The sequence below is a fragment of the Polyodon spathula genome, chromosome 19, assembly GCF_017654505.1.
Source record: "Polyodon spathula isolate WHYD16114869_AA chromosome 19, ASM1765450v1, whole genome shotgun sequence".
NCBI lineage: Eukaryota > Metazoa > Chordata > Actinopteri > Acipenseriformes > Polyodontidae > Polyodon > Polyodon spathula.
The window spans coordinates 5,961,273-6,105,451 of record NC_054552.1 but is presented as its reverse complement, the minus strand read 5'-3'; the positions used below and the strand labels follow the sequence as shown (position 1 = coordinate 6,105,451).

Genomic DNA, 144,179 nt, shown 5'->3' with positions numbered 1-144,179 from the left:
AGTAAAGGAGCTTTACTTTTGCGATAGAATAGAAAGCCCTATGGATAATAATTGCATGTTCCTTCAGCCTCTGGTATGTAAGCTTGCATCTTTCATGTGCTGTAGAACAGGACTAATAAAGCACTGAGCCCTAAAAGCTAAGTGATGATAATTAGCAACATTGTTCTTGGTCCAGCTCCTAGAGGCAAATAATTAGCCACAGAGACATACCCTGTTCAAACAAGTACCTTACTGCTCATCTTACTCTAAATGTGTTCCTTTTAGGGCAATTCTAGCTAACAAATGAATTCTATAAATCTTGCCTGCTTTGCACATCCATCCGCTACAAAAGGTATCAAATGTGCAGTTTTGAAAGAAACACATACTACAGAAAACATGTAAATTCATTTTAAAACAGGACAGCTGGTGCCATGCCTTACTCTCAGGAAATCTGATACAATTGCATGTACTTCATAGGATGCATTATCTTTCTATTGAAAATAACCCTCTCTGTTGAGATTAAACAGCATCCAATAATTCTCATCAGGCTCAAGTTCTCCAGTAATAATAACAAGGCATCTGGGTTATCAATCTTACATTTATGATTATGCCGCTTGTGATTTATAGACATTGGTGATATGATTAATGGCTAGTCAAATGCAGATAGTGATTTGAGAAATGATCCGATTCCTTTTAGACGCATGCACACACCCACACTGTCCAGACAGTATGCTGCTGCTGCTGCTGAAAGGTTATCACTCTTATTGTGGTGCCATTTAAATATGCTTCTCTAATTTTGCTGCTTTTCTTTACCATGGTTCCCATTTTATGTATTGACTATACAGTGGTTTATCCTGGGTTGTCATGTTTTTTTAATATGCTTTACCATACCTCTGGGCTTTACAATGCTTACCAATGTTTTACCAGGCTTTCGCTGTGCTTTTTTTACACTTTACTATGCTTTTACAATGGGAAACTATTGCGTTGATAATTTGATACAATAAAAAAAGGTTTTCTTGGTCTGTGAAAATCCTAATGCCAATCACTTTAATGGCTTGCTGATGTAATTAATTATGGTGTCTATACTTTCCCACTGCTTTCTTAAAAGAATAAGAGCATAATATAAACGATTCCTGAACTGTATGCAAATGCAGGTAATTTATTACTGGCAGTGCATTAGTGAGGAATGCTTTCAGTGATACAGGTAATAGACATTTGTCAAAAAGGTTTTAATGGGAATGGATATATTCTTGTCTTCATTATAAACTCCATAATGAGATGTCTATAAATGATTAATAATTAATTGGACTTTAGCTTATCCTCAATAAAGAAAAAATCATACTAATGCATTTCTATTGCCCATATTGTATTAACCACTGATATATCATGTCCCTAATGTAGCACATCAGCACCCTTTATATCAACAGCAGCCACAAGAGCTAGAAAAAGAAAAAAAAATCTAGATTTACAGCTGAATTCTAAGTACATAGACTGTTAAACGTCTTGCTGATCCCACCTTATAGGGATAGACTAGTGATAATACCAGTGGTGGTAAAGACGTATTTGATTCTTTTAGTGAGGAGCTGGCTGCAATAAACCAAACATATCTGATTTTGATTCTTATCTCTCAGAATGATATACTCCACCTGCAGCAGCTCAATCACTCACTCTTTATTAATTGAAGTTATTAACGCACACAGCCAAACTCATTTCAAGAGTCACTCAGAGGAAATATAATGCAGAAATAAGGAGAGGATCGAAGCCAGGGAAGGCCTTATAGAGCATATTTGTTATGCAAGTGACACCAGTGACACATTTCTTTACAACCAGCAGGTGGGGCTACAGTCATTGTTTCAAATGTAGAGCCTTACATGGCGCAGAAACTCGGAAGACTGTCACACATTTATCAGGTATCAGAACTACATGTGTCACTTGGTAGAAATGTGTGTAAACAATTAAACAATAACACCAAAAGGTTTGGCAGTAATGAGTCTGAGTCTAGTCTAGTTTATAATAGACCCCACTATGTATTTATAAATATAACGTAGATAGTCAATAAGCAGACATAGAAAAGTCAAGGGCCTATAAGATGTTTTTTTTTTGCCTCCTTTCACCTTTAATGGAACAAACGTAGATTATTTTCTGAACTTATGGTCACTTTCGTACTTTTTCATGTGCATTGAATCTTATTGGTCCACCTATGCAATTTTGCTAATGTGAGCTGTATCTGAACTCTTCAGTCTTCAGTATGTTCAGTATGTAATTTCATAAATATTGAAAATGGATATTGTTTCATGCTCATATTAAAAATGTATGTGGCAACAGAGCAGTTCATTTTCTGCAAAGCCTAATGGGAGTTCCATTGAAGGTAATATTTCATTTCTGGTTATCAGCTGTAGGCAAAATCCCCATCTTATAGACAGACCCTTTTAGACCCTACAAGTCCTGTTAAATCCCCTCCAACAACAATGCAAGCTAGTGCTGCAAAAATCGAAACCACAGCACTCCCTCTGTGTGCTCTACAAAATGCAGGTTTAACGCAGCAGGCTGTGCATTTTTTTTTAAACTGAGACACCTAGATATTAATATTGTTGTTTATGCTCTGTATAAAAGTTGCTTTGGGATATTTTGTTGCACGTGTATCTGGTTTATTAGTTCTTTAATATAACTATTTTGTTGTGCTTCCTATTTAATCATGTTTTAAAATAAAAATATATAAATGAATAAATAGATAAACAGTAATAATATGTAAGGAGGATGGTTCCGATATAAGGTACATTCTCTCACACACACACACTCTTATGTTGCCTGAGGATGATAACTCTTTGTGAACAGGAATATTCTACTGCAAATAAACGGTGAATTTAAGCCTTTGGGTAATGCTATGAAATATACGCCATCTGTTCTGTGAAATGTATCAGAAAAGAGTGTTGAAATCTATGGAGGGCTAACGAAAGTTCACGAAAGTGACTAATAGGAAACAAGGCAAAAAACTGGCATTCTGTCAATGACCAACCAAAGAGTCCCGTTTACGTTAAAGATTTGTGAGTCCTCTGGTTTCCCATCATTTAAAAATAGTTTTGGAGGGCTGTATGAAAATTATAAGTATATGTTTTTACTGTTGCACATGTGTTTGCTGACAGGAGTAAGAGCATCCAAGGACCATCCAGTGGCTCTGAATAAATTGATCTGGTGACACTTCTCAAAATCTTTCATATCAAATGATCTGGAAATATAATGAATGGCTTGTAGCTTGTGTTTCCCCACAGTTTAGAAAATGGAATGTTAAAGTAGATCAGGATAACACAATTATTCCCATCATGGTGTATTGAATATTTTAATGGTATTTTTTTAAATAGCAATTACTGAAAATGTTTAAGTACTGCACTTCACATGAAGCACCATGGTTGATATATAAAGTCATAGGGAAAGCAACAATTGGTTCCTGGCTGAGCATGGAGTAGTCATTTCTGGAAGTCTGATACCCTATGAAGCGATGCCAGTAGTAGGTCTATGTGATAAGAACGTAAAAACATTTACGAGTTAGAGGAGGCTGTTCCGCCCGTCATGGCTCCTATGGTTCCTAGTATCTGGTGGGTCTCAAAAGGTTGTCAGGTATTTTACAGCTGTGTTGGTTTATTTTTCTATGTGAAAATAGATAAGAACTGGTGCTACATCATAAAATGACAACTGTGGCGTGTAGCGTTAAAAACAATATCAAAATAAAGGAAACCCCGCAACTCACACACACACGCACACACTTTATTGTTCCAAAAAATAATTAAAAGAATATGCATTTCGGCTTAGCACTGCCTTCATCAGGGTACAAAGCTGAGAAAGGATTGGTGCACTTGTATCTATTTACATAACAAGCAAATTAGCATACAAATAGTTAAAAAAATGATGCAATTGTATTAGAAAGAGTTACATGATTAAGGATTATAACTCACACAGGAAAAAAAGCCCAGTGTCTAGACATTTCTTTGAGCAAGGACATCACATCTGCACTTTTAGATATGTGGGGATTGAAAAAAATGAAACTAGGACCTAGAGGGGGGAGGTGGGTTTATAAATTGGATTAGGAAACGTTGCAAAACTTTTTGGGATTCTCAACTGCCAAAGTTTAAAATTAAGATTTGAGTCTGAAAGATTTTTTAAAATTTTTTTAATTTAATTTTTTAAATTTTTTTTAGAAGCAGCAAATCATTTATTAATATGCTAATGGATCTAGGGTTAGGAATGGTGGTATGAATGGGATTATTAAAAAAAAAACTTCGCTGTCACCCACTGTCATTTCAAAGGAGCCCCTCTTTGAGTCCTGTCACCTAAAACTCAGATTATCTGAATATCATTTTTAATTTTTTTTTTTTTTTTAATTGAGATTCACATTGTGAAGCGTTAATACAGCTGGAAGTGGGAAGGAAAAGGTTTGACTTACTGTTAAGTCAGCTTAAGGTTTAACATTTCAAAAACAAACCACAAGGGATTCTGAAGCAGATGTGAGGCACATCTAATACTTGTCAGGAATCATAAGCAAGATTCTTTTTTTAGCCTTTTCCTCACACACGGTGAAACAGACCCCGATGACAAGTTAAAAATGCAGCAGAACGAATCCTCATGAAATGTTTGTGCTGACTGCTGGAATAGGTAAACCTGTAGCATTTTCTATAGTACAGCATATGTGCAAAGGTATGGAATACAGCAGAATAAATTGATACCACTCTGCTCTGTGGAATTACAAATCCGCAACTGAAGGCTAAGTTGGGGATAATATCATGTAAAAATTAAGACTTCAGTATAGCGCTTTCATTTGTATGATACTGTAGGTTTTGATTGTAAATAGACCCCGGATGTGTATTGCCAGGATTAAAATATACGTAATGCTTTTAATGCCTAGTCAATACTTACATAGCAGAACAAAACTCCCTTTACTCTGAGGTGCCTTCAAATCTGATTCATTTTTAGTCATTCAAAAAAGATCTAGATTTATGGCAAAGTTCCATAGCCACTTATTGGAATGAGTGTAAAAGCAATAAATCAGTCACACACAAAACAAACAACATTTGAGTGCTGTCTGTAATAACTAATGCTTTTCATTGCCACAGGGGAAGAGCTATCAAACATTTGTGTAGCATACACAACATAGACTAAACCCATTAGTAACTAATACATTTTTCTTTTAAAAAATAAGGACACAAGCTGCATTTCTGTAATTTGATATATCAATTCTTTTTTTTAATCCTTTATTTTTAAAGCTACAATCTGCTGCGTCCTATTTTGAGGACAGTCATTAATATTAGACAGGCTTGCAATCAGACCAGTGTAATTTCACATTGGCTGTGAACACCTAGAAAATGGAGCTTTACCATCACTGTGGGTAGGAGAACAACAAGAAATGTAAAATTTTTAGGTTTCAGGTTCTTATTTTATATTGGAGCATCATAAGAGCATCTGAAGGGCTATATTTGCAGAATTAACACTTACATTTAGACGTAACTTTTGCTGTCAGCAAAATTTGAGTAAGTTATCATAACAATATAGTTAAAGAAAAAAAAAAAAATAATAGGTCACAAATGTTACAAAGTAATGTTAAAGAATATGAAATGCCTGCTATTATTAGGTGATTATAAGGACCTTCTGTATATGTGTGCACTGGTTATGTATTTAATGCTGTAGCATGCTTTACCATGTTATCACTATGCTTTATTACTTGTTGTTATACTTTTGCCATGGTTAACTTTTATAACCAATTTCTATCTGCTCTCCCATCACTATGGCTGCCAGGACTATTCTGGGTTTGTATTTAATGTATTTATTTCTATCTGAGATAACACTCCACTGAAGTTGCAAACCAATTTCTTTGAAGAGTCTGGGGAGACACCAGCCCAAACACCATCCAGAGAATTTCACATAAATATCTTACAATAAAGATCGAAAACACACTGAACCAAGCCCAGCAGTCTCTCTAATCTGAGCCCCTGGTAATCCAAATTAACCTATAATCTGAACCATGATATTATAATGAAATGTATGCGGATCACTACTGTAGAAACCAAAATTCAATTTTAGCATTGTGCAAATACATTTTTAGCTGTCGCTATGTTTTTATTTTTTAAAATTTTATTGAAATGGCTATTGTTTTTGATGAAAACTATCCCACACTCAGTAGTTGTTTATAAATCAAAATGGAAAACTTTTCTTTTTTTTTATCTTGGGTTTTTCTTGATTTTATGCTCCATTGAATAGCTTTGGCTGTGAAGCCCAGTTTACACACACAAAAAAAAAAAAAAAAAAACTTGTGTCTTGGAACATTTTCAAGCAATGTTTTTTTAAGTAACACTCACTGTCAAAGGCAGATGCTTCTGGAAAAATGTTTTTCAGTGTAGAATCCATGTCTACTCTGGGAAACATCCACTTTACTCAAAGCACATTTCCTTATGTATGCTGGGCTTATCATACATTATATAAATCAAGAGTGTTTGTTGTTTTAAAAGAAGCAGGGCATGAGAGGCTTTCGCCGTTATGCTAGTTAACATTTCCATTCTTATCCTGGAATGTGTATTTGATTATAGTGGTAAAAAAAGAAGTAATCAAAAGAAGATAAAGCCATATGACCCCTTGATTGCAACCACGGTATTTAGATGTTCTGACGCTTGGCAGATCTCAAAGCACAAAATCTCTGGTAATTAAGAAATATATCAATAATTACTGCCCATTACTGTGTGAATCTTTTTTCTTTAATTGTTTCTGTTTCAGAGATTTTTATACATGACATGCACGCTGAGCATCTCTCCTAGCAGGGAAGACTGAATATGGTGTATAATTGAGAGTTAAATTAAGTATACCCACATTTTTATTCAAATAATCACACCCACACACAGTATGTAGTGTACCATACTGATATTCCATTTCCTGAAAGCACAATAGTTCTGTTAAAAAGGCAAATTAAACAGACATAGATTCAGGCTGGATAAAGAAAGGCTGATTTAATTTCATTCTAAGGCCACATCAACATTTATTATCACTGCTCTTGCCCTTTTAAAGGTCCCCCTGTCTTTCCGGAACTTTCACAACAAGCACTTATTTCTCTTTAAAAGATAACTATCGTCTTGTGTTGATTGCATCTGGCGCTATTTTATTTAAAAAAAAAAAAAACATTTACATACAATTTCTATAAAAGCAGAGCTGGGCAGATTTCTCATGAAGTCTTATTATTTGTACTTCTCCAATCTGTGACTTCCGTTTAGTCACTACATGACCCAGTCAGCTACTTAACATTTAATAATATATCAGTCCACACTTCACTGTATATGTCATTCTTTTTAAACAACGTATGTACAATTTCATACTTGAAAGGTAAGCTTTAAATCAGACCAATCAAGGATTAAGATCCAATACTATATAAGCCATCCAAATGGAACCAACCCTTAATATTAAAGTATGGGACACATGTTAAATAGTCAAAATAAATCAATATGTATTTTGTCATTAAATAGGTATTAAAGAAAATGAAACTTATCCATTGTTTTCAATGGTAAGTAACAGTCAAGGCCAAATCACACTCAATGTTAGATTTCACTTGGCCATCCATCCCCATGCAGCAAAAAACACAAAACAACCCAGCTGGGAGCAGGTACCTTTTAAAATGAAATATCTTTATGCATCAGGTATTAAAATGCATATTTATACACAGTACATATCACAAACATTTTTTACATCAATCAGTAAATATATGCTTTTTGTATAAACATTTTGTACACCTTGATTTACCCATGTATCCCTAGGTGTTCAATTTGAGTTGAAATTTTTGATCAGACTGATTTCCATGAGCAAACAGCATTCTTGAGAAGCTACAAAAGCTCACATCTTCCAAGTTTAGCACTAGGCTAAACTTTACTATGAGATATCTATGGGAGATCTGCTGAACCTAGTAGCTGTAATAACACTGATAGGATTTTCAGAACATCTGCCACACTGGCTTATTTGGTATCACAAAGTACCTGCTGAAGCTCACTGCTGTAATGTTGTAGCTGAATTGATATAAAACTATGATGTTGAATATTGTGTGTGTGTGTGTGTGTGTGTCCTGCTGTATCTTGCATATGCATACCTGCCTAATATTGCCTTAGTTTTTGGAAACTTATGGTTTTGTAGAGGCTGCACAGTTTTACATAAATTCAAGATGGTAAAAATAAGACAATATTTCTATAAATCCTATCTATCACGCACTTCCGTTCACTGCGTCGGTCTTTTGTGCAGTTTTGAAAGAAACACCTGTTTCAGATACCATACCTGGAAAACTTGGTTGTATTTCTGGAAGGAAAATCCGCCCACTAATAAACACATCATATCCAAGCGTTTTAAAAACTCTGTGTGGCTTTCATTCGTGTCGCTTCTTTTTTGTTTGGCCTCTCAGTCACGCTCGGCGAGGGTGTGTGGCAGGCAGGAGAGGCCTGGTTCTCCCTCAGTGTATTTCACGCTCGGAGGGCGGGCCTGTGTTTCAGCTGCTTACTTTTCATTCATCCTTGTCCTGTTTTTGGGGGTAGGTGCCATTGTTCCACTGCAGTTGTTGCATTCCATTCATCATTTTCATTTTTCCAGTCATGGTTCGGCGGCTTTGTCTTTTCGGGGGAGGGGGCCCTGTGAGCCTCTTCCTATCCCTGGCACTAGACTACATGATGTCATCGTGAATTCGCTAGTCGGCCAACATTGCAGATAGCTATCCTCTACCATGGACAAGGCCTCTGGCCAAATTCACTATCATCATTAATTTGTCTGTTCAATTGCAATTTAAATCATCCACATTGCGAATTCTCCGTACAGAAAGGGTAAAGAAAACGTTCAGGTAGTCTGCTACGCTTGCACTTTAAGGGTCATTTCACCTACAGGGTAACAACAAGCAGCAACAAGCAATTTGCAACACCTACAGGTGTCTACAGGGCAAAAGCTTTGCACTGAGTGACTGCATAACATATCAGTTATTAGGTGAAGCAACTGGTAGGTTAATGACAAGAAGGACAGCATTGAGAGGCTGGAGGAAAATGCAGTGTCCTCCAGACAGACTGAAAACTTGAAATTCAGCACTGCTGACTCGGTGGCTTGTCATTGTGAGGCGGATAGAGCTGATACAGATTGGCATGCTATTCTGTTTCTGCCATTACACCAGTAAGATTCATCCACAATAGTCAAAGGAGTGCAGGTTTCAGTGCATAAACTCAGATGCAGATAAATGAACCACCTTTGTCTGTCTGATTCTGTCCTGGTTTGTCAATAGAGCTGCGATCGATATTTTCTGCTGAATGCATTCTTTAAATGCCCCTTCAACCTGTTTATTGATTGGGACTGAACAGCCATGGAATGCATAATTCAGTCAATCTATTGGTTGCTGTTTTTTCAGTTTAAGGTGACTCTATCACAGTGGCATGTAGAGATGAGGGTAGAAATTAAGTTTGTGATGGAAAGTCCATAGACCAACAACAACAATGCAGTTAAGAATTTGCTAATTATTGTTTTATGAATATAGCCACACATGTCCAGCAGATACTGTTGTTGTCTGTATATACTTTAGAATGTATTGGTTATATAAATGAAAATTTGCAACGCATGCAATCAGGGTGTGTTGAGGGTACTGGCTGTGACAAGCAGTCTAGCTGCTTTATCACGTTACCCAAATACTCAATTTGAAGTTTAGGAAGACCTCTGAGCAGTGCTGCCCGATTAATTTTTCACCGACTTGAGGATGCATTTCATCCCTAAAATCTGAAGACAGCACTGTCTTCTTGTTCCTCTTAACATATAGTGCAGCTGGCCAGTTCCACATTATGTGCTTTCCAGTTCGGCGCATGCCCCCACAAGGAGTGATTTTCAATCCTTAATGTCACTGTAAGCCATGTAACGTTGAGTTTCCTCGCTGGAGTTTTGTGGTACAGACACAGATTCAAAGGTTGTTGGTTGGTGACTGCAAAAAACTCATGACTAAAGCTGAACATTTATTAGACAACACTGCATTGTTTCAGTCAGGATTGGTAGTTTGGCATTCAACCCCAGATTTTGTAAGGTAAACGGCAGCAGTACCTTTATCAATAGATAAAGACATCAAGTCTGCCCTTGGAATATATATTATGAATAATGAAAACACTATTTTCCCTCACCAGAATACAAACTAAAGCTGTCATCTATTTCACTGGTGAATAAAATCTATACAAACCATGACATTTAACACACCCTTGAGCACTTTATTCCAGGGGCCTTATGAAACCAAATAACACTCAGTCATGTGCCTACTGTAAGAACATGAAGTGCACATTTAATATCGATTTTTCTGACAGGTTAAAACTATTTAATTGCATAAAGAAATTGGGTCCGGGTTTTCACGTTAGAAGTTGAAAAATCATTGTACTCATGATAATTGCTTCATCTGCACCAAATGGAGTAACATGGATCCCATGCTATTGGAATAAGTGATTCTTATAGTAATTTGTCAAGTGTGACTGAATAGATGTACAGTACTTGCTGTCTAATAAAATTGTGATTGTTCTGAAAAAAAAAAATCTATATATGTATATATATATCTATCTATATCTATATCTATATTTATATATATATATATATATATATATATATATATATATATATATATATATATATATATATATATATATATATAATATTGCAAGTCAATAAAGGGCCCTTTCAGAATTTCAGTTTCTTACCTATTCTGTATTTTGATTCATGAACACCCCTTTAAAGGTTTTGTTTTTTGGTTTTTTTGGACTGTGTGCAATCCAAATGACTTCATCATTGAAGGTTTTCAAGACTCTTTAAATAAGTATCTTTTTGGCAACAAGCAATAGGATAATACACTGCATTAGCCATTCCATCACCATCTCTGTAAATTGTTTATTATGCAAATAAAGGCAATTCTTGTCTGCCACTGTAAATGCCATCATCATTCAATTTGTAGCAATGTGGTTTTAATGTAGTCTTTATATCCCTGTTGACAAATTCAAAGAATTTGGTTTTGTCGTAGAATGGCTTCTGCATCATTTGCTGATGTGGACTCCAATCAATAAGTGGGGCTGAATTCAACCTGTTGTCTTACTAAATCAAGACTTTTATTGCCACTTACAAAGGATTTCAAAATCAGATCGATTTCAGATATGAGCTGTTTGCTCTAAGCAGAGACATTTGCAAGCTGTAACAGAAAACAAGTCTTTTGATGGTTCTAGAAAATTTATTTTGTCACTAGAGTTTAAAATTATTCTATGAAAAAAGGGCTAAATTTATTAGCATTTTAAATGGATTTCTGAAGGATTTCACAAAGAGGTTTCTTGTTTGGGGTCTTGGGATGGCTAGTGTTTCAGGATAGTTTGATTCAGCTTGTATTGTAAACAGGATAGAATTGTTTTTGTGGTTCCTTTTATTTTGGCTAGTCCAATCTTTGTTGGTTATTTACTCTGCACAAAGAGCTTGCTGCAATCATTTGGGTCAGCTTAATTACAATGTGAAAACTTTACACTTTGGGACCATTTTACTAATGGCTCATGTCCATTTCCCTTGTGGTGCTATCATCATGGTTGCTAAATTACAATAAATGTAGAGAATAGGTCAGTGGTGAACTTCAGAGATGTAAAGATACTAAATTGACTTGTGTCATTAATTGCATTATAGTCCTGTAATTTCTTCATGTTTTAGATATTCACCCTAAGGATTATATGGAAGTGAAAGTTTAAATTGTTCATGATCCCGATGTTAGACTATTTCCATATAATCCAAGGCATGCAGAACGAACAAACAAATCTAATTTGAATTATCGTGGAAAGTGCAGCTGCACTGTTTTGTTGAATCAGTCAATTATTTCTTTTCTGTTGCCATTCAGTTCAGCATGACCCCAATACGCCTTCATAAAGATTAGCTTTAATTCCAGCACAAACTGTTGTACTTATTTAATGAACTCAGTATACCTTAATAATAGTAACAGAGGAAGATAAATGCAGCATTCCAATGACAATCCAAAGAAATTATCCTTATATTATATATATATCTATATATTATATATAGTATATATATATATAGAATATATATATATATATTATATAATTCATTGTAATTAGGCAGACCAACAGGTTTTTGGATTGAAAATACTGATCTGCATATTATTATCATTTGTTTGTTTGCTTGTTTCATATGGACTGCTGAGGGACTGTGACTATATGCACGTTGGAAACAGAGAAATTGCTTGTTGTTACAAAAATGGATTCAGACAATGTTCTTTGTTAGATGTTTAACCTTGAACATGTTGCCGTATTTCTAACTAGAATGCATTCTCCAATACTGAATAGGAGTCACATCACTTAAATTATAAATCTTTCTGTGCGTATAACAAGTTTTAGCAAGAAACATTTCTCCACAAACCTTATTTATTTCTTAACTTTCAGATAAACATTATTATTTTCTTCTTCCTACGCAAGTAATAATCGAAACATTTTGTTGTAGTATCCAGCAGTAATTACCAACCTAAATCCAACTTAGACAAGTAACACAGCATTTATCAATGGTCTTCTTAAAGCAGCCCTGCAGTTGTCTGTAGCTAAGTTATAGACATGCTCTTATGTTGAGTTTGCAGTTGCCAGAGAAGTTGCCACTTTACAGCTTACAAATCTGAAATCTCACAGAGTATTTAGAGGCAATATTAAATAACTTTTATATCCGAAAAATGTGAAAACTGTCATAGGCATTTAAGTGTTTCCAGAGTCCCTCCAATCATTTTGTTCAATATGTGTCGCTGCACAATTTTTCAACAAGGGCTACTGTTTAGAATTAGTAGCACTGTAGTTTTTAGTAGGTTTTAGTAATACTGTGGTTTGCCAATATAAACTTAACATATATTTCAGATAAAGTACAACTGTTATTGGTTGTTTACAGACAAAGCACTAAATCAACCAAATACATCAAACTCAGTCGTACTTTAGAGGTTTAAGAGAACATTTAAAAAACTACTTTCCCAACTACAATATATTCCCAGATGCATTGTGTTTATTTGGATCAGCAAGTCTAGCTTTATTCATACATTATAACACTTTGGTAACATAAAACAACTTTTAACTTAAAACAACAAACAACATGCAAAGTCATCTGCATATCTTTTATTGTGCAAATGGAATACAGGAGCTTTGTAGTTTTCTCTGACATGCTTTCATGTTCATTTGTTTGTAATGTTGCCTCTGGTTTGCCAATTATTTGACTAATTATATATCTAAAACCATTATGATACATACTGTATAATAAATGGTAGGGCTTTTATTTGAAGAGATCAGCATAAGAGGAAAGAAAAACAGATCAAATCAAACTACAATTTCAAAGTTGTGTCTCAGGAGCAGTATATCATATATCATATATTTGCATTTGGGATTGGTGTAACAAGCAGTGATGCATTGCTGTAAAGGATTCTGACCCCTGACGTTGAGATAAAGTTAAGACAGGTCATCGCCAGCATTGCCCTGTTACATTGGTGCAGTGATTAGCTGCAGCCATTTGCCAAGGCTAAAGGGAAAAGAGTATAACGGGCAGTTTGTGTGGTGCACTGCCCTTACAGATTCTGACCCCTGTCCGTGGGATGAGGTCAAAAGCTCATAAGGTACAAGGGGCATGTCTACCACAAAGGCTTGCTTGCAGTGCTTTATGCTGAAATACATGATTATTTATGAGGGAATGCTTGAACTTGGATTTTAATTTTAAACAGCACCACCTAGTGCCTTCCATGCTCCATTGCTCTCTCCTGTTGGCTCTTGCGTAAATGATTGTAAGCTGGTGCGTGATTACATTTTTTAGTACTAAGCACTTAAGCTGTTCTTTGGAGGCTTTTTAATAAGTGATTCCATTTTAGTTTTAAGCTAGCTCAGTTTTGTTGTGCACTCTCAAGGACAAAGAAATCATTACAAACCACAAGCTGTGATCAGCAGTTTGAATCCACGTTTCAGGTATTGAGGGGAAACGAGTGTAGTGCAGGAAAGAAATAACTTGCGGTACATTGTCTAACAAGTTCTATATAAAGCAAAAGAAAACTAGCCAAAGAAGGCAGGGTAGAACTCAAGTAATGGCAATTATTGATACACAAGAGTTAAAAAAAATTCACAAATGACTATAAAGTACGAGTTTCATGAAGTTTGGCTTTTTCACAGCCAAGAATTTGAGAAAAGAAGCCATGTAAAAAGGGTGTTTTGAGCCCTAAGAAAAAAAAAAATACACCCAAACATGTAGATGGGTTAGTCAGACTCAGAAAGAAATGTATATTTTCCTGGCTAAACTTAAAGCCTGATATTTCAAGTGCTACTGGTGCCAGAGCCTATAAGGCATCCATCCATTGTACCAGTGCCAGCCCGTTCAAACAGTTAGCCTCCTGCTGAGAACACTAACTATCGCTGAATCATTATGATTCCTACAGTAAAAGACAGAAAGTGTAATTTACTTAATTTATCTTCATGTCTATTAAAGCAAACTTGCTGGAAAACCTCCTTCAAAGGGAGCAGAGTTAAGGAAATGCAAAAGTTGAGAAATGCCAACAAAGAAGACATGATTGTTCTTACTTTAAGTATGAACAAAATGTAAATATCTGTCTTGGTTAATGGTATAGTAGCTGGAAATTGGAAATCCAGTTTTCCGCTGTCAAACAGCTGTTAAACATGATAACATTCTCCTTATGTAAAAAACGTGTCTTGCTGTAGGGAAAAGTAACAGTCAGAGATTTGTCCATTTGATGACATAGCCAAGAGAAAGCACAATGAAAGCATAAGATTAAAGCAATGCAGATTTCTAACCACTTATGGCTGTGTTTCAATCAGTTCTGTGCTTGGAGGCATTGTGGACACTGCAAGATAATTCAAATTTCCAATACTAAAGAATGACTGATCCTTGCACTGTGTACCTCTGTGTGCCTAAATAAAAAAAAAAAGCAAGCAAACAAACCTTCATTTTATCAGAAATGCCTCTGTGCTTGACATATGCAGGTATGTAATGTTAACAAGACATTAAGACTGTATGGCTCTGTGACAGAAATATAATGAGCTCTGGTTTGAAATCTCCCTCCCGACCTGTGAGGGCGCTAAGCAGCGAAAGGGAAAGTCTTTGGAAGGGCTGGGCTGAGAGTTTTCAGGAAGTCGGTCAGCCTGGAAGAAGGCGAGACTCCGTTGCAGGAACATATTGACCTGGAAGGTAAACGAGGTAGCAGCTGCAGGCAATAGAGGCAGCTACAATCGCTTACCAAGGAGTCATGCATCATAGCATAAAGGGGGCGGAGAATCGTTACTCTTTTCCTTCGCTTGGGTTTGTGTATTGACCTGGAAGGACTGTGAGAGCCGCAGTAGTTGCTGTGTGAGAAATAAAGAGTTCGCTGAAAAGAATATTCATGAGTGTTGTGTTTGTTTTGTCTGTTAGTAACTGTCTGTGTTTGTTAAACCACCAGATGGCTAACACGACCCCGGAGCTGTTGCCTTGGGCCACAAGCCGGATCAGCACTGCACCAATAGTCACAAAAATAACCCTGTTTATCACCCACCACAAGCACGACTGCACGCACCCAGGACTGGTGACCGTGTCCAGTGTTATTGTGGGGCAGATAATTCGTGTTTATTGTTTGGACTGTAACCCTGTTTGTCACCTCCATGCATTACACATCATTGTGTATTGCCGGGTTTATTTTTTTGGTCGCCAGACCTGGATTATAAACAAAACACTTTCTGTACCAGATTACAAATCGTCTGTGATTATTCCTGCACCGCATCACCGCTACACCTGTTCACAATCAGCAGCCACTTTGCCACTGGCTCATTAAGGATTCTATATAGAATCAGGATTCTTCACATGTCAGCAGTGGTGGCTCAAGTGGCACTGGAAAACCATTTGCTATGTTAGCTGAAGATGTTTGCACTGTAGGGGTTTTATCACCCCAGAAGAGAGGAGGAACGACTATTTAATACTGCACACAATTTTCTTGGTGTACAAATAGTGAGTCACATAACTGTGCTCCTCCTACTACATGCGTAAGCAGGAAGTTATAAACGACGTGTCTCTTTGGTTTTAGAGGAAGACGCCAATGATGTTCCTCAAGAAAGCACCTATAACCCTTTGTTACACTGTCTACATTAAAATTGAAAGCTTTTAAAAAGACATCCAACAGAAGAAAGAGGTAACAAATGGATTTTAAACCATGGTTACATGGTTTAAAATCCATTTGTTACCTCTTTCTTCTGTTGGATGTCTTTTGGTTCATTACTTGTATTTTATCCCTTCATTTGGTATTAAAAACAATGCTATATAAGTAAAAGTTGCTTCTGCTTTTTGGTACAGTGTGACTTCATGTGCTGTTGCTCAGTTTCAGTCTAGTGGTCTAGCTACTATTTGGCAATGGGTCCTACAGCACAAGAAGAGATTAGGGTAACACTTTGCTTTAAGTGTCTCTAATTACTGCATATTGACATAGTAGATACTTAGTAAATACATGTGTACTTATACATACTGTAAAAACCTTTGTATAAGTCTATTTTCTAGGTATTTTTAGGGGGTCCTAAAAAGGGGGGAATGACTTATACACCGGTGCGATTTATACATAGTTTTTTACGGTTATGACAATGCTATTATGCATAGTTACAATGTGCTTAATGTGTATATCTTTTTGTACGATAGAACCCTAACATTATAACTCTAACCCAAACCCTTTTCTGATAGGATTGTGTGCAAAAATACACAGTAATTAGAGATAGGTAATGTAACGTTCTACTGAGATTAGATACTAGGAAGGAACAGTTTGACTCTCTTCAATCTACTGAGAAATAATTTAAAAAAAAGCTAAGAAAAGGGAGACCAGTGCTAATGCTTTTAATTCTAATCCGAGGTAAGAACATGAATTTAAAAACCTTTCTTAGCACTCCTTTAAAAGGAACAACTTTCTTAACTGTATGTGCAAAAGTTATTTTTGAATTGGTCTTGGTGTGTGAGCTAGGGCAAGTCACTTGACATTCTTATGTGTTTCAGTCTCTCCATGCTGTAAAACACGGCAGGGGCAGGACCCACTTGAAGGGAAACTATACATCTCAGTTGTGGTGTTCTAAATGAATAATTAATAAGGACTAATGGAAAAAGTAAAGCCACTGTAGATGGCTATCAAAGACTGAGCAAGCATCAGTGAGCATGCCTACACCCCTAAATTACCTGTCTCTGGGAAGAGCTTCATATTAAATTCAGAGCTTTTCTACGTCAGTAGCAGAGCAACATTAGCCAGACAGTTAAACAGGAATCTTAAAGTTGCAGTAAGTTCTGAAACAGTGCCAGATACATGGAGATTAGAAACCCAATTGAATTTGCCTCATAACTCTGCTTTCTTTTGCCAAACAAGTCAATCAGAAATGAAAAGAATGAGATTATCTGGAAGAAAGCTTCAATATTTGGTTCCGAAATACTGCATGGAGTTTAAATAATATTAAGAAGCTGTTAAAATGGAAAAGCAAGAAGCTGATTTATTTAAACAAGTTGTGGTGTAGATAGAGTGGGTGATAGAAACTTTTTCTTAAGAAATAAAATAAAATAAAGCCGTTTTACCATCTTTACCAAAGTAGAGAAGAAAATCAACAGAGGTATATTTTATTTTTCTCTCATTAAATGATTGTTACTCTCAGCTTTTTGAAGCCTCTTGCAGTGATATCTGCCTTAGCATTTCCATTCAACTGAACTGTCACTAGCTGCTATTAATGCTATTCCCATCATGTAAAAAAACAACCTCCAAGGGCAAAGCTTTACATGTAAAAATACTTGGACAATCATGTTCACTGCATTTGGAGTAACGAGCGTTCCTCCCACCTCTTTTGGCCTGCTCTACAATAATCCCCCTGTGTTTTTATTAGAAAAGATAAAAAGGAAGATTAGCATTTCTGCAAGTCCAATCGCTTTTTACAGTTTTTGTTCAGCTCCATTGGGACTGCTTGGGACAATTTCCAGCTGTGCCTTGGACCACATGCAGTATCTCATAACGAACAGGAAGGCTGAACGTGTGCTGCTAATCTATTATTAAAAAGCATAATACACTCAAACTGCCTCGTTCGTCTGAGGACGTTTGTGAGCAGAAAGGTTATATTTGTGTGATTATTTTTGTATTGTAACAATTCCATCAGTTATCTGTATATCAGTAAGTGAATTCCGAAATCAAAACCTTATACTATTCCATTATGTATTCAAAGAAAAAAGAAAGATACTAATCAATCACTGGTATTAAGTTATAAATTGGTTACAGTGAAGCTGTATCTGAACATATCTTTGCGTATGTGTCATTTTTACATTCCTATTTTGAGCTGGGAAAGAATGGCCAGTTATAATGAATCATAACACAACAGAGATCCAGTTGTTAACGAGTCTAATACTGCTGCATGCCCTGGCAGCGCTGTACAAAACCAGTGCTTTCGACAAAATAGCTGTACCTTGACACCAACCTGGGGAGGATGAGATGGTAGCACACGTGTTCTTCATGCTCCTTCAATTCCAACAGTTCTATAGTTTTGATGTCTACAGGTTTATTATTACTTAACTACAGCAAAGAATATGTGGCCTAAAGTACCAGTCACAGTATTGTTTATTCTTAATGCATTACAGATTCCCTTTTAGAAGATTAAAACTTGCAAAACCATCTAATTCAGCTCAATAATCTACCAGGCAAATGAAATATCTTTCTTGCTGCTGTCACAGCGTACAAGCCTGACTTAATGTGTCTTCTGCCTTCTCCATATTAATGCCTCTGCTTTCTGGGACCTGTCTCAGTGGTAAAACACAATTGCTGTTAAAACTCCACAGTATGTAATCTTGGCTCATCAGTTGAATGTCGACAGGTTTCAGGAAAACGGTTATAACTGGTGTGACTTGAAGAAAGGGAAGCGATGGGATGACTGGATCATTTCTTTTGGGAAGGTTGAATGTAACTGAATTAAAGCATTTGTGAAACGACAAAACTTATTTGTTTAGACTAATATTTAATTTATTGTTTTTAAGATAAGTCTTGGAAGTCTGTTGAATTGATCTAACAGGATTTACAATAAATTTCACCAATGAAGACCACACACTCTTAGAGATGTTGGCTTATGCAAAAATCACATTTTTTTTTTGCTATTTAAACAACAGCGGCATTTAGATCCGCCACTGTTTTAGATGCAATTTTGATATATGTGACACCTTTTAATAAACCTCATATTATATAATTTTAATTGAAACGATGCATATTGATATGTATGTTAGTGACTTGTCAAATCTCCCTGCCCGTGGCATGCAGATAATGTAGGGGAGCCTGCCAGTGGTACAGCAGATTAGTAGCACAGAGACATTGCATTGAGGCATTATGACATGCAGTATGAATGCTAATTATAATCTTTCATTATAATTCTCTTCAGGCAAGCAACCTGTTACTTGGCAGTGTAACCCATTGCAACGTGATATCATACCCCTGTCTGAAGTTTAACTGTTTGGCTACATCGTCTTCCGAGAATATATGGAATGCCGCTAACATTTTCTTATTAGCAATGCAGTGCTGCCAGTACACTGACAAATTCAATGTCTAATGGTACCTCTAAATTTATTATAGCACTAAGGCAGAGAAAGGCTGCCAAAGCAACTTCCAATAATTGTTTTTTTATGCTGCGTTAGCAATAAGAAGCATAATGACAATTGAAAAATCTACATTTTATGAGCTCACATTTTTAACATACAGTACAGTTGGATTAGGATACATGGTGTGCTATAAAGGTGATGTTTGAAAGGATAGTATAGGACAGTATTGCAGATTGTAGAAAACCTGGAAACCCAAACATGCTACCACTATCCAGGGGTCCCCAATTCTTTACTGTTAGCCTAATTCTCCAGAACTGCAATTGATGCAAAAACCTAAAAACCAAACCATACTGCTGCAGCATGCTGAGGAGTAGTCCCACAGTGGCAAAACACATATAACTCTCAGTCATATCAATTGTATCCTGTATAACCAAAGTGCATTATTATTATTAGACATATTTCATCCAATATTTCAAGATGTTGCCTTTAGATTTATTGTAATGTACACCAAGGGCTTAGACTAAATAAATGGCTGCTTATTGAATAATTTAGAAACTTTTGTCAAATTGCAAGGATGTTGTATTTTGAAAAAACTGTTACTATTTTAACTCAGTTGTATGTATATATATATATATATATATATATATATATATATATATATATATATATATATATATTGTAAACGATCCTCGCACTCACGGAGTTCGTTACCCCTTTAAAATAGACCCAGTACACAAAAAATTGATTTTTTACGGCGCTGACGCGCACTTTTTAATAAACACAGAAATGAAAACAAAACAAACACCTAGCTCCCTCTTGGAGCTCTGACTAAACATAGACTGGTTCCTCACTAAACCACAGGACGGCTAAGCCGTTTACCTGACAAACACCAAAACGGGCTTCTCTCAGCACTCTCTTCAATACGACTGGACACACACGCAGTCGGGCTCTTCACTCAGCAGCCCCGATCAGTCTGGCTGCCTCTCCAATACCCTCCACCTGTCTCTAATTTATAATTACGACCAGGTGCCGAGGATTAACTAAATCATTAAAACAATTACACAATTAAACCCCATAACACCCAAATGTGCATTCTCACAAGGTTTTTAGCAGGGAAGGATTTTAACCCCCTCCCTGGTACCTTACAATATATATATATATATATATATATATATATATATATATATATATATATATATATATATATATATATATATATATATATATATATAATCCAGCTGCTATATAATTTTTTTTAACATAATCTGTGTCTGGTATTTTATTGAAATAAAGATGAAAAATAAAAATAAACCATCCACTGCTGTATATAAGCAGGGCTCTCATTATATTCTGATGTCCAGAAATTAATACATCCCTATTGAATAGTGATAGCTATTAGTTATGGAGGTGCAAGTGTAGAAATGGAACTGAAACTGCAAATCTAACTGCCATTTTGAAGCTGTCTGCTTTTAGCAGATCTTAAAGGAATTATTTCAAAGTTACAGATGTTCAGATGTCTGATGAGAATACAACATTGATTATTAAGTCATGTTCTCCTCAATTATGAACTTCTGAGACCTTTGTTAGATGTCTTGACCTTAATAACCCTGTACAATTTCATCCAGTGGCAAAAATAAAATAACTGAAAAGCAAATTGTTTAGAATATGAATGAAATCCAGTTTATGTGAATGTTTACTCAACCACGCTGTCAGCCTCTGTGTCTCAAACTATGATTTATTTAGGAAAACACAACAACAATGTTGTTATATTCTCTCAGTCAGATGATGTTTTAGTATAACCACTGTCAATGTCTTATCAAGGGTACTCCAGTGGGATGTTTGAGCAAAGCTAAGGGTTGATGATACAGCCTGTTATCAAAATCAGTAGCTTAGGACACATCATTAGAAGATTAAACTGGCACAGTGCATTATGGCTGTAGTTTGATGATATCAGTGCTGTCATGGCAACAAAAATCTGACATGAACACACTGGCTAATGCTTGGCAATAGCGAGAGTGGCACCTTCCACTACACTCAAATGTAGTGGAAAAAAAAAGTGTCATTTTTATTTTATGTATTTATTATCTTGTCTTCTAAACTTGTTTGTATTTTGATATAGTTTTGGCTGTTTCTGTGTTGTAATGAAATTTAAGGCTTTTACGTGTTTGAAAATGGCAACTGTAATGAATCTGTTCATCAAATATTGGGGCAACAGAATTCGTTAACACTCGGAATGATTCCAAACCTCATATAAATAAAAAAAAAAAACATTTTGTACAGACGCTCTTGTACTTACCCTTTAAGTTGTGAAGCTTTGGAAAAAACACATTCCTGGTACCTGCTTTTGTTACTATTACATTTTCAAAGAAGGCCAAAGAATACCAGATGGAACTGAGCACAGGGACTCAATAATAAGATGTATTATTGTACATACTGTACACTCCTCAGAATTTCTTATGGCAATAATTGGCAAAGTAACAATTCTGCTATCTACAGGAACTTGACACGGAGAGGGTCTGATACACAAAAGGAATCATCGAGGAACACATTATAGAACAAAGGTTAAGGCATTACTAATGGTTTCAATCTGAAGGCATTATTATACATTTGTTTGGGGGAATGAGCCTATTATTGTAAACAAAAGATTATTTCCAACTGGAAGGATTAAATACGGGCGACGGAATCTGTGATCAAGCTTGGGATTTTCATTTAATACCGTGGGAGAAGCTGGATGTGTCATTGCAGCTTCATCAATGTGACATGAAAATACTTTAGGCTTACCAGCTACAGTGCAGGTAGATTTCACTTTTCAATTCAATGTGAGATGGGTATGTAGGTCATCTCCTTGAGAAAGCTCGGAGGGGAATTGGACACTAGGAATTTATAAGAGAAGCCCAGTATGCAATGTATGACACTGAATTCTGCTCTGCTACTTTCTTTAGACTGGTGATCAATTTGTTGGAACACATGTTTATCGAAAGGGCATGTAAACAACTACACACATAAGGCACAAGAAGTGTAGAAGTATAGCTCAGAATTTTTTTTATTTTAACCTTTTGCCTCCCACTGCATAGGAAGCTTGCTCTCCTGCTCTATTGAATATTTACAGCCAAATTGCACAGCTTCACTGTGGCTCCGCAGTGCTAAAAATGACAGATTGACAGGAACATGTTTCGGAGGACGTGTGTTTCAGCCTCAGTTTCCTGAGTCGCCGGGGGGGTTGCATCGGTGAACCAGGATAAAAATAATAATTGGGCATTCCAAATTGGGTAGAACCAGCATAAAAACCATAGGCAACGGCTATATTTATTTAAAAAATAAAAATAAAAAATCTTAAAAAATTGTGAAATATTGAAAACAGTAGGTGAAGGGCCATGTAAGGTTTGTGCTATGTGGCCTCTGTGGAGGCTGCAAAAAACCTTTTATTGCAGTCTTTTTTAATAGGTTATTTATAATGTTTTGGACTAGCGGATGAAAGTTGTACAGCTATGCCAAAATATTTTGCATCACCCTATAGAATTAACTCATTTTACTTCATAAAGTCAAATGGAACTTGCTGAATAATGTTACATACCGCTTTGTAGTTTTCCATGTACTTAACAAAAAACTGACACAAATAGAAAAATGTGACATCTCAAAATCTAAGTATGAGGTTTTTTTTTTTTTTATATTATTTTGTAGTTTCTTTGATAAGATGATGTTAAGTAAAATATCAAAATTATGTTCATGTAGTTTAAAAAAAATAGTGAGTCCTAAAATTCTAGGTGATGCTTATCTTTTGACCAAAGCTGTAGGTCATGCACTTTCAAATTCATAGTTCTCATATTGCACATGTCTCAGTAAATGAATGCATGTTGCCCACAGTGGAAAGCACATAATGTTGTTTTAACAGTGACAGTATTACTACTACTAAATAATAATAATAATAATAATAATAATAATAATAATAATAATAATAATAATATATATACAGAGGGGTTTGAACATTGGAACAGACTTTGTAATTGAATTCAGATTATTTTAGTAATTCTAATGAGGAGAAACATAATCTTTACAGAACTGAAGATACAATTAGAATGCTAAACTGGGGGCTGTTGCTTAAATTGTAACACCCCATCAGTACAGAATGAACTGTTCAGAAACACAGGAAGACATTCTATATTGCAGGTGTAGTTTTCTTTCATGAGAAATGACGACAATTAAAAACTGGTTGCCTGGAACGAGACGATATCTAGAAATAGATTCAGATGAAAGGGGAACATTTTGCCTTTGTGAAATAGCACAAGGACAGATATAAGGGCAGGTATTCTTCTGGCAAATAAAATCAAGACTCTTTACATTTATAGTATTGTTTCAAGACTCTTTACATGGTAGTATTGTTTCAGACGGTATCAACAAAAGTGAAGCTCAAATTTTTTTTTATATATATATATATATATATATATATATATAAAAGCAAAGAAAGATACAGCTGAGACTGAAATTGAAAGTGGATGAGTGAACGTAGACATATGAAACCAATCCAAAAACACAACAGGGTGTCAAATGAGTACCTGAATCCATAGACGTCTTCAGCATAATTGAGTTTTTCTATCCATACCACAGAAACCAGCCTCATTCCTCTCAAGTGACTGCACCTCAGTAAATGAAAAGTCAGGGAGCTTTATGTTTCCATGTGATTAGAGAGCATGTAGCTATTAAACTGAAACACTGTTAAGGTTGATAGAGGTAAATGCAAATAACATCTCCCGAGTTTCTTCCTGATACAGGCGCCAGAGGTCGGACACAGGTAGATGAAATGCTCCTAGATTTCATAAGGAATGTAAGAACTCTATGTACAGCATTCAGCCATTGTGAGATTTCACAAGGATTAAGAGAATGAATCATCTTGTGCATCATCTGTTAAATGTGTGATGACTAACATGTCGGTAGGAACAAGATTTGGATACACGGAAACGCGTGTTTTTGTTTTTCAGACAGGAGTTCATCGTAATGCTGCAGTTAAAAATAAAGTAAGTTAGGTGCCTGGGCTCCTGCCAGAGACAGGGCTTAAAGGGGAAGTGAATTTCTCTCTGGGGGGGATCTCTTAGGCTTGTTTGGATCAAGTAGAGCTTGCTGGTGCATTGTCGACCCAGAGATTTAAAGGTTTTTGCCATTCAATTTTAATTGGTTGAACAGGGGAATGTTCAGAGCGATAAGACTGCCTGTGTGTGTGTCCCACTCTTGGGCAGAGGTGCCTCTTAAGCTTGTGACCGCATTGCTGAGGTTAAATTTAGTAGGCCCCTAGAAATATACCAAACAACTTGCTCTCTGTTTTGTGGCATACCATGCCTTTTACTGTGTTACCTTCTACAGTTCATATCTGTTTTTGTTTAAATGTGCTGTAAGGAATTTAACTACATTTGCATAAGAAAGGCAGGGGCCTGAGCAAATACCAAAGGCTTACCTAGAGCCAGCTTGACCAATCAGTGAGGGGAGGAACCTTAGCAGACAACATAGATCTGTACCAAAACAAGCCCCTACACATTGCTTTAGCCATGAATGGACCTGTTTTGCATCATGAAGCCAATTGGTGCTAGGGGTTTAGATAGAAGATAATATGTATACTTTGAAGCAAAATAAAAAGGCACACAATTGCTACGTATTGCCTCATATTCACAGTTTCCATGCTGATGGTGTGGAATCTGAACAAGGCCAGGACAATTCTATGTAAAACTAAAGATGAGTTTGGAGAGAGTTTCTGTACCCTTTGTATTTCAGAGACATGTTTGATCACAGTCCTCAAAGCAACAACTAACCTTATTATAGACAAAATGTGTTTTAACGAAATTTCTTCATTGCATTGGATTATTATCAGTTTTTATAGCAAAACATAGCAAGGCTGCCTCAGAACTAGATTATCTACACTGGCTGCTGTGGTTTCCCTTAATTTAATGCACTTCTTTTTTTTCATTCGCAACTTTGCTAAAAGTACCGTATTACATGTCTGTGAGCTGTGCATGTCGGGCACTGATTTTCCTTTTGTGATTTAAACTGTAACAGGCATTATGATTAGACTTTAATACAATTCACAACAGGAAGAGGAAAAAGAACCTCCAAACTCTCAGTATAATTCATTTAGTTTATGTTTTTGCCAATTCCCCATAGATTCCCCATGTAATTAAATGCATAGAAATAGAAACAATGCTGAATTGCTTCAAACGTCTCAACTCTGCAAACTTCCTGACATTATTATATTGCAACAATATGGAATCTGGGTATTTAAATTGCAAATCAATAGCTCTTTTTATTTGTTGGATGTTGTCATAATGGTAAAAAGCAACTTCGTTCACTTTTGTGTGTGTGGGCTGGGCTGGGCTGGGCTGGGCTGGGCTGGGCTGAGCTGGGCTGCTGGGCTGGGCTGGGCTGGGCTGGGCTGGGCTGGGCTGGGCTGTGTTTGGCTGAAACAGGTTCTACAATATTAATTTGACAAACAGTAGCTGCTAATTAAACTATAATCTAGTTTTATTCTTCATAACTTTAGAAATGCCATGAGGGAAATTAAATCCTATTGTCATTGCTAATCAATCCTACCTTAAAATATAATACACATTTGGGTTATTTTAATTATTTCACCTAATCAAAGTGTAAAACCTAATTTGGGGACATATAGTAACCGTGTAAATCAGTTTACTCCCCAAATTGAGCTAATCTAGCCTTGAAATGTTAGAATTTGTTTATTGAAAGGAGTTTTCTTTCTGTTTTATGGTGCACAGCTCACATTAAACTCTACAGTATATAAGACAACTGAAATATTTATTCCTGCATATTTCATTTGTTACTAATCAGGAAAATGTGAACCAACAATTGAATATAAAATCAAAAGACGGAAACTTACCAGATATGCAAATAACCTTTTTAAATCCCTTTTCCCCTGTATCCAGACAGACTATGTTGGAGTGATTGAAGACAGCAAGCGTAGAAAGATTTTTAATTCCAAATGAAATAGTTAATCAGATGTGACCCACGGCATATGTTCTGCTTTTGCATGCTGTGTGATTAAACATCACCACCATCTGTGGTTAATTTAATTTACTCTTGCAGTAATTGTAAAGGCCATCCTTGACTTTGCATGCATCACGGCTAACAGAAGTGCCTTAACCCCTTTCACACTGGCAGCTCATCCTGGATCGGAACCTACAGGGCTCAGGACCCGGTGTCATGTGTGTCCGCTATGTGATTTCACACTACTTTTGATAAAGCAGGGTTGACCTGGGTGACAGACTCAAGTACACAATGTGTGTATCAATACCCTGAAAGCAGCTTGTTACTGACGCTCCTCTGGATCACCAAGCTTCTCTGGATTGAACCATCAGTCCAAATGTTGATTAGAGGAAATGTTTCTTCATCCCTGCTGCAATCTGACTCATGCTGTGTCTCAATCAACAAAAATATGGCTAAACAGAGACACTTCTTGTGGAAGTGAAACCTTCTCGTAGGCGTGGCTGTTTGTTATTGTGTTTGCTCAGGAACGGCGTCATGCATTTTGTCAGCTCCACTCTTACAACAGGGTTTCTTCTTTGGAACACTCTCCCAGCTTTGGTGTTTGATGCTCCCACCGTCGCTGGCTTTAAATCAGCTCTCAAGACCCACATGTTCTCTTTTATTTTCCATGCTCTTTAAGCCTGATATCTGCTATTAGCTGCTGCTATCATTTCACATATTATGTTACTATCATGTATTATGCACTTTCCACTGTATTTAATGTACTATTTCATGTATTATGCTACTATCGTGTATTATGTACTTTCCACTGTATTTAATGTATTATGCAGTTTGTTTGTTTTTTACAGTATATCAGGAATTATGCAATTTTCTGCATTTGAAGTATTATGGATTTTCTTGTTTTTACTGCATCTTGTAATGCGCTTTGTGATGGTGGTCCACTATGAAAGGCGCTATATAAAATAAAGATTGATTGATTTTAAAAGTCAATGCTTGGCTTTAGTAAAAGTGTATTTGTGTGTACCGGTAACTATTCTTTATTTGTATGGATTTTTTTCATATCAAATCTAATCTATTTATTTAACCAGGATATAACCCTTGAGATATACATCTAATTTTCCAAGAGGGTCCTGGCAACAAGAAATAACATTATAAAATCAATGGCAAAAAGTAGACAGATCATTCAAACAGGGTAAAAAACATTTTAAACAATTATATAAAGAGATATACATAATAAAAACATGACAAATAGAACAATTCCAATGTACATGGTCCTGGTCACAGTCAGCATATGCAGGATTTGCAACCCTGATTAGATTGAAAATAAATATATTTTTGACAAATAAATCCAATCAATACTAATGCATTGGAGGAGATAAGGAGCAACAGAAACTTAAATCTCCTTGCACTGTACCAGTGCGTGACTCCAGTGTGCTAAAATCTGACAGGCATCAATGTGGTGATTGCAAGGAGACAGGTATGAATGGAATAAGACAAGAAGAACATAACCTGTAGACTGTGTGTGTGTTGTATCTCTTTAATGATACAGTTAACTGAATGCTTCAGTTCAATAACAGAACAAAAAAAAAAAAAAAAAAAGTAACAGGAGGCTATTCTAACAAGCACAAAGCCTATATATTCTAACAAGCACAAAGAGATATATACAGTCTGAAGGGGCGTCGAGGAGTCTCTCGAGATTATCTGTTGCCGAGAGATACACGAGTCACAGATAAAGCTGTCAAATGTGTGAAGAAACAACTTGCAAGTACCTGTTTTTAATGGGATAGCCAGGATGGATGTGTTGCTGTATGATTTAACACATTGCAATGAAATCCCTCAGTTTACAAAACGTGTTGTGGTATTGCGTGGTACAATTAACAGCAATACCATGAATATATACAGCTGCTAAAAAAAAAAAAAAAAAAAGTGATAAAGCAGTACTGCATTTTATAATGTCGTACTGCACTTATAATGTTATATATATATCTATATATATATATCTAGATATATATTATATATATATTACCCCACCAACATTTATATATACATAGGTGTTTCTATATATCTCTAGTCTATATGATCACTGGGTGTAGAGGGAGCCTGAGAGAAAAAATGACACCAAAGTTTGGTCCTTCTTTCATTTGTTTGGTGTGCAAGGTAATCAAACATGCAATCTTCAGGTGTGAAAAAAGTTGTTGATGCCTATCAGTCTGGAAAGGGTCACAAAGCCATTTCTAAGGCATTTTTTTCTGTAAAGAAGGTTTTTTTTTTTACACATTATTTTAGTATCCAGAGAGTTTCTTTTAACTCATTCACTTAGCAAGACCAAAGTATGAAAAGGATGCAAAACTAGTTTTAGTTCGTACAAAAGACATAGACACTTATATCACAGAGCCCCAATTAACAAATACTGCAAGGGCAAAGGCAAACTTTTCTAAAAGGAATACATTTTACTATTAGAAAAATAGCAAATAATTACCCAGAACAACATTTGCCCTGCTCCTAGTTGTAAATAAATAGTTTCTTGCTCATTTTATACAATTTTAAATGATTTATTATTTTCAGAAGAGCTGCACTAAATAGATCCCTTAATTTTACAAAACTGGGTACAAACCAGGTTTGCATTTCACTCCTCATAATTAACCTTGCTTTTTACTACAATAGTTAGAAAAGAAAAGAATTATGAAGATGCCTCACTAATGGTACTGAAGTATAGTGCTTTGTACAGTTTCCGCTATAATTTCTGCATTGCATCTTTTTATCAAAGCTTTGAATTCTTCTGACAAACTGCATGAAGAAAATATTGATTGGAATTGTTCGTAAACCTTGCTAACGTTGATTGAAGAGGCATTATTTCATGGTCATTTTATTAATTTCTAGTGTGGTAGGTGCAATTATATTCACTGATGGGTGATCGGGATGAATACCTTATAGACTGCAGTATTTTGTTACATTGTTACATTTGTCGTTAAAACAAAGCAAATCTTTGTACCTGCAAAATAATTTTGGCTATTGAAAACAACTTTATTGAAAACTTCCGGGACAGATAGTTCTGGTATTTTATTATGAAGATGCATACCCATTTTCTGGAGGCAGCTGTTGCCCTTATCAAGTTAACCTTGCTGGCCAGCAGTGCTGGATTATAATATAAAACTCAATTTCCAATGCAAATGGTCATCAGAATAACACTATAGAAGTGCCCAGAGTGAACTGCTTTCTTTTCCAGAGCAACAGAAAGCGCTCATTTGATTGTTTTATTAACTTTTCAAATGAGTGCTTTTCTCATTTTTAAAAGGCCAATCTCTATTACTTTGATATCATTAATGCTTATTGTTTTGTAGAGGTGCACTTTTTATCCTAAAGGGTTGGGGGTGGGAGTTCTAAAGTGTTGCGCCTGTCACAATAGTCACAAACCAGAAGTGTAGGGTGAAATGTACTAAACAAGCTCAATGTTGTTAGCGATTTTTTAAAGAATGCTTTGCAGCAGCAGGTTTTCCTTGAGGCTCAACCTTGAACATGTAATTGTGGGCGTTCATGCGTAAATTCGCAAAAGGTGGACGGAGATAGTGCAAATGAGGCTTCACAAATATTATAATGAGATGTACTAAAGCTGCAGACAATTGCGACACTTACAATTGCACCAATTTGTTAAGAACTTTTGAAAGCATGTTTTAAACAGTCGCAATTGTTGCTGGCATTTCCCAGTCTGCTTTTTCTCGTGTGTTACCAGCTGTGCTCAATGTATTTTTGAGACAAACCTCATGTATATGACATTTCTGGTTTTCTCAGTGTGTTGGGAGAAATAGACTGCACACATGTGCCACTAACTCCTCCAACGCATTCTGAGCATCTATATGATCTGTTGTGTGTTCATTATGTAGGCTATTTTGATTTTAAAATAACCTTTTATTTGCATTGTTCACCAATGTGTACAATACAGCAGCATGATTTATTTTGTCTTACCAGTAGGCTAAAGTGCAAAATAGTGTGCTATGTGTTTGATTTTACTACTGTACTGTATACTGTATAGGCCTACTGTACAGATTTATATTTTTACATACTGTAATGTGTGGCCTATCCAAAACACATTAGTGTTATTTCAGAGCAATGATTTATGTTTAAAATACATAGAGAACTGTAAATTTCTGTGTGTGTGTGTGTGTGTGTGTGTGTGTGTGTGTGTGTGTGTGTGTGTGTGTGTGATTTTATTGTATTGTTTTTAAACCTGACACCTACTTATGTCAGACAAACATGTCAGGTTTAGTGAGGGGCTACTGTATGATTTATGCTTTTTGGGGTTGAAGTTTGATGCCCCACTACAGAATCTGATGAGATTAAACTGCCTTTCATTTATATATCGGAACAGAATGCATTGTACAGATGACGTTTACATTTAACAAAAACAGTGTTATTTTGATTCTTGCACCCTTGGATGTATAGAAGTTATCTTTTGGGCACCCTCTACTGCAGCAAACCGCAATTCAACTGCCGCTATTTTATTTGAAAAAATGTTGCAAAACTCTCACTAAGATGACGCAAATATTATTTAAATTAGTGTCTCTCTTCATTAACATATTTTTTTTTAGTACATACAACAAAATGTGCACTTTGTGAATTGTCCTAACGAAAATGCAAGCTGTGGTATGTTTGCTTTGCATCTGGCCCATCTTAGTACATCTACCCCTTAGACTTACATGTTTACTGAAAAAACACTGGCAATGTGAATTACTTTCTTAGATATCGATTGCACACACAGGAGAAACATTTATATTAACATTACTTTCATCTCCTGGTGCACTCGATTTAGACATTTAGACATTGTAAAGAATTGGACTCATTGCATGCTCTTTTACCTCTGATTTGCTACAGCAATCCCAGACAATGATCATAAAGCTTTACTTTAGGCAGGCAAACAAGCACAAATAGAAATCTGCAAGTGGCAGAGTGATGATAAAGGCCTGAGTGCTGACAGTAATAGGTTTTATGGCTGTTCTTATTAGCAGTCGGGTTTTTTTTTTGTAATATTAAATGTAGCAGTAATGAACAGTTTTACCTTTCTGTCTTCCTTCTGATTTAGTGTTATTGCTAATAAGGACTGTTTCTGAATTTTTATTTCTGGTCTCATTGTGCATTAGTATTTATGTCTATAATATACTGGGGCTGTTTTAAGAAGCAGTTATTGTATAACACTGAAAAAGATGTATACTTATTGGAATTTACAAATGAGTATGTATTTACCTAAGCTATCATAATAAAAATAACTAAAAAGAAAATTCCAACCCTTGCTGGTTACCTAACCAATTAGAGTGCACAAACCCGGAATCCAAACCACGAACCATACTGAACTGAAGGAAGCCTTCTCATCAGTGTGCCACACTGACAAATCAAGCATCTGTTGAGCTTCATGTACAATAAAATGACAAAATACAAACATTACATAGTTAATCAAACATAATACCACATACTGGACCTCAATATAAAACCTTACCTGCACACAGTTCACTTACATGATCAGAATTTTGTTCTCCTCTGTGAGTAGACTTTTTTCATTGAATTTTAACTGCATAATTCCCTTAGAGAAAAGAAGGAATCTGCTGACATTTGTATTGAGTATCTTACCATTTCTTTCAATTAGTATTTCCCCTTACCTCAGCTGTATATTTTCATCGTTAATTACACTTAAACAGCCGTGAATGGTGTCATCTAAATAAAAAATATGTTTTACATGGTGATTGTGTGCTTCACAAGCTGTGCTACTTTTTGCTTGAACTAATGTTCAGGAGTTTATAATTCTTTCTTCTTTGGGTCTTCATGGTCCATAAACAATATTGGTTTTTACTCCAACCAGATTTATCATAGAGGATTTTTTTTCTTTCATCAAACATTGATTACAGATCACGCTGCGTTTTAGTGAGTTTCAGACACAGGATGCAAGAAAACGCATTTGTTCTCTCACAGATTTCCAGACTTGGTTTGACTGACCAGTCAGTGTTAGCTGGTAAAAAAAAAAGGTACATTCGTAGGCAAGAAACCAATCTCCTTTCCCATATAATGTTGCAGAACGAATACATTGCTGAGTGTTTTACTGATGTCCTAAAGGTGATAAACATGATTTAAAATTGCATTGACCAGATTTTCAATTCCTTGCTTTCATTCGATTCCATTAACTATTGCAGCAGGAGCTTTTTATTAAAAAAAAAAGAAAAGCAATTAAAAAAGGGAGATTTTTTTACCCAACAATTCACACTATCTGCCAATAAATAAAAGTTCTGCAAGACTGCAAGGTATATTGTTTTTAATTCCCAATGGAAATTACAGCTTGAGCTGACAAAGGGTAAAGGGAAAACAACATAATCTACCCCTTCTGTTACTGTTCCAGGCACAGATAAATTGAATGATGTCTAGTTTAAATTCATCATTATTATTTGTTTATTAAAAAAGCTGGACCCTGAGTAGCACACCTGGTAAAAGCAAGAATGTGTGGTCTGCCAGGTGAGTAATACAGCGAGTGCAGGTTCTCGTCCTGGCTGTGCAAAGTTGACAGTCTTCGCTGGGGATTTCAGAGGGAGCGGCACATTGACCTTGGCACTCCCATGGATTAGGGGCTGCAAACCTGGAAGGGACTGTTTCTCCTCATCGTGGTACAGCAGACCCTTCTGGCCTAGAGCCTAGTGAGCACAGGCAGACACCTGCAGAGCTGGCCTTTGAGACCGGTAGTTCGCTGACATCCACTCTTGAGTTCCTGGGTGTTGAAGAAGAAGCTGGCTTGGTTGTGGGATCAGAGGGCGCCTGCTGAACCTTCAGCTGTACTGAGCTCTGGTTTGGAATTGCTGCGGTGAGGGGAAAACATTATTTGACATTCTAAATTGGGGAGAAACTTGTGGGAAAAATGATTGGGCACTCCTAAATAAAAAAAAAGAAAAAGCTCTGAATTTCTAGCCATAATCACAGTAGGCATTCAGCCCCATTTCTCAGAGCACCTGTGTTTCTTTCCCCCACAATTATGAAGGTATCAAATTAATTAAATATCCATACAAGAAACCATAAAACAATATGTGAACTGCAAATCCCAGCACATCATTATTGAAACAGAATAGCAAAGGTCATGGGGAATAAGGACATTGTTTATTTAATGTAAGTCATAACTGTGTCTTTATGGATATACTGTATGTGATTCACCCAGCATGTATTCTACTGACTGGCAAGTAAAATCTTATTTAAGACAAGGACTGAGAAGAACATTCTACACATGACTTGGAGAAAGCTTTCTCAATGTCAGTCAGATAGATTTATTCTACAGATAATATATTTTTCAGAAGAGTGGCATGAAGTTATGTCCTGAAATGTATGAATACAGTTGGTAATAGGTTTTGCAATTCTCAATGGAGACCTTCCGAAAGGACGTGTGCTGTATTTTATACAATGCTGCAGAATATTTTTTAATCATGCTTCAGGAGAAGTTGGCAATTGTACATGATTGGGGAAGTACATGTTTATGCTTCCTATTGTCTAATTCTTTGTGGTATTTTTCATCGTATTCAGTCATTCTATATATTAAAAGCCTCATTATTCCTGTATTGCATTTCAGAACTGCCATGCTAAATGTCAGAAGACTGATTTGAAATGCAGATGATTCCTTTAATTATTTCCTCCATGCAGCTGTGCATTCATTGAATATGAATGTCAGTGTACAGTGCTCCTTTAAGTTTTTTTGAATTAATATAGGATGACTTTTCATTACCGTTGATCTTATGAAACAAGATAGAAAAACATGTTTTGTTAGACTGATGCAATATGTGAAACACAGGGCCAATAATAAAGATTAATGCTCTAGAACGTGTTCTAAACAGTTTATAAAACTGACAACAATAACTTTAAACTTTTAAGTTTCGAACTTAAAAAAGAAACACAATAGCTCTTTAGTTTAAAATCCTGATAACCAGATGGCATGGATGTGAGACTAGATAGGAGTGGACTTTTAATGAAACATGAAACATGTGTCTTTCAGTCACAACAGGAGCCATATAGCCAAATCCTTTATACATTTAGAATTCAACTAAGACATATGCTAAACATGACCTCCCTTCTCAACCCTTCACAGAGAAACCTGCTGTTAGATACAGTAAATAGACAAACGCTACAGTCTAACAAAGTGTTGGTTACAATGGGATAAACAAAATTGGCACTAAAATGCAGTGCCTTCGATTTAAAAAGTGCCTAGATGACAAATTTTACGAAACAGAAGACATGGAAGAAGTGGAAGAGAAAATGAACCCTTTAACAACAACATTTTGGAAAATAATGCACAAAGTGTGCATCTAAAGTTCTGAGTTAGGAGACTAGGGATCGATTTCTTTTAAGTGATTAATAATTCCAGTCAAACAGCACGTTTTGCTGTGATCTAGTTGGCATGAAAGGTCCCTGACAAATCAGGAGGGCCCACAGTCCATCGAGATTCCCATCTGTTTCACAGACAGTTGTTTGAAATCCACTAAATTAGGGACAGAGTATGTTGTTCTAACACACATCTAACACATCAGAACAAAGGTCCCAATATAATGATCTATAATTGATCTGTTAAAACAACACCTGCATAATACAGTTATGAGCTGGAAAAGGAATTAATACATGCAAATAAATCATTTGAAGGATAAAAATGTATTCTCAAAAAGAACCATTTTTGGGGAAAGATGAAAGATGGAAAAATATTCACTATAATTCTAGTGTCACACATAACACTAAGACTGAGCAAAATGTGAATTGAATATCATATTGCTTTATGAACTATTGAACGTCTTTCTGACTTTTTGGGATTGTTTCAAACCTTGTGATTTAACAAAAATATTTATGGCATTTATTATTATGAAGGGGCTTGCCCCTTGAAGGGTGGATTGTTTTGTTGAATTTTGGCTGTTTTAAATTTGAGGACAGGCTATGTTGTAATATTGTGGAGCATTTCTCAACTGGCATCTACCTGTTATTTACATTTTCTCTTTAACTGTATTGTTATGATAACTTATTCTAATTGTGTTAAAACACTTTGTCATAAGGAACATAAAGTGACTACAGAACAAACAGTTCACAAGCCAGATAGCATATCGGTAAACATAAAATACCTTTACTATGCTTCTTTTTATAACTTCTCTATGTTGTTGATGTTGGTGTCATAACTTGAACATACTGATTTTAAAGCAGTAATCTCAAAATGGAATACCTGAAACTACAAAAGAAATCTCTGGAAGGAAACCACATTGAAAAAAAACGAAGCCTGTAATTTATCATCCAGCAGTTACTCCCCTATGATGATACTGGAGCATGACAAATATAGAAAGCTGTCATCTTCAAGCTCATTGCTCTAACTTACAGTGAAATACTACTAGTGACTTCTTAGGTAACCCAGACCGTTAATCTTATCCAGCCATATAACCCTCCATAGCTGGAACACCTGCTCTGTGTATAAAACATGTTATATTGTACCATCAGTGCTATCATGTGTTTATGGATGGTTGAATTAGGAATGTAAGGGTTAGAAGACTAACTTGGAGAAAGAGGATTCGGATTCAGAAACTGCTCTTTGAAAAGACTGAGACAGTTCTTTTGGTGTTTTAACAGCATGCCTACGGTGTGATCCTTTTTGAGTATGTTTATGAAAAGCACACAGTAAACCAATGCTATTCCCATTGGTTGTTGCCACTTTACCTGCTCTTGTGATTCCAGTGTCCATAGTAGAGAGCCATTGCATTTGCCACTGCCTTTCCCATGGAAGATGTAATACCTGCAAAAGCTATATGCTCGAAACATTAAAAAGTGGATGAGCACACTTGTATTTACTATGAAGTGTAATATCTTTAGAATTAGTGGCTGGAGAATTTCTCTTGCAGTGGGTCAGGTGGTATTCGGCAAGTAATGGGATGGTAAACAATCAGAATTGTCCAGAGACCTTTTTTTTCATTATTCTAAGTAATGAAGTAGCCCAGCTGCCAGGAAAGCTGATTTAAAGTAATAGAGCTCTGTGCTATTGGTTCTCCCCTGGTTACTGAAAATGATACCTGACTTATATTGGGCTATCAATTAAACTTGGTCTGGAACTGATCTCTTCGGGTTATCCATTAGATTTGCAATATGTGGAATAATTCTCCTGACGGTTTTTAAAAACTTCACGCTCTCTGCAGACTAGCCTATTATCACATCAAGGACACTCTAACTACCATGGTGGCTGTGTGCTGCATACAAGATTTATCATGTTTATGGTAATGATTGATTGTCCCTTCTTTTTCAAAATGTTTTAAGAATATGCATTTTATTCTGCTGTATAGATAATGCACAGGTAATAAGAAAAGCAATGAGAGGAGTGTTTGGGGTTGATCTGATTTTAAAGGCTTCTCTTATCCCACATGCAGATATTAACAGGAGATTACAAACCACCTGCTCTACCTACTGCATTGGAGATAAGAAGCGTTAAAGGGTTCAGAAATCCAAACCCAGATCTAATATATATATATATATATATATATATATATATATATATATATGTGTGTGTGTGTGTGTGTGTGTGTGTGTGTGTGTCTGTTGGGGTTCTGTAGCTTGCTCTTCGCTGTTTTTTTGTGTGTATTCCATCTTTGCCATTAATGAGAGTGTATTCTTGTTCTGGGTGTCCTCCAGGTAATTTTAAGTAATAAATCACTGCTGTTTTTCAATTGTTACTGTACTTTTGAAGCATCTGGTCTTTAGGAATCGATACCAGTTATTAGGATTCCAACAATAGATGATGTTAGAAAATGTAAAACAGTTTTCTCCTGTTTTGTAGTTCAGTCGATTGAAAAGAGGAATGAATGATTGTCTTTCTAGATCCTGAAATAATTTCAAAATTAATAATGAATCTGTCATCCGTGATTAATGAGCTCTGATTCCACTGATGTCCTTAAATCTTCCCTTATTTATTTCCTACATTTATTATTGCAGAACAGCTTTGTTCCACCCCTTGAGTTTATAGAGCAGGAGTATACAAAACTGTACAACTGAATAATATTTTATAATTATTTAATATAATTTATTTGAGCTTTTAGTCGTGTTGGTTATACTATTTACAACTGCAAGTTTCGAATTTACAGAAATCTCCTTTTACAAATTATTTCAATAGAGAACATCATATATTAACATATAAGCATGACTGTCGTCCTTTTCTTAAATATTTGAAACTACTATGTAAGTGTATGTGCATATGTGCGGAGGCTGGGCGCTAACTGGCAACCACGCACACTGCAAGTCAGTGTCGTAACCACTGTGAAAAACAGCCAGGCTCATCTGCAGTTGTGGTTATAGAGCTTATTACCTCATCTCACTGACGGGAGTAAGAATTTATAGCAACAGTGCATCACACTACACTACTTGTTCCACATATTACGACTTAGCATGTAAATATGAAAGTTTAGTTATGCTCGTTCGATTTTATCTTCTCATGCATTTCACATAGCCAGTTTATTAAAAGTGTGAATCCAAACTTTAATAAAGTACAATAAGCTCTGTCTGTGTAAAGACATTGGTATGCACTAGTCTCTTTTTAATTGGTCATGCTAACTAAAACATTTTGCCAGTTATAGAGTTTGGCTGTGAATCTCTACTAGGATGCAATTTTGGATTTTTTTTTAAGGGGGGGGGGGTTCAGTGATTTATTTAAGCATGCCAGCATTGTGGAATGTAATCTTTAGTCATTAAAAAATCTTCACGTTAACAAGCATATAATCACTTTTTGGCCCTTGAGAAATATTGAGAAAACAGTGAGCACAAATAGGGCAGCGATGAAGGTAGAATAGTGATGGTGACAAATCGAAGTATATTCAGTCTATTTAGACAATATACTCTATGTTCCAAGTGGCATCCAACACATTTTCTTCCTCTCCTTTCACAAGCACTAACAAGCATTGTGACAGTGAAGTGTGAATTAGGTGTGCTTTGTAATGTACAGCAGGTGGTTGTGTTTCAAAGAAAGAAAACTGCTTTAGGATGACACTGAGGTTGGCTACCCATTCCCTTTGATTGATATTCTGTGCAACAGGAGTGTTTTTACATTTGCAGTTTTGATTTAGATGTGAAACACTAATGAGGGTAATGGGAGCTTTACCTAAGGACACACCTCCATTGGGAAACTAGATACTCCTATAATGCCTCTTATTGTTAACAGTGCGTTTCACCCAGCTAAACTTGAAGTGGCACTGGTACAAATCACACCACATATAGAGATCCACAAGTCTTACCTAGATTGCTTTACATACAGCTTTAAAATTAGTAATCAATAGCAGCTGACACTAATATATATTAAAAAAAAGTTGTCTCACTCATAAGCAGATTTAGATGCGAAGCACTGATTTGTTGAAAATTTTTTTTTTTTAACAGAAAATACAATATTTCCCTTTACCCAGCTTTAAGTACCTTCTCTGATGAATAATATGTTTGATTAGGCCTCCAAGGAGCTAAGGTGCAAGGATGTGTTTCAGCCATAAGGACTGCAGGGAATTTCTAAAATACACGGAAAGGAAGAAGAAGTACTTAAAAACCAGAAGCAGCTGGATTAATAATTAATTAAAACATCAGCTACTTGCAGGGCTTCATATAGCTTTTACATGTGACTTCTCATTCAAGTGCCTGCGGTGAAGGTTTTGTAGACTGGAACATGACTTACCAGAATGGGGTATCATTACCGCCATTGGCCAGTGTATTTCTTTGTGCTTGGCTAAGTAACAATGTAAGATTTGAAAGTGTTCACAACATTAGGTAACAGTACTGTAGCTACAGAATAATGTGCCTGTCTACTGTATCCCATCCAAATGATTTAAGTGCAATATTGCATATTTCTAATGATTAATGGGGTGCAATAGTGGAATTCAGATCAAACAAAATGGTTGATTTTATGGTTCTTTCTTCTATTTGTTATCTCAATCTTTCATTTGAGGACATCTTCTGATTATTCTGTGACAACATACACGAAAACCCAATCCACACACATACTGCACAACTGAATTCTGTATACGCTCTCTAGTAACTTAGAGCAATGTATAATGCTATTTTCCATCAGCCTCAAAAATGGAATTTGATCTTGCAATTGTCAGTATAGTACAGTATTTATATTTCTGAGATCAAGGATGACTTACCTTGCGCAGTGATATCATGGGAATAAATAACCCAGGAATTTCTAAGGCTTGCACTGTTTGTAACCATGGAAACTGTATGCATCCACATTCCTTTTGAATTACAAGGTGTAAAATATTTTATTTGTGTTTTTTAATGGACAAACTGAATACAATTTCAGTCTCATTGAATATTGCACAATTAGATTTGTAGTAAAAAGCAAACTTGAGTCATAAAAAACAAAACAAAACCAAAAAAAAAAACCCTGTTAGCAACAATCAAAATATTCTCAGTCCCTGCAGACAACAGTCTTTGTTTTAACAAGTTTGCTGTGTCTAAAGAACCTGTCAGCTTTTCAAACAAACCATGACATTACTGTTTGATTAAATACATGTTTTAATCAAGGTGTACAATATTTGAGCTGTGTTTTTAATGGACAGACTGAAGGCAATTTCAGTTGCATTTAGTTCTTAGATTTAATGTTTATCTCAAATATAATTTGTGATAAAAGTGCAGGATAAGAACAGTTTATCTTGTTGCATACAGTACAGTGCTTCCTGGTTTCTATGAATCCTTTCCAACTGCTGTGTCTCCTAAAAGTCACATGATACAATTCTCTCCTGATTCCAACAAACAAGAAACACGCAGGAATTGCATCAAAATTCCTCATCATAGTATCAAGATCATTTTAAAAAATGTCCTTTTACTGAAAAACTTTCACAAAGGGTTATTCTTTCATAAACAAGAACAGCACAACATTAAAGGTAACAGTTACTGAATTATTCAGAAGCTTTTAGTCATTTTTAAAGCTGCTGATATTAAAACCTGTTAATGCAAATCACAATAGGTTATACATTTCTCTCCAAGCTAAATGTTCTTTTTTTTTAGGACCTTGCTTGCACATTAGTTATTTTAAAACTAGGACATTATCATAAGTTTAGAATTAGATCTTTTTTTTTTTTCAACAAAAGGAAAACCTTGCTAATCCTTCTGAACGGTGATCCAGAAATTTACTATACTAAGCACACAGGCATCCTTTGTAAGACCATGAATTCTAAATTTAAAAAGTCAGGAAGAAACATGTTCTTTAATAAGTGTATCTAAAAGATCAGACTAATTAACAAGGACAATGGAAGTCAAAATGTTCTATTCTTAGAGGAGTGTGACTGAGAACAGGAGACACGATAAGACAGAGATTTATTTTACCTGAAACATTAAGATATAATTGATGCTCATTCATTCCTACATATCTCCAGAGGAAATGGGTTAAGTAGGTATAGCTTGGATAAGCGTATCATTAATCTGTGACAGTAAAAAGCAAACTTGAGTCCTGAATAAAAACACACAAAAAAAGCAACAATCAGAATATTCTCAGTCCCTGCAGACAACAATCTTTGTTTTAACAAGTTTGCTGTATCTAAATAACCTGGCACCGTTTCAAGCTTTTCAAACAAAGGATGATAATGTATTGATTTCAGAACAAAACATAAGCCAATGAATCATGCAGGAGCAGCAAGACTTTGAAGGAGAATGTTATGACATTGCAGAATTTCAAATTATGCTAGATGTAACTTACTGACTAGATATGTTCCTATCCTCCAGGTCCCAGTATGCAAATAAATAAGTTCCTCTCTGTGAACACAGTAGAGGTTTGTTATGCAAATCAATTGCCCTTCAAATTATAATTTGTGCAGGTTTAAGGTTACAGAGCTCCCTTTTAATAAAGATGTCTGTGCACAGGCACATTCTGAAAGGATGAGTTTCAGGTTAATATGATTCCCACAGCATTAGCATCCTATTAAATGCCAAGCCTTTGCCTGCACTGTGATGCCTTTTTAGAATGAAGCCTCATGAGTGTTTTGTTTTGTAGGATCAGCACCAGAAAGAATCCACAAAAAAGCTTAAAACCCGACTGACACATCATGTATACAACACAAATCTCTTTTGTTTCTTATTTATTTAATTTTTTACGTCAAATCTTTACCAATTTGCAAGGGACGAAGAAAGTCACATTATCGCGTTATATTCTAATGTAGTTCTGATATACCGAATTTGTATTTGCTTTGGCCACCTCTTGTCCCTTGTATCAAAATCCTTGAAAGTGGCTTTTGAGCAATAGAATGTAGTTCAGCTGAAAAGCTCCCAGGCGAATACAAGAGGACTTAAAGGAATGTGTGAAAGGTGTCAATAGTTTGAGTTCTAAAAGTCACAACTAAATACATGTCATTTAGGATCTGGGTGGAGGTTGTATAAAATATTTAAGGTCAAAGTTGGAGCAAAAAACTTGACTGGAAGCATCCGCTATTTTCTTTAACTGGTCATTCAAAATAGAGGCTGTATATTATTGTATTATATTGGGTTTCTTTAAAAAAACAAAATTAAATAATCCAGGGAATAGATCAAATAACTAAAGTTTAAATATTTTGCCTTCTTAAAGTTAATAAAATGCTTATTGGCTTCCTATCAGTGCGGATAAACACACAAATCCACTTGGCTGAATTACTCCTCAGGCTTCAAAGTGTCTAGGTATTCACAATATACAACCCATATAAAACCTGTTTTTATTATCATATTATAGTACAATGCAGCGTTTCTCAAGGCTTGTCCTAGAAGTGTTTACTCCATTCTGTTCATAGAATGGCACATAATTGAATTCCCAGGTAAGGAATATGAAGTTATCTCAAATACATTCACAGCTTTTTAAAATGCAGAGTAGACCTTGGGGAAATACATGGTTTAAAATGTACAACAGCACACTATGTGTGTGTGTCTGTAACTTCAATTGTATTTCATAAGGTCCACTGTGCTGGCTGAACCCCCAGGATGCTCATTAATACTGGATATCCATATCTCACTGAGCCTCGCCTAATAAATGTTTTACAGTAAATAAATGAAGAAATAACTGTGTTGTCTTTACAAGGAATCTCTGCTTGATCGTAGCATGCATTTTTGTTTTTGGACCTGCTGCTGATAAGACAGCAGGTCAGGGGCATTGAATCTACCCCAGCTGGGGCCAGCCCATCGCCTCCATGTTTGGGCTGCCAATTGGGGTTCGGGGGTTCCCAACATCAAATACTAAGGTTCTGGAATCCGAAAAGGCTTCTGTCAGATCAAAAAAGTGTGTTTTTACTCTTGCTAGGTCATTTTGAGTTTTAATACCTTCTGAAATAAAATACTGTTTCATTTATATTATATTAATATTATATAAATGGCTCATCTTTTACATCAAAGCCCATCTACCAGTCATAATTATATAAGTATGTTGTTCCTCTGCTGCCAGTGTTTTGATTTGTAGGTTGAAGAATAACACATTGCCAGTCCTTTCTTGTAAGTCACCGAGATAAAGAATTGCAGTATTTTTCTGGGAATATTTAAGCCCATTTTTCATGTCTAGCCTAAATGTATAAATGAATGCAGAACTTTGTCATGAAGAGAGCAAGGAAGGCAGCGTTTTTCAGGAATAAATGAAAATATTTTTTTTTTGAATACACTTTTATTTTGAACAAACATCTCTCAAAGTAAAGGCATAGCATAATATTACACATATTTATTTTGTAACATTGAGGATGTGAATGTTTTCCCCAGATTAGAGCCATCAATCAAAATGAGTGTTTTTCCCAATATCTGTATAAAAAAAAAAAAAAAAAAAAAAAAAGCATTTAAATGTTTTGAGAAAATCTAAAGAGTTCACCTTGGAGTGTTGCTTTGTTCTTAAAACAATTGACTCTGCTTTTCAGACACAGACACAGCTGGCTGTTACAGTCCGAGGCATAAACTGGAAGTGAACTGGTACACTAGATTGTACATTTTCAGATCTTTCCAAAAAACACAAGACAAAAGTTATATAAGCTATTTATAAGATCTCTAGAATCAGTCAGATGCTTCTGAATATGGAGGGCTAGAGAAGCACATAGGCACCTGTTCTTCATGTTACCAATGCTGTACCATTAAAGTAAGACAGCAGCACAATGCGCCCCAGGACCTGCCCACGATCAGAGCTGTGCATTCATCTCTGCCAAGACCTTCCCCCTAGCATGACTGCACAGTTCAACATATGGGATCCTTTGTGAAATAATAGAGTGATTAAATATTAGAAGGGCTTACAAGTTTCTGAAGAAGTAATAACGTGGTTCTTGTCTGTTGTTGTAATGATTTACTAAACTGTCATAAATAGAATTGGTGGATTATTGAATAAAAAACACACAAATATTGTAACCCAATTTGTTGGTTTAATCTAAAAGTCATGGGGTGGTATTTACTGTGCTGTTCACAGGAGGTTACATGGATTAGTCATGTACTGGATCATGCTGCTACAATATTCTTAAGAAAATATGGCATGCACAGTGTAGTATTGCTAATCCATTATCTTCAGTTAAACAGTTTGCATATCTGTATCTAAAATAGATTTAACTTATTTCAAAGACCGTCCTGCCCAAGACGTTGGTAATGCATAGCCCATGCATGTACTCACTTACCGTACATTAAAAAGCTCCATCTTACAGTAGCTCACTTTGACCTGTCAATCTTCAGTCTGGCTTTAGTTCAGCAATGCAACCTTGTGCAATACATTTAAGCGGCTTTTATTTTGCTCTGGTCTTGTAATGCTTTTAAAAAGGGAATACAAACTAATATTGCTACGGAAATTCCAATATGGAATAATCCATTTAAGGAATATAATATTGTGGAATAATTTGGTTAATTGTTATGGTTGTCCAGTTTTGTTTTCTTTGGAGGCCTTACGTGATTGTGTTACGCTTTGAAGTAGAATAATTAATTCTACTCCTTTCGTCATTCTCTTAATGGAACTCTCTGAAGCCCATCTATTATTCTATATATAGATTGTGTGTGTGTGTGTGTTGTGTATATATATATATATATATATATATATATATATATATATATATATATATATAAGGTTTTTATTTAAAAAAAAAATTGTAGTCCAAAAAAAAATTTACCATGTGGTTACAAAAATTTTAATTTTGTAGAAAATCTTATTTTTACAAAAGCCCGTTTTGGGCAAAAAGCCCTTCAGCAGCTGTTTAAAAAGAAAAATGAATGTAGTATAGTAAACTTGTTATTATTCAAGATTTGTAATTATGAAAAATTCTGTGGATGGTGTCATGATTATTAGAATAGAATCTACATTCGCAGGGGTTCCAAAGTTCCCAGTTTGAAAAAAATGCAGGATTTGGGGCCACGCCAAAAAAAAAAAAAAAGTAGTTAATACCAAGCAATTTATTTTTGCAGAGAGCTAAGAACAGATCTGGGCTGTGCCAGTTTACCTTCATCATCATCATCATTAAACAAAAACAAAAAAACACAAGACAGCAGTTTTAAAACCAATTAAAATCTGCCTGCTAGAATCTAATATCCATATTCATTCAAAGCTGGGGCATCACAATGGGGCATATACTATATGCATCAGTCACTTAAGGACTGATCATTTTCCATCTCCTCAGTGGAAGTGTCGAGGGATAACTAAAGATAATAACAGCTGGATTTTGTAGCTTGTATTAATAGTAAATCAATGTATATAGCAGGGACATCATGCCCCTGCCAGATACTGTAGAGTAGCTTTAATGGCATTTTGTATTATAAATATTTAACATTATTTTGGTCAAACATAAACACAAGCATATCAAAAATTGATACCACAGCATTTTTCCTCTAGTCATGTAATGCTTAAAGATTTATGGCAGGATTGGCTTTTTTTCTCTCAGAAATGTTGCTTTTTCTAGAAACTGAAAATAAACACATTTAAATGTGCCACTACATTTAACAAATGGACTGGATTTCCTGCAATTACCAAATAAGTGCAGCCTCTTTAGGCAAATGAAAACACCTGGGTGTCCTTCAAACACCTTTTAAAATGCAACTGGCTCCCAGATTTTTTCATGTCACTATACTGATAATACAAAGATTAAAGCAATGGACCGCATGTATTTGAAAGAATATACAGTAACAGAAATACCCAAAGACAGATAGAATCAAATATCCTCATTGTCTGCCAATTATGCTCATGTTGGGTCCTATTCCCAATGCTCTAATTATTTTAAAAGTTGACTTAGTTAATTAAATAAAGTTGGGTAATCTGCCAGTGGACTGTTGTCAATAGGACCCACAAGAGTATAGCATAGTCCTTAAAGTTCTGTAGTTACGTCCAGTTGATTTTCTATTTTTAATACATTGTTTTTCCAGAGGTTGGGTTCCCCAGTCAGTTTGAACCAGAGTCAAAGACTGACTAACACACAATTGCTACCACTGCACAGCACGCCAGCACGCCAGCAAGCCAGCAAGCCAGCAAGCGTGCTCATCTGCATTTGTGATTTTGAAGCTTTTAACCTCATCTCACTGACAGGGAACAGAATCCGTAACGGCTGTGTATCACACAACACTGCCCATTAAACCAGCACTTACTAAAGCTGGACTGTCTTAATATATTTCTTAGTGTGGGTTTCCGCTTCAGGCAAGACCATTAATTACCATTACTGCCTAATCATCTGCAGTGGATATAAAAAGAAATAAAACACACTACACTTTTTTCATCAATACTGATTTTTTTTTTGTCAGATATTATAAATATTCTCAATTTAATCAGTATTTACATTTAGAAAATATTTTAAAATCTTGCGTCTGACATATTCCATCACACCATACAACTTGATTTCATAATAAACTCTGATCCTACTAGTCTGAAACACAAGTAAAATTACAGCAGGAAATGTTGCAAACATGTGCTACATGGTAGCAAAAAAGTGTCAAGTACAGAATGAGTGCATAAGGTCAAGTAAAACTCCCCAGAATGGACTTCAACATTTTGAAACACAAAAGAAGGTTATGCATACCTCATACAAAAATGTTTCTTTCTCTATCTCTCTCTCTCTCTCTCTAGCTGCAAAATATATTAATCACCAAATCCTGGTTGATTTTATAAGCACATATAACTATAAAAGTGTTCAACATTTATAGTATGAGGTTATTATATGAAGGCCAGGACAGAAAGATGATAGAAATAGTTCTTCTGTCAATCCCCCCCCCCCACCCCAAAAACAAAAACCTGTGTTCAGAAGGCATAAACTTTGAGTCTTTCCTCATCAAAACAGTCTCCCAGTCCGGCAGAGTATGTTGTGAGACAATGCTTGACCTTAGCGAGTTAAGAGTCTATCATAATGACGACCCTGTCAAGAGATTTGTGATAGTCCACTGCTGCCCTGTACACTTTTGGAGAACAAGATGGAACCCAAACTCATTATCGGTGCTTTCCTGGAGCTCCAGACAACGCTTTGATTTTCTGTTCTGGATCGAACCTCCCTGAAAGAGAGCACATGGAGATATCAATGCAGGTTTTGCTCTGAGATCATGCCTGGTGGGCCTTTGCCAGAGGCATCTTAAAAAGTAAACAGACACTTTATTGAAAAGGGGGAATCAAAGAAATAAAAAAAAAACAGTCAGAGAGCCCTATTCGAGTAACATTTTTAAGGACAGATACTACACCCATTATGTTCCCCGTTGCCCTCATACCACATTTATTAAACAGTCAACCAAATCATTACTGGATGGTTATAGACCTCAAATAGGGCAGTAATGTGCACAGCATCTACCACCATGGGCACTGAATTCCACTTGTTTCTTTATTACCAAGCAGTTTTCTCATAATACATTTGTCTTTATTTCTACATTGAACAGACTGCTCCCTTTATCATCAAAGTTCATATTATACCAATTTTCCTTTTCACATTTTTTTTTTTTTTCTTTTAGTGGTTTTTGTTTTTCAAAACCTATAACCCTACAGTGCACTGGCAGCTCACAGACACAATAATATTCTTATTAGGTTTTTTATTTTTTAAAGTCAAATCCAAATCCCACAGTGAGCTGATTTAACCATGATCTTCACAGCAACCAGTGCTGGCACCGAGTCTTTAATGGGTGATAGGAGCTCCTCTGTTTTGCCAGACTGCCGGTACCACTCACTCCCTTCTTAGGTCCTAGCAAAATACAGTTTCAAAGAATCTTTTAGATTAAAAAAAATGAATGGAATTGCAAATGGAAATGACTAAGATACATGTATTGTGTACAAATTGTGTGCAGTTGTGCAGATTTCCAACATGTGTACATTTTTAGAGAATACAAATATACTGTCCTATCTGTGTCTTTACTGTTATAGATATCAAGAAACTGTGCCTGGCTATATTGTAATTGCAATACATTTTCCTCCAAACAGACAGAAATGACAACGAACCGCCAAAATTCACAAGTTAGAGTTAACAAACCGAATCTGATGGAGGGTAAACTCTGAAGGCCTTGTCCTGCGTTCAATATAATTTACCTATCACAACTAGGGGCACATCAAAACCTTAAGCATTTCTCTTGAAGATGAAATACAGTTTTGTTTTGTGCAATGGAAAAATCATTCGTCTGTAACTCGTCAGGTTTGGGTATTTTTTAAACCTAAACAGTTACTCATTATAACAAATGTGTGAGTAACGTGTTAGTTTGCATTTCTTAAAGCCCCTATAACCTTTTTTTAGATTTGTTTTTATATATTTTTTGTATTCTATCAAAAACAAATCACTCTTAAGATACATTTAAAAAAAAATAAAAAATTTCCCCCATTTACCACTGTTTTACAATACCGCACCCCAAGAAACAACTATTGACCACCAAAAATTTAAACAAAAGATCAAAAAGTCTCCTCTAAGACATTATCTTTCACTGCATGCTATAACACAATTAGACCAATTGCTGTCTCCAGTGCTGGGGGATGATAAATCCTATGAGGAACACATTGCCTCGAGTCCTTTTACCTCTCAAATCTACCCCTTGAGCTGAGAAATGTAATGTAAGAATCAAATGAAAAAGAATACAACACTGGAAATGCCTGTGGTAGTTTATTTTTCTACTTATATGGTACTGTGATTTTGTTGGCCCTAGAAGACAAACACTGATACAAGTGGGTTGAAAATGAAGAAACAAGAAATTGTGGTGTTCCATTTTTCGCTGTGAGTTTTAAGGTCATTTTTAAATGCTTTCTTACATACACTATGTCAAAAGATCAACTCATTTTACCATAATCTAGTTTTCCGTGCAGCTTTCCCATGACTAGAAAGTTAAATGTTAAAGTTAAATATAGATAGACGCTATTTAATGTAAGTCTAGGTAAACACGGACTCACATATGTGAGTGGCTGTTCTTTCTCTTGTATAGTTGTAGACACTGAGTGGGCACCAGGCTTCACTACAATTCCAGCAGAACGATTACTGATCCAAATCGGAAGCAGCAGACCCAAGCTGAAATTTAATTGTTCTGGTTTGGCTCAAGCTGGATTCAATTACAGAAGATTATAATTTAACTGTACTTCGCAGGCTCAACAGGGGTCATTCAAAAGGTGGTGAGACATTTTTCACACTGAAGGCCTACAGCTTTTAATATTTCACCTGCCTCGCAATTATGTGTGTGTACATAACCTTTTATACATGTTTAACTTGTAAATGAAGGAGTCCCGTGAGGTTCCAACGTGATTTCCATATGTCAACATACGGCACTAAGATAAGGACTGAAAGGGTTAAAAAGTCCTAAATGCAGTCACCAACTTACTATAAATCAAGATGAGGCTCCTTATGAAAATACAAATGTCTAAGGGGGGAATTACACATCAAATTACTTATCGCAACAACAATTAAAGTGAAATAATGTCAAACTAGGCTTGGAGTGATGGTTCAGGAGTCACTGCCTATCAGTTCTGCTGCACTGCAGATGTCTCCTATGGCTGACGTGTCTTCAGGCATTACTTCAACCTCCACCGAAGTTGTTCCAGTGAGTTTATAATTGCCTTCGTACATTTCTGTTAATTTCCATTTGAACCCAATGCCCTATTACCACCTTATTAACTACATTAAAAAATGGGCTAAGCAGAACATATGTTTTTTTTTTTTTGAGGTGGAGACAAAGCTTTTCACTTGGCATGCTATTTAGTTAAAAACTAAAAAGCTAGATATTATGACATTATGATTCATACATTTTTGCTGCTTTTTACTATTTTTTTTGGTGACTAATCGTGTCCTCAGAAACAGAACCCTTTGGATATTTTTATCTCAAATATACAGTAATAGGTATTTGAAAGAACTCCTTCTCTCCCAATGTCAAACATTTCAAATGGAAGGAAAAAAAAAAAACATACTCATTATTCAAATCTACCAACTAATCTTTTAAAAGATTAATTGAATGTTTATATATACCCGTCCTGGGCAGGATTACATTTTTCACAATTCTCTTCCCCAAAACTGAACTCCCAAGTTAGTTAAGCAGTCTCTGGAACATGTAGCCCCCTGAGGCTACACTATGTGATTCTTCTGACTGCTGAGTGGATGTTCCTGAATATTCAAATGCCTAAAAAGTTGATTTCAAATAAACACAAATCAACAAATCACTGATGCGCAGGAAACCACTGGACTAGATTCTTCAGACCCATTTTACTATGTACCTGCAGACCAATAAAAACATAATGTTGAGTAGTTCAGTTTTTACTTTCATACTCAATACATTTTGTATGACAGAGGAACTGGCTGCTTTTCATGGGTTTTTAACCTTGTACACAGTTACTGTACAAAATGGATCCCTTTGTTTTATGTTCAGTTTAACCTTTCAGAGCTCAATGTTTTGTTTTTTTTGGTCAGCAATGTATCTAAGAATGTATCTATATCTTATTATGTATATGATTTATTATTTATTATTATAAGATTAATTTAATTGTGTAGTTTATTATAAGCATGGATCTTCTCAGCCAATCCAATTCAACAACGCAACTTAGTAGGTTTAGAATCATAGAACTCTGTCTTTGTCAGCAACTTAGTTTCAATAAGAAACTTGCAGTAAAACTAGGAATAGAACAAACTGCTATGCAATGGGGGTCATATTTCCTTCCCTGTAATAGCATTAATAAAGCTGCAACAAATAAAATGCCTTTGGCGTGGGGCATTTAACTCTCATCTGGTCAATTTACTAGTAGATAATGACGGATGGCAGTCCATAAGCATTATAAAGTGCATTAGTAGTTCTTACCTGAAAGCAATATATAAAAAGATGTTTATAATTATGTCCCTGTCAGTTTCCATAGTAACTTTGTATATGGTATTTCCCTAGGTTTCCTATCTCATCAGGGGAATGGAAAGTGTAGTTGAATATACTGCATCCTGTAAAAGACATAGCACTGAGCATAAACTATTTATGAAAATGGAAACTTGAAAGGATTGCTCCAATTTATTGTTAATCCTTTTTTAAGGACAGCCATCAATTACACAAGGGCGCTCTAATCTAAGTGATCATTAGACAATTAATGAGGTATTGAGATTTATGACACCCATCCCCATGATTAAATACAGATTCTGTTTTGTATTTTTGTAGCTTAAGCATTAGGAAAGAAAGACGTAAGACATAGCTACTTATGTCATTAACTTTTATGCTTCAGTTTACATCCCTTTGTATTAATTAATAATTACTCTACACTGTCAGAGCTGACTGGGTTTCGAATGTCTTTCCTAATTGTTTCACATCGCTACTTAGGCACGTGTGAAACTCTCATACACTCACAATATAGATAAAGCGGTCAATAGGAACAAGTGCTTTGAACTTGTACTTTAATGACTGCAAGGTAATTGGAAAGCTAAATAATTATGCAAAAGTTGTTTTTTGTTTTGCAGCACTTACAGACTTTTCCTGTCAGAAAAAAAACCTAACTGAACAAAAGTGTAATTAATATATACGTCAACGTTCGCAGCCGAGTTTGCTCAATAATTATAAATGGTCAGAGATTGAGTAGCCTACAGTACATCGCTGATCACCTACTTAGAACTACACTGTTGTTTTCCTCTGTATTTTAGATAAGGTTTATGAAAGCATTGGGAAATGTAATGATTTGACGTTATTCCATTGTTGTGTAATGGTGGCTGTCAAATAATTGATCTATTTGTCTCTTATTGGGCTTGAGACAAGTAAAGGGATTCAGCTTGCTCCTTAATTCCATGGCAAAGTGCCCTGTGGCTATCCATTATTATACTGTGGCAGGTCGTTCTGGTAGCAATGTGCACTGTGACATTTCTTAATTGCACTGCACATGCTACTCCTGCATCTCCTGATCCCATGACATACTGGAGTGATTCCTAATGACACTATAAAGCACTCTGACATGCTTCCTAATGACTTAGATCAGCACCCTATTGGAATAGCTAAGATGACTAGCGGATTCAAAATAAATGAAAAAAGTTATAGTTTTTGTAATCAGGATACTGCAGTATTTTATGTTGCTTAGTTTCTGGTTATTACTTACCTGAGTAAACAGCCAATAGAGTTTCATCCTCTTTGCTTTGGCATAGCTGCACTCAATCAGCTTTGGCCTGCTGTTGACGTCCACCAGGCACTTATTGTCATCATCGTCTACTGTAGGACTCAGGACACCAACATGGAACTGCTGGCTACTGGTATAGTAAACATTCTGCAGTGAAAGAGGCATTTATTGAGTAAGATATCTATTTTATCCCATATATAAACAGCAGTCATCTGTAAATTGTCCCATACACTGTACTCCACATTTCACTATAAGCTAAATAAGCTGTAATTATGCCTATATGATTTCTTGCATTGTCATAGTCAGCAACATATATTTTATGCAGGGTTTATATAACCATGTAAATATGAAGTCCCTGCCTCAAATGGTTTCAGAGATATGAGGGCTAGACACTGTGATCGGCAGCTTTATAAAATAACTTGCATCAAAGAGTTTCTTGTATAATACCCACAACCAAACTTGACTGAGTCATAAAATACAGCTGTGTACCGACTATGAAGCCAGTATTTTAAAGCGAAAGGTCTTTATCATCTGGGAAAACACCTGAGCCCAATACAGCGACCTTCTTGGGTCACAGGTCAGAGTGAAGGGAGTGGTTAGACTTTGTGTAACACTTAAAATATGAACTTGGTAGCTGTAAAGGTTATTATGATTATGGTTATTATGAACTTGGTAGCTTTAAGAGTTATTAGGATTCTGTAGGATGGATTTTGTGTGGCCACCCCCACTGAAAAATAATGCTGGACAGAATAAAATCGGAAGTTATGTACGAAAAGGTAAAAACACATGGCGACTGCCGCTGAAAACATACAAGATGAAGTCAAAGACAAAATTCATTTTAAGGAACAGGGGTCACAACCCAAATTTTTTAACCGCTGACGAGACAGTGGGATCCCACTGATCAACAGAGGCAGCGAATAAATGGGGATCGACAAGAAATAGAGCTGTGGACCCAAAACCTGTGGCTGATCAGCAACACTGCATGGTGAGTGTCATTTCCAAAATTGTAATGTGTTTGGTTACCAATAATATATGCTTTAGTATCTATACTCTGTAATTAGTTTATATTAGTTTAGAAATTGTCAGTTATGGCCGTAAATACAAGACGATCAATTACAAACATTACAATAATATACAGTACACATAAGGATTAATAAGACAGCATTATATAAAGCAGATAAATCAACTTCATGTAAGTGTCCTGAAGTGTTGTTAGTAACTGAAGAGTTGAATCAGTTGCTGTGATTTGGTGTAGGAATGGTATTACTAGGCATCACTGTCGCTGCAGGGGGACTTGTTCCTGAAGACTTGCATGAAGAAATGGATTTATTTCCCTTTTTTGCATTTCATCCGTGTTTGTTGCGTAATGCTTGAGACTGAGTTCGCTGTTGTGTCCAGAAACTGAAATAATGTGCCTGCCTCCAGGATCACTTGAAACTTGGCAACAAGTGGCACGTACACAGCGGTTGGTGTATATTGTAGAGAGAGCAGCTTCTACGGAGATTTTTGTTCATTAAACTGGCAATAAAACGTTCACCAAGGGGATGCTTCCCGGACCAGATGTCATCCGATTTTTTTTTTTTCCTTGGAATTTGAAAAAGCCTTGGCTGTACAGCTTAAAGCTTTTTCAGGACGATTTTCAAAACCTGGCTGTGAGTACATTCATATATCAATGATGCTGGGACTGTCTTTAGACGACCTTGGTGATTTGTGGTCTGTAATGCTGATGTTTGACTAATGTATTCAGAACCAGTGACATCGGTACATAATATGTCCCAATTACTAGTTAACAGGATTTTCCATTTTGTTATGTTTTTATTTAGTGTTTTATTTTTAAAATACCAATCATTCTATGCAGATGCCGTGACAGGTTGTAGTTTGTGCAATTTCCGCACACGACGTTTTCTGCATATTATTATTACTATTATTATTTTTATCTCACAAACCTGTAGGCCAGACATACAGGCCAAAAATTGTTTCCCTTTTGATATGTCACGCGTGATGTGGTACAAAAAGGTTGTGTTTTTAGTTGGCGTGGTCCATGAGACACATTAATCACATTTAAGTGGCATAAAAATATATTTTTTTATTTTATTTTTTTTCTTTAAAATTATAATGCTAGTATTTTTAATAAATACTACAGCATCCATTTCAGTGATTAAAAAAAAACCCTGCAAGATACACTTTATCTGGAGTATAACGTAGTGAACACTTGAGTGTCTTTTTTCAACACAAATATTTGACATGTGCATACATTTTATCAACTCTCTTTCGATCATCATTTCACTTGTGATGCGTTAAAAACCAGGAGACATACATTCTCTGTGCTCTGACATAACCTGTCACAGCAGTTTAGTCCTGAAGGTAATCAAGTGTGAACTGTGGAAGACTGGATTCAAAACAAATAGCGTAGAATTTTAATAACTCAATTGTATATCATAGGGCACACAGGTAAGTATGTAATTCTGAGCATTAATTACAAAGCTTTAACTCGTGGGTTATTTTCAACCTGTTATTAATAAAACAAAGTTTGGTATTCACTGAACTTTCATGAACTCTTAAAAAAGCCAACAACTTAAAAGATTCAAACTTATAAAATTATTATATATTATATTTGATATATAATATATATATATATATATATATATATATATATATATATATATAATAACAAATAGGGCCTGTTACAAAAAAATAATCTTATTGATATATTTTCCATGCGCGCGTAATGTTACATTTTGTTGTGGTTAACAAAGGCTGCTATATTTGGGATCTGATAGGAAAACAGCAATTGCAATATTTTGGCTAGTGACAATTGAAACTAGCTCAAATTGACAAAGCTTGTCAGAAATATCCAAGACTGATAAACTAAACCCTCCGAATCTGTCCATATTATTTTAAAAGCAGTCAAGTAATTACCGGTAATTGACATAAGAATCTTAAGAAATGCCACATCAGTGATAGGTATATAAAGGTAGTCTGAACTACCAACTGCTTGTGTAGTTTTTACCCTATTGTCTTATAAGTTACCACATCAAAAGACAGCTTTTACAAATGCTTCTATTTGTGGTTAAGAAATAGCTCATGACGAATGAACAGGAAATTCTGAAGTGTCTTTTTCCACTATGAAATTTTGACTGTGAAATTGTACTCATCACAGTAGTGAACAAATACTGAACTGATTCTCACAGGCTTACTGTACAGTACATGAATCCTAGAACTTCCTTATTCTGTCCTTTATTGAAAATCTGCACTCTAGGAAGTGCACAGACATAGAAGAAGTCTAAAATGGATGGGTTAATCACCACACTTAGCCACGCACAACAGACTTTAGACTGTGAATATTCTCTCTTAAACAAAGCTCTGGAAGCATCAGTCAAAACTTTGCAAAAGACAGCACTTCCCCCTCTATCAGTCAGCAATTGCAGAAATAATTCTGTCAGATTTCCTCTTAGGTGTTTGCAGTTTGATTCAAACTGGGAGAGAGTCATTGGAAAGAAACAGAAATACAGTACTTTGTGCTCTGAATCTAGTCTAGGATCCCTGGGTACTGTCCCTGGTTAAACCAAGCTAGATAGCATTCACTGAAAATACTCATGTTTATTAATTAGTAAATTTCTAATTTGAAAGGTTCGGTAATTAAGATCAAAACCTCTTTAAAAAGATGTATGAGCTTCCAGGCTGCAGAGTTTAATCAGAAATACTCAAGCGTTGTCTAGGGGATAAGATCAAGAGGCACACTGGATAAGAATGTACACACAGATAAAAATAAACTTCAGTAGACCTTGCATCTTCAAAATATTCTTAAGATGCAGAGAAAATAATTGTAATGAGGCATCCTCATGTTTAATCCTCCAAATTACAGTTCTCAAAATTCAATTTTCAGAATTCATGAGCAATTTATTCACTGTACACACATCCGATCTTGAGTAATATCCAATACCAGTTAAAGGGATTAGCTGACAACATGTACCAACAGATTTACTTAGTTTGCAAATCTCAAAGCATTTTGCAATTTGCATTCAGACTTATTTCTGAATATACCTGCTGAGATACTTTGAAAAAGCTGCTAGGCAGTGATTGTGATGAAACAAGGACAGCACACGTAATTCAACGAATCAGGTAGTATAAGGCAATATTTTGCTTTGAATATAAAGTCTATACAAGACTGACGCCTATGGCCTAAAAGAGATGCAAAGGGGAATATAACTGGTCTTTAACTGTTCGTGCAAGCCAGCCTGTCTGTTTTGCACAGATCAGGGGCTGCAGAATGCGAAGTACGTGGTTTGTGCCCAGCACCAGACATTAAATTGCATATCAGACTCTGCAAAGGGACCACCACTGCACTCCAGAATACCGCAACACATGACAGTACCACAGATTCTCTTTTATTTAAGGACAAATAACAGACATCTGTGTGTGCAGTCCTTTCATAATAATAAAAACACATTCATTTTTTGCAAACCATTGCTTACAGAGACTATTGCTATTACAGCCTGAACGATCAATAGTTAATACTGCATTCATGCTGTTGCATAAGAAGATGCATAAAATGTTTTTATAAAACAGCTAAATGCCAGATCTCTAGTTTCAGTGTGTACTGAAAGAGGATGGAGGTGTTAGCCATTGGCTATAGACAATGAGCCTGGTTTTTAATTTAATGCCCTCCAGGTGCCGATGGTCTGAGTAACTCCAAGTTATATCTCTTCACTTGTTATCTGCAAGACCAAGCATAATCTGAACCACACCAACGATTCAACTGGAACAGAAAGAGATGATTCTGAATAAGCAGCACTGCAGATTTTTTTTTTCCAAAATGTGATTGTGATTGTGTTTGTGTGTAAGTTTCTTTTCTTTTGTAATTTGAACTGTGTAGCACTTTTTCTTCCAAAAAGTAACTGCAGTCTTCATTGAAATGTTTGATTTCTTGATGGCTATGGAACTCCCTATTGTGTTTATAAGAAGCTCAGCACTGAACCGTGGCTTGCCAGAATGCTGCTGGTTCCCACAAAAGCTACTGATTTCAATCACAGCAGTGGTACGGTTTCAGGGTGCCTTGCAGCTCTTCAATATAAAGGTATTATGTCTACTGTACAAAACTGTTTACATTTTTAAGACTTTTGCTTTTTTTTATCATTTGGTTTCTGTTTCACGTAAACATGATTTTAACAGCCTATAAATATTATCAAATATAAACTTTTAACACTGCAGAATAAAAAACACAGACATTACAGAATGTTCATGTACAACTTGGGATACAACATATTTTGCTTAATGCAAAACCCAGTTTCATACTTAATGCTATTTAAGAGGTTTATAATTATAGCAAGGTCTGCTGGGTGGAGGCTAATCGATGGTAGACTGTTGTAGAATTACTCTTTGTGGGGAAAAATATTGACAGCTTTTATACTTATCACAGATAAACAGCAAGATCAGGAAAAAAAACAAAAAAAACTATTAATACAAATTCATCAAAGCACCATGACATTGAATAAGTTCCCTCAGTAATTTTGGAAGCCACCCCAGAGCTGCAAAGCTCAATTTAAACATTACCCCGGGAGACCATTTCATCAGTAATACCTTGTCAGAGAGTTTAGGGTCGATTTGAACAGTTGCAGCAACGTACAAGGCTTGCCTGTTCAATTATTTATGACTTTTGAATCATTGTGACCAGAATAATTAGCGATCTGTCATGGCAGTGGACTGTAGATGTGAAAAAACACATTCTAAAGAGGAAAATACTTAAACATAAAACTGCATTTATGTCCTTAATCAACAAGAAATGTACGTCAATGTGTTTTGTATTAACGCTACAGCGAGTCAACTTGAAAATACTAGAAAAAGGTTTTCTGAAAAGCTAAAACGTGATACTAGAATCATCTTGTTCCTATTATTCCAAATGTTGGCAAACCTGTTCTTTTTTCAGTACAGATGGCGGTGGTTAATAATGCAGCTTATTTAATTTTCTCAGCCTGCAAGCTTTGCCTTATTTACAAAGTCTGATCTCCTACATAGGAAAATGCACCTTTTCAATTCTATTTTGAAAACCACTGTAACAAATTGCTTTTACCCGAGCCCTACATAAAATTTTTAATTTCAGTTTCTTGTGTAAATAATATAGGCTTCCAATCTAGACATTATCTGAAGAAGCACATTTGTATGGCATGTTCTGCGTCTGCTTTAGGATATTGTGTCTTGTTACCCAGGTAACTCACCAAAGCTAAATCAAGCACAGTATCCCTTCTGCTCTGATTCTTGTAAGTTCTGGAGCATGGGGTACTGACTCATTATGTGACCTTAAGCAAGTCACTTAACCTCCTTGTGCTCCATCTTTCGGGTGAGACATTGTGATTCTGCAGCTGATGCACAGTTCACACACCCTAGTCTCGTATCTTGTGTTTTGTGATGGTGGCCCACTATGAACGGCGCTATATAATAATAAAGATTATTATTATTATTATTATTTATTATATTATTATTATTATTATTATTATTATTATATATGCTGGCATTGAAACAACAACAGTGAGGAAACTATTAAATTGTATATTTCTTCTGATTGTCTTTTTATCCTAAGGAGAAGAAGGTAAATTATTGATCTGAGTAGTTTCTGACTAGCTTTAAACTTAGAAATTTCAAAATAGGGATCTATTAGTGCTTAATGAAAGGCACCCATCTTTTTGGAGATATATTCTTACATACATACATACATGTCTGTATAATAACTGTTTGCCATTAGTTTTGCAGCCACACTAAAAACACTCCTAGACTGATCCAGCACAGTGAGTACAAAGACACACCATGAAAAGGATAAACTGCACTGATGTTAAATTCCAAGTAAAAAGAAGAAATGCTGCCATTTTTAGTGATTGCTTTGTTGTTTCCCTAAACTTTCACCTCTGTGAATTTGTCCTTTTTTTCCCAGAAGTTGCTGCCAAAATACACATCAGAGAGTTCTGAGCAGATTACATCATCTGTTTAATGGCGTTTTCCCACAAAGTGAAAATATGTTACATATACTCCATTCATCATGCTGTTACTGTAGAGTATGATGCTGGTTCATCAATTCTAAGGTTTATCAAACAAAGTTATATTTACTGTAAAACGAATCTATGTTAACCTGTTTTGAAAAAACAGAAAGCAAGTTGCAAACATGTTTTTCCAGTTTATCACTGATTGTTAGTCAATTTATAACTATATCTGGATAAAACATGTGCCAAGCACACACCACCAACACACATGTACACGTACACAACTGGAAAGTTCATGGAAATTGATGATACTGTAAACTTTTCTTAATTTGTTTCTGTGCCATGCCTGTATAGTACTGGATACAAATTAAAGTATTTTAATGTGATGAATGACTTGTATTTTAAAACAAATAAGAACATAATTATAGTAAAATAAAACTACATAATGACAGGGTAATTATGATTATATACAGTATTAACAACCAAAGATTCTCAGGTTGTCATAAAAAATATTTAATTTTCCTCTGTCTTCTTGTAGTAGATGTTTAATGTATCAGTTCTTGTTTATAACATACTCTATTAGTGAAGAACTGCTTCAATTGTTTCCTTTGTAAGCAAATACAGATAAAATCCTTTTTTTTGTTCTTCTAATCCCTTTGCAATTAACACAAGCAGTGTTACTTAGATAATGCAATCCTGGTCCTCTCAATTTCTCGAGTTCTGCAAGCTAAGACTGATAGAAAAAAGTCAAGATTTAATAAGCTCAGTGGCTGATATGTAAAATACCCTTTAACTTAGAATTGTCTGATAAAATAGGCTTAAAGCTGAGTTGGTGGAAAAAAAAAAAATCAGGTAGGCAGAAAAAATCGATTTGCCATTTCTTTTTTCTCTGTAGTACTGCACACAAACATTTGGTCAGAGGGTGGCATGTTGTCCAGTGGAAAACAGCATTTGGATCAAAAGTAAAAAGACTGTTGAAATGTAATCTTAAACTGCTTTGCTGAGAGCTAATAGCTTACCACATTTGCATGGTACAAATCAATTCAATAATAGCTTTAATGCAAGTTTATTTATGTACTGAAGAACGCTATATGTTACTGTGATCGATTAACTGAGCACAGACAAAACACTAAAGATGCTGCAATTTATGTTTCTTAAACTGTATTAGGATACTGGGATATTCCACTGTACACAGAAACGTATATATTACTGTAGTCTTTACTGCTACTACATCTTTCAAAAGTAAGGAATACAGATCCACTGATGAGGCCGTATGGGTTGAATTGTGATTATTATTTGCGGCAAAAGGCTTATTCTGTAGTGAATTCAAAAGAAAAATACAATGGATGTTGTATGTGTTTTTAAGGTAGTCAGAAGCTGTGGTATTCTCTTTTTTTAGATTCACTTTAGTGCTCCTGAATTTTTTTTGGATTGTCAGCATGAGAAACTAAATTTCTCCCACAGAGCATATGCAGGGTCTCACATTGTCCGAAGCAGCAGGCCTGCTTTGTATGGTTGCCTCTCTTAGAAGGAGAGTGAGCAGTTTTGTCTTTATGCCCAGTCTCAGCACGGCATCCTACAATTTCTGCTGTAACTAGGCTGGGAGGTTGACCCCATCAGTTTAATTTCACTGCAGACAGTGGAAGGGGTAGTGGTAGTGGAGAACTCTAGGAGTAGTAAAAGCACTGATAAAATGCACACAGATTCCATATAGAAGAGTTTATATTCCCAACCCAGCATGCAGTAAGAAACAGCTGTGGCAAAACTTTGGCTGTGTCAACCTGTTCTCTTAGGACATTGTAGATGGAACACATATTGTAAATTGATTTATCAGAAAATACATTAAATAGATGTAGTGGGATCAATCTGGTAACTAGATAGATAGATAGATAGATAGATAGATAGATAGATAGATAGATAGATAGATAGATAGATAGATAGATAGAAAGTTTATACTAGTGCTAGAAAATATATTAACAAAATACCTGACTGTAGGAAACCACAGACACAGGGAAAAAGCAACTCCCTTGGATTAATCCAGATCCGTAGTCAATTTGTAGATAAAAGTCTTTATTCTTGCATATTCATGTTTCAAAAGTCAGCCAGCAACAATGTTTATGAGTTTCAAAATTTATCTTTTTTAGAACTTTGTAAAAGGCATGTGTTTTCAAACATTTAAATATTTCAAAGCTGGGACCACACCTTATATCAATAATTAAAAAACAATTAGCACCCAATCAGGAGTCAACTAGTTAATAATCAGTTAATAGATAATTGTTTCAACTGGTGATAGTATACAAACACCATGATTACCAACCCTTCACATATTATGAGAATCATTAGTTAATGAGTATAACTCCTCGGAAAATAATGCTCGATTAACGGACATAAATTAATATCGTCCTTGAGACCCAACGGTTCCAGTGTGTTCAAAGTAAGAATCCAATGTGCTTCTCTACGTAACAGAATATTGACCAAATTCCCCCCTCTAGCTGGTACATTGATTTTCTCCACACCCACAAATCTCAGTGAGTGCAGAGAAGTTCCATGTCAGGCTTTTATGTAGGGTTTTGCCATAGGATAGTCATGATTCTGATTTCAAATAGCTGCTTTGTGTTCTGCAATCCGTGTTTTCAAGCTTCTCTTAGTTTGTCCAATATAGACCAGGCCACATGGGCAGGTTAACATATAAATTACAGCAGTGGTGTTGCAATTTATAAACCCTTGAATACCCTTTTATACCTGATCTTGGATGGGGAAAGGTGTTGTATTTGTGGTGTTAGAGGAATGTACACAATGGCCACATTTGAGTTTGAGGATGTTCTATTTTAGGACTAAAGGAATGCACCAAGGTATCCCTGATATTCTTGGCACATTTAAATGTAACACATGGTGGATTTTCTTGTATTACTGGTTACATTTCAAAATGTGCCAATGTTTGCAAATAATCCTTTAAATATTATTTGAAATGTAATTAAATTCAGTTGAAAAACAAATCATTTTGGGATTACTATGGTCCTTAACTTTCGTTTGAAAGATTACTATATGTTTAATTTGTTCTATAGTTTTTTTTAGAAGACGATTTTTATAACCTTGTATCCTAAATTTAGAATACATTTCCTCAGTTTTGACAACAAGTTGGTCCTCTGTACTACAATTTAATTTCACACATAATAATTGGTATATTGTTTATCAAGGTATATATATATATATATATATTCTATTATATATATATATATCTATCTATATATAATATTATATAATTATATATAATATATTATATATCAGTGTCTACAGCACTCTACAGGATAACAACATGACCATAGTTAATGAGAACCCATTCTCAGTGATGTGACCTAGTTAAATAAAATAATTGATTATTTGACTAAAGACTAATTCAATCCAATTTATATGTATGAAACCACTGAGGCCTGATAGCTACTCTTTATCCTTCCAATTACTGGATGAACACTGAGAATATTCTAGTGCAAAATAAATAAATAAATAAATAGTTAGGAGACATACACCTTCTAAAACTCATTATACACCACTCACAATGTCCTGATTGTAGTTCACACTGTGACACTTGCTGGTGCTTTAATTACACAATCGGAAGACAAATGCACACAAACAGCTTCATTATAAGAAGATGGTACAAAGTCAAATGAAATGTGATTTCAAGGACTTGAGGTGGAATCTTGCAGTTTCTTCTCCTAGCGTTACTAAATTAGCTGTGGTCTAATCTCACTAAAAGTCAACTCGCAATCACCCAGACCAGAAATGCAAACAGGTGAATAACATGAAACACCTAATTGACAGAGCTATATGGTATACAAATGTGCTAGAAATTAACATTCAAACCTCTAAACACTTACAGTAGCTGATATAACAGAACCAGAATGTCCTCATCTTGGCTGAAACATTTGCTGCCAGTTACAAAGACGCAAGGTGATTTCTAGGCCCACTCTGGTCATGTCACCATCTCTGAATTCTGCTCTCAGCTAACAAGGATTAATGAACAATAATCATTCTGGAATAAAGGATAATTACCAAGCAGAAATATTACTCTGCAACAAAACCGCATGTATCTAGCACAGTCCACTCTACTGAAAGGATCAGAATTAGCGACAACTGCTTGCGATTTAAAAAAAAACAAACGACAAAAAAAAAAAAGCATTACAATTTTGCATTGTATCAATTTATCTGTCATTTGCATCAAACTACCCAAGACCAGAAGTCAACCTTCAACCTAATTGTTTCAACCTAGTGCTTTCTGTTTATCCTGATATTAAAGGTTTTAAGGAGGCCGGCGCTTCAAGAAAATGTATCATTTCCTGACAAATAAATGTAATTACAGAGACAAGGACACGGAACGGCATTCTGCTTCATAATGTTTGGCTTTTTAATTGGCCCAAGACAACACTAGTTTCTGTTGAACTGGCCCTTCTGCTATTTTTGTTGTTTATTTAAGGGTGAAATGATCAGTTTCGCCCTGTGGGATGGATTTAGTGAAACAAGTACAAAAGAAAATATGTAACGTTCTCATTTTTCTAAATACATCAGTCATAATTCTTGATCTATAAATAGCATTTTTCTTTCCATGCTTTGCATTTCATAAGAAAGAACTATATGAAATTACCCTTAAAACAACCAGGGGGTAAGACACTATACAGCTGTCCTGTCCATTGGGTATTTGCTGGCTGTGAGTCTCAGTCTGTCTTGCTGAAACTGTGGCACGATACAGGGATTCATAATTTCCACTAAAAGAGACTATGTCCATCACAGAGTAGACTGGGCCAGGCTTAAGAGATGCATCTTCAGAAGTGTTTTGAAAACAGGTAAGAACAACAGTGACAGTTATTGGGTACCGAAGGTAATTAAGAGCTGTCAAAGTTTATTTAAAACCTTTACGAAATGCTGTTGAGCGTTACATTTGCCCTGAAAGCGATGGTAATCAAGTTCCTGGCAACTGTAACTGATGTGCAGAGCCACATGGTCTCGGAATGCTCTGTGCAGTAACTTCAGTATGCATTCTTTGGAAGCTATTCAAGCTTTGCAATGTCATTTAAAAATATGTCTTCACTTTATTTAGTTTACTTTATAAATCCTCAGATCTCTCTCCCCTGTTGAAAATTTCAGACAGCCCTGGATTTGAGTTGGTTGAATGGGTTTTCATCAGGTCATGCTCTGCGATCTTATGATTATCAAATTGACAAGACTTCAACAATATGTAAGGACTTCCATTACTTTAATGTGCAAACAGTTGATCTGCTAATATATAATTTGACATTTGGCTTGTCAGATGCTTGAAGGCATTTTGTTTTTATGTAACACATGTTGAGAAGACTTAAACCTACAGATCGACTGGGGTGCTGAATCACTTAAGCCCTTTGTGATGGTGGTCTACTATGAAAGGCGCTATATAAAATAAAGATTGATTGATGGATTGATTGATTGATCTGGCGTTTACCCATAACACTAGTAGCAGTAACCCAAGAACAAAAATCTATACCAAGATACTCAGCCTCACTATGCAAAGTGACATTTCTGAAATATTGCAAACTATGAAACAGTAATGACAGTGTTTAATTAAGTATTGCACAAAATCCCACGCCAACACAATAGACAAGATTCACGAAGCATTCATTCTATGCAGAATTTACATAATTTCCAAAAGGGAAAAAAACATGTTATTGTTACAAATATAAAAAACAAAACAATAGTTTGAAACGTGTTAATGCTAAGTGAATTTGGCTTGATATATTTAAAGAATTCCAATAACATGCAGTTATTGGAATTCTTTAAATATATCAGGTATGTCTGCTAAGGCTGTGTAAACCTCCCCATGTGGCTTACCACTGTTGTTTAAGAAATGTTTAGAAACACCTGTACTGTATTTACTGTAGAAATATTGCATTAATCACTAGTATAGGGAATTGTGGACATTATAGCATTTTATCCGGGTGCATCATAACCAAGAGCCTTATAGCGAGGGAGCACTGAGAGCTTTTATTCACACAGACACTGACCTGAGGAGTCATTCCATGGCAGATGTACACGATTGGAATGTTGTCTGTGTCTGGCCCTTGATCAAGACACAAGTCACTTTTGAGGGAATTCTTTAGCTGAAAAAAAATAAAAAAACGAAGCAATAAACACAGTTAACGTTATTCATTGCTCATCTTGTTGCCGTCACTAACACACTGTGATCACTGCAGAAGATGTAACACTGCAGAAGGGGGATAAGGGGGACAGCTTAAGTAGATGTGTCCTAATCTAGGCTTGGCTCATCAGGTATCAGATATTGGTTTTGGCCTCGGTACCCCTGTTTATTCTTTGGCTTTGAAAAGCACAAACTGGTTTAGCATAATGTTCTGAAATACCATTAATGCTCTGCTGGAGTAAGAGCCAAATACAAATTCTAAACAAAATGGGTCCCACTCCCCTTCAATTAAAGCCGCTCGCTAGGCCTTCCGTCCATTTAAGACCATGTACTGGCCATGTATTGTAGTTGTGTATATATCTTGAGAAGCACTTATCCAATTATAATTAATAAAGACTCTCTTTAGCCCATCTTATTGATTATGTCATAACCTGAGGGCATATGGAGCCAGTCTGTTAGTCCATGTTCAATCACTTTTAAAAAGCGCCCAAGCTAAATGTTATCAATTTGAGATAAACGGTTCCCAAGTTCAAAATCATGCATAAGGTCACCATGCGATTGTACAGTATAAATGTAGCAGTAAGTGTGACACCTCCACTATATCTGTATTGTTGTGGATTGCCTTTTATACAAAGGCAAACAGTCCATCGATCACTGTGTATTTATGAATCCCTGGGCCATATAAAATAGGATAATTGTATGACGGCTATTAGTCTAATAAAAAAAAAAAACTGCAGAGTTATTTTCATGAATTACTTTGTCAGGATGGTTGCAAGACAGGCAACAGGTCACAAAGCCAAGGCTCTGTGACAGAACTGCTGAGGAAATCATGTATCGTATGAATCACCGTCTTCCAAACAAACAGACCTGTTCTTCCACTACAAGCCAACAATCCTTAATTGCAAATCTGGTGCAATCCCATGTGAAGATGCAGAGCGGTATATGAGGGAGAGGTGCTGTTGTTTAATAAGTGAAGCTGACATTAACGTATTGCTTATAGGCTCAGGTACCCATGCTGGATGCTAACAAATCATTTATACTGTAGCTGTCTACATTTAATCATTTAATGTAGGTCATTTCTGTTGGCTTGCATTTGGATTTATTGCATTACTTGCAGTTCTTTTCAGTCTGTAGCACACATGTTTATCACAAGAAAGGGGGATAATTCACAAGTGTGTATCAGGCTCAAAATACGTGCATAATAAATATCAATTTAAGTCAGTCTAATTGGCTAACCTTCCAGAGTAAGACCATACACAGTCCTGCATATCTGTGTACACTATGGCAGGTTTTACTCATAATTCATGTCCCAGTATTTGGTCTCCTAGAGGAGGCACATTTACTGTATGCTTCCATGAACAAGCTTTCACAGACTGACGCCTGCTCGGTAAATAAACAGTGCTTGCACACACCAGACAGCGTTTCCAGCTTATCAGATGTATCTCTGTTCACCCATCCATTCATACCATTCATATTGTTTACAGTGATTTTCAGTTTTGTGGCACATTGTCTATATAGTGTATAAAAACCCATTAACTGCAACAGGATGAATCTGAGGTGCATTTTTTTTTTTTTTGTTAAACCAAAGCCGAGTAACCAGACTGTAGACAGAAGGCTCAGAGCAATTTTAAGTCTGATGATCCAACAACTATAGATGCTACACAAGTTATAAAGAGGTGCCTTACCACCCCATAGGCGATGGTGTCTGTGTACATCCTCATCTCTGAGTAAATGTTGACAAGGTACCATCGGAACGTCTTGCACTGCAGCCTCTTCCTGAGGGCCTTCCTCTCTGAAATATCACCAATGTCAATCCCAGAATCCTGGGTAAGAGAAACAGCAGTTTTAAATGAAAAGGGGCTAGGAATTGATTCATGTTTTGCTGCTGTGTTTAACAGAGTACTCATCATGACAATCAATCAATCAATTATTTTATATAGCGCTTTTCACAGTGGACGACCTTCACAAAGCGCTTTACAAGATAGTGAGGAACAATGCATAATACATTAAATACAGTGAAATACAGGGCATAGTACATTAAAAATAACAGTAAAAAAGCAATGCAAATGCATTAAATGTAGGCATAATACATTAAATAAAAGGCTGGGATGTGAATCTTAAACATTGTGGATGCGTGTGTAAATGCAGATTGTCGGTGTCACACAATTGAGAGCAGATTCTTTTTGTCGTGCAGGTGTGTGTGGGGAGGGGTGGGTGGTGTTTGTTATCATTTGTAACCCCCCAAAAATCCTCCTCAGTATTTTAGAGCTTTTCTGCATGTTGTTACTACAGTTTATTCTCACTTGCTCACTGACTCAATGAAACCTTATTAATACTGGAAATGACAGCGGGTGTGTTTCCAGGTGTGTACGTGCTTGTTTTCGGCTTTATTTCAACAAATACAATTGAATTAAAAAAAAAAAAAAAAAAAAGCACGTCATTTCTTTCACCCTTTTCTGATTCGGAGAGATTCATGTCCACTGTGAGCTCTGCTGTGAGCAGCCCGTGTTCCTTTCTCTCAGTCCTTGCCAACAGAAAGAAAACAGTCACAACTGGATATGTAATGCCTGTTCTCTCTGTCTGGCAGCCCAGTATCATTTATTCGATTGCCAGTTGGGAATGGATCTGAACTCCTGCCTGGAGGAGTCACTTTATTGGCAGTGGTTGTGAAATAGCTGCCTGTTTTCCAGCCACTGACTGTTTGAGATCTAGCCCTGGTGTGGGCAAATGAGAGGGTAACAACCTACATAAAGTAATAATAATAATAATAATAATAATAATAATAATAATAATAATAATAATAATTAGAACTGCTAGGCAGTTTTACGGATCCAAGCTCAGCACCAGTTGGAAATTTTGGCAAGCTGTAGCACTGCAGCACAAGTGTCAGCAACAGATCAGTTTTATAGAAAAGTTTCAATTAAAAATACTGCATTAAGTCATTATTTCATGATGCTTTATAACTTTAAACAACACAGTAACAATGACCCTATCTACACACTATAAGGAGTTCTAAGCTAATTTAACCTTAAGGAGAGGTCAAAGGTCACGATCAAGGTCATTTTTTTAATACAGCATATATAGGTTCCTAAATGTGTTGTACAGTAACCATAACCCTATGTACACTGTAAGGAGTTATAAACTAGTTTTACATTTGACCAAAGATTTTGAAAGGTTTTTAAAGAAATGCGTCAGGCAACCATATTGGTATATGCACAAACACCATTTTTGAAAAAGTCACTTGTATTGACACAGGGATGATGCTTGTCAACTTTTAAGTTAAACAAATAAACCATTTTTCAACTGAAGCGATTTTAAATTTAAGAAGAAAATGTAGGTCCGGTGGCCATCTTGTTTTACAATAGAATTTGCCATATTTGAATTCCATTGTCCCCAGGATGATGCCTACCAAGTTCAGAGTTAGTTAGTTAGTTAAACAGTTTGCAAACAGAAGCAACGTGATATTTGATTGTGTTTAAGTGGGTTTGGTTGCTGATGACATATGCAAAGTTTCAGATCAATCGGTTCACCGGTTCCCAAGAAGAAGATTTTGATTGATGCAGGAGTGCAATTTTTTGTGCATCTGAACTGTAATCAACACGGGATAATACCTGTCAAGTTTCATGTTCATTGGACACACCACATCCAAATAGGGGCAGTTTAAAATTTTAGGATGAAAAATGACAATAATAATAATAATAATAATAATAATAATAATAATAAATAATAATAATAATCTTTAGAACAATAGGCTTCCCAAGCCAGCTTAGAAGCCTAATAATAATAATAATAATAATAATAATAATAATAATAATAATAATAATAAAACTTTCAGTCTTATGTAACTTGACAGTAAGACCATTTGCTGGTTTTGTTTCCTAAACATGCAGTGTTGAAAGAGTTAAACACAATATTATCTTATTTATACTGAACAGTTCAAATCTGATGCAAGAGGCATTCCTGTAAGACAAATACCTGCACCAATAGGGACGCACATATTGTCCTCTTCATTAGGGCAGTTATTAAAGCCTATTATTCAGTTTGGAGTAACGGGTGAGATCCAGAGATTTATTTCTTACGATAAAGCATCTTTTGTACAGTTCCTTCTAGTGGAATGCAATTTCACCCAAGCATTATGCTAGCCCATAAACAATTATGTTTAATCTAATAAACGGACTATTTAAAGATGCAGCATTTAGAAAGAAGGTGTCTCATTACAAAGTAAGCTAAGCTTTTTCTCAACAGTGCCAGTAATGACGTTTAAACAATCAATATCTCTAGACACTGAATGCCAGTAATGTGGCACAACTGACCCGCAATTTACAACCTTGAGTTATTTTATGTCAGAAATAGATTCCTTCATATTTTATTTTACATTTCCATTGCTAGGCTAAAGCCTTGGAGAAGATATATCATGTATATGCCAGTATACATGCGCTTGCTAATCTGGCATCATTATGTAAACACTTTGCACAATACACTATTGAGTGTGAATAGCCAATCAGCTTCCAGATCTAGCTGGATTCTATTTTAGGAGGATGTGTGGTCCACTGGTTAAAGAAACGGGCTTGGAACCAGGAGGTCACTAGTTCAAATCCCAGCTCAGCCACTGACTCATTGTGTGACCCCGAGCAAGTCACTTAACCTCCTTGTGCTCCGTCTTTCGGGTGAGACGTTCTTGTAAGTGAATCTGCAACTGATGCATGGTTCACACACCCTAGTCTCATATCTTGTAAAGCGCTTTGTGATAGTGGTTCACTATGAAAGGTGCTATATAAAAATAAAGATTATTATTATTATTATTTTGCATAGATGCCCGCTGGAACATTGAAGTGCTTAACTGCAAATTTAATTTTAAATCAATCCGCACATGAATACCAGCTTTTTCCCTTAACATTCTAATCTACAACTAATCTGATAACATAAAAAGCTATTTAAACATTCTTTCTGACGCTGGTCTAGAGACAAGGGAAATCATGTCTGTGATAGGACATCGTAATGAAGGCTCAATTCACAGGTAATGGACAGCAAATCAACAGGAAAGACATGATTGGTCCACAATTATGTCATCAGCTGGATCCAAACAACACCCTCTCTCAAAGTCAGCCAGTCAAACTGCCAACCCTGTTTCAGTTATTTACGCATCAGCCAATCCACTGCCTGCCAGCTTGAATGATGCCCCGCCTCCAACAACAAGTTTTGAGTCTGACTCAATACTACACGAACTATTCAACAATTGTACATGTTAATGTTTTCTCTGTGTGTATGTCTTTTTTTATTCTAATTGTATTAGTGACTATTTTCCTCAGCTGAAGGTTACCCGGCGAAATATCAGAAGTTCAAGGTAAATATAGGTTTTAAAGGTTTTTTTTTAAAGAGAAAATAAAGAAATAAATCGTTTTTTAATAGCGATAAAGTGATAGCGCCCTCTAGATGCAGGCTCTACCGTGTGCCTTCGGCTCGGGACGCACAACTCCAGTCGAGGTCATCTACCACAAGGTAGAGCCAGCATTGACGAGCTCTATCACTTTATATATATATATATATATACACACACACACATATATATTATATATATATATATACACACACACACACACACACATACGTTTTTATCTACTGCTTAAGATTTTTTTTTTATTGCTGTGTTACTCAAGTAAATGCCTGTACATTGCAATTTAATGCCAAATATAAAACAAAACATTAATTAAATCAACTGTATATTTGAAATAGTGTTCCAAACATGCCATGGTTTCTGGAATGTAAATTACTAAATGCCATTCAGGACTTATTTGATTGATTTAAGAGTTACAGTGAGCTTGTTAAACATGCTAATTAGGGCAATTAGATTATCATGACTTTATACCACTGTAATGGATATGTTAGGTAGGGTAACATACCCATTATATATGTATTTAATATTTTTTATTTTATTTTATGGCTCATTCATACTCAATATGAATTGTAGGCTCTTGGTGTAACATGCTGCATGTATGGGAATGATTGTATAAAACTGATTTAATTATTTTCTTTGAGACAAAAGAATCCAGTTCATCTAATATTAAACAGTGATGTATAAACTAATACTACATGTCTTCTATAACAAAAAAGTCTGTTGAATATAACTTAATCCATCATTTAAAAAAAAAAAGTGTTTTCTTTTCAATGGAAGTCATTACAAGCAGAGTAATTTAGACTCAATAGCAACACGAATTAGAGCAAACCAGAAGCGCTATTTAAAACAAGCTGATCAGCAGTAACGAGCAATTAATCAACTGAAAATTAACTTGTCACTTATTGTAGAGCAGCTGTAATTGAAATTTAGGCTCAGTGATGTGCTAAGAGCTGTTCGGGCAAAATTCAAGGCAGTATAGCCATGAGGAGCAGTAGGAAAGAAAATACCAACTCTAAATAGCTTGAAGCTTAGTATTTTTGACTGTGGATTGAAAAGTTACCAGTCAGATTTTTGGCTAGGGGTTAACTTAATCTAGTGAATCTCAAATCTGTACTATGGGGCAGAAGACATAAACACAAATCCTACTTGGTGAGTAGAAACACGGGCATGGGCAGGATAACTCAAAAGGCTCCCTGACTGTGATGACATATGGAACATTTATATACAGTATAGGATGACGCAACTTATTGATCAGCTGACCTTAAGGGTAATTACATACATTTTTGCACTAAGTAAAAGAAATATAATTAACGTTGCTTTTAATACTGTTATTTAAAACACCAAACTCCTTACAGGGGAAACATAAATACACTTTCTGTGTCCCAATTCTATCAGGTTTGATGTCCCCAACCTAATAGAAACCAAGGTACAAACCCATGAGGTGTGTAATTTATGGCACCTGTACTGTGTCTCTGTTGTCACAATAGAGGCACCCTCTCGTTGTTGCTTTGAATAATCTGATCCAACAAAACACTGTACCTCATTCTATTCCTAGTACCTTCACATATGTATCACAGTGTGGGCGGTGCCTAGCTGGTGAATAAGTGACTTACCTCCTGCGGTATGTTCCATGCCATGTAGACATGGCTTTTGAACTCATCCATCCAAACCTCTGCCACTCTCAAAGCATTTCTCCTGACGTGACCTGTCAGGTCTTCAGTGTATGGTTTGTGGGCCCTCTCTATGTGAGCAATCCTGGAGCAAGGGAGGACCTCCACGCTGCCCCCACACTGCCACACCTGGTAATGACAACAATTTTTTTTTTTTTTTAAATAATAACAAAAAAAGTATACAACACTTTGAATGGTAACATGATCTACTGCTAAAATTTAATTAGGGTTTTCAAGGCAACAAACAAGATGTTTATGTAAATAATATAAACCACAGCAGATCCTCACTGACATCTACTGAAAGGTGGCTTATGTTTTTATATTTTAATGGTTTGTATGTTCTTGCCTTTTCAGTGTTTGTTTAAAATGCTTTACATTTGTCAAAAGCATGGGTGTCAATAAGGCCTTAGTTTACGCTGAAAACCTGATGACAAATAAAGTCTGAATACATCTATTTTGTGTAATGATCACGGGCAGTTTTTATATTTGTAAGGTCTAAAATGTACTTTTCAACTTATCAGATCTTGCAAAGTAGACGAGAACATGGTACTTGGAATAAAAGAACACTTCTGAGAATGATTAAGATGTCGTTCAAATGCTACTGCCCTCAGGCTTGCAAAATACTACATTTTACTTTCAGCCATCTGAAGTGTAACAAGGAACCCGGATACCAAGACTTGTAAGTCTGCTATACCATCCGACACTCTCACACCAAGAAATCTGCATACTTTCACTGGAGTTAATTACAGAGCTGTTACTGCTCGACTTGTTGTTGCTAATGTGTAATTAACTCCTGGTGCTCCTTATCTCCAGTTAACCTCATTTTTCATATCTGAGTGCATCAATACAGTATGTAATTAACAAGCTCTGTGAGGCAGCTACAGTGAACATGATAGCAATGCTTCTCGACAAACCAGTATTTACCCTTATTGGCCATCTGCTCGCATTAATAGTTCAATCAGTAAACTGGTCTTTGACTCTGGCATAAATAATTGATAATCAGCACCCCCTTTCATTGCTTCAGTGGTTACAAAATTACTCCAGATCACTCATTACACCAAGAGGTGCAATTGCAGAGTTGTGAGTGGGATGAACTTAATCATATCTTCTGCACAATGAGGCAGTGACCATCTTTTTGGATCAATTTCATTTGATTTACTAGATCCTGCAGGGACCACAATCATGCTAGTAATCACGCCCATACTGCAGAGTGGACACAAATTGTGACAGGTAACTGTAAGAACAGCATTGGTGCTTAATTAAATATAAAAAGAATGACATTGTCTATGGGGGTGGTCACTTTTCCAAAGTGGTAATTTAATGTAATTCTGATTTGGTGGTTGTTTGGATGACTAATTCATCCTGCAACATTTTGCACCATTAAGCCAAGCTTTAAGAAAATTTCCTCTCATCCAATATGCAACTAACCATTAACAAACTTTCCATGTCAGCATATAGAAAAAAAAAGAATTGGTATCAACGTTGTCCTATTTCGTCAAGCACCAAATATGCATCATCTTTATACAGTATGAATGCTCATTACAACCTCCTCCTTCAAAGCGGTTTGGAGAAACCTATTTCTGCTAATTTGGTCTGACACAAGTCCCAATTCAAATGGATACTTATGGGAACAAGCTTGACTGATTTTGAAATGCTTTCTAATTGGTCCAGGTGGTAGATGGAGAAAGCAGCATTCGATGCTCAGGGCCACAGCTGTCTTTATGAGTAAATCATGACTGAAAGCAGCACTTTGGTACACTGCCCATAATTCACAAAAACTAAAGTCTAGAAACAATATTTTTATATCAAGGTTAATGTGTTGTAAATAAGCTTTACGCCACATACATTAAAGTGCTGTCTTAAAAAATATAGCGGGGACACCTCCAATGTTCTTGTCTTAATGCTAGGGCACAGCTTTCAACACGGAGGGTTCATAATTCTAGTTGACAAGGTTATTCAGACGCTTACATCTGATGATCAAATTGCAGTATGGCAAAAATGAGTTTCCTCCAGTCATTGGAAAAAATGCTCAATTACTCAAGCTGTGCTCAACACAAGTGAAAGAATCTTAATCGCAAGCCAATGGGCTGACACAAAGTTAAAACTTTAAAAGATCCCAAAACCATCTGGCAGACTTGCCCTTCCTAAAGGGGACATAGGACACTGTTAATGCACAGGAACTTATTAATTGTCACAATGCAGTGAGCAACTTCTTTGCATAAAGAAAAAAAGTAAACGTGGGACTTCTTCCATAGAATAAAGGACCCAGTAATTGCAGCAAAAATATACAGAAGACACAGTGTGAAAGGAGCAGTCAGTGCTGGTATTGCTTAATGTCTTTGCTTGCTTGAAAATCTGTTGGACCGGAGTCTGCTGACATCCCTCCTAGTGTTTTCTTTGCCACTGTTACTGCAAAGTGGAAAATTAATTTACAATTAGACCCCGTAGTTTCTTCAATGGTCACACAGTGTCTGTTCACAATCAATTAACTGTAGGTAACGCTGAGGGTTTAACCTGTTTTGAACTTACAAACCTTATAAGACAGCATTTTTTTGATGACTAAAAACTACAAATCAGTGAAAAGTAGTCATGACATCATCTGAGCATACTTGTTGAGATTGTCAAAATGAAGGGAAATTATATGATAAAAATATGATAGTTGTATGATAAAAAAAAGAAAAAGTTGCAATATGTTAAAACAGAAAATAAAACTCAAGAACATATCAATATGAATCAAGGCCATTGATGTATCTGGTGTGTCTGGACTCACTGCAGTAGAAATCCATACAAAACAAAAATCCAATACAAAAATATTCACAGCAATGATTATAATAAGGGTCAGTGCAGGTGTTGAGTACAGAAAGTGACCATGCAAGAATCTAACCCTAGAATTCATAAACTAAACCACGACAGATGAGCAGCCTGGCAAGGATATTTAAGCAGGTATAGCTGAACAACTGCTGAAGCATCCCAGAAAAATGACTGACATTACCACAAGAAAGACTGCAAGTCAACATTATGATATTTTCATTGGAGCTTAATTTTGCAAAATTACTTTGAGTGTTTCTACTCTTTACTAGGGCTGTAACGAAGGGTACATTTTGACCTTCGAAGGCTCAGAACACATTACCGAAGGCAGGTTCGAACCTTCAGTGGTAATTTGCATAATCTACTGGTGACGTCACCACAGCTACTTGTTTATATTTGATTGAAATCCTATTATTACAAGTAATCCATATAATTGGAATAAAACATTCACATGTAGTTTAAAAATGTTCTATAGAACAGTAATCATGTTTGTATAATTTAAATAAAAAATACATGTTGTTTATGTACACATAATTCATGCTTGCGATATATACAGTAAACTTGCACTGCAACAGCGCCTAATTGAGGCCAATTAAAATAACCGCATCTGACAGGCAAAAACAAATCTTTATTTAACAGTCACCATTCCAAGCAGGTTATCAGTCACAACCACATTTTACTACTACTACTACTACTACTACTAATAATAATAATAATAATAATAATAATAATAATAATAATAATAATAATAATAATAATATGAACTTGTGCTTGTCAAGTGATTATGCTTGTCAAGATTGATTGTGTGACACAGTTTGAATTCAACTTTTTTTTTGTGGTTGTCTGGGCATTTAACAAAAAAATCCCAAACAGCAAAGGGGTTTTGAGACATTTCTTTCGATACAGCTTATGCTATACAACTCTTTTCTGTCAATGATGATTGAAGAAGTGAAAGTAACATGAGCCCTAGTTGATAGGCGGATGGTGCTCAGTTTTCTAAAGAAAAATTATTAGTGTTAGCGTATATTTCACAGCACTTCTCTTACAATGTCTTGTACACTAGGTACTCAGTACATATTTTACTGAAGCTCTACAACCGCTATAGGTACCCCCACCCAGTCTTTGGCATAGAATACCCTGCTCCAATACGTGGTAGTGACGCCATTGCTACATATAACGATTTTGTTGGATTTTAATGCAAGAACTTTTGTTTAAGTAATATGCATTATACAAATCAAAAGATCGAATTGTGAGTGACATTTAACATGTAATTTATAGTATTCACACATTGTCAAACAGTTTGACTATGTTCACACAGTATTTGGAAGCAGTGCTAAGATCAGCTGGTCACTTTTGGAGCGGGAATTCTTCACCTAGGTACAAGTTTCAGGCTCATCAGCTGGAACATATTTAAAACCTGCAATACATGACAGCTATGGGGTTAGTGAAAACGTTTCCACAATGACATATTCACTGCGTATGGAGCAGCTGAACATCAACCACAATCAGCTACATGATTGACTGTATTAATGGGAACTCTGGGGGAAACCAAAACAGCACTGGGTAGAAAAGAGAACTTATTTACATACTTCCTTCTCAAGGTAATCAAAGAGACACATTGTGTATGTTTTGCCATAACTGCTGCTTTGTGTGCAATCAACTGACAAAAGTTACATGACAAACAGAAACCTGATATATGTCGCACAATGTGAACATGGTCTGTCTTTCATATGATGGATTAAGCATGTAAAGCCATGTAACTAGATTCAGTTTCTTGTACAAGTTGTACAGTTTCTTGTACTTTTTTTTTCTCCCTGTCTAATGTACTGCATATATGAAGCGGAATTAAAAATAATAATGATATAGGCGGGTGGCTAAGCATTGTATCATATGTGATAGGGAAGTGGGCATTACAGGGTTAATGTGCTATGCAACACCACAGCTTTGGCAGACTTTAATAGAGGTCTGACTGTACAAATGATTGATTCATGGGGGGCAATGACCTCATTGCGGATCACGTATCCCTTGCTGCAATGGCAAATCAGTGCCGTCCTTGCTTCCTATAGTGACTTGATTGACAGTGTTTAGGAAGATGATTGTTTTCCAGTTGCTACACTGTACATATAGTTGTGAATTGGAACTGCAACTCCTCTCCTCAAAGAAGTAAGGATTCTGCACCTACTCTCCTGCTTAAGCCTACATTGTGCTTTGAGAGGGTAGGCAAAACTGGAAAAGACAAAATATTTCAAATGCAAGGTTTAAAAAACAAAACATGATCAGCAAACCCACATAATACTTCCCTACAGCCACTCAGAGCTCATTACAAGCCGAACAATTAGTTACACTTATAATTCTGTGTAATAAACAATGGCATTGATAGTAAGTCAAGTAGCCTGGTATAACAGAATAAAAGTTGTTATAACATTCTATGGATAACTCATTCTAACTAAAACAAACGTTATTTTAAAATGGTTCTGACAAATAAAAGTGGGTGAGATATGCAGAATAATTAGATGCTGAAAACCTGTAACACAAATTACAGTTATTTGAATAAAAGTAACGGACAGCTACTTGGTTTAATTGCATTCCCTTCTGGATCGCTGTCAATTTTCTGAAGCCCCTTGCCTCCATTTCGATACAAGTTGCTATTCCAGCTCATTGGTAGGCTAATCCTTGTGAGGTTTTATCTTGCTGCATTACCTTCTGTTACATGCTTCATTAGTTATGCCAACCCCTTAAAGAATGTCTATGGGACTAGGAGAAATGACGCCTCCGTAGGCACACGTTCTTATATTGGCATCATTCAGGGTAAGTTTTTTTCTCTACAACGCTAACAGCTTACACTTGAATAAGTGATTCCTTAATAAAGTAAGATGAACCACATAAGGACGTTCAATGAGGACATCTAGAATTGAAACAGAGTCAATAAAATATAAAATGAGCTGACAGATATACTAGAATTTGAAAGCTCAGTAGGGTAGGGTAAGCTGTAGTATCAACCAGAAACATAGTTTGCATCACCAGAGCTCTATAGAAGGCAAATACCAAGAGTTACCACTGGTCGATATAGGGGGTGACAATAAATTCAACACATAACAGGCCAATAAACTGCCTTATACCACAATGCAGGTATAAACTGAGCAACCTTGTCCAGGAATGGCACATTCCACATTCAAAGAACTGTACCGACACCTTATACACTTCACTGTCTTTATTCATGTGTTAATCGGGTCTATTCTAATGATGTAAACAGCCCACACTCAATAAATTGAAAACAAAATGAATTATTTCTTACCCTGACACCAAGCTCCACATTCTCTCCACCATAGATCTCCATTCCTTCATCAAGTAAACCAATCTCTTCAAAATACTGTCTGTCTACCACAAAACAGCCAATTAGTGCAGGGCTCCTGAAAGAAGAACAGTAGATAGAAGGTAAAAACTCAATAAAACACACCTCTATCATTACTAAACCTTCTGTTAGATGCGTACTATCATTTGACATTTAAATGTCATTGCCAGACTGGCTGTCTAGCTGAATTGGAAAGCCACCGTGTCACTGGAATAAGGTAGCGTGTATACATGTAGTGTATGGAAGGGTTTGTTTGTGAATATGATTAGAAAAGTATGCTTAAAAATAAGTATTGATCAGTCTATAGGTTTTATAATTCAGCTTTGGTGCATAAACAATAAACAAAATTAGTTTGGACAAGTTATTTTGAATGGCAGGGTTACTTTTAACAAAACACATGGAGAGCTGATAGATTAAAGAGATGGCCAATAAACTGTACAACTTTATTTAATGAGTAGACTCTCAAAGTATACATAGCTAAACAAAAACAGAAAACTATTCAGTTATTAAAATACAATACACTGACATAAAAATTAAACTCATTACTGTAACAGCATTCAAAATATTTCCGTTAGTTTTTATAAAGTGATGTTTAACCCTTTCATCTTTGTTGTGGTTTCCGAGCTACTGTACAATGTCATTTCGCATCATTACATGTTAGACAGGCATCCAATAAATTGATGTAGAAACTGGGTACAAATTTCTGTACTGTATGCAATGAAATCTAAAAAACATGTATGTGTTTTTATTATATCAAATCTGATCGTATTATATCACAAATGCTACTTATGACTAAGCATAATGGTATCAGTTTAATTTACAAAGTTAATAAGATTTTTCCCTCCATTTTATTTTTTTAGCTTTTTATTTTAGGAAACAGTAAACAAACTGTGTGTACTTTAGTCAGTATGTATAATAGTTAGACCTTAAAGACATTATACTGTAAAAGTTAGTAACAGAAATAAGCCACAATGCATTCTTAGAACATTGTTTTTTTTTCTATAGTCTGTTTTAATGGAGTGAGTTTTTATTCAAGTCGTATTTTTGTAACTTTTATGCATTTTTAGAATAATATCATTAGCGTTGTTTCTTTTTCATATTCCACTGAACTTTGTGTTAGTGAAGGTATGCGTTAATTAAAAGTAATTGTAAGTGGGTCTTCTTCACCACAAAAGATCCCTTAAAACAAACAGTACTTTAGTAAATTTACAAAACAATGTTACCTTATTGGTGCAGTAGAATTTCCCAGGTTCCACCAGGACTTTGGAGGGTTAAGATATCGACACCAGAGCTCCCAGTCAAACCCTTGTGCTGACAAAGGATACTCCTCAATCTCAAAGTTATCATACTTTATGTTATCAAATGAAGGAGAGATGATGCGAGTCCGGTCCTCTTTGATTCTCAGGAGAATGGGCTCAGCCCTATGAAAAAGTCATAGTGGCTTAAGATCCCAAGAGTGCTACACAAACTAATTAAAACAGACATAGTGGAACCCAGTGCCACACTGGTTATTTCTGTTTATCAAAAGTTACAAAGTGTCTAAGTTTGCCATGCTTTACCCAGGCTTATACCAGGTATTACCATTACCATGTTTCGTTTTTTTTTTTTTTAATTCCATATCATGCTATAAATGCATCTGTGGTTTACCGAGCTTGGCTATGCTTTACCACATTCTGTGCCAACCTTCTTTAAATCACAGTCAACTTGTACAATGTTTTATTGATCTAACAAACATCCAAGACCCTATGACCCAACCGCTGATTAATCGCTGAACACTAGAACACAGGGCAAGATCTACCAGGCATTAAACCTCCCCAGTTGTAATAGATATACTGTAGATAAAGATATGTAAGATCTGTCTTCCATGATAAAAGGGGAATGAGATATAGTCCTATCGCAGTTAGATCTCCACATTGCAACGGACAGACACTTGTACAGTTTTAATGACTTACTGTAATTAGAAAATTTGATTTTGTTATTAGCAACCAAGTTCAGTCTTTTACTTCTGCCAGTACAACTCAGAAACAAGAGACAGTGATCGTCGATCGCCAACATTTTATAAATCTGTGGCACAGTCTAAAATCCTGCTAGTATTACCTCTTCTCGCATGAATCACCAGACATAATCAACTGATTTACACTACTGTTAAAAAATAGTGTCTAATGGGACTGCCAGACTTTCTGTGCTGAAAAGCTGTATTTCCCCCCAGGGCATAAGTTCAGCTCTAATAACTTCATTCCCCACCGCCCCACTTGTAACAAAAGACAGACAAGCACAGCACTACAAGTGCATTGGGATTCAATTTAGATGATATCATTACATGTAATTCAACAAAGTCTGAAGTAAAAGTACAACAAGTAAAACACAGTACTTCTCATAATGTTGAATCTGTGTAGATACAACTGTATTTTTTTTTTATTAACTGTTACAATAAGGGCCACATGTGACTACTTCAGACAGGTGGCTGTGTACTCAAAGCGGCTCTGTCATAACAGAATACAACTTCTGATCAGACAACCTGTTCTGTGCCCATATATTGGGTTTCCATGTGGGGCAGTGTTGAAGGGGTACAAGAAAAGGAGGATCCATAATTACCACCCAACGTTGAACTCCACATGGGCATCAAAGAGGGCGACGACGGGGGCTGTGGCAGCTCTCCAGCCACTCACCCGGGAGCGGATCAGCCCTTCCTGCTTGGTGTGCCGGACCATCTTAATAAAACCGGGCTGACGGCCATTCAACTCCTCCACGGAATCACTCAACTTCTCCTTCAGGTCCTCTGCAAAGGAGAAAAGAATCAACGATCGTATCAGTAAACATAGGCTTACAAAAACTCACAATAATCATAACAAGTGTGACAAATGTGATTCTTGAGGTGATTAGACCAACAAGATCCCGCTTCCTTCAAAAGAAGTTATAACACCAACTACAGCTGCAGGTGCATCTCGGATAAAAAATGTAAAAAAAGGTTAAAAGAAGATGTGTTTTTAAAGGTTGTTACTTATCAAGATGGAATCTATGGAGTGCAGTTACTGGCGAATGACTTGTTTTGCAGCAGGGCTAAATGTGAAAAAGAGTTCAGGAGATGTCCCAGGCTAACAATGGAAGTGTGTCACCCATTCACCATTTGAAAGAGCATCTTTGCTCTTAGCTCTCTGTTCTAAGTAGTAGGCCACATTTCCTTCTTAAAGTGTTGGAGTTGTAATTTGGAATAGCTTTGGCACCACAGGGAATGGCTGCAAATGATCAGATAGAAATAAAAGCATTTAGCCCTGCAGAAGCACAATTGCTTACAACGGCATGGGTGGATTATCTAAGCACACAGACAAAACAGAAGATGTCCTCAGTTTTGTCTCCAGTGCTGTCAATCATCCACAGGCACAGACACACTTTACACCATTATACAATTGAAGGGTGGGGATAATTATTTCTCGCTAATGACATGCAATATATTGCTGACACATTTCTGAAGGAACCAGGGAACAGTCTTGTTTAATGCAGTGCTGGGTTTGGAGAAGTTTAAAAAAGTGTACTCAGGGTTGTTTGACTTTCAAGCACAAGGATGAGATCAAAAGGTGCCCATTACATTTATAATATATATATGAACACAATTTACGTGTTTTATTTAACATCATGTAATCAAGAAACTACAAAATTATATCGCAAAAGTCTACTGTAAGCCATAATAGTAGTATAGTATGTCATATTAGATTTTGAAATGTCACATTTTTTAATTTTTGTCAGTTTTTCATTAAGTATACGGAAAACTACTAAGCAGTATGTAATTCAATATGTTAACGTAACATTACTCAGCAGGATTAATTTGACTTTGTGAAGCAAAATTACTTAGTAATTGTTATAAATCCATCCTAACATGAAAATTGTTCTTCACATGTGTATTTGTGCCAGCTAAATTAAATGCTACTCTATTACATGCCTGCAGCTCCATGCATCATAGCCAATGGAGGGGACCCCTGCAACTGACTCTGAACTGCTTGTGGCTGTGGGAATAATGCTGATTATAGTGCAGTGCGTTCCACCCCCTACTCATGAATAATGGATAACTGACTCGCAAAAACATTGCAAACATAGTCTTTGTTTATTTGTGAACATCCTACTCAAAAACGGTAAGGCACCACACATCTGGTGGGCATAATATGTAAATTATGCCTAAATGTGGATACTTGCTGTATTGATTGTACAGAACATGGTATAGCACAGCTATATATCTCAGCTACAATGGCAGCACTTAAATGAAACACTGACCTTAGTGTGTTTTTATCCTTGCATAAAATGGGAGGAATAACTTAAATAGTTAGTGTTATATAAAGGGTTATTCAGTACAGCTGAAATACTACTGACCGTTTCCTTACCATTGAAAATACAATTTATTTTTCTGCTTTAACATTATCATTCATGGTTCATTGGTTAACACAGACTATTCTTATAACTACTCATATAGTCTGCAGGCTGAAAAAGAACTGCTTAGTGTATTGGCAGGACATCAATGCAAAGTCTTGCATTTATACTTTTAGTCCTGAAAAACCTTTTGAGCACCCCCTCCTCCAACAATCCCCACAGTTTATATGGATAATTTACAGGGGATAAAATGATTAAATTCCATTGCTTCACAGGTTTGGGGGTTTACATGTCAGGCAAAGTATGCACTGGGCTGAATTCTGCAGCCTGTTGTTCATTTCTTAATATTTTGGGTTCTGTCAGGGTCATGCCTGTTGCAAGTATTGTGAAAGTGTCAGCATTAAAACAGACGACAAACACAAAAAGAAGTCTGACATTTTTTGTCAATCCTAGTTGACGTTAAACCACTTGACATCTGCTCGGCAGAAAACAGATGATGACTTTCCTCCCCCCTAAGCCCTGTCTGTGTCTGTTTGTTCCCATTCAACAAGCAATCAATGCTGTTTCGAATACCGTATACCAGATGGCATGAGTGCCAAGATATTTATTCCTAGTGAACTGCAGTTTTATTCAGCATATAATATCACATACACACTATACACTGAAGGATTGCAATGTTGGTGGAGTACACTTGGGGCTTTCGGCACACTGCAAATATATGTTGTACAAACGCACCAAGATAGATGGAGTCATATGTGTAGGCTGTAAAAGAATACTATCATTTTAAACTTCCTCAATAAAAAAAGATATTACAGTACTTGACACAGCTATGTTCATAGGCTGTACAGTCATCTTAAAAGGGGCTTCATATCTCGTTTCAACAAGTTTGTCTCGCCCACAAAGACATGCTGTGCACATCCCAGTAGTTCTGATTAACTTCATGGGTTGTAAGATAAAACTAGATGAAACCACTGATTAAATCAAGTTCTTAAGTCAGTTTGATTGCGTGTCAAGGCTATTGTATTGATTGCAAAACAAAAAAAAGGAAAGTGACACCTATGTCAGAAACTGAAGAACGTGTGTTCTAGTTGGAAACTATTTGTAGTCTACAAATAATCATTGTCTGTTTGAATTTCAAACAGGGAGACACAGCTTTAGCGTCTGTTTACTTACAATTAATACTACCGGTAATAACAGTCTATTAGACTATTATTTTATTTGTGTTAATTAGCAGTTTGGATTTAAATATGCAATATTTATAGCAATAATCAACACAGCACTACATGTTAGTTAATACACTGGGGGGAGTAAATAGATAATTAATATGGTATTCAGCCAAAAAACTAGATTTTTGAATTTACAGATAGAATTCAAGGGTATTTTAGAAACATATTGAACACTGAAATATAGTATTAGAGTCTCCTCGTTTTTTGCTAGAAGAAAAAACAATACATCTTCCCATCCGTGGAGTCAAACCTCTTAGGCTTGCTGCCCAAAAGTAAGACATTCATGATCCCTTCTTCCTGCAGTTTCTTGCTACTGTCTGTCATCTTGTAAATATTCCAATCCTGACTCATTGTAACCTGCACTGAGTGGTTAATTCAGATGTTAGATTGTATCCTTGTTATGTCGGCACAGATCAAAAATCAGGTTGTTTGACAAGCGGGTTATCGTAAAGCAGCTGGCTTTGAGTTGGCTGTGGAAGGCAACTGCCTTCGCTGTAACAATGATTAATGCTCCTTTATATTGCCCATTCAATTGCAAAGTGAATCAGACTGTGGAAAACCTGTGATCCAACTACCTATAATATGATTATCGCAGCTAGCCAACTATCTGTATCTGTCTATAATATTATTACTGCTGTCTCTGACTTGGTCATAATTCCTTTGTGTCTTTTAACAGACAGTAAAGCAAACTTGAATGTTTACATTCTCCAAACACAGTTTCAGCTGTTTGCAACTAAAGCTAAACACTGCTGGAATCTTTTTCATAGGGAATAGACATTACGGTTATGCTGTCAATAACTCAAAACTCAGAGAGGAATCTAATTTACAAGGTTCTTTATTTGTTTGACAGAAATTTGAAAACCCTGCATTTTTGATGATGCCAGTTGCATTATGATGCTAATTTGATAAGCCATTACCTCCAGGCATGTTTCACAGCTTTGTTTCAATGGCCACTGTCCAAGCATTTCATTATAAATAAAAGTGAGTAGTAGGGATTAAGAGGGAATTTATAAAGAAGACTTTTTGAGTGAAGGGCAACAGAAATGCTTCAGGTACTATGGAAACTGAAGTATCTTTTTGTCTACAAAGGTATTTTGGGATAATTCCCAAGATTTGTTCTTGGCAAAAAGCAGTGCACTCAGACGCAAAACAAAACAAACACAATAGAACATATTATTGGCAATTCACTCCACACTTTACTTACAATCTATTTCCATCACTAGCATTAGATTTACATCACTGTCACACAGTGATAAATTACACACTTAAGATCAACTTGTCTTAAGTCAATGATTATTGGTAATGTGCCAGAATCTGGGCTACTTGTCCAATCTATAGTGCATAAAACATAGGCTAGAGAGAAGATTTTCTGACAATTCATTCTAGCTAACTGACACTTCTATGGCACATTTGCATGACATATATAAAAAAACAATCCCTTCTGGGGGAGAGTCGACAACACAATGCTATAAGATTTCTCCATCGCCAACAGCAGCTAAAATATTCCTATGTGTAATGTATTCGCAAAATGAACAACGTAGCCTTTTACAAATCTTTTCTTAATTACTTTGCACTACGGGCCCTCTGCAACATAATGGACTTGTGGTAATAAAGCTCTTCAGCACTGTAATGTGTTTTGATATTCTTTGCATAAAACGAGACAGGAGTTCACTGATTCCCATTAATCTATCATCAAATGTCAAGAATTAAGTTGGCATAATTGTAATGTCCAGAATATTCAGCTTTTTATATAAAGAATGTTCACTCTATTTGGAAATACGGGCTAGTAAAACATAACCCCTTTCTTTCACAGAAACCCTCGTCAAAGTCTACCCCATTAAAAGCAAGCCAAAGAATAGTAATGAAAAGTGATAGCATAGTAAAGTTTAGGCAAGTCTGGTAAAGCAGAACAGTATGGTAAAGAAGTAAATGCATATAATAATCACAGAAAATTCCAAAGCCTTTAGGGTATTGTCAATACATACTGTATAGAGCTGTGCATTCCAGGTTCCATTATGCTTTAAAAAGAACAGTAGACCATTCGGTCAGCTGAGGTGAAAGCAGGTGAGGGGTAGTCTTTCCAACTTATTATGTTTTTATTTGCAAAAAATTGGTGTCCTGGAAACTGAAGAACCAACCTGTTAGGCTTTTTGGCTAAGATTTTACAGTGACATGCCACGTGGTTGTCCCTTGTTTAAATACAGTAATTCTGCCATATATATGATGTTCAATTATGAACAGATATGTATTTTATTTTATTTTATTTGCAAAACAAATTGAAACTAACCCAGCAAACCAGTTTGGTATCTTTATTAGCAAATGAAGAAAGCTTGCAGTTAACTATCTTTAAATAATATATCCGTGTAGAGACTGACTTCAAATACACACGCAGATGAAAAAAAAAAAAAAAGTCATTTACAATAAATGTGGCAGGTTTTGATGTGGGATTACTTATTTAAAAATTGAAACGCTTGTTTTAATTACAAGTGAGTTCTGAGGTACAACCTCTTCACAACGGATTCCAGCACCAAAAGCAAGTTTCTGCAATTTTGCAATGCGATACATTTCTCTTAGACTTTACAAAACTCTTGCAACTGACCCCTTACTCCCCTTTCAGATTAATGAAGAAGTAATAATGAGGCAGAACACCCCATGAAGATATAACCTGGCCCTATGAAGTTTCTCCACTGCAGGGCTCAGGAGTCGTGTACAGTCTTCTAACACTGAGAAACTTCACTCCTGCCCACACATACTGTTGAATATCAAAGTACAATTTCCAACCCTTCCAGTCTGCACTCAAGGCATGGATATGCTACTCAAAACAGCTCAAAATAATCACCACTGTTTTGATGTTTTTATTCCTGGGTCATAAATCATCTGGGGAAAAGTTGCAATCAGATTTGTCAAGTGAGCGTCATCTTACATTACTGTAATACGACTGACTAGGCAGGGCATGCAAAAGAAAAGCCTTGTCTAACTTGTGATGAAGGAAAGGCAGGTTTGATAAAAGGATTAATTGAGGTCTTGAGCAACACACCATGCTTAGTGAAATGTGAACGCAGGAAAATCTGTGATGGGTTTTTGACATAATGAGGTAGAGAAAACAAGATATTTAGGTCAAATTTGGAATACGAACTAGATAGCATTAGTTTTGTTTTTTAAATGTATTTATTTTCTATAATATGTTATGTAACACAGCAGGTCTCACCATAAAATGGAAAATACCATTCACAAATGAGAATAATCTGACAGTGAGAGGTGAAACCATACATTCCGCAATTCCCTCTGTGTATTGTAACGGCCATGCTGTAAATAAGATACATGTTCTGAATTGAACAATGTCACTTTGTTCTTCTAACAACCACCTTCTCTTCAGAATGCAGGTGTCATAAATAAGACATATGCTCTATAATTAAACATTGCATTGATATGGTTCTAGCAATCAGTGCCCCATCACAAGGCTGGTGTTGTAAATCAAAGATGTGCTCTGCATTTGAGCGGTGTGTTCTCCAACCTTCTCTCACCCCTCATAGCAGAGCTTAAATCCATAGAAATGATGAGTGTCATCTAATGCATTGCAATCACTTCTCTTAATCGAGTTCTTTCCTAATGATTTATTGGTGATTACTATTCCTCACAGTAGTTTGCTTTTAAAAATGAGCTGGGGTTATCTTGTCAAAATCTCAGGATGTCAAGGTTACATTGAGTGAGCTCTGTGTGGAATTGCAAAAGAACATGTGCTGGGGGCTAGGTTGAATTCAGCTCTAGATAGATGCACAGTTCTAGATACATTTGCCCCAAAAGAAATATCGATCATAGCACTTGAAAAACTAAAAAACGAAATTAGCAAACAATTCAGTGTTGCATTGAAGGTGTTTACATTAAGCAGGGTATCATTAAGAAGAAAAAAACTTCTGAACGCCAACTCTGGTGTGGGATCCCAAGTTGGTTAAGGTAAACAGCATAGAAAAAAGAGCTGTCGTACAAGCACAGTTGTTTTGTCTCACAATGTGAGGTTCAAGGTATATTCTGATGATAGCTCAAGCCAAAAAAAAAGAATTGTGCAGTGCCTCTTTTAAAGCTCAGGTGATTGATGTTCTAAAAATGAATTGTTTTGTTCTAGTTTACAAACTTTTGATTTTGTTACTCATTTATATGTAGTATAAATACATCTTTGTTGAAGATAACTATTGAACAGGTGAGTATTTTGAACACCACAAGGACAGTTGTGCCTTGCAGTCCCAGATCATTTCAACATTCACGCTACAAAGTAAATTTTGTTCGAGAATTAAAGCTGCAAGGCCATCTATCGAACATACAGAAAACATCATGTACAAGCAAGATAACAGCCACTGATTCAAAGAACTGAGAAAAATCCCTTTACGTAATGGTTTCACCTCTAGAGTGCACAGGAACTGATTTGAAAAAAAAGAAAAAAAAAATACCCAGATGAAGTGTTTTGGTTTACAATATCTAGACATATTTACCATATGGACATTTTGACTTATTTCCATTCCCTCTCCAGTAGAGAATGCACTAAATATTGTTCACTACATAGCTACCTGTAATCACCCAAAAGGTGATTGAATGAGAAAAGTATAAATGTTCATTCTGCTGTAGTTGTAGTCACAATTAGGCTTTAACTTTTTTTAAAAATATTCCTTTAGTAATATTCATGAGATCGTATTACACATCATGCAGTCACACTGCACATTGTATTGTGACCTGCATACCAGGGTACCCATCATACACTGACCTGGTGTATCACTGCGCCCCTACTGTTCTCCTCATGCATGCATACATTACATTTTATTACATCCCTTTTTGCAGTTTAACCAATGTGAAATTCCAACTGCTTTCTAACTTTGAATACAATAGCATGTTGTTATATATAAAGAGATTGTGTTGGCTAAAGAGTATAGTTGTGTTGGGAAACTGCAATATAGAGCCTTAATTGACCGAACTGAGAATCTATCATGTCCTGAATCCGTCTTGTATTAACATCCCCAGTGATGTTTGCTGAGGAGGTGATCATTGTACTAAATTATGAGTCACTCCAAAAATGTAATTGCACTGGACTTGCCCCAGTCATCCAGGTGTGTGAGTGTGTAGCCATTTCAGGTATGGGCTATCTGAATAACCCTGGGGCACGACATATAATTCAGTCAGACTGAATTCAGTCAGACTGAACTAGATAAGTAGGTTTGCCTTTATTGTCACACAAATGGTGTCCGACATATGCAGCAGCATGAATTGAAGGACCACAAATATCAAGGCTTGGAGATGGGCAATGGTATGACATTAAAATCGCGCCTGGCTTTGGCTTCTGTTTAGTTTGCTGAGAGATGTTGTGCTAAAAATATATTAGAACTCCTCGGCTGTTTTTGCTGTAGGTAAATTGACAACAAGCTTATGTCCGATCCCCTTTGAATGATTTGGCATGAAAAGCCAGTATCATCTTAGCTATGTCTTTTTTATCCTACCATGCCCAAGAGGCTAATGAGATAATTACTTTCCAGGTACGCCACAGGGGGCTCCAGGCTGCAATGACGGATGGAATTAGCTTTTAAAAAAGGCAATTCTTAGTTTCTTCAATTTTTTAAGAGCTATTTAATGAGAGGTGATCATCCTTATGTAATGTAATACTTATTTTTTTTCTTAACAAAACTGCAAATCTGCCTCAAAACAGACAATACAGTAAATGGACTTGCATGGGAGCACCTGTGTAGGCGATAAAGGTTCACATGTTCTAAGAGGTAGGCTAATGTCAAAAGAGCAGAGTTAAATGGATGCAGGTGTTGTAGAGGTGTTTTACTGCTAGGATCTGTCTCCCTAGCTTCAGAATGTGGGGTGAGGGGGTAAATACAAAGACAAGGATGAAGTTTGAAAAATCAATAAGAAACGATATGATGAGATTACAGTAAAGCGGCAAGATTCTACATGTCAAGAATTGGTTTGCCTGTATTTCCTTGGGTTTTTGCTTTCAGCATCTGGGGATCAGATTTCACAACTTTTAAAAAACGATACTTTACCATGAATCATTATTACTTTGATTTATTATAATAGAGATATTTGCACAGTACCTGTACGCACTAGTCTCCAGCCAGCACTGGGACAGTAGTAGAAAACATGAGTTCACAAGAATTCAGTATCAGGAGCTAACTCATTAGAGGGAGCAGTCGCTTGCGGCCATGTACTCCACGCAATACTGCTCGAGGGAATCTTGGGTCAGATCCATCTACAATTAACTCAGCAGCAGTAGTAGCAGGAACTTGTGATGTCGGAGGTGTCATTAACCAGATGTCGAATTTGCAAGAAACCACACTGGTGCTTGTCGATGAACAGAAATGAAATTTGTATCCACGGCCAAATTATGGCACCCTGCAAGAAGATTCACAGTTGCATTGGTGGAACTAACATGAAACCCAGGATGAACTACCACTATTGCCAAGCCATTTCCTTTACCAACACTGCCTCTTTGTAAAACAGATTTCTTCCCAGCTAATTAACTTTTTGCATTCTCCTACATCTAACTCCATCACTGGAATGGGTTCATTCTTACAGAGTAAAATGTGTGTTATTATTACAAAATATACATATTTTTTAGCCTTGCAAGAGTGAAAACTGAGGCATTAGCATTAGTGTACACCATGCAATTATCACTCCAGAAAAATCTAACGTATCAATTCAATCTGCACATTTACAATACCATTCGACTGCTTCCGTCAGCAGTATTGCACAAAATAAGCACTTACCATCATTGCTGTTGTCATCTACCAGAACAATCTCCTTCAGCAGATGAGCAGGGGTCCTTTCTATGGCTGAATGAATGGATCTCAGGATAACGGACAGAGCTTCATTTACAAATATGAACACTATACTGACTTGAGGGAGGTTTGTAGGGTGGGAAATGTTTTTGCATCTGGAAAAGAAAACAAACAAAATAAACAATTGTAAAAGTGCCTACCTGTCTAATGCTTAGTTCTGGCACAGCTTAATTTGTCAGAAAAATTAACAACTAAATAAAAAAACAGATTTTTTTTTTTGTTTGTAAATTTGTAGTACACTACACCGCATATAGAATGTACAAGGAAATAACATTCAAGGGTTTTATACTGGCATGGCAGACTGAATCTGATTACACTGTTCACTCTGTCCTCTAGTTATAGCCGTTATATGACAAGTGCTTTGGTCTTTTTCTGTTTTAAGGTCCTGGTTTTCAACCAAATCAGCCATTTGACTCTGCAACTGGCTGCTACTGCTGCAGTACGTTGTCAATGGATTCTATATGACGACAGTTTCTCCAAACCATTGTGTTTTCGCAAGACAGTAGGATTTGGAATCCCTATGAAAGTGAATAGCAGAGAGATTTCACTTGTCATATAATGAACAGTAAAGACAAGGAAGTGTTTTTTTTTTTTTTTTTTTTTTATCTCTACTTGACATTAACTTATTTTGAACCCATTGAAAAGCCTTGTGCTTGCCATGCACAGAAACATCTATGTTTTATATAACACATGCATGCAGTAGGAGGTATCACAGTTTTGTATAATTTTCATATCAAAGTTCTGCTTACAGCTTTTACCTGCAGTCATCACCTAGATGGCTTACCTGACCTAACGATTAAAACACTGACAGTTACATCTTCCTTTTTACATAGGCCATATTAAGTGTTAGGATCCGTCCATCTAAAAGTAAAACACTATTACAGACTTAAGTGTTACTCATGTAATAGTCTAAAACTCTCATCTTCTTGCCCCAAGGGCAGACTGTTCTTTTATAAATGTCACACAAAATCTGATTCTGTCAGGTAATATCTGACATTTCAGCTTTAATGGCCCAGGAGAGTTCTGTCTTTACATGATAACAACGTTATTTACTTCGCAGCTGGAATAAAATGGCCTCAGCAAGACATATGTACTAAAAAGTATTCGATTACTGGAGCTAAACAACAGTTGTTGCCACAGTAACAGGAAACCTACCGAAGGTACCATTGTTCTATTCTAAGGTGATATAAATCTAAAAGGGACAACAGCTGACAGATTTGAAATCAAGCTGTACAACAACTCTTGTGCTGCAGCATTTCTGACCTTTGCTGTACTGAAATTACTAAGCAATGGCGCTCCATAATCTCGTGATTCTCTTCTTATGTTGGACAAAAAAAAAAAAAAAAACACTAAACTGGCAATATACAAAAAGCTGACAAGAATAAAAAAAAAAAAAAGGATTATGCTATTTTTTTTAAAAAAAATTTGCAAATCATCCAGTTTTATAAGAACAGTAAGAACACAGAATTCTCTGCATGTTACGGATAGGGCTGGGGGTGGGGGAAGCTCCTGAAACAGGTAAAGGAGCAATGCATATACGTGGAAACAGGCAGCAATATAACATGCTAAGAAGACATTTCCATGATGGACAATGAATTGCATCTGGAGGAATCCCTTAGATGATCCAGGACATATGCACATAATAAATATTGTTGTTTGCATTTAAAAAGAAACTGCAACAACAGCAAACAGAGCAAAGGTCAGGTTGTATTCTGCAAATCACTCGTGGTAACCTTGACAAGTCAATTACTATAAGCTTCCTAGTGGAGAACAATCACCAATAATTAGAATAGGGTCTAAAACAGAGCAAGCAACCTTTACCTTGATACAATAGTGGCAGCAGCATCCCCATGGTAACCAATTAGAAAAAAATACATACAGACTTGCAATGTAGGGGCCACTTTGCTGGCAGTCTCAAGGAGACTTTTACACCTTTACAAAACTTGAAAGGTAGGAATGATGTAAGCTGATTTTATTTTTATTATTTCACGAGAAAAAGTATTCTTCTGTGTGCTCCTTCAGGAAATAGTTCTCCTATTGCCTGTAGTGCAGTTCACTACGTTTCTAAGACCTTGAAGCCTTCAGCTCATATGACTGGCAAGCTGTGATATAACTGCAATCGATTTCTTATAGAAGTTGCTGCAGCAAACATTTGCCGCAATTAAAGTGAAGATTTGTCCAATAAAAATGAGCATAAAAAGAATCCCAAATCAAACCAAAGTAAAACCGAAAAGCTGAAAAAAAACCTCTCTGTATGCATAACCCTATTAATAGCATTGGATATCTCAGATTTTTAAATGATAGGTTGACCTTCAGAAAAGACCTAACAATCGAGTTATATTCATTAAACTGGACATTTTTATCAATATTTTCAGTATCATGAATACCAAACTTAATTTTATTCATGAAAGCGCTCTTTAAATAACCATTGAGTTCAAGATTTGTGACTAGAGCCCATATCTGTCAGTCAACATTTTGATGTGATTTACAGCACATTAATGCATCATTTACACATTTGGAAAATGAAATAATGTATAAGCTACTATAGTCACTGAAATGCAACTTACAGAGCATCCCAAAGGTTGCATTGTTATAGTCTAGTGGCAGCATTACATATATGTTTGACTATTAAATATGAATATTATAAATGATTTACTGTAATACGATAAATATAAGCTCATTGACAGTTTCCAAATGTTCACAGACATCTTTGCATGGGTTTATATTTGTGCATTAAGTGCATGGCGTGAGACTTTTTACCTTAATACAGTTGGCCCCTATATTCGCACATTAGCAAGAGGGAGAACAATTCAAAGTATCAGTTACCCATCAGGCCTGAGGTCAGGTATGCTTCTGTCCAGTGAAAGGCGATCACTTAGGTAGGCATTGTAACCGTAGTACTGGAATTTCTTGAGTGCAGTTCTCCGGTTCTCCGGGCTCAGATCTTGTCCCCAGTGAGCGAACAATGAGGAATCGGAGAAGGATTCCACGGCATTCTCGTCAATCTTCTGAGGCGCTTCTAAAAAGCATAAACAAAATAAAAACTTCATTTTAAAGGACATAGCATGGAAATGTCAAATGAAAGAAAATGTGTTAGTAATGTTAAACCAGTTTGCTGAAAGTGACTTTGGCATAAGTATAGTTGCTAATGTAACTTTAAAATAATTGGGAGAGATAAAGCATGTGCAGAAATGTATGAGAAAGTAAAATATGGGAAACAATTAACCACAGTTGCACTAGAATGCAGTAACAACTGAATAAATCATTTCTATTGTTAATTAGTAGATAACAAGCACACACTATAGTCATGTGTGTTCTAAGCCTGCTACAGTATAAATACCAAGTTTAGAGGCAAATACAGACAGAGAAGCCTCTAATACCTCCAGGATCATCATGGGCCATCGATGTATCAACCTGAGGGCTGTCTCCAGGGAAGGTAACTTGATCAACTGCCTTATCTTTGTTAATACCAGTGGCACATATTGTATCTAAACAAATAATGTTCAATACAGACTATAAAGTGGGTATTTGGAACTAATAAATGGAAAACATTAAAACAACATTAAACATGGTCTGGTCAACTGCTACACTTTAACAAGACTGAATGATTCTCAGTCAGAGATGTGAAAAAAACATGATTTAGTCAACCCAGCTCCCAAGATTGCATAACACAAACAATAGTGAGCAGGTTTGTTTTCAGCTTTTTTACTTTACCTGGGATGTTTCCATTAATGCAGCCCTTTTCAGCTTGGAAGCTGGATATAAGACTAAATTAGACATTTATTAAGTTTGTTGCAGAAATCAACTTAAAGCTCTTAAGTTAACACCTTAGATAAGGGAAAATGTATGCTTGTGCTAAACGCAATGTAACACTTAAAAAGGGTGCTATGCAACTGGCCACAGGACCGGAGATGACAGTATAATCCTGAACACTCATGGATTCAGCATATCTAACTTTTGCTGTCACTGGCGTTAGGATGGAAAGCAGAATAAAAGGCAGAGTTCCTTAGATAAAGTCTTTTTTATGACGCAAAATTAAATCAGGCACTTTATAAAGATAAGAATAAGATCTTTAAAAGAACAGTGTACAACTTGAAACGATTCCTAGGAGCCATGTACAGGATGCTATTATAATAATCTTATATGGCTACAGTAATAATAATAATAATAATAATAATAATAATAATAATAATAATAATAATAATAATAATAATAATCATCATCAAGTTTGTAATCCCTGTCTATCAGAGGAAATGCTGAGGAAAGAAGGATGCTTACACTGCAGCAAATGAAAACGCTGTCTGTATTTCTAACTATTGGCAATGCAGACAGCTCATAATCCGATATACTGTTGAAAATAAAGTGTAATCTGTTTCTGGCATCCTCTGATGAAAGCCTTTTTTTTTTTGGTTAATCGTACTGTAAAATTGTCTTTGTCGTAAGAAAGAAGAACAGTGTCACAGCAGAGCCATTGTCATGCTGCAATTCAGTAGCAAAACCTTTTCAAAATAAAACTAATAACCCTTGGAGGATAGTGTGAAAGTTCTTGGAAAGAAGCCTAGTTTACTTAAAGATACAGTAAGTAATAGGGTTACATTACGGGTTAAACTGAATTTAAATTGCTTCTGGTTCTGATTTAAATTTATAAATGGCTCGACTAAGGCTAAGGCTGAATTCAGTATAAACAGAATGACAATACTGCATTGTACAACTTGTATAATATTTCACGTGTGCTGGTGTGTTGTACCTTTTAAATGTGCCTCGCCTTGTATCTCCAGCCTGGGATACTGACCAACACCAAATAGTAAATAGTAGGCATGTACAGTAAACACAATCATCTGATTCGACAAACTCAGACTAACACTAGACTTTGACTACTTTATCTAAGGTAACATTATCAACATGCAAAACTATGGTAAGGGGTATTCTATTAAAAAAAGTTTACTTAGGAGGAAAATAAGTACGACTCCTAGTTTTAAAGAAATGCAGATATACTTTTTTTTTTTTAAGAATTGCAGGATAAAACCATGTTCTGTCTATTCAGAACCCTAAAAATGAATTTTGCATTTGCAAAAAGGGTAGATGTGTCACAAGCAAGGCTCAGGATGGATGCTATTTTCTTATTCAAAGATGTCCCATTGTAAAATATATCGTTACAGTACAATCAACAGGAAGGGTTTTTATTTTTATTTTTTTATTGTAGATGTTACATACATAAGTTTGTTGTTTGCAAAAAAAGCGTCGCCCCTGCGCCAGACGGCCCCCCCCCCCCCCCCCCCCCCCCCCCCCAAATCAAGAGTCTAGATCTTAGAGTATCTACAAATGGACCAGACTTTAAAGTACTTTCTTTATTTCCGGTTCTAAAGCCTACTTTCTGATGATGAAAACAAACCATGCTTTGATCTTAAGCTGTACATCAACAGCTGGCCTTCCAGTACTGATAGGATCAGAAACTAGAGTCCCAGTGCATTATAGCTCAGCAGATTTGGACGCCATTTGTCTTAGTGTTCAGACTCGGTTAGTGTGGGTCAAAACCTTGAAACAATGAACAGCTTGTTAGCTGTCAGCGATAGGGAGGTCTGAGGATATGCTACAGAAAATGATGAATAGACTCATTCCAAAGTGTAGGGTGAGGGTTGTAAAAGTTAGATAAATATTATAACAGTAATATTCCAGTGGTACTGCCCTCACAAGTTCTGTAAAACACATTATTCTAGATAATGTACATGTCATGTTTTGTAATGTGTCGCACAGAGATGTGAGGTAATATGATGACATTATGGCTTAAAATATTTTTAGTTAATGTTAGTCAAATTCATGAGTCTGTTCCAAAGAATGTAAAAAATACTAGTACCTATACTATACAAGTGGCAGTCTGTGAAGACAGAAAATTTGATCTTATTATCCCCAAGTTTAAATCAATTTTACCCATCTAAAATCTTATTGGATGAGCGAAAACGGAGTGAAAACGTAAGTATATTTTCTTTGCAATAGAAAAACTATAACAGAGCCAACAGCAAATCACTACCTTGCTAGTGCTATCCTATCTATCCATATTCTCCTTATATCAGCACACTGTTTTTGATTCATCTGAGCTTCTTAAGAAAACACCTAGTCTGCATTACTGAGAGAAGCAATCCTATACATATCTAACTACAAAGTTATTACTTTCACTTTTTTAGGCATTGCTACTGTACATATCTCCTGGTTCCCCTTACTTCACCTGACATTTTATAACTGCTCCCTAGCATTCTATTCAGTGGAACATGCTTGCCTATGCATACCCAATTTTAAAGGATGCGTGTTAGTAAAGATAAATGCTTTCCTTCTTATATTACCATAAAGCACAGATACAGTTTCGACTAGTTGCTCTGAAAAGCCAGTTGTAAAAGCAGTAGGTTATTAATCCTTTGTAGCCCAGCCAAACATAACTTGAAATCTCTCTAGTTTCTCAAATTCTAGCCTTTTATCACTGGCATATAAAACAGAAACAAGGTATTTTATTCACCAGGTACTCAAAGTGTTCATGCACTGTAAAGTAGTTCAGTCAAGACATTTATGCCATTGATGGAGCACAGCTTAAAATGACTCTACTGTTATTAGCCCTGCTTCAGAAAAACAAAAACAAGTAAATCAGTGGCCATAAACTAATAATCCCTTTCAGATCTTAACTCCTACCCAATCAATAATGCATTTCATTCATTGAGAGAAACACAAAGCCATCATTGAGTAAGGCACCAAAGTGTACACGTGACTAATTGATTGGAATCTGCTAATGCCCTTATATTCCGAGGTTCTAAGTCTGCCCTACAAAAAGAAAGATAATAAAATATGTTTTTCCCGTTGACATGAGTTTTTTTTTTATTTATGTTCAGTAGCACTAAAAACGAAACTTAGTGATAAAAGTGAACAAAGTTTAATAAGAAGTCTTTATAAATGCCTTTCTTGTTTTAAAAGGTCTAAATGTATTAGTTACTATACTATAAGTATATATTATAAGTACTATAGTATTCTTTTAAGTAAGTTTAGTTTTGGTAAGTCATCAACATATTACACCGAGGTAATTAACAAATCATGTGCATATTTGTTTGAAAATAAGAGTATTTGGTGGAAAGATAATAAAAGTACTGTAAATCTTTGTAGAAATGTTTCTGTTGAGTAAGCACGATTCAACAATACTTGAAGACCTAAGTAATAGAGTATATATATATATATATATATATATATATATATATATATATATATATTAAAATTTTAATTTAAAGAATAATAATTGTAATGTTGTACTTTGTGACAAAGGCCTACAACAGTGCAAAACCTGTACTGCAGGAAACGAATGAAGATTGAGTTTAACAACCGTGTTTTACATAATAGTTTCAATGAATTTATAAAAACATTTATTGGAAATACCATTCTGAATCATTATTGCCATTTCGAAATTGCCCTGTTTTAGACGCACAATGAGCTTTTGAAATAGTAAAGGGTTACCATCCACTGTAGACTGCTTTGTGTTTGAGAATAATGATTGTTTTCTGTCATGGTTCTTTAGAATAACTTTATCTTTGCCTGCTGTGTTTCCTCTCCAAAATCAATGTTTACCGCCTGGAATGCAACATAGGCTGCTTGACTCCAACAGCCTATTGAACTTTCATAATGGATCCAACTGTTTTTTTAAGAACATAAGAACACAAGAAAGTTTATAAACAAGAGGAGGCTATTCGGCCGATCTTGCTCGTTTGGTTGTTAGTAGCTTATTGATCCCAGAATCTCATCAAGCAGCTTCTTGAAGGATCCCAGGGTGTCAGCTTCAGCAACATTACTGAGGAGTTGGTTCCAGACCCTCACAATTCTGTGTGAAAAAGTGCCTCCTATTTTATGTTCTGAATGCCCCTTTGTCTAATATCCATTTGTGACCCCTGGTCCTTGTTTCTTTTTTCAGGTCAAAAAAGTCCCTTGGGTTGACATTGTCAATACCTTTTAGAATTTTGAATGCTTGAATCAGGTCGCCGCGTAGTCTTCTTTGTTCAAGACTGAATAGATTAAATTCTTTTAGCCTGTCTGTATATGACATGCCTTTTAAACCCTGAATAATTCTGGTCTCTCTTTGCACTCTTTCTAGAGTAGCAATATCCTTTTTGTAGCAAGGTGACCAGAACTGAACACAAGAGGTCTTACTAAAGCATTGTACAGTTTTAACATTACTTCCTTTGATTTAAATTCAACACTTTTTCACAATATACCCGAGCATCTTGTTGGCCTTTTTTTATAGCTTCCCCACATTGTCTAGATGAAGACATTTCTGAGTCAACATAAACTCCTAAGTCTTTTTCATAGATTCCTTCAGTTTCTCCCATATGATATTTATAATGCACATTTTTATTGCCTGCGTGCAGTACCTTACACTTTTCTCTTTTAATTTGCCATGTGTCTGCCCAGTTCCGAATTTGTCTAGATCATTTTGAATGACCTTTGCTGCTGCAACAGTGTTTGCCACTCCCCCTATTTTTCTGTCATCTGCAATATAAAGTAAATATAAAGTGCTCTTTCATTTGCATTCTCAGCAAGCACATTTTGTGAGTTATAGCTATTGATTTTTACATGGAAGTACATTGCTGTGCTACTTCTAATTTGAGGGTGTCCCAACTTTTCTATTACCAGAACTGCTCTTGTAATACAGCTCCAGATTTGCTTTATTTTTGTAATCATCTTTTTTTATTGTTGTCACATATTACATCAAAATGAAACATTTGCAAATATGCAGCTCTGTACATTTTCACATTTATGGTCCCCTCTCCATCAACCCCACAGGAATGGTATCTATCTCTTCAGTTTACCAGTAGTTGGTCCTATCTAGAACTTGAACTGGTTGGAGTGGTACAAGAAAATAAGAACCTAGTAATCTGCAGGTTTGCTTCTTAATATTACTGGCAGTCCTGCCCTCTCTGCTAAGGTTTGACGCATCTTGCTAGGTTTCAACTTGCAATATAGTATTTTACAGTAGAGGCTTTAAATTGTTTGACTGTTTTTTTTGTTTTTGTTTTCTTGAACATCATTACCAGCTCTTAACCCAACATATAGTCTCTTGAACCAGCATGACCAATTAAAAAACAACTCCCACCAAAACAGAGCATTGCTGTCAATGCAGACATTTCCAACAAGGTCAACCAATTCTGTTGGATAAAAAGGCTTGCATGTGTACCATACAAAACAGATCAGACTACAAAAGATGACTTGCAATTCATATGAATTTCACTTGAACAGCTATTATTCATTTGGTGTTATGCTTGAATTCTTTTGCTTCTGTGGCCAGTTCTGTAAAGTTCTCTATATATAACCAGAAAATTCATAAGAATATAATTTTCTAGGTTTAAGTATTACTGTGTTATTTTTGTAACAGTTCAACACACAACTTTATTCTGGGAGGTTTTAATCAAGACTATGTTGTCTTACATTTTGATTGATTTAAAAAAAGTCTTCAAATGTCTAAAATACAACAACAACTGTAAAAAAGAGTCAATGTCAAATTGATTAAATAGGTTGCCCAAATAAAATCCAAAGCCCCTTTCACTGCCCTGCCATGTGACACCATAGTAAAGAATAATTTAATAACAGAACATAAAACATATACAGTACCATAAGCAACAGAAACACGTCATTAACCATTGTGCCTATGTACTGCTGTACACTTTTATATGGCATGAACTCCAAAGCCAGAAAAGTAGAGAAGTTTTAATAACTTTGAAGAATGAAGAATTTGAAAAACACCCACATCGTAGGGTCTCTGACCCCTGATTCCAGCCTGCTGTTGCGCTGTTCAAATCAACATTTATTGTGCACAGCAGTGCCATTTAACCACCCCAGTACTGAATCCTGACACGTTCAAAATCACATTTCAACGTTCTTTTAGCAAGACATCAATGGGGTCAGCAGTTGCCAAAGACCTGTTCAGCTCTCATAAATCAACTTTTTCTCAACTGGGAATGTCTTTTTATTTCAAGACGCAGCTTGCCAACGGAGCTCATGCTGACTAATCTGGGGCATTTTTAAACAGCTGTTTTGATTTGGATTTATTGTCTTCAGCACCGGCACACACACAAGCTGGATATTTCTTTTCTAGACGATTAGTTGGAATTTACGCAGTGCTTTCACCTTGAAACACATAACTGATTATTGCAAAAAGCTACATGATATGGGATATGGAGAAACATGGTTCATTGTTGTGGCTGAACATTAAAGTGAGTCTTTTAACCCTTTGCACACTAAACGCCATAAATATACTTTACAACATGGGTTCTATTTCAGTGAGGAAAAACTTTAAGGAAAGTCAAGTAGAGAGCCATGCAGGCATCGGCCGAAACATTTGTCTCTTGGGTTTAATTATCTGCTGCTGCACAGATCAGCTGAAAGACCTCCACGCATTATCTGACACTGCACAGCTTTATGTGTTAAAAAATTCCAAAGTTGATCTCTTTTTCCTCTCAAGCCAATGCCCCCTATGTTGCAGCTCCCTGTTGAAACAGTTTCCATTCACAGAAGTCTTTTACTAGTCATTGCAGCAGCACTTTGTAATCTGATGATGGAATGGTACATCCCTATGGCAGATTAAAAGACCTAAACTCTCAGCAACTCTGCTTAAGGGTTTATTCTTTAACTTTATGCACACTGACTCATCAGCCAGCATTTAGCCTATTCCACAGCAGTCAGCTCTGCTGTACTTTAGGGGTCAGGGAGAGGTGTTCTGAAGACTCTGTAACCAAGGTAACTTGTAGAGATCAGAGTGTTACCAAGGTTTTTTTTTTTGAAAAAGCATTTTGTCCAAATGAGGACGTCCAAGCTGGTCCTGAATAGGATTCAACTCAATTAAGGGATTAGGGGCGAAGCCATTAGCGGCAGACTACCTGCTTCTCAAAAGATTAGCATTTGTGGTTTGTGTGGAAGTGGTTTTAAAAGTATATGCAGAAGATGCATTTGGTATTTTAGTTTGAGCAATGTGTATTGTATATACAGTACATACACTAATGCCTGCAGGGAATTTGTTTGAACCGTCTAATCTCTAATCAGAAAGAAATACAAGGGGTTTTCAAAGAACCTTCCAAATCCCTCCAAGCCGTTTTGAAAAAGGCCTGTAGCTGGATTTATAACATAGCTGTGCTTGGAGCTTGCTGTCAGTGGATGTCTACACACCCTGTAATCATGGCAGTGTGAATGACATATATATTTGATGGTGTTTGCAATTCCTGAAACTAAACACCAAAACATTAACCCAGCAGCTACACTGCCTGTGAGATAAAAATAGTAAAGCAATAATTTCTGCTGGACCTTACAAATAGTTGGAAGATGTTCTCAAAATCTTGCTTAAATACAAACTGCCTTTTTGGTATTCCATGGGATGGCGCTGTTAAATGATGTAGGTGGTGAAATTGCTTCAGGCACAACTGACAGATTCCATACACTCTATTACTTCCATCAATGATCAAATTCATGTGTGAAGATTTCTATTGTCTTGGCTATTCATGTTTAAGAAATGCAATATCCTGCATTCTTTGTGATAGCTCCTGGGTAAAAAAGAGAAAATAAATCTTAGCTTTAAAAACATCTATTCTGAAATAAAAGATTATAATTCTTGATAGCAAGCTATTATTTAAGGATAGATTTAAGCCTGGGTGGGCCATCAGGGAGAGTGGACAGTTTAAGCACATCCTGTTTTAAAGAGATAACCCCATCTCCTGCAAGGGCTTATAACCTCATTAGTGCACATAAGTGTTTTACCCGCCTACAGCCCCTTATGCATTATAGGTATCAATTATAGATGGCTTCCCTTAATTATAGATGGCTTGTTTCTGTGTGCACAACAACATGGTAGTTCTCATTACCATTTCAACATTAACTCAACTCAACTTCCATTCCAGAATCCACACTCAGATGAGCAGCATGTTGTACAACAGATTGCGTTTTGTCATAAGCAGATTCATTCAGGTGAAAACAATTTTGGTAGATTTTCAGTACAGATTAAGTGAGCCAACAGGGCTAAAAACTAAAAATACATGAATTTGGCACATTTAAGCTCATCTGATTCCTAGTAGCTGATTGATCTCAAAATGTTGTCAAGTTGGGATCCAAGTGATTCTACCACAACAACATAGCCCATTCAATGCCCTCACAGCTCCCTGTGTGGAAACTGTCTCCTTCCCACTGTCCTAGGTCTATCTCCACTTAATTTCCAACTGTCTCCTCTGGTCCTGGTTTCTGTACTGTGCTTAAAGTATTGCTCAGAGTTAACTACTGTATGACAACTCCTTTTAACATTTTAAAGACTTCAGTACTGTCCCAACTAATTTTTCTTTGTTCCATGCTAAATAGATTAGGTTCAGAGCTCACTCCTTTAAGTTTGGGATTAGTGGGGTTGCTCTTCGTTGGATTTCCTCCAGGGCTATAATGCCCTTTTGGTACTGTGGTGACCGTAACAGGATACAATACTCTAAGTGCGGTCTAACCAATTGTCACAAAGACGGCCGGAGTGGGTGACGTCAGACCAGAAACAGAAAATAAACAACAGGTGGAGTTTCGCTCAGCATTTAATGAGTGAACAAAACAGACGGAAAATAAACGGTTGTAACAAATAAAAAACACAGGACACGGCATATTCGCCAAAATAAAAGAGACAAACAAAAACAAACTACACAGACAAACACAGTGAGTTTCTACTTTAACTTTAACCATTATTATTATTAATACCTCCGTCTCCACACCTGTTCTCCACTCACCGAACGCACAACCCCAAGTGGGTGAAAACATGCAGCTTTTATGCAGCTGTACCGAGACTCGATTGCTAATCAATTATTCAGTTGGAGTCGCAGTACAACTGCACATGAATTAATAAAGTGCAATTCCCCGTGCTCACATATTATTACGTTTTACTTGCACGTGAAGTGCTGTGCAATCTTCGTGCCTAAATACAAATCTACATTTTAAACACTCGTGTTACACAGACCCGTTTATATCCCAATGACTATACACCAACATTAATTAACACACAACATAAAATACACACAGGGGCGGGCACTTTGCCACACCAATGCATTATACTTTCACATCATAACCTCCTTCGATTTGACACTACACGTTCTGCTATATACCCAATCATTTTGTTTTCCTTTTTGATTGCTTCTCTGTACTGTCAGATTGTTGACAGTGATGAGTGAGCCGGTTCTACTTCTATATCCTCCATTTGCTATTTGGGTCTTACATTTTATGCCATGTAACACTGGTATTGGTCAGAATTTTCCATTTTGAGCACAGAATTCTACTTACAGGTTTGTGGCTTAAAGCAGGCAGATTATTACTTTCAATTGTTGGATCAACTAGGGTAAAAGTAACAATATCTATGCACATGTTTGTGTAACAGTGGGATTTAAAAAATGCTGGTAAAACAGCAGTATAATTTCACAAAAAGTGTGTTTTTTTTTGTAATGTATAATTCAGGAAATCATCTAATTTCCCAGAAATGCAGACAGGCCTAAATTAAACTTATCTAAACATAACACACATTCTGGACCCATTTTCTACAGGCTGAAAAGGGGAGCTGTTGAACTCTACTAGATTTCCATTTGCTGCTAAAGAATTAAAAACGCCACAGAAAGTAATACAACAGAAAGCATCGACAATAACTTTAGCTCAGCGGGGATCTTATCAGCAGACACTGCTTGAAACATGATTTCTATTGTAATTATTCTGTTGAAAAGTAAATAGGGCCGATGGTGTAGCCACACAGGAAAAGCAGACGTTGCACAACAAATAGGTGCTGTGCTTTCTCGTGCAGATATTATAGTAACGATATTATAGTACTGTTTCTGTCTCAAAACCCACACATTTCATTTTCAACCAGCAATGCAACACTGGGGATGTTCTGCATTTCAAAATTATTAATGCTCTGCTAAGCCCTGCAGTACCCTTGTTACGCTAATGTCCATCATACTGCCTAGCACTGTGATAATAATAACAAACACCTTCTGATGGACACAAACTACACTTCTGCTTGGTCACCTGTGAAAAGGAAGATTATTATATATTGATTAGCAGACTCCCTTACCTAGGATGACTTACAGTTGTATACAAAAAAATACATATCAAGAATAAGAGCAAATACAAAACACAGTATGATTTGATATCGGGGCAGTTCAAGAGCAGATAACAGTGTTGATCGTTACATCAGGGTTAGACACACACGAGTGCAAGTGAAATACAAGATACTACAGATTGGGTTAAGTGCAGGATTAAATACAGTAAAACAGGGAGCAGATAAGTGCATGTTAAAGTGCATTAAAGACAGAGTGCTCTATAGTCCAGAAGGGAAGAGCTGAGTTTTACAGGTGTTGTCTGAAGAGGTGTGTCTTGAGGAGGTGCCGGAAGGTGGTCAGGGACTGGGCAGTCCTGCCATCCATAGGAAGATCGTTACTCCACTGTGGAGAAGAAGCAGGCTGTGGAGTCAGGGGAGCATAGCCCATGAACATCATGGCTATTGATTACTGCTAATCCTTAGCTGAATTATTCTTGCAGACTAAGTCATTTCACACAGAAGCTCAAAAAGCTAGCTCTCAGGATTACTTTAAGAGACACACACTATATGTACCAGTTGGTTTACTACTTCACACGGCTTATTTCAATATTATCTAAAGTGGTGAAAGCTTTTCTCATTATATTTCTACATTTGAAACGATTTAATCGAAATGTAATCTAACGACTGCTATTATTAAAATACAAATCATTTTTATTCATCCTTTTATTATTTCACTGATACGTCTCAACACATAAAATAAATACTAGTCTGACGGACAATAGTTTAATATGTATTATGCATGTTTATGCATGTTTTTTCTTCTTTTTAATAATGGTAGAACTGTATTGGGAAGGCACTTGAGGCATGAATTTTAATAAGTGAAAAAGCAACAGTCTCCCCCTTTACACCCACTTCTCAATGTCTCATTTAATTAAAACACTTCTGGATTCTTGAAGATAAAATAGAATCCAATAAATGATGGAATACAACCTGCATTGTTTTCATTAGCTCAATGGTTCGCTCTCTGATCTGAAACTTTTATCAAACCTGTTCCAAGGGCATTTAGAAAGTAGACTCCCCCTCCTTATCTCTTTAAGCCTCCTCCAGATGATGGTGCCAGTGTGTTAAAAGAGTATTCACAACAATGAAGGTATCCGTCTTGAGTAATCAAATTGCACTGTGTGCTGCTGTACAACAAATACCTCACACTAACTCACTTTGTCATATGAGTTAAGGAATTAACCTACTCAAGCAATTGAGCAATTGAGAATTGACTTGTGTTTTTGTAAATGTTGCATTCCTGACTATGATGACTAAGTGGGATGATGATAAAGTGATAGCACAATGCTCATTCAACATTTAAGATGTGTAACACTCTTTGACGGCATGTATAAAGCAAGCATTCTGTGAAATGCTTATAGACATTAACTATTTCGGCTTTGATGACATACTATACCAATATTTTTCATATGAGCTTCAAACAGTCACAGACTGCTTTAATAATACATACCTTATTTCCTCTGTTGATTTCCGATAGCAATATTAACAAGAACAGAGCCTTATTATATTGTGCGACTTCGACACTAAGCTGCTGATGGAATATCTTTGTTCTAAAGACTGTTGATGTCTATAATATATCACCAGCCTTTTTAAGAAAAACAAAAAAAGGGGTCAGTCTGCAAATCAAGTAGGCATCTAAAACTGGGTCGCACTCTCTATGTTGCCAATTAGCAGACTGCTGAGTGTCAAGAGTGTCTGCTATCAGGAGTCCACACAGAAACATTTCAGCACATGGTTTTTGCTACTTTGTGGATACAATGCAAAGCATAGACTTTGCAATCGCATTTGGAAAGTGAATAAGAAGATATTAATTTAAAGAGCCTATAGTCTAAGAAAACTTCAAAACACTTTACTAATGATTAAAGTTGATTAATGCAATATAGTAACGCTCCCTGAATGGAAGACATAGATCTCAGATCAGATGAGCTAGGTGGCAAATACACATTTTTCTTATCTAATACTAAAAGATACAATACATGGAATTGGCATCTGAACTATGATGGGCATAGCTGTTTACTTCTTGGAGTCATTCAGCGTTTAACACTAAATCTGCCCATAACCACTGTGCTACCCAAAAGTGGAAGAAATGGGCACCCACAGTCACCTTAGACACATCGGACTCTCTGATTGATAATTAAGACAGCAAAAGCCTGGGCACAGTTGGCCATGTCTGATATTATGCCGCTCTGTAGAACTCGATTCATTTTAAAAAGAGCCAAAAGTCAAGTGATAAGAGAACAGTTGATTTGCCAAAGAGCCATAGCACAATAATGGCCGATTTAAAAGATTCTCATCAAGAATAGTAACAGCTGCTTAAGAATGATACAAAGCCTTGTGAGAGAAATATAATGAGTTCTGGTTATAAATCTCCCTCCCGACCTGTGAGGGCCCAAAGTAACGAAAGGCGAAGTCTTAGGATGGGCTGGCCTGACAGTTCATTTCCTGGGTCAGGAAGTCGGTCAGCCTGGAAGAAGGCCAGACTCCGTTGCAGGAACATATTGACCCGGAAGGTAAACGAGGTAGCAGCTGCAGGCAACAGAGACAGCTGCAATCGTTTGCCAAGGGGTCACGCGTGATAGTATAAAGGGGCCGGAGAATCGTAACTCTTTTCCTTTGCTTGGTTTATATTGAGAAACTGGAAGGACTGTGTGAGACTCAGAGAAAGCGTTGTAAAAGTATTTTGTGGGTGTTTGTTTTTCGTGTTGTTAGTAATTGTCTTGTTTGTTAAATCACCAGACGACTAAACACAAATCCGGAGATGTCGCCACGGGTCAGCACAAAACCGGATCAACACGGCACTACAGTCATGGTTAACGTTGTTATCTCCGCTTGTTCACAAATATATCACATATTATAATGTACTTCACCACAAGCACTGAGAGCACTCAGTTTGGACTTGTGATCGTGTGTGTGTCTAATTGTGTGTGTTTAGTACTGTGCTTATTGTTTACGGGACTGCAACCCTTTTCACTACTGTGCAATACACATTGTTGTGTATTGCCAGCTCATTATTATTTGCTGGCTGGTCATCAGACCATTGGATTAATAACCATTAAACAAACCATTTCACCCCTACTTTGTTGTCTGTTTGTCCTTGGGATTACTGCACCAGCACTGCACCTGCTATACACCTGCTACTAATTACCACTTTGCCACAAGCCTATATTCTCACATCCTATTTTGGTAAGTCACCAGGGTGAAAAGTGAATTACATGCATTACACTACTTTTCTCAATACAGGATCCCAGGCCAGCAGCATAATTTGGCCAATGTGAAGCAGAGAATGAATCAAAGAATGAATGATGTGCAGCAACCATTTGTTGTGTAATCTGAAGAGGGAGTTCTGCTTGACAAACAGTCGGCAAGACAAACAAGCACGTCTTCTCAATACAGTACATCAATGGTTTCCGTGGCGCTATCTGACAATTACAGTTAGCCCTTTTACAATGTCATCTGTCATAGGTCTAAAGAACCACTCAGATCAATTATAATTTTAAAGCTTCTCTGAGCCTGCTTTCAATTTGTATGTCAGTCACAACAGAGTTTGGTTCTGGCAAATAAAAAAAAGTCATTTATATTACCTGTCAAGTTTTTTTTTTTTTTTTTTGTATGAAAATGGAAAAGTGGATAATGTAAATTAATTTCTGCTTGGAATAAGTCTGTCAGTTATGTGTCAAAGGACCAATTTTTAGGTCCACTTTCCAGACTGTACAAATTACAATTTTTTTTTTTTCTTTTCACAGACTGAAGTTATCAAAGTACAGGCACCATCTTGTCAAGCATGTGAAATGACTCCATTGAAATGCACCTTTACATGAAGAGTAAAATATGGCTTTAGCAGTACAGATGTCATTTCTGAGGACGATCCTGCACTTCTCTGACCTGACAATGGGTTTATATGGTTAGAAACACTTCTAGTTGGATTTTGCCATTTACATATTAAGAGTAAAGTAGTATTCAACTTTATAAGATGTAACAGAATGAATACAGCTTTAACTTTCAGTTGATACAGGTAGCTTTACTGCACCACTAGAAAAAAAAAGTATCCTATTACTTTATTGTACTCCAGTTGTTCTTTCTATAAACACCTACATAGGAATTAAAATAATCAAGTTTGAAAATCCCAAACCGCAAGGCTAATGTAACAGAATAATCAGCAACTGCTTTTCTCATTACTTCTTCCAAATTAGTATTAAAGCACAAGAAAACATGACATAGTTTCTTTGTTTCATTAGATTTTTTCTTATTATGTAATCAGCTCTTTTGCCTGAACAAGCATATTCTGAAACTCTTCTCAATTGCTGCTAATGCCCCAGAGTTTAAGAAGAGAAAAAAATTACTTTTTTTAAAACTCACATTTAATATTTATTAGTAACCCAAGACAGCTTGTTTTAATATATTTTGCAGTTACTAATGGGTGGGTGGACGGGTGGTATATATAAGCATGCAACAGCCTACAGTGCATACTTTAAACCCCTATACATCTTTTAAAAGAGATGGTAATCCACCAGCCTTTTTTCTCTTTAATTGTTGTTTGATCTTTTTTTTTCACTGAGGGAGCCATGTGGGTCACAAAGAAAGCATGAAAACAAACGACAGTACTTGACAAGGCTCTTTAAAATGCTGCACTGGTATCTTGTATGCTGTATTGAATCTACATTGGTCTGCCCAGATCGTACAGCTCTGTTGGAGAAAAAAGGCTACACAACAGGATATACTACAGGATATATACTGCTGTCTTTCTGCAAAAACACAAAACCATTCCAGAAAAGTAAATAGTCACTAATCACAAGATTGCTTTATTTAATGGACCTCACAATATTATCAGAAAGGAAATTCATACGATATAATAATAACTTCTTTTACATACAGTTTTACTGTAGCGTGAATCTCTCTCCCAGTTCAGAAAGCAGCTTCTGGAAGTCGGAAAAGGGGTTGCTTTTTCACCTTCTCCAGGTGACAGCTGCTTTCCTTCATAACTGCTTGTTTTAATAACCCCTTGAATTTCAAAAAAACAAAAAAAAATTTATATCATACCACTCCAATAAATGTGAGGTTATCACTGCACCTCATAGGAGATGGTCTGTCCACATGCCTGCACAGATATCGAAGTTAAAAAGAATTTAAAAGTAATTAACTGCCAGGATTCTTAAAGAACTGATAACATACTGATCTGTTTGAAATAATGTTTGTTTTAATATTTCATGAGATGTGTTTCTGTTATGCTATTTCTTTAGAACCATGTCTAGTTCATTGTGTTGTTTTTAGTTGATTCATTTCTTCTAGACTTCAGGAGTTTATCTTTAGGATGTTGTTTTCCTACTACCTAGGAAACCAGGGAAGTTTTAACACCTCCTCTCATGTAATGGAAATCAATATAATGGCATCTTCGAGGAAACTGCAAATGGAAGGTACTTTCTCATTTTTCTACTCTCTCTTCTACAGAAACCCTCACAGCCAATTGAGTTTCACGGAACACAGAAAGTTACAAGTCTCTCAGAAGTTTCCACTGTACTTGCCACTCCGATGTGTCTTCAGAGAAGAATAAGTTCATGGAGCTCTCATGATTTATAAAGTGGAAATACCTCACTCCAACAGCAGGGCACTTGGTTGAAAAGATTAACGAGCTATCTGGAAAACAGAATCTGTAATATTTTGTATCCTTCAAAAGGAACATGAAGCAGTAAATGGATCAAAACCAGTGCTTGCCCTGTGACACTTGATTCTATGTTGGCTTTCAGTATCTCAAATTGTCAAGGTCTTGACATAGTCTTAAATAGTGTATGAGAAAAATTGTGAAGGTTTCCAGGTAGAAATCTTAAGTCTCGTGCATTAAAACCCTATTTACAATACCACCTTACATAGTGGCTTGGTATCAAGCCTGTCATAATGTCATGGGGCAAGACATTCCTGAGCTTTGGAATGTCATACTAAAAGGTCCTCCTGTTCCTAACAGTGTTAATGAAGCGGGCATGTGCTGACCATTAGAACCAAACCCACCACATGGTAAAATTCACAGAGGTTATTGGGGCTGGAGCTATTTAAGCCCTTGTAAATTATCAAATGAACCATTAAATCTGATTCTGGAAGCCAATGGACCTGTGCAAGTTAAGGAGTAACATTCCGGGGGAGCTTAAGTTTAGTCAGGATCCAATGAAGACGTAAACAACTTCCAAACAAAATCTAGGCAGCCGAGCAAAACTGAATCCATTTCAATGAGCACATTCGAATCAATCGACGAACGACACAGTGATGACTATGCATAATGCAGAAAAAAGCATAACCAGTTAAAGACTTTGCTCCACGTAAGTTAAAGAACATCTTTCCTTACTCATTGGTTATTTCTGCTTTACCCACTGTCCTGAAAACAGGAAACTCATTTTGTGCATTTCTTGATAGGGATGAGAGTATTTCCAAAAGGTCAGTTAAGGTCAAGTGGTGCTATTAATACAGTTTCTTACTTGAAATGTCCATTTAACTAGTTCATGGGACTGCAATATTTACACTTCCTTCTCAGGTTATATATAGTGACCACTGTATAAGAACACTAAATATTTCACTCCTAAGAAAGCAATGTGGCACTGTGTTAAAAAAATAGTGTAGCCTCCCTTATCTCCCTTATAAAAGTTTACCATAATAAAAGCATAGCAAAGCGTAATAAAGCGTAGTGAAAGCATGGTAAAGCATAGCAAAGTAATGTAAAGAACAGTGAGGTATGACAGAGCATATTAATTAACATGGTAAACCAGGGTAAATTATGGTTAATCCATGGCATTACCATGGAAAAAGTAGGGGAAAAATGCAAAAATATCATGCAAAAATACCATGGTAAACTTGCATGCGCGGTGCTTCATTTCCAGTCTATTTTCTAAATGGAATAAACATGTACATTTTTGCCTGGCTTGTCAAATTTCCAGAAATGTTGTTTGATTTACTTGGTTCATATCAAAGCACCCTAACAGATTATTTATCACCCTGCTATCCCAAGACAGGAAAGCACCATTACTTACTCCCAAATTCATAAACTCTCACAGTGGATTGCTACACATTTTTCTTAGAATGCAAAGTCCAGACCCTCTGATATATGCCTATATTAACTATGCATATATTAAACCATTCATAAACTTCATAAAATATGCATATGTGTACATATTTCCTTTTTATATACACCCACTCACAATCCATCAAGAAATAGCTCTTTTCTTTCTGAGTTCTGTATATAAATCTGTAGGCTTTTCTTCTTGCAGAAGGACTCACAGCTTTAACCTTATTTTCTATTCGTCAGTGTTCCCTATACAGAGCCATTGAGTCATGTTTGCAGCCAACATGCCAATGCAACACACAACCTTAAAGGAAGCTTCTTTTCAAAGGGCTGGATTTAACACCAAATTTAATGAAAAGGGATCTGACCCACTTGACTTGGGTGTGGTAAATAACTTCTCAACTAAAATAAATTAAAAGTGCATTCATTAGAAGTTGAAAAATGCTTTTTGATGGGTTTTATTATGAAAGCCAGTGGATTCAGGCTTCAGTGCCCACACCCAAACAGAAATCCAGTTGTGAGGGTCACCTGGTCTAAACCTTTCTGGGTATCAAGGTTACAGAAACAAGTACCAGTGCATGACCCTCCTAGTGTAAACCCCTGAAGCCCTCAAGGCAAGCATCAGTGATCTCAGTTTTATCTGCCTTGAAGACATAGAATACATACTCAAAAGATGACAGACTCTTTTTTCAGCCAGGCAACATGCACTGATGAAATTATATATATATAATATATATATATATATATATATTAATATATATATATATATATATATATATATTTCCCACATTCCCACATGTTCTTGCTTGAGCTTTGAGGATTTCAATTGTATTTCTGTCAGGTTAAAGAAACATATGATAGGGGATATGCAAACAATCCAGATATGCCCTATTTAATCCATGGCAAAACAAAGGCTAATCTAATCTTTACTTATATATTCATTTGTGCCCCAGAACTCAGGGACCACACATGGTTTACCCTGCCAGTAGGATCTGTATCTTCTAATATTCTCCACCCTAAAATGATTCCACATTCTTCTGCCTCAACCTACAAACTACAGGGGGTGGCTATGGTTTCATTTTGATGTGGCTGCAAGCAGCAGGCGCATAATCAATGTAGGAAGGGATCTATACTGTGCCTTTGGCATGAGAGTTATAGTAGAAGGCTAAGCGAAGTCTAAATGTAATGTATCAAATTGCAAAAATTCAGCTTGTGTTGTGATTTATTTATTTATTTATTTTTTTAATTGTCAGGTTTTAAAAATGGCTGTTGTACCCTACATTTTGGTTTTCCTTTTCTCGCTTTGAAATTCCACTCTGGGGGAGTGCTGACAGCACTGTGTTATTCTGCTCTTCCTGTTAGGTGAGATGAGAGGCAGGTCTCAACAGGAGACAGTGGCCCCTCCTTCACCTGAGATTTCTGTGCTGTTTTGACTAAACACCTTGGAATCCACTTTTAATCATTGGTAAGAGCCAGCATTACAGGCCTGTTTTTACTGCTTGGAATGAGAAGTGCCAGGGGGTTCTATTTTGAAGCAAGTGATCAGACAGACATGCTGTGAGGATATATCAAACACACATGAAAATGAATGACACTCCATGCAGGCTCTTGGTGGACTCAATTCAGCATATCTGTGCTTTCAAAAAGCTGAGAGGACCTGCATTTCAACACCTCTTCCAAAGAAACTATAAAAGAAGTTATCTGTGCGGCCATTCTGTGAATTAAAATGTCAGGGCCTAATAAATTCTATAAATAAATCACTTTCATAGTGAAACAGGCCTGCTGCTTGGTCCCTAAGTGAGCTTCCGAAGTTTAATAAGCTGTGCCAAGCCACACTTTGAACCAGTTTACCGACAGGCTGGTCTGATTGATGTAATGCTTAATGTAATGCTTTTTTTTTTCTAGAAGGAATCAAAACTTTCAGTCTGCTGTGAAGTTTGGACTTCCTTTGGAATGCAGTGCCAATAATGTCTGATATAAAACACGACAACTAACACCTGTATTGTAAAGGTATACAGCCCTACAAGCAGGTCAGTGGTGGGGCGTTGCAGTGGTTAGTGATTTAAGTGCCTGAAGGGATTGTGAATTACAAAAATGCTTTCAGGCAGCATATTGCTTTTTTTCTCCATTTGCATCAAACAAACTTGGAGAGAGACCAAACGTAACCTATTAACCTAAAAGCAGAAAACAGCCTGACACAGAATATTGGTTTTACATAACCATAATAAAAATAACTGTATCTAGTTGTGTGAGCAAACCCAAACTTATAGCTGTGGGACAAAGCACATTTGAGAATGCACTTCTAAAAATCCTGTTTTTAGTAACCTAAATTGTGGTTTAAAAAATGTATTTCGATTAAAAATCATGCTGTCAATGAAGAAAACACTTACAGGCTTAAAAATGATACATTTACAATAGGCTATTTTATGTGTGTTAGGTCCAGTGGCTTTACCCTTTACCTTTAGAATAAGGCATGTTAAGGCTTCCCAATCTCAACTGTTACTCTGAATAACATGGGAACTCTGATTTCCTTTGAAACTTACAAAAAGACTGGTCACTAAATCAGCACTTTGAAATAACAGAACCCATTTATCTGTGACAGCTCTCTTATATCCTGCACCTGTAAGCAATACAGTTGGGCTCTGACAGTCATCAGTGTCACTGTGCCTCTTCCCCTGTCATTAGGATAACAGTCGAGCCTCTTATGTACTGCAGTTGCAGCATTAAAAACACAATGATGGGAGATAGACACGTAAGCTATTATTATCAAGATTACTACATACCATTTATTCACCGGATACATACGCATGTATCCAACAGTGTATAATTGTGTTGTTTTATACTAATGAGTTCTCTGATAATACAGATGCCCACATTATGACTGTGAATGAGATGCTGTTTCTCTGTGATACCTTTTTTTAGTCTTCACAGTTCTAGCCATAACATCCAGTCCAGAGCTTGGTCTAAGCCAAAAGAACGCATTTAACGCAACACATGGATTTAAAGAGAAGCAACGGGAGAGAGCAGTTAATTCAAGTCTCTGACACAGTTTTTAATCTCTGGACAGTCTACCCCACAGAACATCTGACTCTCTCATTTAGGGATTGATTTTAAAGCATCTGTACATTAACAATTAAGTCACTCCATGATGTTTGCCATTGCAGTATTTCGACTAATATCACCTGCATTTCAGACTATGAGAGTTTGAATCTGCATTTGCGGTTGAAGAACACTTTCAATCGTACAGCTGATTCCCCCCTCAACATAAGCTACTAGGCAAACATGTTAAAAACAAACAACCAATCCTGTAGGAGCCCTGGCTCCTGGCCAGGCTTCAAGATGCAGGAGCAGGAAGGGTGTCCAGATGTTGTGTTACAACAACACTCCGGCTTAGCACAGCAATGACATGGCAATTGGCTTTTTCAAAATAAGCCCAGGGATAATGAGAAAAAGGCAGAATGCAGAACAACTTCAAATCAGAGAATATTTTATAAGTTCCAATGGCTTTCCTTCCCTCTCTGAAACACCGAATATAGGAGACACATCTTTGCTGTTAGTTCTATGTGAGCATCCTCATGAGCATCAGATTGGGAGTATTTTGACTCACAATCTGTGATTTGGCTTGTAATTATAAAAATGATTCTATCAGCGAGATGATGGCAGCACAGCTTATGTCATATAATCGTCAAATAAATAAGTTTGTTTCCAAAGCCTACACTGTCTCCCACTGTTAAAATTGTTCTTGCTTTGGTGCTGTCACATCATAGGCATAGAACATGTTAAATAAGGCCTGAAATTGTACAAATTGTATGACATTCTCACCTGATGCCTTTCAAACACAAATAACAAGACTATAATTTCAGCAGTTGTTTGAAAGTGCTACTAACCATTTAGGTTTGTAATTATTTTTATTCCAATTATCCAGTAACATATACACACACACACACACACACACACATATATATATATATATATATATATATATATATATATATATATATATATATATATATATATATATATATATATATATATATATATATGGCATACTATTATATACTACCTAAATGATATAATTATAAAGTCTTTACAATTGAGTATGACACCTTTTGTTTAATAAGTGATTAATGGTTTATACTTTTAGATAAAGCAATTTAGTGTCGCCCTGTCCTCCAGCAGAAGTTATGTTTTTAGTAAATTAAGAAGATAATAAAAGAGATGCTAGGAAGCAGGAGAGGACATTCTTCCTTAGCACTGTGGTCCTTGACAAGCAGTTATCAAGGGGGAGCTGAAAACATCAGTGGCTTGCAATGCTTGTGCTGGCATTCAGCATACAAACGTGGGTCCAAATCTCACAGGAAGGCTTCTGCAGGTTTATTTAATTCCAGGATAAAGAATAAGCAAAAAGGTCCTGAGCTTGCAGGTGCCTCTGGTTACATAATAACTAACTCGCCAAACACACTGAGTAAATGTACTTGCTCCCTGTGTTTAGTTCTTTCTGGAATTGCAGACTTCATATCTGCAGGCAGCAATGTGAGGCACTTAGCACAAAGCCGTCAATTCTGGAGCTTGCCTGCTGTTCTCTTGTCTGTCATGTTCTGACCTGCTTGTTTTATTGTCAGCCCACTGTCGGGAAAGAAATATAAATCTCTCAAGGTGAAACCAGATACTGTGGCTGACATCTTGAAGGGGTTCTGCTGTTTGCGGGCTCCATAATGTAAAACCGCCAGGCTGGGGGATCTCAGCGCTGGCACGTCTGTAAATAAAAGCAATAAGTCACACCTCCAAAAATAATTGATTTTACTACAAGGCAGGCCATTACATTCCAAGAAGGCAAATGTACTGTGCACTGGTTTACAGCTTCATTTTTTTTGTCCTCACCATACTAGCCAAAGGTGAATTGTGGTTGAGTACCTGCAGCAGATTATTATTATATCATACAAATATTGTGTAGAGATGTGTGTTTTTAAAAGACAGTACAGTTCTGTAGCAAATCATAGCTCATTGACTTAATTTCTGCTTGGTATTTGGGTGAACAGTATATGACATTACATAATAATATAATTTAAAGAGGTTCAAGGAACTGCTGTGTTTGTTCAAATTCAAATTCATAAAAAGCAGATGATTCCATGTTTGCACTGTGTTTATACAGGTAGTCAGCTTGGTGTGTAAATCTGATAAGCAGATGCAGCTGCCAGACTAGCGCAGGCTGCCTGCAGGTTCCACTAATGCAGTCAGAAACAGGAAGGAAAATGCAGTTTTCACAGTACAAAAGGGTTGTACCTCAATGGTATGATGCAGCAGAAAACCACACAGTGGTACTGCCTGTCTGCTACTGGATTCAAAGGGTACTGTGCCGGATGGATCTGTTTTGATTGCAGGGGTATCGTGGCTCACAGAAAACAGGAAACTCAACAGGAGGTTTTCACATCTCTGCTGTTCTCCTCCATCTAATTAAAGCTTGTTTCAGTACAGACTTCAGAGCACAGGTCTGCATCTCAGGATGGCAAATTGTTTACTAAATGCATGCTCCCTTTTAAAAAAAATAATGTTCACCCTATGTATGCCGCTAAATAAGGTACGGCACTGTGTCTGAAATGTTTTGTAAAGCAATTCATCAAGTGAGGAGTTGGAAATAGTGTGGAGATGTGATTATAGTTTTCAGCCTATTCTGTGAAATGTTGTGCATTTGCTTTTTAAATGCTGAGGTTTTATTCATTTAGAAGCATGACTCCGAGTAGAGGCAAAAACTGTTCAAAACTGAAAAAGGAGCAAGAGGGCTGTGAACCATATGGAAATGTAAACAGGCATGTCAACTCCTGTGAACTCCTGTGTGTCCCACATTGCTCGCTCAAATTAGAAAGAAAAGAGACATCCCAAAAAAAAGATTCTTCTTGTACTAAAGCAAAGGTTTGACCATCAGAAGCTGTCATGATTGATACTAAAATGGCTCATTATTGAGCATTATTCTTTGACTCTACCTTGACCTGAATTTTACTTCAACTCTTTGGAATGCATATTCCATTCAGCAGTGCTGTGACAGAAGGTGTCAGGACTTCAAACATCAATGCGCTAGTAAAAAAAACAAAACAAACAACAAAAAAAAAACTTCTATCATTTCCTATAAAGTTAACAAAAAGGAGTGGGGGGTTTTATACTGTTTCTCTGATAAGAATATGTGCTATCTGTTTTACTCTTTGTCTGTTTTTCCCCTCACAAAATAATGTTGTGAAGGGACAGGTAATGACAGGGTAATAACTGATAAAGAAGTTAACCCTATTACATATTAGGTCTGCAAAATATATGTGGCTACTTTGATTTAAATGGGATTTTTACTTGACACACACTGTGAACTTATTTTTATAGATAACCTTGTAAAGGGAGAGTAAAATAAATTCAGAATTTTCTATCATATTTCTATAAAATACTGTACTGATGAAATAGCTGCTGCAGGTACAAGGCAAACTCAAGCAAGTTTATAGAACTACAAGCATCAGCAAACTCCAGTCCAGGTCTCAACCTTATTCTTAATTATTAAATTAACCTAATTTAACCAACTACAATTTTAATTAATATATATTAAACCTGCAATGGAATGGAGCTTGAATCTCTCATCCACCAAATTCCCAAGACCAATGCAGTATTCATGGGATAAACTTTACATTTAGGTAGCCCTGCAGAATACTGCATACCCACTGGCTTAACAAATGTAGTATATGTCTTCCCTGAAATCAAACAAGCAAAATAAATACTCAGCAGTTTCTTGGACTTACCCAATTTATCCAGATAGGAAATTGAAAGACATTTTACACTCATAAGTATGATCAAGACTGGTGGTAAAGACAGTGCCTCAAGGCCAGCTTTTTGAGGTCTGTGAGAAGGGGATGTTATGTGTCAAATTTTGATTCCCTACACCACCTTTGGGCATGTGACACACACACACAGACAAACAATACTAGCAAGATTGTACCATCAAAGACCCAAATGGATCCGCTGCAGAATAAAAACGAGTTTAATTGACCTTGCAGTGCAACTGCAGCATTATAATAGTATTAAGAATCTCCTGCAGTTGCTGTAAAATATTCTTTCAGAGTTTTATGTTTAATGAAAAGGAACCAAGACTGTAAGCCTCTCTGGTGGCTTTGATGTGCAAATCGCATCCTATTGAATTATGAAAACAGAATTCTGCTTAGATCTCCAAAGAGATCTCTGTAATTAGATAGAGTTGTTGCATGCAAAAAAAGGAGCCCAGATTCCAAGGTCAGACGAGTATATTCTGTAAACCTTTGTAGCTGAACTAGGCAAGTGACTGACACCACTCAAGCATGCAATTAGCAACTGGCTCATCCACGTGAGGTTGCAGGGCAAAGGACCACACTAATATGCTATCCTTTGAAATATCAAATTTCATATGACGAGCATAAAGGAAAAGCTAGTGATTAGGAAAATTCAATAATATTGTCACTATGGTAGGAAAGAATTCCACCTGAATAATGTTCTTGAAAGGGAAGCTGTGAACAGAGGCAGAATTAGAACAGAAGAAAGAGGTGGAGAGGCTTTCTGGTGTCCATGATGGATTTCTCTTGGCTCTCATTGGGTTATAAGAGTGTAATGATAGATCTGTATTGACGAATCGTGGTACTTTCTTTACATGATATATAATACCGTAATAGAAGTATGTATCGTTTGTATCATGATACAAGGCCGAAAGTGCAACATAGCTCATTGTAGACCACCAAATGGTTCCTGAATGAAAAACAAGTGTTTCATATTTGGTATGTATACACACACCTGGCTCATTTCATTTTGGTCTTTCAACAAAATATGGTCAATCGTTAAAATGACCAATTGATTGTGTTACACATCATACTATAGCCAATCAGGACAATGCCATGTATCGTGATGCATATCATATGGTGACCTGTATATCGCGAGACGCTATCACATCGTGAGATTAGTGCATCGTTACACCCCTATTGGGTTGTGCACAAATAATCAGCAAGAGATAGAAAACCAAGGTGGGAATATAGAAAGTTCAAATTAAACTGAAGAGGTTACTGACTGAAGAGCACAGAAACACTAATGTCTGGTTTTACAGTCTCCATTAGGACTAACCTTGGACTACCCAATGTTCATTTAGGTAAGACGGTCCTTACCTAAGAATAAAGCTAACCAGCACCTGTGAAACCAGTTGTAAAAGAAAACTTTAAAAATTCAGTGACAAACGGTTCCACTCAAAGTCTTTTTCAGTGTCTTCAAGTTCTACGGCATTGCCAGAAATATTAAGCAACCAAGGCGCTAGCTACAGTATATAAGGCACCATTTTGTTTTTTACAAAGCTTCAGTCAGATATCAGGTTAATTTCTATGTTATTTCTTACAACATTAGCATTTTTTTAATTTTTTATTTTACAAAGCTGTAACTGGTGGCTGTTTTTTTTTTTTCTCACCCAGAGCGACAGCTACAAGCATCTGCTCAGTAAACATATAAGCACTTTAGAGCAGAGCTCTTGGCCTCCCAAAATGGCACATCCAAAAATGTAGTCATTGAAATGAAAAGGAAGGTGTGTGAAGAGGGAGGGTGCTGGGGCTAGAACAAACCGTGGAAAGTCATCCTGAGTTAATCTCATATTCTAAAAGGTCACTGTGTAATATCCATGTTAGCGCAACTGTTGAGATTGTGAAATAATTGCCATCAATGACATTTTGATAATTCGTTATTAGCCGCAGATTCTGGTCTGTGGTTCGTTTTTATTTAGAATGCTGTTAACATCACCTGCAACTGCTGTGGAAATTGAAAGGGCTGGAATATAATGTCTGAATGATCAGCTCCTCACACAGCCTGTGGTCTCTTTCATTTTTCAAATTGCTCTTCGGAAGGTAGCATGAGCGATTCCAAGACACATTAGTCATGCGTCTATAAGCAGACCCTTATTTCAAACTTTTGCATGACTGTGCATTTATTAAACATACGTTGTAGAAGGGCCATCTGGAATTGCTCTTAATTGAACTGCATTTCAAAACTCCACGCTGTCCAAAATCCATAGAATTGGGTAATTGAAAATAAACTCAATATTGTAATCAACAGCAGCCCACTTTACCTAGGGGTGAAAATATACAGTATAAGAAAATAACAGAAAAATAGAGAGGAGAGTACATGAAATAATAAATATCTGTATACTGTACTAACAGTGTTAGCTGGCTACAAGAGCTTGTTTCAGGACTCCTTAGTGATCAATACAAAATGCATTTGGTCTGTACAAATCTTTACCTTGTATTCCACCTAATGGAGTTTGGAATAGTAATATACTCAGTTAGTTCTGGATGAGATATAGGAAAGAGTTTCAATTTCCAAGATTTCTGTTCAGAGCTCTTGCTATCTAGAATGTAATTCCTTAAAGATTCCCATGTATTCTGGAGTTTTGTCTGTGATATTCTGCATTTAAAGGATGAGGTGGAACAATCAGTTTTATTCTTAAAGCCTGGGATAAGCTCAAGGGGTAACCAAGACAAAATCATTAAGATACTAAGCTTGTTTTCACCATGGGTAAACTGTAAGTAAACATCAGTAGCAATATAATCAATGTGTTTCTTGAAGACAGTCTTTTGGGGTATTTCATTTCAGCATAAAAGCAGAAACACACACTCAAACTGGTATTAGTGTATCTAAATGAAACACAACAAAGCAGTTCACAGTCACAGAAACAATTTCTAAGCAAAATCCATACACATGGAATGCCTAAATTGATGTCTTTATGCAAAGGTGTGAGGACTTGCTTAATTCTGAATGTCTGCTGGAAGTACTGGTGTAAGGAATTATGCATCTCAGCCCACTTAATTGACTGTAAAGGCAAGGTCTAGATGCAAACTGCAAACCACACAGTTCAAAGACGAATGTCTTGCCATTCACCTAAACATCAAGCTCTGTAGTCGAGACGTAAGCATGTGTCTTATGCTGATGTCTGTATTATTAGCTCATCAGCCGCTACGTGGAGATTAATACACTGGGACAGTATATTGTAAAGTTATTGTAGCTAATGAAACACTAATGAATGAGCGTATAGGAGAGCAAAATTGTTCCCATCCCTTCAAAGCCTTCTTTCCTGTTATTATTAAACCAGCAGCTTTCACTGACACGCCTCGCAAGCAGTTACATACTTCAACCCAGAAGACACTGGGAATGATCCTAAGTGTAACTAACAGGAAGTAAGACATGAAAGACTGAGTGCTCTCTTTAACAAAGGGATAGTTGGAACCAGATTTTGAAATTTTTTTTGTTCAACATTCTTTCTACACTGCACATGTGAGATCTACACTGAACAAAAATATAAATGCAACATGCAACAATATCAAAGATTTTACTGAGTTACAGTTCATATAAGGAAATCAGTCAATTGAAAATAAACATGCTGTCGTACACTTCGATCCAGAGCATCCCAAACATGCTCAATAGGTGACATGTCTGGTGAGCATGCAGGCCATGGAAGAACTGGGACATTTTCAGCTTCCAGGAATTGTGTACAGATCCTTGCGACATGGGGCCGTGCATTATCATGCTGAAACATGAGGTGATGGCGGCGGATGAATGGCACGACAATGGGCCTCAGGATCTCATCATGGTATCTCTGTGCATTTAAATTGCCATCGATAAAATGCAACTGTGTTCGTTGTCCGTAGCTTATGCCTGCCCATACCATAACCCCACCGCCACCATGGGGCACTCTGTTCACAACACTGACATCAGCAAACCGCTCACCCATGCGACGCCATACACACTGTCTGCCATCTGCCCGTTACAGTTGAAACCGGGATTCATCTGTGAAGAGCACACTTTGCCAGCGTGCCAGTGGCCGTCGAAGGTGAGCATTTGCCCACTGAAGTCGGTTACGACGCCAAACTGCAGTCAGGTCAAGACCCTGGTGAGGACGATGATGAGCTTGTGACAAGCTTCCCTGAGACAGTTTCTGACAGTCTGTGCAGAAATTCTTCGGTTGTGCAAACCCAAAGTTTCATCAGCTGTCCGAGTGGCTGGTCTCAGACGATCCAACAGGTGAAGAAGCCGGATGTGGAGGTCCTGAGCTGGCGTGGTTACACGTGGTCTGCGGTTGTGAGGCCGGTTGGACGTACTGCCTAATTCTCTAAAATGACGTTGGAGGCAGCTTATGGTAGAGAAATGAATACTCAACTCTCTGGCAACATTCCTGCAGTCAGCATGCCAATTGCATGCTCCCTCAAAGCTTGAGACATCTGTGGCATTGTGTCGTGTGACAAAATTGCACATTTTAGATATTGTCTCCAGCACAAGGTGCACCTGTGTAATGATCATGCTGTTTAATCAGCTTCTTGATATGTCACACCTGTCAGGTGGATGGATTATCTTGGCAAAGGAGAAATGCTCACTAACAGGGATGTAAACAAATTTGTGCACAAAATTTGAGAGAAATAAGCTTTTTGTGCGTATGGAAAATTTCTAGGATCTTTTATTTCAGCTCATGAAACATAGGACCAACACTTTACATGTTGCGTTTATATTTTTGTTCCGTGTACATACTGTAGTAAACACAAGTGCATAAAGGCAAGAAGATTTCTCTTAGCCTGAAGATTAAATAAATAAAGATTATTTAGTATATACTGCATTACAACAATTGGAAAACAGAGCAGGGAGTCACCCTCAACTCCAAGGTCAGAAACTGACAGCCCTGCACACAAATCTCATTGACCAAGCCAGAACAGGTCTAAACCAATAACAATGGCACTCATGCAATAATCCAGAACACCTTGGGAGAGACAAGTGAAGTTCTGAATTCAGACCGGGACTCTCCCCAAGGGAGCTGTACCCGTATTTAAGCAGGCAGACCATGTACACCAAGCAGACTGCCTCAGAGCTTTAAATGATGGGAGGTTTCTTCACACACTCTGAAGCACCAGCAACTTACTGCATCGAACACCAAGTTGAGAGCTGATAACAACGATGCAGATCTTGTAATCATACCAATGCAATCCCCTACAGAGAAAATTATTGCATTCCAGCTTGCCCTGTATGTATGATGTGGGACATATTCCCTGAATATGACAATAACACTATGTAACACAATTTTTGTTCCTGGGTAGTAAGTGTTATTTCCTAATTGCTTATGCCTCAAAAGTATAGAAAATGGCTATTATTCCCCACAAACTTTGCTTTTGTGACCAGGACAGTGATATTTCAAAATATCACTATTTCCAATGGGAAAATGGGCAAATGTGTGACTTTTCGTTCACATAAAGTCAGAAAAAAACAACATTTGAATCCAAATTAACATGTATTTATTGAAAGTAATACAAAGATGACTACAAAAGATTTAGAATTGAGTAGTTTTTCGAGATTTACAATTATACTGTATTTACAGTATAATTGTAAATCTTGAAAAACTACTCACTTTTAAATCTTTTGTAGTCCTGGTCACAAAAGCAAAGTTTGTGGCGAATAATAGCCATTTTCTATACTTTTGAGGCATAAGCAATTAGGAAATAACACTTACTACCCAGGAACAAAATTATTATTTTTTTTTTTGTTACACAGTGTAATACATGAACGTGTACTGGAAATGTAACTGGATTAATTAATGAAACTGTGTGTCTTCAGAAACAGGGCAAACTGCTGTGTCTTGAGAAGAGGGCCTCTTTCTTGCAGATATACTGAACTATGTGACCTACTGGACGAGGTGACCAGGGCTAAGTGCCTGGACTGATTTAGGCTAAAAGGACAGTTGAGTTATGTACAGACAATTCACAAGTGCAACAGCAATCGTTTTGATGCAAGGAAGACATAAACTAGCAATGTCTCAGTGGAAAAGGACATTAAAACATCAAAGGACTGGGGGTTTAAAGAGGCAATATACACAAATTACCTCAAGAAAGTGGCTATTTAGCAGAGTGAAAATACTATAAATATCCAAGCAAAACTAAACCTTTTGCACGCCACATCAAATGCTAAACAAGGTGCTGCCACTCTGCTCAGCGAAGCTGCAACTCCGGGACTCTGCCTAAAAATGGACCCAAGAAGAAGCAAGCTGCAAGCGACTACTACAAGCAACTAGACTGAGGCCTGGCTGGAGTACTTCCAGCAACTGTTATCAGACAAACCAGTCTGGGTCTGTTGTAGACCTAAAACCACAGTATCCAAAAGAAACTGTGCCCTGCTACCTGCGTAGCTAAAAGATTCAGCAAGAGAACAGAGCGGACGGGCTCTGTTGTGGATCATAAACCGAGGACTGAAGACTTTGTTGCAGCTGTTTGTTGATTCTATCAAGAATTAAAAGCTTTGTTGCTGCACTGATCCAATTTCATCCAATGTGGGAGTGAAGACTTTGTTGCTGAGAGGAGAGTTTTGTACTGGACACTTCAACAGATTGAGTTTCAAACCAGTGGACCAAAAGTCCGCTGAGTATAATTCCAGCTGCATTTTCCTTTAACGGTACTAAATTAATTAATAGTAACACATTCACATAGAATTTAACTCTTAATTATTTAGTTTGCACACTTTACGTGTGAAACAACTTTTAGTGAAACTTGATGAAGTAACTGTAAGTAATCTACCTCATATTGTTGTATGAAGAATTTCTTTAAAAGTAAACTTGCCATATACTTAATCTATATTCCATTAATAAGCTTAATGTGATATATTCTAAGATTGTCTTCACCATCTCAGTTTAGGCTATGTGTGTGTATGTGTGTGAGCAAGGTACTAGCCTGCCTGGCCTGAGGAAGTCGCTGTTTGGTGTGTGAGGAGATAGGCGTGTTATATTTCAATTCCCCTGCTAGCCCCATGAATGCAGTGAAAGCTTTTGTCTTGTGTTTTGTGCTTAGAGACTAAGATTTACTTTCTGACTTTTCTGATTTCTGTTTAATATTTGTGTGCTTAATAAAATACTACTATTGATTTAACATTCCTTGTGTCTAGTGTGTGTATGTGTGTTCATAGTAAATCCTCAATCTTTGTAACGCGTCAATTAAATTATTAATAAGAGAACTAATCAACCCAGATAAATTTTAAATGATCAATTATTGAATTGCTCCTACAATATGTCACAGTTAGATCAATACAGATGTTTTAGGTGGTTGGAGGAAACTATAAATGTTGTGTTTTCTGGTTTTGGAATCACAGCACCACCACTGACTAACTGTGTTAGCCTTGCAGTTCCATCAAGCTGTAAAGGCAGGAGCTTACTGTGCAGGACACAAAGAAAGATCTATGTCAAGCTATAATGCAATGGCATAAAACAAAACGTGATAAACAGAAGTACATCTAATATACCCAATGGAAACTAAGCTGTAGCCAAACAAACTATTATAGCATGCAATCTGATACTGACCCAACCACTGGATTTCAATATGAAATGAATATATGAATTGTCTGCAGTGCCATCTGATCATTTGCGTTTGAACGACTAATCATATTACTGTGTGTAATAAAAGGCACAGAAGGTTATAGAACTTGTGTTCCTGGAAAATAAGTGGATTACAAATGTAAGGCACTGGAAGCTGTCAAGGTGAATAACCCACTTGCTTTCGTTTCCCATCAAAAGAGGATTAATATGTATCATTATTTAATGCAATGCAGAGGTACAACCGACTGCTTTGATAAATAGTGTCATTTTATACGTTGATTTACTATGACAATTGTGTGTGCCCGATTAGTTTACCGCTGATTTTCTCCCCAATTAGGAATGTCCCATTATTTTTTCTCCTCAGCGCAGCAATTCCCCACACATCAGTAGGCCAGGTTCCACTTTTATACCCCGGAACTCGAGAGTGGATGTCAGCAAGCTACCGTCCTCTGGAGGACAAAGACCAGCCCTGCAGGTGTCCACGCTGAGCTCACTGGGCAGCTGGCCAGCTGGGTTCGCTGTAGCGCGATGAGAAGCAGTCCCCGACAGTTTTGCCTCCCTAACCCACAACAGCGCCAGAGCCAATGCGACATGGATTATGTTTTAGTAATACTAAGAAAAAAAAACCTTATGCAACCAGACGACCTGCTTTAGCCGACAGTCCTAGGGAACAACCCTGATGCTCTGTTACCTAGATATGTCAATTTTGTCCAAACTAGTCCATTAAGGACCTGTTTAATGAAGTCCTCATACAGTAGAAGTCAGGGACACATGAAGTGTTATCTGTAGATAGTAAGACATTAGCTTAGCAATTCTTTGTAAACAATTAACGCGAGTAACATCTAGAATGTGTTATAAAGGATGTTGAAAAGAACCATGTATGAAGTAGTTGTTAGTTCATGAAGTTGCATTAAGTTTCTTCACAATAAAAAAGTGGTTCCACATGCTACATGTTTCTGTGCTTAGTAAAACATATTTTAACTAATGTTGTATCGTGCCCCTTTTATTAATTACACACAATCTCCCAAAAATGTACATTCTAACAGTGCGACTCCTATGACTAACACACACTGGTTGGTGGCCACCACCATATACGGGCCCTGGATTATTGGGGTTCTCTTAATAACGCTCTCTATACTCATTAATAGAAAGCCTTCAACAGAGCCAAGGCAAGCTTGATTAACACTTACCATGCCTGCTTTCAAAATATAATGACAAAGCACTTTGATTGCTATAACTTGGCAGATACACTATATCCTGAAGAAGATGATGCATGACATTTTCTCAGATGTTTTATTGTGAACATATTGTGAAGTCATTTTAATAACCTAGCTATCTAGTTTATGTTTTTGCAGACATGTACACATACAGTGCAAGGGAATGCTGTGTGAAAAACTTAATTTATTTAGGCTGTTCACAGGCAGCTATATTATTATTTAAAAAGCACTTGAATAACTACATTCATGCATTACTCTAAAAACAAGTGAACATGAATTGAACATGCGTTACATAATGCTGTCTAATGAGCTCTTGAAAATGATATAAACCTGTTTTCAGACAGGCAATCACAATCATTGAGACAGTTGTATGGCTATAACAACAAATTAAACTAGTGACTAAATTACTATACTGTGTTACTGTGGGCTTAATGGAAAACAGAAATATTCAGGGCCAGACTTCTTATGAATATTACATCAACAATGAATTTCAAATAGCTTTGGATTACCAAACGCTAAACCACAAATAAGGCAGCAACACTAAAGTCTCATTATAAAAAATAAAAAAAAGATCAATTAGAGAGATTGAGATTAACTGGATCCCCTAGTTTTAAAATGTGGAAATCATTTGTATTTTTTACTGTATCTTCAATGACACCTAAATAAAAAGTATCATCATACTGGATGTTTACTGAAAGGATGAACAGGACTTTGCTCAAGAACACTTTGTAAAACCTCCCATTCATTATAATAATACTGTGTGAATGCAGACATCTACCAAACGTAATACCGCAGAACTAATACTGTATAATAAAGCACAGTATAAATTCCATGGAAGGTAGTTAGTTTACTGAGTGTCTTACCCATCATTACTTACAAGGACCCTTGGGGAAAAAGCAGGAACTTGGTACAATACCCTGTAGCTTTCTGAGAAATTGTTCCTTGATTCTTTTTCAATTAATAATGTTTTAATAGAAATGCAATTTACCACACACAGGTTGAGTGACCCAGCACCCTACTGACCTGTCACTATGATGCAGCGAGCTACACTCTCCAGTGTGCAAGTGAGTGTGCAAGAGTGAACGTCAAGACAGAGGCTGGTTTGGGTGGAAGTGATTACAGGCAGGAAGGAAAAGAACATAGGAAATCGACCTGGTTAGCAGATGCCTGAAAATTGGTTTTATCTATCCAAATGGGTGCACTGTAGAGCTAAGTGGCTCTGGAATACATAAAATAAGATGAAGAATAGAAAACATTCAAATTTCAGATAAAGTCCTGGAAAAATTCAGTGTTTCATTACTGTATCATATTTGAGGAGATTTGACACAGGTCAAGGGCAATGTAACTCTGCTTTATCCAGCAGGGACTACATTTGATGGTGTGAGTGATATGTCCAGTTGATATGTCCCTCCAATCCGTGACAGATAAAGATCCCCAGCAGTGTGATGATTTGAACAAGGTTGAGATCAGGGATGAGTCAAACAGCTACCAGAAGAGGCTTTCAATCACAAATGAAATGGGCTGGAAGTTTCACCATCCTCGACAGCCCCACTTCCAGCCCCTCTCCCTCCTCCTAATGGAGAAATCATCTAGATGAATCCTTTTCCCTATCTTGCTATGTCTCACTGTATTCTTTGCACTCAGACAGATAATATAAAATATTACTGGTTGATTTTTTTCTGGGATAAGACCACGAAAGGATTGTGGTTAATAATCTTTTAATGGAAACAGCTGAATGCTGTATGGATTATGTGATAGGATGAGAGAATCTCACTTTCGACAGACTCTTATATTTCAGATTTCTTGGTGTGTCAGATGGCAACATCCACTATGATGGAATATGAAAATGGGACACCTGAAACAAATTGCTTAATACTGGCTAAAAAACAAAAAATTTTCAAATTTTTAGCTCACGAATGCGAGTAGACTTTGAGCTTCGAAGAATCAAGAAACACAGCTTCTGGTCTGTGTTTCTTGATTCTAGAACAATCATGTGAGACTTTGACCTTTGAGAACCTACAAGGATTCTCCAAGTAAGGTTAAAGCTGGCTAGAGACAAGAGATAAAACTGAAGGAATCTCATTCTCAATATTGGACTCAGAATATTTAAATATCATGACATCATAATAGTATAAGCAGCCAATGGAGCATTTGAAGCACTGTAAATGAGCTTTTTTTAAATGATATCTGCTGCATAGTTTTTAACTAATGGTGGTTCTTGCTCATCACTTTTCTGTGAGCTGTGCTTTGACAACCTTTTCTCAATTAGTCTTGCCCTTGTCCAATATCATATCCATAAAAATGGCTCCTTTACTTCACAATATCTAATGAGGTTTTCTAATTTGGGAATGCATCCAGGAAGCAAGAGAGGATTAGGCTTTATAAACCATCTTCTGAAAAATGTAATTTATAGAGCAATACTTACAGCATTGCTTAGCTCAGACAGTCCAATCTGCTGGAAATAGAATTCGAGAATTCACGCCTATTTCTTTGAATCTTCTCAGTATTAAAATGTAGACTATTGTTCTGCGTTGAAACATTTGGACTGACTGGATTACTACTTTAGTTAATCCCCATGTTATCTCAAATGCAATCTGTCGATTAGCTTTTTCAAACTAAATCATACTGGTTTGATTCTGAGTATGTCAGTGCCCTGAAGGTACAGACCAATTCTAATCTCTGAATCAATCAGCTTCCCTTGATGTGTATCACCCATGATTAAATACATTACATTGTGGAATTTGGACAGTGGATAATAGAAAAAAGAACCCTAGGCGTTTTTTGATAGCTAGCAAGAAAGACATATTACGTATCCAAAAATGTTAAACAGATTCACTTTCTTGGTGTTCATACTTTAAGGACAAAACTCAAGTGCCTTGTGCCACTGCCTTGAAACTGTTATAATAAGACACACTCAAATCCTCAAATAACCTCTCTCTGCTCACAAGAGAACGAAAAAAATGATTAACCTTCTGTTTCACCAATGGACGTGATGAATGACCAGCTAATAAATTACAAAGCACTGCTACCAAGACCACATCAGATACACTTGGGGAAACTGCTGCTCATACTGATTGTTGAGCAGGGTCATCTCAACTTGATTTAATATCAAGGAACTAAAAAAACTGTTGCATTTAAGAGCAGCGAGCCAAGAGAATTTTTGTATGTACTTTGATAAATGTGCTTATCATTCATGCAGAACTGCATTGTACATCCCTATAATGATGCTTATACAGCTTTTTGTCTCAACAGTTTGATTCTATCTCCTAATAGCTCAGTACAACACTTTAATGATCAGAGCAGAGCAGCAGCCCTTTATATATCACCTTGCACATTGTAAACCACCCCATAAAACAGATCAGACTTCATATTCAGACACCCTGCAGATCTATTAAAAGGTGGAGAGGGATATATTAACTAATAACTTATTTATGCACTGCACACAGATCCCAAAAGATCCCATACTATAGGCTCATTTATATACAAGTGTTTTTTGCCCAGGGGTACATCAGTTTAATGACCTACATTCCCTTCTCTTGAGTCTGCTGCAGCAGGAACCTGACTTATTTAAAACCCGTCTGGTATTTCGGGAGTCGATCTCATAAAGTATAGATAGATAACAAATATCATGTTTACTCGTTTAGAAGAGAGGTCCCCAGGGCAGTAACATGCCAAAACAGTTGTTAGTGTTGCAGACAGTGAAGGGAAAGTCATTTCCTGTAATGCACCCACAGATGATGTATAAGATAGTGTAAGATATTGATCTGCAATTTATCTGGGGTGTGGGGCTCCAAATACACAATTATACAGATCAGAAACAAACAGCAGCCCAGGCTGGAACACTCCATCCACTCCTGCAGCTGCCTGAAAGAAAAGAAAGTCTTCCCAAAGGCTATGTAGATTTACAGCTATGGCCATATACCATATTAGACGTGCTTTTCTGTGACAGAAAGAAAACGCCAGCACTACATCTGAATGGCTCAAAAATAATAACTACCTTTGGCCTTGTTTTTATCTAATTGTTTTATCCAGATAAAATCGTGGTTTTTATTTCAGTGTCCTGAGTTCAATGCAACCCCAAAACACCTTTACCACTGATCAGTGTTATACTGTGATCTGCTTTTTCCAGCGCTTATTCTACAGCCAACCAGAAGAACGTTTTAAGCACATGGTTTAACTGCAGAACAGGACAGCGCCTGTATAAATGCTGCATTTGCTTTTTTTGGTGGAAGGTTGCTGCTCCCTTTAGGACCCGAAGTGGTAATCCCAGAAAACTGTAGCCTTCCACCTGCCAGTCTTCATTACACTGCTGTTAGTTTGAGTCAAGTGGTTTAATAACCACACTGAATATAAAACAGTAAGATTATCCAAACATCAAAACAATTGACTAATTGGAATATTAGGGCTGAATTATCACGGTTTAAAAAAAAAAAAAAAAAACCTTTGTTTCTCTTGTCCATATCAAACAGTGCTGGACAAAAGTGGTAGCTGCAAATGTTTTGTATGGGTTTGACTACATGTTGTAACATGAAAATGAAAATGCATGGTGAGTGTGGACTGCAGCAGACACCCATCACTTGGGATGAGTCCATGCTAGTAAGTGTATATTAATCACGTTTCAGTAAGGGAATGGTTCAAATCAGGCACTACAAATCTGATAGGCCTTGTCATGACAGCTATTGGAAGTCGCAGTTTTATGTCTACCAGAACTGTTTGTGAATGCCTTCTAATAACACCTGAATTAAAGTCATCAATCAGACTGAAACTAGGGCCTTCACAGGAGTGTGTTTCGCCCATCAACTGGTCAGCCAACTTGCACAATCTATTAGCCATCCTGAGCAGCCAAACCGTCATCCCTGGGATGAGTAATTAAAACAAGGACAAGGCGTGTCAATGAATACAGTGGAAAGGATCAGGCATCTGCTGCAAGCTAATCTTTACCTGCTGCTGCATCCATTTCCATTACTGCTGAAGGAAAAGAAAAACCCTTAAAAATTTCACACAGCTGCCTTGTGGTACATTTTAAATCACATGTAACCTTAACTGTACAGTACTGCACAGGCTGTATCTCTATCTTAAGACGATCATGTAATCAGATCTACAGACTGTGAACACTGAACTTCCAACAATTAATGGATTCTCCGAAATATTTAAAGAAATACCACCAATTCTAAAACATGAAAGCTCACAAATACTGTACATTTTTACTCTTATTTCTCCTGGTGTGTTCTCAGCCTGCGAGCAGAATTTTTTTTTTTGTAAACTACGGTATTTCAGTTTCACATGTTTCCAAGTATTCTGACACTTTTTTCATGTATTGAGAGGGTTGTTCTTCGTAGCATCATCTGAATTCTGTTGTTTCTAACCAGGACATCAGTGGCTACTGCACTACTATATATAATATAGATAAGTGCAAACCAAGCAGTTAATTTGTAACTGCTTTCACAAGCTTCTGTCAAGAGCCCTCCTGGGAACAAGCGAAAACTATGCATGCTGTTAATTTGATCCGTACTTAATCTAAAACCAGGAAAATCCACTCTGAATCGCATCTGTTGTAGAGAGAATAATATCCTTTTAAATCATTAAATGTTTGATGTTTGATTCTCACAACCTTGATTCACAAAAACACTGTGATTTTCAGCCCCACACAAAATAGGATACGTGAAACATGTGCATGTGCTTGAACATTATTCTAGGAAGGGAGCACAGTATGTTTATCCTGCTGTTTCTCACTGGCCCATTTTGGGAGTTCAGGTCTGGCCCATACCTATACTCTTACAAGCAAAAGTTATTGCTCTATAATGAGGAATCCACATGGCACCTAGCTGAGATCTTAAAGCTAAATCAGCTTGGGAACTAAAGCAGAATTTGACATCAGTTGTTTCCTACGCGTCCTATATCCTCTGTCCAATCAAACGTATCTTAATTTCAGATGGGATTCTAATACAATTGCACTGGGCAGGAATCTATTCTAGTAAAGTCTGAGAAAATAAACGATCTACTGAAAAATAGTAAGAGGTAATGAAAAGTTACCAGTGTTTCCTCTGGGAGGATGTAACTGTATTGGTTACTCTATGGATATTATTTATAAAATACAGATGGACATTATAATTATAAAAACGTCACTACTGTAATTTCGTAATTCAACACCAACTTCAGCACTGTGAACTCTCCAAAAACATCAGGAACGGAAAAAAAACAAAGGGTGCAACCTTGAAAAGCATTAACACAGTAAGCCATACAAGATCTGCGAGGACGAAGGCTTACAAATGTAGACTGCCTGCTTTAGTTTTTTCGTCTTGCTACGTCTTTTCAAGCTGACCTTTAGCATAAACACACCACTCTGCTTGGATAAAATATCTTTGTGGCTATTCCAACCAGATGACTAGTAAGAAATTTGCAGTACAACACTCAGTGGTCCTAACACACTCAATTTCTTATGACAGAAACTTAATAACTGGCCTTTAAGTTCTTATGGCAGCCGTGCTTTCAAATATTTTTTCAAAAGATAATGGATCTTGTGGTTAAAGGGTCAAAACAAGAAGACAAAGGTAACATATATATATATATATATATATATATATATATATATATATATATATATATATATATATATATATATATATATATATATATATATATATATATATATATATATATATATATATATATATATATATATATATATAAATACATACATATATATATATATATTATATATAAATGTTTCTTTAGAAAACTGCATTTATGTAATTTGATACATTCCAAATCAATATTTCTTCACAGAAAAAAAAAAAAGTTTTTGGCTACAAACTGCTGCATCCTATTTTAATGACAGTCAAGCTAGACATGGCTGTAATTAGACCAGTGAAATCTTACACTGGTTATGTTGAAGCTGAATACATAGAAAACTGAGCTTTATTATCACCATAGGTAGGAAAACACCAAGATATTTATCATTTTTTAGGCCTCAGTTTCTTATTTTATATTGAGGCATCATTAAAGCATCTGAAGGGCTGTATTAGCAGAATTAACAGCTGCGTTTAGACTTAACTTCCACGGATAATAAAATTAAAGTAAGTTACCATAACAATAAAGTTAAAGAGAAAACATTTAATAACAGGTAGATATCAGTTAAAGTAGTCTGTTAATGGGGTCAGTACCATGAAAAAGCTGGTCACCATGGAGAGGACAAATTCACAGACACTTCTGAGGATTAGTCCAGCTCATGTACCACACATGCAGATTTCAATGATATCCTGAAGGAATTGTAAGTACGGAATGCTGACATACTTGTGGATTAATGGACAGAAGAAAAGGAGCCTCCACTTTATACTTGTCACATATGAAACCAAAACACCTACCCACACCCAATACATAATCAAGAAACACTTTTCCTATCGCTCCTTTAGGTAAGAAACAAAATACCCTGCTCACAGTGTAAACCTGCGTTAGTCCCTGGAAGGAGGTTCTACGGTAAATATTTTTTATGGTATGCTACATGCTATAGTGACAGTATTTCAAGCAAGAAGCTCACATCGTTGATAGATGCAGGACTCAGTTGGTTTGAGAATTTGACCGTATCTTTGGAATCTTAAGACTGTTGTATCAGTTCAAATAAAATAATATTACAAGTTTTGCCGAGTTACATATTTTTCCCAAGTGCTAAAATTACAAAGGTCAGCACATCCCATTTTTCTTACACCAGTTCAGTACAATGACTTTTTGTTTTCAAGGGCTTAAATTGGTGCCACGATACCCAACAGAATATCTGGTCATTATCAAATTACTAAACCATGTTGAACCCGGTTGATCTTCAGCAACATACTGTATTATCACACCCCCCGATCCAGACAGTGTCTATCTGTGGAATGAGTGGCAGTCTGATTTTTTAAGATCACTATCTACTCATTCTACAAAGATTACATAAATCCATATCTTAATTCCAACAGTGACCTTGTGCACTCAGTACCATGTTAACTAGTCCCTGGTTTGTTCTGGAAACCTGCCTGCATATTATTCCCTCTATGGGATGTCAAGATTACTCCCTGAAATTCACTCACTGCCAATTATGCCCAATACAGTTTTCCTTTTTAGATTTGAATCATACCTGTCACATGTTTTATGTGCCTGACATTATTACTTGGTCAGCTGCTACAATAATCTGGAGAGGTTTGACATATGAACTTTTTTGTATACCCAACTTTCAAAGACTTGTTTGTTTGTTTGCAAGGTCCAATGGATTTTCTTAATAGCTCTTTGACTGATTTCCCCCCCTTTGTCTGTAGCCCCTCTTCTTTCTGCCTGTCCTTCAAGACATACTGAAATCATTTTCTTTTAAAAGGGCTTTCTGTCTAATTAAAACTTCAGATTGTAAGTACTGCCACAATTGCTGTTAGTAATAATAGCCGTGTCAAAGGTGCAGAGCACTTAAAGAAAACATTTACATGCACCCTAAACCTGAGACACTGGTACTTCTGCAAACGGCAGTAAGACAGAATAAATAGTTAAAACAAGACTTAAGACTGTAGGAAGCAGATCTGTTAACAATTGTTCCAAACAGTATAGGTTAGTTTCATCTTATTCGCTTTCCATTTGTTCCCATAGTGTACACCTTTTAACGACACTGAGTGAGACTTGCAAGCGGGACAAATTTAAGAATAGCAAGTTCTTGAAATACTTTGTACAAGCTGACATTGGTCCAAATCAGGCATATTCAAAACAGTCTGAAATGTGAAAGTATTGTACCATAGCCAGCATGTAGAATGTTGATGCATGCCACACAGCTAACTATAGTTCTTTCCTCTTAATCCACATTTATATTCAGACCTAATTATAGCACTTCCTGAGAGCTAGAAATACAATCGTTGTAGTGTGAAGGTTGTGTTATGTTACAACCATATGCAAACAAATTGATGGTTCAAAGCAGCCCACAGTTTGATTATAGCCCATGTTTAATGTGGATTATAAAAACACAAATGACTGCTTCTACTCATTATCTACTTCACGAGTGGGAATCTGCATGATGTACACCAACGCTGTTTAAATAACAATTATTGTATATATATATATATATATATATATATATATATTATATATCTATATATATATATATATGCTATATATATATATATATATATATAAAAATCAGTGGTGTAAATAGTAATGATTCTTCATTATTTACACAACATATCTAATACTACTACATTTTATTTCCTTCATTGTTAATGGTAGGAACCAGTAACCCTAACCCTAACCCAACCCTAATCATTATCAGCAGTTATGGGTTGCCATTATATAATAGTCGTCAATACTAACGGTTATATATATATACACACAACATACATACCATATATATATATATAATATATATATATTATATATCTATAGATATATATATAGATATATATATAGATAGATAGATAGATAGAGAGAGAGAGAGAGAGAGAGAGAGAGAGAGAGAAAGAGAGAAAGAGAGGGAGATAGGCAGATATTTATTTTAAAATTGCTTTCATTGTTGAAGAAAAAATATCTGTAGATAAGCAATGCTTTGTGGAGCACTGGGCAGCCTAAAGGAATATCCGCTAGAAAGTGCCCTGAGGGCATCAGGTGATTCTAAGGCATTTGCAAAGCACTCTCACCTTTCACTTCCAGAGCTTAGCAGCTCTACAAAATCAACCCACTCTGACCCTGACCTTAAACAACCCCAGCCCTAAAACCTAACCTTAACCGAATACCTGACCCTAACCCTAACAAACCACCTGTTGCCCTCAGTACAATTTCTAGTGCATATTCCTTTGTGCTGCAGAGGACTGGCATGGTGCTGTTGCTATAGTTCAAGGTGTAGATCCAATTACAACAACAGCATCTCTGACTCCCGGTGCTTTGAAAAGGCACTGCGTTTCTACAACCTTATTTTATTCCAGCAGACAGTATGATTTGTATATATAATGCTGGACGGCTAGTATAACAACTAATTGCTTTGCACGAAGATACCAGTGCGTAGATATCAATGCATCCGTTATTTGATTGATCGCAATCTTAGATTTTTTAGACATGATGAAAAAAAAGTATACAATACGATACCTTGTATGTGTTGATTGACTACATTCTCGAGCCGATCCAGTCTTTCTATAATCCTCAAAGTTTCCCCCTTGTTGCCTTCCTCTAACTTTTTCTCTGGCACCGGTTCTTGCACTTTTATATACACATTGGCGACGTAGTTAGTAACCCATCCCACGTAAAGCAAGCACACAATATTGGTCATACCACTCAAGATCACACAAGTGGATACCACCGTTTTGGTCTTTCTGGTGCAAGCCATCCTGAGATCCCTCCATATATACTACAGAGCTTGGTACCAAGAATAGAAGTGCCCTGTAAATAATCCCCACTCCTGGTAGCTCTGTCAGTAAATTTCCATTCAGACAGGTAAATTCCTTACATGAGTATCTGAGAGCCCTCCGAGTTGACCGACCAGAACCAGGAGTAGCGCTGTCCAGTGTGGAGCGTGGAGGAGAGCAGTACCGACGCTCGATTCTTTTTAAACGAAGCGGAGAACTTGCACGGGAAATCAGTAAGTGTAAAGTCCTGGAAACTTTCCTCCCGCTATCCCCGCTCTTGCGCCCTTTTCCTTGCAATCACCTCCAGTTTAAACTAGACAGCTTACAGCGTTCAGTGGGACCCATATAGCACAGATTCGATGGCCAATGAGACGCAGAGCAGGGCTGTAAATTTCATATTCAGTTACGCGCTACTCCAATGAGGTCGGAGAAAGGCGTGTGTTTGTACTGTGTATGCTAAAGCCATCAAGGAAACAGTGTACCAGTGTCTGTGTTAAAGCTATAATTTTTTTAAAGCTGCGTGTTGACTGAGTGAGTGGAATTAAGGATGGTGATGTACAGTATATAATAAATGTAATGAAATGATAAACGTGTGCCACACAGGCAAGTAAATGTCTAAACTGAAAACTATCTGAAAATCTGAAGCAAAGATCTTTGTGTCAAATAGCGCCTGTGACTGCTGGCTCAATAGATCAGCTTGCCTCGGTGGAATCATGTGCATCGTTTTTTTTTTTTTTTTTTTTATTATGGTACGAAGTGGTATAAGTGCTGTAGACAAATAAAGCCTTAGATAATGCGCAGTGTCTGTTTGCTGGTTGTTTGTAATTTGTTGGTATAAATGTAAGTGTTTATTAATTGTTTTTTGAATACTGAGCTATACGTCATATCCACGTTGGGGGGTGGAGGGGGGTTTTGGAGTTTGTTTGAACTGGTGGCCATGTTAAATAGAACCAGATACTGGCTATCTTTTGGAGTAAAAACAAAACCAGTAGGTTCTCCCAGTAGTACTGAGAGAATTAAATTATCATGTAAAGTCTAGTTGGGGCAGGTTGTCACATAGTTTTGGGGGTTGGTTGTCACATGTAAATCCTATAGGAAGAAGTCTTATATTTTTTTCTTTCTACTTTTTTACACCAAAATGTGGGATATGTCACCATATAATGCTTATTTAAATTATTTACTGTTTGTCCTCTGGTTCTGTGGAGGATGTGGTATTATTTTGTAGCATGGGTCAACATTTCAAATATATATAGGTCTGTATTTTTTATGCTCACATAAAAGGTAAAAATACAACCTTTTCTGTCATTGTTCACAGCAGAAAAGTTATGTTATTTTTTTTTGAAAAAACTAAAAATGTTGCATTATTGTCTACTGTAAAAGCAAGAGCATACGTTGTGACAACCAACCCCCATATCAAATTTGGAATAAAGTTATGATGAAATAAAAATCATCATTTTGTACGTGAGGAGTTGTTCTTTAATATAGGGAGGAACAGAACCTCGCAGCGTGGCACCAGATTGAGGAGAATAATAAAGAGTAAAAAGTGTGACAACCAGCCCCGGTCTCCCCTATAGGCTACATTGTGGAATTGTCATATTTATAATTATAATAATATGTAGTTGTATATTTCATTAATGTTCTTTTCTTCTTTAGAAACAGTTTAGAAAAGTTTCATGAAAATCTAAATGGTTTATTAATGAAAACTAACTAACGAGTTAAATAATTTGTGGATATGCCTGATTGTAAACAGGAATAAATGTAAGATTCATATTTAATAAATATAATATTAACACACGTTCATGTCAGGTACACGTTCTATATATATATATATATATATATATATATATATATATATATATATATATATATATATATATATATAAAAATAAAATAGTTAAACAGGTGTTCTACCGTGTTGTTGATTCTGTAAACTGAAGTTAGAATACATGGTGAGATGTAGTAGATAAGCACCTGCTACATTATTATACAGTTCAATAAATCTGTATAGAATGATCTGACTCACAAGATTATTATACATATGTTAAACATCATTTCTAACATGGCACACATGTATCAGTGCCATTATAAATAAATCATGGATTTGAATATAAACAATAACAAGTAGTTGTCATGCTGTCAAACACCTGTAAATACCTCCAATGTTTTGATTCAAACACAGGCTCCCTTGAGAAAGATATGTACAACATATCGAAACGTTGGGCAGCTGGCTCTTTGAGCTAATATATATATATATATATATATATATATATATATATATATATATATATATATATATATATATATATATATATATATATATATATTATATATATATTAAAAGTCATGTCAGTAAGTAAACTAAGAATTAATTAAATAAATACATTGTAAAATAAACTATATTACTACCTTACCTTCAAATATGATATAAATTGGGACTGTTAAAAAAGTGGTTTAACATTTAAACCAGAAGGCAATTTCAATTGCACTATCTTGAAAGGCGTATTCAATTTTACCACATACAAGGATTTTACTGGGTTTGTGTAAAACTTTCAAAACTCTTGCATTAGGGATAGGCCTCAGTCATGTTGCTCAACAGAGCATTCATCTCCAGACAAAGGCCCTATTCAATGTTTTCCTGGTCCAATTGCTAGGCAGGTAAATGCAGATGTGCCTTGCAACAGCATGGCAAGAATGCTTAACAATAAGCCTCCACACTCACCAGACAGAGCTTCCCTTTGTGTCAGCTTCATTTGTCATTTCTCTGTATAAATGTGTAAAGATATATGAAGTTCTTACATGTGCTTATATCTGCTTTGGCAGTGAAAAAGTAATAAGACTTAATATTAGAACAGAATTGCTTCAGACAGTAGTGCCACTTTCATTAATATTGGTTGGCCTGTTACGTTTAAAGTTCAGATTTATCAGGATTTATTGATCTTTTATGGTTGAGAAAATGAGAAAAAAAAAGAAAAAGAAAAAAAAAAACTCTGGCTATGTTTATAACAACTTTTGGCAACAATAATGCAACATTCTGAGTCTAGAATTTTAATGTCATCATACCGTTATCGTAGTATAGTTTTCTAGATTTTGGAAATACACATTCCAACCAGTGAAAGGATTAAGAGCTATATCAGTAATTCCCTGAGATTGTCAGAAGTAACAACAGCCTTCTCTGAATAATCTCAAAACAAGTTCATCTGTTCATACTGTACTTTTCTTTTACAAATACAATATAAAGTCGAGAAAGACACACCTCCAGACACACTGAAATCTCAACAGCAAGTTGAACTCTGTGCAGCTCAATCAATAAAGCCTGACCTTGTGGTCTTTGAGACCATAACACGCTACATATATTTTTGGTTGGAAACATAGCCCGTTTGTACTAGATATGCGAATTAAACCCACAAAAGAGATACTCTTGAACAGGAATCAAAGTGAAGCAATTGTAATTCCTGTGGCCAGACGAGTACAGTACATGTTTTTAGTATTTTCAATACATTGTGTTAATGCACATGCCCTCCACTCATTCTTGCTGAGCTGTATGGAATCTTACATCCATGATATGACTCCCAACTAGCAAATGCAAATTATTATTGTGATTATGGAAGATTCAGTAAGCTTCCAAGTTCTGGCACTGTTTCCACCATTAGTATTCCAGCAGAATCTGGAAATCATTCCCAGCCATCCATCACTCCCCCTAGGAAGCTTTGACTCCACTGGTGATCAATAGATGAGATGATATAACACCACTTCTATCTATTGAGAAAATGGCCACAATTTTCACTGCAGTATTGCTTCCCATCTATTTCCTTCAGAGGTTTTCAATCTTTCTGACTTTGAGGACTCAGCCAATAGAATATTTTTTAGTATAGATTTTTTAAAAACACATGTGGCCCATTATTGTAGAGATCACCCTGTAATGTACTGTTAAGGTTTGTTAAAAGCTAGAAGTGCAGTTACGGAATAGAATTATACTTATGTTTCTGTTTCCGAATGTTTTTGCTGGAATTGTATTAGCAGATCCCTATTTGGAATCAAAAGAACTAAAAAGAATAGTGAAACACTTACAGCAATAAATCATCTTCACAATAAGAGGTTCTGGGATGATCTAAAACTCCATTATAGGAATAATACAGTTGGCATAGTTGGGATAGCAATGACAGATGATTGTTAGCAGGGCATTTTCAGCTCGTATAATTAGCTTAGAAGACAAACGGTATGCTTTGACCATCCCAGAATTTCAAGAAATGTCATATTCTCAATCCATTATACAGTACCTAGCCAAAAGGTATAAATGAAGCGATATAGTTTAATGCAATAATAAAATAATAGCTCATTAATGTGTAATGGCACTGAAATTCAATATGAATGTGGCCACATTCAGAACAAAGTGGATCATTTTCTTTGGAAAAGCACTATTTTTTAACCCTGTGAAATTTTACAATAGTTTCAGTCTTATCACTGTTATTACTGTCAATACTACTGTACTGCAAGACAAGTCCCATAAAAGTATGGTTTTCCATCTCTACTATTACTGTTATATAAAACCAATGTAAAAAAAAAAAGTAATAAAGTGCTAACGCGTCGATCATAGCCCTGACCTAGATATGTCTTCTTCACTTTCATTCTTAGTGAGCTTAGAAATATATTCATGTGCATAAAACATTAACAAAGATGAGCCCAGCTTTCTCATGGCTCTGGTAATGGCATTTTAAGGGGATGACTGTTCACAAGAGAAATGGCTTCTGGTAAATGGTGGAGTCTGCAGAACAACATGCTCAGGTTAATGGCTTCACTCTGGTGTATTGGCTCGGCTTCGAGTTTAGAGGTGATTCTGAGGACTTGATTGAGGCCACAGGAATGTTTCAACTTGAAAAAGCCACCAGGATGACGACTGCAACACAAAATGATACAAAGAGAACTGCACAGCAAAGCTAACACATTAGTTCACATAACTCTGATATTCCCCACCCACATGCGTGCAGTCAGCTTCTTTTCTGACACTACAGCAGAAGGCAACATGCTGAGTACAAAACAAATATTTCAGTTTTAAAACATAAGAACGATTACAAACTCGTTTGGTTGTTAGTAGCTTATTGATCCCAGAATCTCATCAAGCAACTTCTTGAAGGATCCCAGGGTGTCAGCTTCAACAACATTACTGGGGAGTTGGTTCCACTCCCTTTATCTAATCTCCATTTGTGAACCCCTGGTCCTTGTTTCTTTTTTCAGGTCGAAAAAGTCCCTTGGGTCGACATTGTCAATACCTTTTAGAATTCTGAATGCTTGAATCAGATCGCCGCGTAGCCCTCTTTGTTCAAGACTGAATAGATTCAATTATTTTACCCTGTCTGCATATGACATGCCTTTTAAACCAGGAATAATTCTGGTCACTCTTCTTTGCACTCTTTCTAGAGTAGCAATATCCTTTTTGTAGCGAGGTGACCAGAACTGAACACAATATTCTAGATGAGGTCTTACTAATACGTTTGTGTTCTATGTATGCCGAAAAATTTGACGCAAGCTAGCAGCTTCACTATTTCTCTGCCAGTGTCTTACATGGCATTTTTAGCTCGGACAGCAAGCTCTGGCTTGTCTGATCATGCCAACACCGGACAGCTGAACAGGAGGGAGGAAGTGGAACATCTCACACCACTGCCAACAGAGGGCATGACCACTCACATCAAAGCAGCAGGCAGTTACGTAATGGATTCAAATTAATAATACATTATCTATTCATAAAACCTTTTGCTCTAGAAATCGTATGTCTAGTCCTAGATGCTCTCTGCAGTTTCAATTTATAGATCTGCTTGGCACATTTTCTTCATGAGCTGCTAAATCATAAGTTTACTTCTCAAGGTAATTCATTGTCATTTTATTGAGTCACTGGCATTGTTTCTCTTCCACTGTATCGTACGGAGAGTGCTGTTTGTTGTCAGCAAATGATAATAGTGTTATGATTCAAGTTTTTTCCATGTAACATTTTATTTTTAGTTGCACATTAGTGCCATCTTCAGGATGAAAATAGAAGATACGATGGATTTACTTTAATTTATTATACTTTCCATGTTTACCTGTTTTGCCATTGCATTTACTTTCAATATTAAATTACACAATGCATTCATAAAACTTTGCATTTTATAAAATCATAAAAACCTATGACAGTTTTTAACTAGTATATTACAGACACATCCTTTTAACTTTTTTCAATATCTCATACCTTAATTTTTATTTATGAATTTAGAGTATTATTTAATTATAACCATAATAACAATATTTATCAGATATGCAGAATAAGGACAAACATTGT

The 144,179-nt window shown here is 36.4% G+C and overlaps 1 protein-coding gene across 1 annotated transcript; it reads right to left on the bottom strand.

Annotated features, from left to right (window-relative positions):
• Positions 1-44,833: 44,833 nt before the first annotated feature.
• On the bottom strand, positions 44,834-138,195 carry LOC121294373 (polypeptide N-acetylgalactosaminyltransferase 18-like). The gene is made up of 11 exons (XM_041218000.1): positions 137,613-138,195; positions 93,610-93,802; positions 90,712-90,878; positions 80,967-81,150; positions 79,595-79,792; positions 78,315-78,429; positions 72,155-72,340; positions 66,832-66,969; positions 65,013-65,108; positions 51,995-52,159; positions 44,834-46,983 (listed from the first exon to the last, which is right to left on the bottom strand). The coding sequence occupies exons 1-11, from the start codon at positions 137,848-137,850 to the stop codon at positions 46,837-46,839; spliced, it is 1,827 nt and encodes a 608-aa protein (XP_041073934.1). The 5' UTR covers positions 137,851-138,195; the 3' UTR covers positions 44,834-46,836.
• Positions 138,196-144,179: the final 5,984 nt, after the last annotated feature.

Excerpts from the sequence above, each read along its gene's own strand:
- LOC121294373 (XM_041218000.1), bottom strand. The coding sequence starts at position 137,850 with ATGGCTTGCACCAGAAAGACCAAAACGGTGGTATCCACTTGTGTGATC. Across the intron at positions 72,341-78,314 it reads ATGTGGAGCTTGGTGTCAGG|GTGTGGCAGTGTGGGGGCAG; the intron begins GTAAGAAATAAT and ends TGTCATTACCAG. Across the intron at positions 66,970-72,154 it reads CATGGAACATACCGCAGGAG|GATTCTGGGATTGACATTGG; the intron begins GTAAGTCACTTA and ends TCTCTTACCCAG.